Source organism: Coloeus monedula (genome assembly GCF_965178545.1).
Source record: "Coloeus monedula genome assembly, chromosome: 4".
Taxonomy (NCBI): domain Eukaryota; kingdom Metazoa; phylum Chordata; class Aves; order Passeriformes; family Corvidae; genus Coloeus; species Coloeus monedula.
In genome coordinates this window covers 69,175,509-69,318,615 of record NC_138784.1, presented here as the reverse complement: position 1 = coordinate 69,318,615, position 143,107 = coordinate 69,175,509, and the positions used below count along the sequence as shown (strand labels likewise).

General features: G+C 43.3%; 6 protein-coding genes across 8 annotated transcripts; 4 read left to right on the top strand and 2 right to left on the bottom strand.

The window, feature by feature from the left end:
- Positions 1-28,692: 28,692 nt before the first annotated feature.
- Positions 28,693-39,668, top strand: HSPA14 (heat shock protein family A (Hsp70) member 14). The gene is made up of 14 exons (XM_082281129.1): positions 28,693-28,762; positions 28,884-28,964; positions 29,075-29,157; positions 30,192-30,240; positions 31,031-31,124; positions 31,241-31,331; positions 32,491-32,595; positions 33,163-33,324; positions 33,726-33,881; positions 34,916-35,018; positions 36,534-36,746; positions 37,064-37,237; positions 38,094-38,164; positions 39,449-39,668. The coding sequence occupies exons 1-14, from the start codon at positions 28,706-28,708 to the stop codon at positions 39,525-39,527; spliced, it is 1,518 nt and encodes a 505-aa protein (XP_082137255.1). The 5' UTR covers positions 28,693-28,705; the 3' UTR covers positions 39,528-39,668.
- Positions 39,669-41,131: 1,463 nt separating this feature from the next.
- On the top strand, positions 41,132-52,501 carry SUV39H2 (SUV39H2 histone lysine methyltransferase). Of its 3 annotated transcripts, none has more exons than XM_082279714.1 (7): positions 41,132-41,189; positions 42,186-42,331; positions 43,281-43,952; positions 45,839-45,985; positions 47,531-47,660; positions 49,067-49,182; positions 52,414-52,501. In XM_082279714.1, exons 1-6 carry the CDS (start codon positions 41,171-41,173, stop codon positions 49,174-49,176), a joined length of 1,224 nt encoding a protein of 407 aa, XP_082135840.1. In that variant the 5' UTR covers positions 41,132-41,170; the 3' UTR covers positions 49,177-49,182; positions 52,414-52,501. The 3 variants fall into 3 exon arrangements, with proteins under 3 accessions (XP_082135840.1, XP_082135839.1, XP_082135838.1); XM_082279713.1 differs by lacking the exon at positions 52,414-52,501 and adding an exon at positions 50,064-52,249; XM_082279712.1 differs by lacking the exon at positions 52,414-52,501 and having other exon boundaries at positions 49,067-52,249.
- Positions 52,502-53,872: 1,371 nt separating this feature from the next.
- Positions 53,873-64,374, bottom strand: DCLRE1C (DNA cross-link repair 1C; the record flags this gene model as incomplete). Its single annotated transcript, XM_082280301.1, has 14 exons — positions 53,873-54,933; positions 55,404-55,504; positions 56,378-56,466; positions 58,059-58,113; positions 58,260-58,396; positions 59,008-59,109; positions 59,621-59,761; positions 59,923-59,995; positions 60,264-60,365; positions 60,444-60,499; positions 61,167-61,226; positions 62,284-62,368; positions 64,113-64,164; positions 64,266-64,374. 14 exons carry the CDS (start codon positions 64,372-64,374, stop codon positions 53,975-53,977), a joined length of 2,121 nt encoding a protein of 706 aa, XP_082136427.1. The 3' UTR covers positions 53,873-53,974.
- A 2,375-nt stretch (positions 64,375-66,749) lies between these two features.
- MEIG1 (meiosis/spermiogenesis associated 1) lies at positions 66,750-71,028 on the top strand (the record flags this gene model as incomplete). Its single annotated transcript, XM_082280302.1, has 3 exons — positions 66,750-66,853; positions 68,703-68,865; positions 70,900-71,028. 3 exons carry the CDS (start codon positions 66,750-66,752, stop codon positions 71,026-71,028), a joined length of 396 nt encoding a protein of 131 aa, XP_082136428.1.
- Positions 71,029-83,647: 12,619 nt separating this feature from the next.
- Positions 83,648-92,239, top strand: TMEM243 (transmembrane protein 243; the record flags this gene model as incomplete). The annotated part of the gene is made up of 4 exons (XM_082280303.1): positions 83,648-83,752; positions 90,071-90,121; positions 90,946-91,050; positions 92,117-92,239. The coding sequence occupies exons 1-4, from the start codon at positions 83,675-83,677 to the stop codon at positions 92,237-92,239; spliced, it is 357 nt and encodes a 118-aa protein (XP_082136429.1). The 5' UTR covers positions 83,648-83,674.
- A 447-nt stretch (positions 92,240-92,686) lies between these two features.
- On the bottom strand, positions 92,687-121,674 carry DMTF1 (cyclin D binding myb like transcription factor 1). The gene is made up of 17 exons (XM_082280300.1): positions 121,546-121,674; positions 114,773-114,889; positions 114,172-114,291; positions 113,139-113,233; positions 112,269-112,383; positions 110,026-110,102; positions 108,432-108,589; positions 107,577-107,609; positions 106,343-106,452; positions 105,576-105,804; positions 103,846-103,997; positions 102,170-102,385; positions 99,606-99,691; positions 98,834-98,992; positions 97,712-98,098; positions 94,516-94,663; positions 92,687-93,985 (listed from the first exon to the last, which is right to left on the bottom strand). The coding sequence occupies exons 2-17, from the start codon at positions 114,879-114,881 to the stop codon at positions 93,876-93,878; spliced, it is 2,304 nt and encodes a 767-aa protein (XP_082136426.1). The 5' UTR covers positions 114,882-114,889; positions 121,546-121,674; the 3' UTR covers positions 92,687-93,875.
- Positions 121,675-143,107: the final 21,433 nt, after the last annotated feature.

The window sequence follows — 143,107 nt, the reverse complement described above, 5'->3', positions numbered from 1 at the left end:
GTCTCACTGGCTCCTTTAGCAATGTCTGGATATTACTATTTTAGGACAGGCATGAGCTCTGCTTTGGTACTGAAGCGCCTTCAGTCCCTGTTTTCCATCAGCCCTGTGCTTTCTCCTCTCCTCTTCACTCTCCCACCGAGGCCACCCACACCCTGCTCATGGAGACCCTGTGCTCCTCTTTCTCTCCTCATGGACCTTATTTTCCCTGAGTCCCTTCCCTCAGATGTACACCAGATGTCCTATGTGCCTCCCACCACCTTTTCTCTCCATCTTCTTCCTCCCTCTCACACCAGGAGTTGTGTGTGTGGTCCCCACCCCATCACATGCCTTGACCATAACCTCCCTCTCTTTTCCCCACTCCCTGCTGCAGTCCCCTTGCTGGGACCCTCTTCCTCTCCAGATTTATCATGTCTCTTCCCCAACTGCGGCAGAAAGTCCAAACCCCCCAGTATCTCCACATTCCACACTTTCATTCTCAAGCCACTGGACTCAGTCCACATCCTGCACTTTCTTCCACCCACTGCACTCTGACTTCCAACCAGTGCATCACAGAGCCTTCATGAATAGCCAGGCCCCTCTTCTTCTTTTGCTTCAATTATTTGTTTTCTCTTTACCTGAGAAGGCAATCAGTGAGGGTACTAACATTTTAAAACCAGTTGAGCTGATGGGCAGAGCTGAGGGAGGACACTGCTTTGCTGTAAGATGCCAAGAGCTGCCACTAAGGAAGTCTCTCAGAAAAACTGAACATGGATACTCAGACACCAAGACTCTGTGGATCCCCTGTTTCTCTCTGACTTGCCTCCAGAATCATCTCAGCCCATTGGCTATAGAGTGCCCTGACAGCCTGGGATTGACCAGGTGGAACATCTGGGCTGTGTGTGCCACGGGGAGAGAAGTCTCCTTGAGTGTGGGGCTTCAGACCTTGGCAGGAAGCTCTCAATGCTGAGGGGCAGCAGAAAGCCCAATTCCTGCTCTGACAAGGAGTTTCCTTGCAGATCTCCTCAGTGACAGGAAAACATCAAAGCACTTAGAAGAAGGTGTTCAGCAGGAACTTCAGGGCAGGACCACACATCATCCTGATGGATGGGTTTTTTTGTAGCTTGTTCTTAAAAAATCCCTAAAACCAGTGATGAAAGATGTGAAGGGGTGTCTTGGATGATAGAATTTTAATCACCCAGATTGTCCAGAGGGATTTGGCCCGTTCCTGACTTCTCCTCTGACTGCAGATTCATATAATTTTTACTCCTAAATTGGACCATGTGTGCTCCTGGAGAAATCCCTGGCACAGCTCAGCCAGCAGAATCCCTGCTCCACTGCTGTGTAGGCATGGAGCATCTTTGGATTGCTACAGTCTTGACCCTTCAGCATTGCGCGTTCCAACACCCCAGGCCTGTGGAGGTTTGGGATGTCTGCACCCAACATAAGGAACCTCTTCTGCTACAGTGAACACTCACAGCTTGAGAGAGGTGTTGGCAGGAGCTTTGACAGCACAGAGAAGAGCAGCAGGTGAGCAAAGGCAGGGTGAATGGCTGGAAGGGAGCAGGTAGGAGCAGAGAGAGGGAGAAATTGTCACAAAACCATTGTAAAGCCAAGAGCACCACAGGCTGTCTCAGTGACAGCAAAGAGATGCCTCGTGCTTATAAGCTGCATGCATCACCAAAATCCAGACATCACAGGATCACAGTAACAGTGACTGGAAGGAGACTCCTGAGGTCTCTTTTCCAGCCTCCTCCTCAAAGCCAGATGGCTGACAAGGGTATGTCAGGGCAGCCCTGGCTTTGTCTAGCCAGGTCTTGTAATCCTCCAAGTGCAGCATCCCCGTCACTTCTGTGTGACCTCCTCCCATGCTGCTCTGCCCTCCAGGTGAGAAAGCCTTTCCTAATGTCCAACCTGAACCTCCTAAGAAAAAACAAAAAGCAAGTGAAACCACAGAAATGTGCTGGTGAGGAACACCTTGATAACATCTGGTTTGGCTCCTTGAATGTCAGCAGACTAAGTATACTCACTGCATCCCCAGATAATGGGCAGCTAGCTCTTCTTCAGAATCCAGAGCACCTTCATAGCGAGCCCTCCCTTCTACAAATTATTGCTCTTGGCCAGCTCCATTTTTTCCTTATATTCTACATAGGAGCTGTGGTTGACAGCAACAGGACTGAGGTGGTCTACAAAGCTCCCAGCTCTGGTAATCACAGCATTTCCACTTGGAAAGCCTGATTCTGATAAGTTTCTTAATTCCAGCAGATATATCTCGTATTAAACATTTTTCTAGAACTTGTTCTACAACAAGGGCAGATACCTTTGCCAAACACAATATTACCTGTCTGTGAAGGGGAAACAAAGAGCAGCACTCTGAATATATGTGATTTGGCAGGAAAACTGGGAGAGGAATGGACTCCTAAACAAAAACTGTGATATAAAAAAGTTGAGTCACACTTGTGGCTTCTATTCCTCAGTGTTTATCTGGGGGGGGGGGGGTGGGAATCCTATGATCTCCAGTTACCTAGCCCAGAGAAAATGAGAACAGCACTATTTTTCCATTACTATTTATTATTTTAGTAGTAACAATGGCAAAACACCCAATTTTGTGATCTTATTAAAACAAGAATAAATTGAATTCACCAAAGCTACACTCAAAACCTTACTGTTGCCTCCAAGCACACACAATGTGAAAATAAGATAGAAAAGGCATTCTGCAGCCACTGGTGCCACAGCCTTAAGGCACCTGGCTGAGGTGGCAAAAATGCAGCGTTCACTCAAGTCAGGGGGGAAAAAATTATGCCTGTTCATTTCAAGGGATTTTGGATCAGATCCAAAATAAGTGAAGATCAACAAAAGATAGGAAGACAAGTGATCAAAATGTACTGTAAAAGTGCCTGGTATTATTACAAACATCCCCTAAGGCTTCTGATAATAGTGCAGGAAAGCTATAGCTGTCATGTTGTATTACTTAAGTAAGAACAGCCATTAGTCCCTTCCTGACTGCATGCCAATCAATAGAAGGCAAATGCTCCTACGGATTTTTTTCCTGCCCTTTTTGTACTTTGTAAAAGCGAGCCAGTTCTCTTACCTTGTTGCACAGTGACTTCTAGAGCACTCACCTTTGGCACGTGGATGATGGATGGCCTGGGGATGTGAGTGCAGAGTGCAATAACATCCTCTTTAGCAGCAAACACTGATGACTCGCTGGTAGCAGGCACTGCCTGAGCAGTAGTGTGATTGCTGGAACTGCTGCTTGCACGGCTCTGTTTTTCAGAGCGTCTGCTGGCTTTGAACATCTCCTCGCTGTCCCTCTCTTCTCCGTGCTTGATGCTGCTGGCGGCTACTGCAGATGGCTGCAGGCACACTGCTGAGGCTGCCTCCGTCTTCTCCTCCTCCATGGACACCGGACCTGTGTTGGGCTGCTCAAATGGAGTGTTTTCGTGTGTGTTTCCGAAGCAGGTGAGCAGGGCTGAGCAAGGGAAAGGATGCATCTTGGATGACAGGTTATCGGATCCGCTTAGCCTGCTTTCCACATCCGCATAATCAACAGGCTGCACTCAGATCCAGAAGGGCGCCCAAAATGAAAGCCCTGGCATGATGGCATTCCAGCCTTCCTAGGAGAGAGCACCCCCTTTTCTGCTGTCAGGAGCATTCAGAAGTGGGGTACTACACCTCCTGCTCTGTCCTCTACCAAAGTCAGCCTACTATCTCCTCACTGCCGCCCACTCCTATTGTCTGCAAGGCAAAGAGGTGCAGCCAGCATAAAAACGTGTGCAACCCTTGCATGCTCTTGCTGGGAGCTGTCAGCAGCTGAACAAAGCCCTCACAACAGCCCCATAACCCCAGCGGGCTACGGTTACAGGAGCAGCCGCTCCAGCATCCAGCGGTCCTCAATCAATAGTGCCACGGCCTCAGGTTACCTGGCAAAGGAGGCAAAAAGATAATGTAGCCCGAGCTCTGCAGCCATAACAGCATCAACACTGTATCAGTGTCATCACAACAATAGCAAAACTGGCTCTGGTTACGCTGCTCGGGTGTTTATTAGCGATAAACCACGAAATCATTCATCTGTCACTGACTCGGATCAAAAATGTACTTCCAAGTTCTGGCTGGACTGTTCATCGTTAAGACGGGAAAACAAGTGGGTGCTTTGGTCAGGAAGATGAAGATGGGGTGCTGTGTATGCACCCCATGTCCAGCACACCCTCCTACAGCACAGGAGGGATCCATCCCCACTGCTTCTCCTCCATCGCACAACCAACATCGCATCTCCCAGCTCTTCCCAAAGTCACCCGCTGCTCTTCCTGGCCCTCTTCATTCCCCAGAGGAAACCAGGGAAGCATCCTACTAAACCTTATGTATCATTGGGTGGTTGTAAAGGGAGACATTTCCTTTTTTCAATGTGCAGTGGCTCGAGGCTGGCTGTTATAACAAAAATATGCGGGAAGTGAGGGAAGAAGGGAGTTTGTGGTTAAAGCATCTGCTTCCAGAAAATCCCAGTTCCTCCTATTTTGTGCTGCCACAGGCTTCCTGTGTGATAGCGGAGATGTTATTTGATCTCCATCTCCATCTGTAAAATGGAGGAGAGTAATTGCTTCTTTTTTTCCACCCACTACACATATCCTGTCTCTTTACAAAAGGTTATAAACTCCTGAGGGCAGCAGCTTGTTCTTATTTGTCTTTAGGCTTCCAATACAAAAGCTCTCTGAATACAAACATTGTATTTACCTGCTAATAGCTTCTAAAGAGAAATTTGGGGTTCAGTCTTTCCCAACAAAGTCATAATCTTCCATTTATTTTTCTAGCCTGGTTTGCTCTTAGATGTTGCTAGATGTTTGTCAGACCCTCCCTGTAATTGTTCCTTTCATCTTCCTGTAAGGTGTAACACTGGGCAAAAAAAGTGATATATTAAGAGAAACTCATGCTCCCAGTAGTAGCAGCTCATTAGGAACCACAGTGCAGAATGCTGAGGGTTAAATTCCGGATGTGCCAATTGTTGGCACTGGGAGCAAAACCATCTCAGGTCCCTCATCCCCAATAATCTTAAAGTTCTCTTTCTACTCCTTCCTAACCAATTCTTGCACATCTGTGTGTCTGCATGGCTGGTGTTGGGTTTTAGAAAGGTCCAAAGTGGCCTCCAGCTTGCATAGCAATGCATTTTAGCCTGCTGGGGTTCTTGCTGTCCTGTATCACTCTCCTGCTTGTAAATACTGCCAGGGTGAGGTGAAAACCATGCAGCTCTTGGAGTGAGAATCAGGTACCTGCTGACCCAAAAGGCTTGGAAAAAGTTAGGAGAGGATCTAATAGTGGGAAAAGCAAACTCAGAGGTAAAAAATGTGCTGCAAAACTGGAAGCTCTTGAAGTGAAGAGCATTAGCTGTATTGTCATGGAAGAGGTTGATTTTAGTTCAGGGTCCACCTCATTTTACTTGAGGTGAAGGTATCAGTACCAGTGTCAGCATTCAGCAAGTGCCAGGAGACAAAGGGCTGGCTGTACTGATATGCAGCAACTTCCTCTCGCTTTGCATCCATTCGGGTGGTCATGGATCCCTCTAGAAGTGGATTCATTACAGATAAATCAATTTTGCACGTACCTGGGTGCCCTGCTCTTCTGCACAGCCCTGTGGCTGTGAGAGTTCAGATGGTGAGGCAGGACCAAAGAACTGTTTTTATGTGGGAACAGCTTTTGGTGCTTAGATGAGAACGGTAATTTCAAAGTGATGCACAACTAAGACTTCAGTGATCTGGCATTTCTTTAATTAAATGGTAAGATGTCCTTAGAATTAAAATAATTATTTCAGCAAGTCAGTCAGCCAACAACCTACATTCAATTATTTCCAGTTCTTCAGCTGTCCATGCTAGCTTTTCTTCAACTCTTTCTGAGAACCTACTGAGTTTATAGGGACACCAGTCTACACAAAGACTAGTTGCATGAGTGAGTCATGACCACTTAAAGTCACCACATGGCACAGATGCATGTCTGAGTGAAGAGTGGTTGCTCTAAAAATCAGGCATGTGCCTGTATTACCTCTGAGGAGGGAGGATGTTCAGTGCCTGCTTGCTGTGGATGCCACAGAGATACTTTTTCAGCCAACAAAAAGAGCTAAATGCTCCATTGTACCTGTAAGAGAAGTGATCAGGACAAGGGTAATTAACCCATGAGTCCTGTCCTGAGTTCAAAGACAACATGAGAAATCTCACAAGCTGAGAATGTCCAAAATGAACTGGTGGTGACATCTAAGAAGTGACAGCCATGAGCCCCAGCAGTCAGACATGGCCTCCATCTCCTCACAGCTTGGGGCTACTTGGTTGTGGTTTAAGCTCATCACTCTAGCTAACACTGAAGTCATGATTCAAGGTTTATTTCATTCAAGCAGATCTCCTTGCACCAACCAATCATGTGTACTAACCACTTTTCATGTGTGCTATTATTAGGACAAGAGACGAGGCTCACTTTATTTTTCCTGAATTTCCTCATGAATTAATGATGAGCTGAAAGGTTCTGGCTAAACAGCTCAGGGAGCTGGACATCTTGAGTAAATGGAGAAGATGAATTTCAGCCAACTCTTGACCTGTCTTCAGTATTATTCCTTCAAGAGAAACTTTTCTTTCACATGGCTGATATTATACTCTCTTCTCAGCAGGAGACATCAGGTCAGATTTAGCTCAGATGCTCCAGGCTTGCAGCAGGAACTAAGCCTAGCTGCGTCTCTCACTTCACAGGAGCCAGTTTTACAGCATTTACAGCTTTTGTTCTTCTGTGTTGTTCTTTCTTTCTTTCCTCATCACTCCTACAGTAGCGCCGATTCTCTAACCATCTCTCAAACCCCTGTCTGTCTGGTGGGGTTTTGCCATAGCTCAGCATTCCCCAGCGTTTCCCCTTCCTCATCCTGACAAAAGCCACAACCTGCATCTGCTGTCTCTGTGCTGCCTGCAGAAGGAATATGTTCATGGCACCAAAGTAAGTTTATGTTAAATCAGAGCTGATGGCAATCAATAAAGTTCCACTGTCTTCAAATTTTGGGCGTCTGAAGCAGTGATCAGAGGATATAAATCCAGTCCCCTACTATCTTCTCTATCTCCTTTCAGACTGCTCAAACTTTAGCTGGAAACCATCTGAGCTTCTGGCTCCTGCTTCATATGAAACATATTAAACTGACAGAGGGCAGGTTTAGATTAGAAATTAGGAAGAAATTCTTTACTGTGAGGGTGGTGAGGCCCTGGCACAAGTTGCCCAGAGAAGCTGTGGATGCCCCATCCCTGGAAGTGTTCAAGGACAGGCTGAATGGGGATTAGAGCAGCCTGGTCCCGTGGAAGGTGTCCTTGCCTGTGGCAGGGAGTTTGGGACTCTGTGATATATGTTTTCTATACACATACAGTATATACATTCTGTGGAAGATGAGAAGGATGTGAAGAGAGTGTAGCTAAACCATGAACTCATGAAATCAGAAGGAAACAATTTGGCACTGCTTGGATGGAGCTTAATAGAAGATAATTCAGAGAAGAGCTTTGTGGTTCCCAGAGGGACCAGTCTCGTGGGAAGGCTTAAAGGAGCTCAGCTGGAGATGCAACAAGAAACCAGTAAGATATGCAATGCGATAAGATGGCCTGTGTTTATCTGAGACACATAGGGATTGAGGCTGAAAAATAAGATGATTATGGTAGCCCAAATGTTCCCTAATAATTTCAGAGTTTCTTTCATCTTCTGTTGTACCTGCTATTAGGCATCACTGAGGGCAGGTGACTGGATGAGAGGAACTATTAGTTTCATCCAGTTATGGCAGAGCCTGTTTTTCTAGGCAGGAAAAATTTAGACTGACCAGCAAAAGAATTTACTTAATAGTAAACAAGTTTTTAAAAACAGGAACAAGAAACTTTTTGAGGTTTTTTTAACTCATTTTCTGAAATTTCTAAATGTTTTGACACTTTCAACACCAAACAAACAAACAGCCCCACCCTACCCCCTCAAATTCCATTGCTAATCTGGATTTTGAAGGTCTTGAGCATGCCTGTCAAAATCTCGCTCCTGAGAGGCTACAAAAACCTCCTGTCTTGGGATGCCAAAAACCTGACAGGACTAACTGATCAGCTGGAGGCAGACTCTGAATACACCCCTCTGTCTTCCCAAGAAGGGCTATAATTTTGAGGGGCTGTGAAAATGCTTATTGCCTTTAAGGATTCCCACTGAGTATCTGGGAAAAAAACACAAGTAAAAGGTAAACCCATGTGGTGAGATTACAGAAGACTGGAAATGAAGAGCTAAACTAAAGCCCTTTGCAACAAATTGTGCTGTTGTACTGCAGAATTAATACCAGAAGTTGGATGACTCCTGAAGCGGGATGGATGCATACATTGCACTCTTTATATTAAGAGAAGTCATTGTTCAACTTTTCCGCTTTCAGCCATGCAAATAATATTCATACCAAACCAAAGTCCTGGGCCTTGGAGCCAGAAGCTTTTGTAAACCAAGTCTTGATTCCGCTGTTGAAATGGGTACAACAGACATGATGATATTTACTTTGCTGTCTTCCAGCTGGGCAGGTTCCTTCCATCAGTGAAAACTTGGAAAAATCAGAAGGCTGCTTAATGCATTGGCTCTTTCTTAACAAGTGCTACTAGTTTCTGAGATGGATTTAGAGCCTTGCTCCTACAGCTGGATTAACAGCAACTGAAATAAAACTTCTGTCTGAGCACAAGTTATCCTTGAGGCAGCAGTAGAATCTCTTCCTTTTGTAGTTTAGAGGATTCAAGATATTTTTGTTTTAAATGGCTCTTCATGCACTAATGACACTTCAAACTTCTGAGCCAGAACAGTTTCAAATAACTGACACTTTGTAAATTACCAGCTTCATTTACTTTCTGCTCTTTTCTCGATTACACATCCAACCTTCACAACTATATACATTTATAGCAATTTTCCGGTTTTCACTCTCACCCACTGGTATTAACGTGGTGTGACTGCAAGCATTAAGTAAAACAAAAGAGCAATGACAAAATATTTCCTTGAGTTTACTTCATAGAAAGATTTCCTTTGAATTTGCAAATATGCATTCTAGTCACTGTGCAACCCTTTTAAAATAACACAGACTTGCCTGATGGCTGACTTATAGAAATCATCCCAAAAGGCAGGTAATTTTCAAGGAATTAAAAAAAGGGGGATTATCTTGTTTGTAACTTAGAATCATAGAATAGTTTTGATTGGAAGGGTTCTTTAAAGGTCATCCAGTTCAACCGCTGCAATGAGCAGGGACACCTTCCACTAGACCAGGTTGCTAAATGCCCTGTCCAGTCTGGCCTTGAACACTTCCAATCCACCACCTCTCTGGGCAACCTGTTCCAGTATTTCACCATGCTCATTACAAAAAAATTCCTCCTTGTATCTAGTTTGGATCTGCCCTCTAAGTTTAAAACCATTACCCCTTGGCCTGTCAGAACAGGCCCTGCTAAAAAAGTCTGTCCCCATTTGGAACAGGCTGCCCAGGGATGTGGTGGAGTCACCATCCCTGTAGGTATTTAAAAGACACATAGATGGTTGAACTCAATGACCTCAAAAGTCCTTTTCCAAACTAAATGGTTCTATGATTCTATCATCTTTCTTATAAGCCCCCTCTAAGTACTGGAAGGCCACATTAAGGTGCCCCTAGATCCTTCTCTTCTCCAGTCTGAACAACACCAACTATCTCAGCCTGTCCCCACAGAGAGGTGCTCCAGCCCCCTGACTGTCTTCATGGCCTTCCTCTGGACCTGCTCCAACAGGTCCATGTCTGTCTTGTATTGGGGTTCCCCCACCCTCATGCAGTACCCCTGGTGAGCAGAGGGGAAGAATCCTCTCCCTTGACCTGCTGGCCACACTTCTTCAGACTGAAAACATATCTTCAATGCAGCAGACACATCTGTGGACCCTGATGGCCTGATCCAGAGTCCCAGAGCTGTTCTCCATATTCCAGACAGTTGCTTTGCTCACACGTGTTGGCATATGGATGGAGCAGACTGCCAGATGCCCTTTTGGAAAGAGCTGGACTGAAGGCCACTATCCTGTCGGGGATCTTCTCAAACAGCTCTGATTTTTCCAGTTTTTGTCATGGGAAAGCAGGGGGTCTCAGCCCTTTCTTCACTGGTCTGCAGCTGTGTCACTGCTCCCGGCAGCACTGGGCAGCTCCACTCCTGTGCACACAGAAATGCCGGCCGAGCCTGGACTGGGGGAATCATTCTCTGGCTGCACCTTCCCTGCTATGCCTGCTGAGCCAAGCCCTTTTCCAGTTGCACACCACAGATGGCTAATTAGGATCATGGAGAGAGGAAGTCTGCTCTGTGGCCTTCTGTGCTGGGAACGGGCTCTCCATTGTGCAGCTGAGGTCCGTCGCGTGTAATTCAGCCCGCGTGTTGCAGCTGGGGCATGGCACAGCACCCAAGGCTATGGCACAGTCCTGCCCTCGGGGACTGGGAATCTGATTTTGGGCATGGATGGGCAAGCAGGCAAATGGGCCATGCAAAAGAAGGGAGCAATGTCTGGGAGCAGAAAAGGTGGATTTTCAGGTTTTTTCCTGAAAAATTTTCATTCCCACTGACTTCTTTGAACCCTCCCCATATCCATCTAAGAAACATCACCTGTGCTATTTAATTTCAAGGCGCTGTCATTATCACTCACCCTTAAAAACACCTTTTAGTTCTTGACTATGCTAATTACAATGTAACAATTGCCTCGCAGTAAAAATTCACCCAATTTCTTTGACTCTGTGAGTCCTTAACTGAGCAAGTCTCTGGGGCTAACAGAAGGAGAGCCATGAGGAACCATGCCAGGTACCCTGTGTCACACATGGGCCAAAAAATCTCACTCTGAAATTTCTGATGCAAAGAGAAGCACTGTATTTCCCTCTTCCCTCACAGGAGATTGAAAATACATCATCATAGAGAACTTTTGGCATATATTATAATTTGTGTTCTGAGTGCTTGCCGAATAAAACCCAGTCTTCAACTCAGCACACCAGTGATTTGTGAGTATTAAAACCAAAATCAATCTTAAAGGGCAACATAGTGAGATATTTAAAAAATTGTATAACTGGTTTGTATTTCCCTGTAAACCTCTGGGCGTTTTGTAAATATACTTCAAAAAAACCATTTTATTTACATGAAAAAAAACTTTCTATTTGTATAAGAAGTAATCTTTCTTGATAGGAACATTTTTGTGGGGAAAAAAATCTACCAAAGCAATTATCATCTCAGGAAATGTTACCTTGTGATCTTTCTGCTTTGGAATCCCACACTTGGAAACTCTAAATAAAACCTGCACTTGCAGTGGTCTTGACCAGGGCCTAGGTGATTAAACCAAAAAAGGTCCTCAATCATTTAGCTCTGTTCAATTTAATTTTGGCTATGTCTACACGTCACTTAGCTCTGCTTACTTTGCAACATTCTTGCTTGATGCTTGGGAAAATGAACAGTTGTGCCTGTGTCCAAGATTCTGTATTTAATCAAGAAACAAAATCATGGAATCACAGAAAGGTTGAGGTTGGAAGGAATCTCTAGGGGTCATCTTGTCCAAGCCCCTGGTCAACTAGGACCACCTAGAGCAGTTGTCCAGAACTGTGTCCAGATGGCTTTTGAATATCATTAAGGATGGAGACAACATCCTTGGGCAACCTGTGCCAGTGCTCAGTCATCCTCACAGCCAAGAAGTGTTTCCTGGTGTTCAAGAGGGAATCTCCAGTGTTTCAGTTTGTGCCCATTGCTTGCAGCCCTGTCACCGGGCACCACTGAACAGAGCCTGGCTCCATCCTCCTTGCACCCTCCCTTCAGGTATTTACACACATAGATAAGAGCCTCCTGATCCTTCTCTGCCCCAGACTGAACAGCCCAGCTCTCTCAGCCTCTCCTCACAGGACAGATGATCCATACTCTTCATTGTCTTCATGGTCTTTGGCTGGACTCTCTCCAGTATGTCCAGGTCTCTCTTGTACTGGAGAGCCCAGAATTGAACAAACTACTCTAGATGCGGTCTCAAGAAAGCAGAGTAGAGGGGAAATAGCACTTCCCTCCAACTTCTAGTAATAGTCTAATGCAGGCCAGGATACCATTTGCCTTCTTTGCTGTCGAGGCACTGTGCTGGCTCATGTTCAACCTGGTGTCCACCAAAGTCTGTTTCTGACAAGCTGCTTTCCAGCTGAGTGGCCTCCAGCATGTGTTGGTGCCTGGGGTTTTTATTCCCCTGGCACAGGACTTTGCACTTCTCCATGTTGTGTTTCATGAAGTTCCTGCTGGCCCGTTTCTCCAGCTCACAGAGATCTGGATGGAAGTGTAATCCATCAGTGTATCAGACACTCCTGCCAGTGTGGTATCATCCAGTTTATGGCGGCGTAAAATGCATCTCAAATAGAAGTGGGTGACTTAAACATCACTCACTGAGTCCAGGAACCACAGCAATCAACCAGCTCGGGTCTGACAGTAAAAGCTTGGGTCTGACAGTAAAAGCTCTGGACTGACTGCCTGACCTGAATCTGTGTGGGCAGCTGGTGCGGGCTGCCCTTCAGCATCGTGCTCCCTCCTGCCCACATGTGCAATAGGGGCAATTCCTGTCTGGCAGGCTGAAATACCTGTGTGTGTTGATGCAATGCACTTGTTCCATGTTTGCTCGAAGTGCCTGAGCAAAACACAGATGGCTGGGTTTGCTACTGCCCCTGCACCCAGGCTCTGCGGGCATTTCACTGCTGCTCTCCTTGCTGAGACCTCACAGACAACGATCCAAAGGCATCACTGTGGTGTCCTTAAGACTAATTATCCAGAACTGGGAATGGTAACCCAGCTACATAAGTTTCAACAGAGGATTCCTGGTTTTGTGGACATTTGGAAATATTCCTAAGCACAGATGACTCCTCACCACGATGCACTGAGTCCCTCTCTCAGCCAAGCCTGCAAGATGATCCATGACAGTGCTATTACTTTTTAACCTCCGCACAGATTCCACACTTCAGGTTTCATTTGTTTGATCCAGTCTTTAGACTTCTGTTTTTTTCCCTTCCCAACCCCACAACAGGCACATGTGCAGCTTGCAGGTGCAGCTTTCCACTGCTTGACTTGTCGGGGTAGGTTTTGCCAGCTGCAGCTGGCTGCCTGATTAAACACGCAGGAATTCCCATCTCAGTGCCCACAATGCATCTAGCAGCTGTCTTGCTCTCACAGACTGCTCTGATTTTAAGGAAAATGGTTTTAAATAGCTGCTTCCCCCTCACACCCACCCTTTGACTTCACTGCAATATAATCAGGTCATGATAAACCACAGCACAGGTCTGTTTGACTCTGCCTTCTAGAGCAAATATTTGGCAAGAAAAAAAGTTATGGGAACTTTCAAGATGTTCCAGGCTTGGAAAATCTGGACATTTCATTCACATGCTTCAAATGTAAAATTAACAGCAAAATTTAAGGAGCAATTTTAAAAATCTCATTGCAGCAAAATGTCTTCTGAAAAGATGGGTCTGGTGTGTGATTTAGATGTGAAAGAGCTGAGCCAAGCAGTTGTAGGGTTGTTTAAGGCTTGAGAAGGAATCAGTTAAAGCTCCTGGTTCCCAGAGGCAGGTGAAAATGCCAGAATTGCAGATTCCACATTTAAAATGTGTGTCTGAGCCCTTGGGCTTGTAACAGAGAGTCTGAAGTTTGTCCTGGGAGTAGTCAGTAACATACTGATGTGTGCCTATGGCCCTGTGCAGCTTCCAGCAGGGAGGAGACAGTGAAGGTCCTTTAGGAGGGAGGGAACAGATCCTTCATCAGCACACAGCATTGGGACAGTGTCCCACACTGCACCCCTCTTCTGCTCTGCACCCCCCACAGCAGATGCAGAGGATCACTCCATCAGCATCCCACACAATTTAGATGCCTCTGCAGGGCAGAGGAGCAAGAGAGGGGATACCTGGGGGGACCAATCCAACACATTTCCTATGCCCGAAGGCACCTTATCCTGCTGCTCTGACACTCTGGAGCTGATGCTGCACAGAGAGGGCAGACAATAGGCAATGACCATTAAGAAAGCAGATTTTAACAAATACAGAAGAAGCCAAATTTGGCCTCAAAGCTGCTCAGTGCCATCCTCCAGGACATTATTTAATTTGGGATAGCTACCAATTTCATAGCTGCATTTTGAGATCCATGGCAGGTGCCCAACCAGCAGAAATCTCTCGGTGGCAAGACTGAGGGGAAGCATTGTCCGCGTTTCTGACACGGACCCGGATCTCTGCCCCAGCATTTCCAATGCTGTTAACTTCCAGGGAGCTCTTGGCTCAGCTCAGCTCAGCCCCCTCCAGTGCTCCCTTCAGGAGATGGCTTCACCTATCCACACTGGCTGTGAGCACAGACAGGGAGGTCAGATCCCAGCCTGTGTCCTTCTGGCAGAGCCCTCCTTCATGGCTCACTTGCCAGCAACAGTAGTGAGTGTTTCACAACTTCCTGCTCTGCCACTGCCTCTGTTGTGGGCGGACAAAAGGCTTTCTCTGGGCATGACATGCTGGGAGACAGAAGGCACCTCCTGTGCCAGAGTCTATGGAATGGTGGTCTCAGCAGTAGAGAAAAAATAGCTTTTCAGGCTGCTGAGTTTGCTGGCATCAGCAAATGTCGATTCACAGACAGAGACAGCTCCAGAATGCTGTGGGCTGATGGCAGCTATTTCTGCACCAGTTCAGTGGATGACAGAGTCCCACCTGGTACACAAAACATTCCCACTTCTGTGTTTTGTCCAGAGTTCATATTTTCCTTCCTAATTTTAAAATTCTAAAACTGCTGCTTAAACATGGTTGTGACTTGAGTGCCTTTCCCACTAAGTAATTTTGCATAGGAACCCACACCAAGCCATGGGCTGATGGGAACTGTCTGGGCTCTGCTGAGTTCATCTGACTCCTGGCAACTGCGAGTCTATCCTTAGGTGCACACCTGGCTCTGTGGTCACTCCACAGGCAAGTTAGTCATAGCTGAGCAGACAAGAGGTCCTGAACAGGACCTAAGTATCTATCTGTATTTTTATATGTGTATATAAATATATTCTTGGCCACAGGAAAAACTCTGGTACTTTGCAAACTTTAGGCAACACAATTAAATCCATTTCTTGAAATGCTTTGGCAATGAAATTCAAATTTATGTATTTTGTACATAGTTTTATACCTCGTTGCAAAAAGATACGATGGTTTTGGATAAGAAATGCAGACTATTTTATTCAGATGTACCTGGAGGGAAATGGAGGTAGACAGGAAGGTTTAGGCAAGGTGGGTTTGGCCACATCCCCAGAGTTATTACTCTGCTCTTTTATGAAGTCATAGAAAATTTTAAAGAGGTGGAAGGGACTTAACTTCTGTGACAGAGCACATCCAAAAGGCAAGTAACATTAACAGTAAAGCAGGCCCTTGGTTCATTACTCATGGAGCAGGAGCAGATCCTCTTCCACTTCTTTTTTAAGGCAGATGTACCCAAATAATTTACAAATAGATACATAGATATATAGATACATAGGTATATAGATATATAGATATATAGGTAAAGATATATAGTTACCCATCTCTGTGACAGGAGATACTGAAAATTCACTGGAAACCCTAACAAGACAGGCTCTATTCAGTGATCTCAACACATTTCAAACCCTCTTGGCTGAGACAGCAAGTGTGGGCAGATGTGACATGGGACCTCCAGGAGATGCACATCCTTCCAGCCCAGCTGGGCCTCCCCAATGGCACTAGAGATGTCTGCTTGGTCAAAAGATTCAAGTCCAGGTTTTCCAGACAAGACAAGGCTGCCATGGTTCAGGTGTGAATTTTTAGGCATTTATTCATTTGTAATATATTCAAAGTCTGCTTTTTACTGATTTTACTACTGCACTTAACCAACTACAATCAGAGTAATTTTCCCATTGGTGTTTGATTATGAAATAACAAGCTGTTTCAAGGCTGCCAATGCATTAACTAGTTTCTTTCTTAAGTACTGCATCTTGTTCTGTTCTGCTCCTCCAGCTAGTAGAAAGTAGGTCTCCCTTTTTCCAGCATGGGTCAAGTTACCAGAGGAAGGTTTCTTCCTGCTGTTAAGGGATCTGTTGCTAGTCTCAGACTTTGGGACCAGCTCAGATCCTGCCCATCAGGGCTTAAGCTGTTCGCCCAGGACTCATGTCACAACCTGTCCTGCTGCCTCCCACACCTTTCACAGTACGAGGGTGACTGGGCAGAGCAGCCCGGGATGAGAGATGGCACATTTCCTTCTGGTGGAGTTGGAAGGGATTCTGCTCATTCTCACAGGAATTTTTTTAGTAGAAACATAATAGACAAGCCTTCTGCTTTCCTTTTATGATTTGTACCATTATCTTCTGCTGATCTTCCTGCACCTACATTTTCTGTACTTAAAGTTAAGCTCACAGGCCCCACTTGTATACGTGTCAAATAATCCCTTTAAACAAGCAGAATGTCCTGGAGCAGTGGGATTTTCTGGTTGTGTTGCCATCCATTGTACGAATCCCCGTTTGAAGAGCACGAAAACAACAAGAGAATTAAGACCTCAAAGTCTATTGAAAACCTCTGAAAAGTTCAGTTTAATAGAGTAAAATGAGGTGGCAAAGTCCTTGAATACCTATAGATTTTGGCAAAGTATAATGCAATGTGGGAAGAGATGTATTTAGAGTAGGTCTAAAAAGCTTGAGTTTTCATTTATGATAGCTTTAAGTGCATTCGGCTGCATATTTGTGGCAAACTGCTTCAAAGACAACAAGCAAAGGAAAATACAGGCTTGTTCAAGAATCATTCCCAAACAGCAAAAACCCATGGGTTAGGGAATAAGCTTCACAAGAGAACAAGTATGTGCATTGATGCCACACTGACTCTGCCATCCATTATAAGATTACAGGTGCAAGGTCAAACATTCATTTTGTCCTTTGTGCACTGCAATCAGATTTTTGAAAAAAAAGACGTTTTTTCCCCAGGATTCTGCCTTATTCCGTAATGTGTGATGGACAGGGTTATCCACAGGGACTCTGCCTCCTTCCTTCACTGCTAAGACAAAAGGCAAAAACCTTCCAAGAAAGCCAAGAGGGATTTGTGGCCAAGGAGCTGCCTGTGGAAGCTGCAGCCAGTGCCAAATACCTTCGTATGAGATGATAAGATGATGTGATTGCTGGCTGCTACTGCTCAGTGTCAGCAGCGAGTGCTCTGATGGCGACTTCTGCTGGTCTGTGCTGTCCTTGCCCTGCCATGGCATCCCCGGGCTGCTGCTGGCACTCCAGACAGAGCCCCTTCCTAATCCCGACAGCATCATGACATGCTTTAAATGAACTCACCTGAAACAAAAGCAAAAGCCATGATTTTTGCTAAACTTCAGTTTTCTGGTAGAACTGCACTGGGAAGCAGTGACACATCATGTTTTATCAGGAGACTTTGTTTATGAGCAACCATCAGCAGACTGGGAACGCACCACTGGAAATCCCCCTGCAGCTCCCAGCCTAAATCTTAGCAGAGCTGGTGTAACAAGACCAGAGAGATTTAAAGCTGCCTCACATCAATAAATCCTGTGCTTGTAAATGGCAAATTCTACCTGTGTCACGCACACTTAAAATCAATGGTGAACTTAATCTCCACTGCAGCTATTGATTTACCTACATTGACTTAAATTCCAATATAGTAAATCGAGAGCTCCCTAGAACTGACATAAAAATGCAGGTTAAAGGCTCTTGTCTTAAGAAAAATAATTTTAGCAGGATTAATTATTTTTGCCTGAGTTTCCCTCTGGGTATGGTTGGACAATCACAAGCAGGCAGGTTAGTTCCTTAAGGCATGTAAGAGCCAACAGGAACACCGAAAGGAAGAAACCTCCAGGAACAGGCTGGAAAAGCAGAAGGTAGCACATGCGCTGGGTCCTGTAAAGCTCAGCTGTCCCTGTTTTCATATGGCCACGTGCATGTGGGCATGTGAATTCTGTCACTTTCCTGCCAGACTAAAGTATCTGAAGCTACTTGCATCAGCAGTCTGAGGTTAAATTAAACCATTGGGGGACCTGGAGAGGACTGGATTCTGTGCCAGCTTGTAGTGGAAAATTTTTAGAGCGTCTGAGGCAAGGAATATTAATAAGAAAATCAGAAGAGTGCATGCATGCAAATGTCAATGATGCATAGTAAGAGGCAGATTGTTTCCTAGCAACACAGGCTTTAGGCTGGTTAGTTTTGGTTAGCATTTTCTGACTAACAGCTGCAATTTGTATCTGTATTGCTGCTCACTTGCCTACCTGTGCTGAGGGAAAAAGCAATAGAGAGCACAGGGTAGGATCTGTATGTGCCAGACTGTGTTTGCAGGTGAGAACTCTGCATGTGGGGAACCTGCCAGCATTCCAAAAACTGATGATTTGAAAGTGTCTCTTCAGATGCCCATTTCTGCCATGTGTGAACTAGCTCTGACCTGGACCTTGTGCTTCAGGCAGCTGAGCCAGGGCACATGAGTTTCATCCCCACTTTTTGGCATTTTGGCACTTCCCTCCTCCCCTATCTCTATTCCATAGTACCATATGCTCCAGGAATACCCCATGGCTTACTCTGCTCTCAGTATCACCAGTGAAGGACCCTTGACTTCACTGGTAACAGGGCAGAGCTCTTTTATTTATTTATGGATTCTGTCTGTGGCTTTATTTACACCATATCCTCAGAGAATAGTGTAGAAAAACAGCTCCTTCCTGTGTGTGTGTTGATGTGTGTGTTATGTACAGGTCTTGGCATATTGGGACCTCTGCTCACCTATTGAAAAGTAAATAATTAATGATTGTTTGTCTGTTAGAAATCTTTTCTGAAGGTGTTTGACAAATGCCTTGCACTGCTAGGGTGCTACAAAAGCAACTCCTAATAAAAACCCCAATCATCCCTTTAAGACAGCGTTTGTGACCAATATGGGCTTGATACCAGTGTCAGCTCAAAGTCTGATCTGGGCTTTCCACACGGACACTTTGGAACAAGCTCTGCTTTCTCCATAAAGACCCTGCTGACTTCTCCCCAGCCTGTCAGTACTTCCAGTGCTCAGCCTCCCTCATTCTCCTGGAGAGCTCCACGTGTTTTAAGTCCAGTTTCCTTTCTGCAAGAGGAAAGAATGTGAGAGATGTTTTGGAGAGCATGTGAGTTTTCACGTTGTCCTTAATTCCTCTGTGCTGTGGAGAGGAAAAAATTCACCCAGTTGATACAAATGCTGTGGAGCAATTGCTGTAACAGAGGCAGGGAGACCAGTTGTTGCATCCCAAATGAAATGGGCTTGCAGTCCTCTATCCTCCACTGATCTGTCTGCAGCTCCAAGTGTTTAAAGCCAGGGACCAGGGCTTTACCAGTCCATGACATCCCTAGAGGAGATGGCACCAGCTCCTCTGTTTCATTTCTTTCTTCAAGAGGAAGGCTTCAGAATAAGACTCAGCCACCAGAAAAATCACACAGGAGAGTGAGTCTGAGAAGTGCCCAGCCATGAAGAAAGCTCATGCCAACCCCTGCACTTTACTAGGAAAAATATAGCAGATCCAAAAGTCATTAAGCCACTGGAAATGAGATTTCATTCAGTCCATGGGACTGGATATTTATGTTTTATATCCAGTTTTTGTCTGCCATGAAAAGCTGTCTGGTTAAGAGGAATGCAGGTTTTTGATGTACAAAGAAAGCAAGAAGAGGGAGAAGAGACTTCACTTATTTGGGTTATTTAAAACTTCGGCAGTCTTTGTTAACATCTGTTCAACTTGAACAAGCAACCTCTCTCTGAAGGAGTCAGCATTGCTCCTCCTTCACTGCAGAGCTGGGAAAGTGCCCATCCACATCCATGAGTCATCCAGACAGGCCTCCAACAAAGGCTGCTCTGGCTAGCAGGGAAGCGTAAGCCCCAAACTCTTCACTTTTCCTGGCCTACGCTGTAAGTAGAGGAGAAAGGGGACAGACGGACTACAGAACTCTTTATTTCCCTTTCTGACTGGGTTTAGAAAGGCTGAAGAACAGAAACAGTCAGCAGGAAGGTACCCAAATGTGACAGTGAGACCCTGAAACCCAGAAATTTGCTTTAAAACCTTGGCCTACCTTATCTGAGCTCACCAGCATGAATATCTGCCACGTTATACTTTTCACAGATCTTTGGAAGGGGATGCTGCAAAGCTGGGAAGGCTTGCACACTCCTAGAAACCCGTGGAAGTACAAGGCACAGTTATGCTAGGGATGTTGACTGCCACAAGCCACTGGCTAAAATCACGGGACTCCCTCTTCCATGGGATAAAACACGTGGCAAAGGAAAGGGCAGAGCAGTGCCAGACCTGCTTGTAATGGATGTTGTAAATGTGCAAATAATGGATTTTCAAGAAGATATTGAACGATGTTGTTTCTATTTAGCAATGTTTTGTTTAACTTTGCTCCTATAATAAATCCTGAAGGTAAGTCTTGGATTGTGTCAGTCTGTCACATGAGGAAACATAATGAATGTACAATTAAATGAATTAATGAGTAATGTGATACAGCAAGGAAGTTCTCCTTTTCATGGTAGAATGCATCGCATGAAAGCAGCAGGGGTTTCCTACTAGCTTTTACCACACAGAGAAGGCAAAGAGACCTCCTGTGGTTCTAAATCAAGAATGAGCCTCTTCCAGCTCTACTCATCTAGTCTGTCCCACCAGGACCCATGGTGGATAAGCACTCTTCAGCACGGGGGCAGGAGGCCGATCCACAGAAACCTCTGCTTATCTCCTGGCCAGACTGAGTCACTGTTTCTCTGCACCCCAGGAAATCCCTCTTGGTTTGACTGTAATTCTTCAAGTAGATTTTGTCTTTTTGCTCTGTGGTTGAAGAGCACTCAGAGGAATAACCTCTGGGCACGAGAACAGGCCAGGAAAATCCCCAAAAGGTAACCTGGGAAAATCCAGAGCTGAAAATTCAGCATACACCTTTCTTCAAAGGGCAGACCCAGGCAATTGATTGGTGCTGCAGATATCTCTGCTGAAGTTGGCCTAAAACTCCTTCTCTGTGGAGCAGGATTTGTTCCTTGCAAGCTGCCAGAAAGCAGCGTGCCTCCTGCAGCAGCTCTTCTGTGAAGGCTTCGGGGATTCCCCTCCCACTTCCAAAGAAGCGAGGAGTCCCTGCAGCACGACTGATTAACATCAGAGCACGGAGAGGTTTTACACCAAACTGCCTGACTGCACAGCCCTCCTGTGGATCAGGAGGTGGGATCAGTGGATGTAATGTGTCCCAACTGCCCGGGCCCCAGGTGTGCCCTGAATGAGAAGTGGTTTGCTCTCCATAAAAATGTGTCGTTTTCCACAGAAGTGACAGCTGTTATTCCAGAGGCAGCTCTCTGGGTCCAGGTCACTAAAACCAGAGCATCACAAAGTAAAATCATTCGGGCGTCTGAAATTCCTCGAAAGCCCTGAAGATGTCAGTAAGGAAGAGGAGTGCAGCTGTTTGTTCATCAGCACAGCAGCTCCCTCCTCTGCACCCTTGGCCTTTCCCAGCTTCCTCTGGAAAGGTGGAAGGGAATTTCAGTGTTATCTATTCAGTCATCAGCTGATGAGCTGCCAACAGCTCTGTTAATTTTCCCCTGCTGTAAATAGGCAGTTTAGGGCCCCAGCCAATGACCAGGGAAGCTGCTGGAAAGAGTCCCACTGATTTCAATGCCCGTCCAAAAACACACAGCCATATATGCTGAAAATAAGCACAGATCCTCCAAATTTGCTTCTCACAGGCCACAGGACTGTCCTCTGCTATTCATAATTATCATTATTATTGTCATTACTGGATTTTAATTAATGCCCATGAGTGCAGATGGACAGAGATTTTTACTGAGCACAAATTCGGTCATTTAACTTTATCAGACTTAAAACAAAGAAGAATGGTTCCAGATGCCATTCTCTCCCCTTGCATCCCCACAGCTGCTGGCCAGCTATGATGCCCACAGCAAAAGCTGAATTTCTCTAAATGAATTGTAAAATCTGTCCAAAAATTCTTTACATACAACAAGAAAATAAAATCCTTAAGCTGAACAGCAGAGATTGCCAAAGGAATATTAACAAGTTAGCTAAAGACAGGGATCATTAACACTTAAAAAAAATATGATTGCTCTGTAGTTTAAAGAAGAACTGTAATTTCATCTTTGAGCTTTATAGATAACAGTGGGATTGTGGGAAAGGAAATAGTTCTGTCAGCTCTGCATGAATCCTATTAACACTTTTTTTTTAATAAAAGGAGCTCAAAATCTATCACCACTTTGATCTCAGTTCAATAACGCTAATCTTAGTGTTGGTTTTAACATGGACATTTAATTGTGTTTAATCACCTTCTGCAAAAATCAATTTAGTTGACATGATACTGACCAGGACTGGTCAGCAGAGATAAGAGCTGTGTTCTAGCTACTCCATCCTATTACACTCACCTCTAAGCAGCCAATTAATTAATGTGGTTATCCTCAGAACACCCTTGGGAGGAAAGGAAAATGCTGCTCCTATTTGTTTGTTGGTTTGGGGTTTTTTCCAAATGAAGAACTCAGGGAACAGCAAAATTAAATGTCTTCCACAAGATCACACAGTAAATCTCTGACAGTGCACATAATGAACTCCTTGTTTCTAGCTGGCACCCTCATGCCTAAATCCATTCTTTGCCTAAAATTAAGACATTTTTCACTATCTAATCTGATGCTGGTCACAACCTGTTATGGTAGTCGTCTCTTCTTAAACTGCTGGCTTAAACACCCCTCAGTTTTCATAGAATCATGGAACTGTTCAGGTTGGAAAAGGCCTCTAAGAACATAAAGTCCAACCTTTACCCCAGCAGCAGTGTTCACTATGACCCCAAGTGCCACATCCACGCACCTTTTGAAAACGTCCAGGGATGGTGATTCCAACACCTGACCTCCCTTTCAGCAAAGAATTTGTTCCTAATATCTAATCTAATCTAAACCTTCCGTGACACAACTTGAAGCCATTTCCTCTCATCCTTTTGTAGAGACCTTGCCCTGCAGAGTGTGAACTTCATGGCAGTGCTTAATGAACACAAGGTTTTCCACTCAGAGCACAAAAGTGAATTTCAGGCATATTTTACCATGAAGTTTGCTTGGAAAGCTCTGAGCTTGCCTCATGGTATGCTCTGTAATTCATGTCACAACTTAGATCTGCATTATTAACCATAACATTTTGCATTTATGGAGCATCCTCCAGCCAAGGATCTCAGCACACTCCCTACCGATTATTTAAACCTTTCAGCTTTCCTGCAGAGTGAACTTGACATCATTTAAGAGATGGAAAAACTGAAACACAGAGAGGAAAAAAGGACAAAAATGTGCGGATGTGGACCTTTACTGAGGGAACCAAAAAAGCGGTATATATGTTTGAAAGTTCTCAGGCTTGACAAGAGTAATAAAGTTGTTCAGCCAACCTTGATCACCACAGATGTGCCCAAATATGATACTGCCTGACACAGTCAACAGGAATTCCTTAAACAGCAATGAGAATATCACATATTTTTTGTTTTATTAACACCAAGTGTACATGCAATTATCCGTGGCATGTGCTTATATTTACTCTACAGTAATTCATACAAATTTGATTTTCCTAATAGCCAAATTTCAACAAAGCCTTGTCAAAGGTTACTTGTGCCAGTTCTCTGTTCTAGCCTTGCAGTGTGTTTGCTGTATTTAATTGGTCTTCAGTGCCTCCTTGCTCCTGTCAACAATAATTCTCAACTGGCTGAGTGGCAGCAGAGACGAAATGTACCGGAGTGACCTGAAAGAGCTTCCTATTTTCAGGACAATATTGTTTTCAGTGGAGTCATGGCAGATTCCCTTGGGATGCTTCAGTGTGGGTGAGTAGCTCATTCAAGGAGCACTGATCAATGCCCCAGGTACAGGTTGGCAGCTTAGTTGCTTCTGGTTGTAAGAAAATAAATTTTCTCCTACTTTGTGACTCAAGTTTGTGATGTGGAGTGCAAAAAAGGGTGGTTTATTTTGAAAGAACGCCAAGATTTTTCAAGAAGAGAAAGAAAATTACCATTCTTGATTTACAATTGAAATCAGAGACGTTTAATATACTTTAATATACTTTATGTCCTCTAAAATATAAACCAATCTTGGGATACTCTCTAATAAGCACTCTGGTGTGAGTAAAAGAAAATTAATCTGGCTTCAACTTTGCTGCCAACCTACCGAGCTGCCAAAGAGACTGAATGCTGCAGGTAAGCTGTAGCACTGCGCTTTCACGCGGCAGTTCTGCCACCTACAGGCACTGAGAGCGGCTCAACAAGGCGTTTGCCTGCCAAACTTTCTATGTACTTCTCTTTTTTGGTCTGTTGAGGGAAGACTTCACAGCAGGCAGCCCCCATCTTCGACCCATGAAAATATTTTGTTCCACTTATTATATATTAAGACAAGTATTTGACTTACATGACCCAGTATCTGAGCTTGCTTCTTCCCTATCATTTATATACTGTGGTCATGAAGCAAGGATACTGAAATCGATTTTATCAAGTGACTTTTGTAATGGGTGGCAAGTGTTAGAGCAAAGCCAGAAATAGCTACAACCTCCACCAAAGCCCAGCAGCTTTGGAGGTGATATACAGACAGACCCTCCACCACCATGTGTGCCCAAAATAAGCAGTGTGACAAATAATGATAGTGTAATTACTTTGAGGGAGGTTAGACAATGAGCTTGAAATGCCTCTTTTTATGCAAAGTGAGGGAGATGGAAGGTTCTGAACAGAGATGACAGTACCTCCAGTAGGACTGTGCAGTCTTGCACCTCTGTCTTGGAGAAGAAGCTGTTTTCAAAGCTGGGGTGAAGTGCCACACAGAGGATTCCTGTCCAGGTCCCCCACAGCCAGTCTCTCACAAAGCTCTCCTGAGAATTCTGGCCACTGCACTGGCTCTGTTCACATCCTCAGGCCAGAGATGACCTCAGACCACAGTCTTGCAGCTGCTATCTTGTCTCCTCAGAGCTTTATTTTATGAGAATTAAGTCAGAACACACACAAGATAATTAAAAGAAGTTCTCTCATCCCTCTTACCTCACCCCAAGGGACATTTTAGAGGACATTTAAAAGTGCAAAAGAGTCTTTGTTCGATAGAGACATTTGGTTCCACTTTAGAAGGCTTTCAGTACTCAAAGGGGGACTCTGAGCAAGATGGGGACAGAGTTTTTAGCAGAGCCTGATGCAACAGGTGATGGGTTTATATTAAAAGAGGGTTGATTTGTATTAAATATAAGGATTAGATATGAGGATATAAGGCTGCTCTGGTTTTTGCAAGGCTGAGAGATGTGCCACAGTCCGGAGGAGAGGGGACAGCTCTGACACTGTGAAAGGTTTGTGCTACTGCTTTTTCAGCTGGGGATAAGACTAAGGGGTTTCCATCAGAGTACCCATCCAATTTTGAGCTGAGTTTGATGCATGGTGGGTGTTTGTTGGATGTAGGTGCCTGGAGATGTGCAGGACTCCAGTCAGACTGGGGCTGCATGTTTCTCCTCTTCCCAGGTCAGAGAAATAGCTCTGGCAGGGGTGTGCAAGATCAAATTCCCTTGCATCCTGAATCCACTTTTTATTTAGAGGTGGGTTGTTGCCCCATCTGTCAGCTCACTCAAGCTCAGTGCAGCCTCTGAACTTCCCATTAGATAAGAACAACTCCCAAAAAGATAGGAAGGACACAGGCAGATAAAGGCTTTTCACTCCTCAGCAAACACCAGTTGTCACCACAAACCTCTGCCAAGGCATTTCCTGCCTGCTGCCACTCAGGTTTGCTTACACCTGGCAGGAACATGAACTGCTTTAGTTAAGATAAGCAGAACTACTGTATGTCCATAGGGACATGGCCATGGCATAACAACAACTGGACAATAATTGTGGATGTGCTTAGCTGCATAGGAGTTGTTACCAGTGTGGCCACAAGCACTTTTTAATGCACAGATTACACATTCTGGCTTGGGTTCTAAATACTAATATATTGATATAAATGGTGCAACTGGTATTAGGATTTGGAGGAAAGCACAGGAAAAATATTCTTGGTTTCTGTATTGGGGCTTCTGTTCTCCTTCACCCTCCCATCTTCAGTGTCTCTTCCTAGACTCCCTTCTCTTTTGTTTTGCCAAAAGCATCACTTGGAAACCCTTCCCCCCTACTTCTACAATACCTTTTTCCAGTCTGCACAGCTCTCTCCTGCCCAGTTCTACCCTTTTTCTCTTTTCATTCCTCCATTTACAAGAGAAGACAGAAAGGAGCTACTACAGTTTGGACATACTCCAAAGGTATTGTTTCCAGTTGTATAAGCTTTGCCTTTGTCATGCTGCCATCATCTCCAGTGCATGGACTGCTGGCATCTGAGCTCCAGCCTTTGGTCACCTTCAGCAAGCTTGGTTACCCAAAGGAAGATTGTCCCGTGACTTAAGAACCGTGGGATCTGTTCTGGGACAGAATATTCCTTTGCGACTCTGAGCAACACCTTTCACCTCTATGTGACCTTGGTCCTGTCAGGAAGATTAATCCACAAACACCAGAGGTTTATGTCCAAAAAGGAGACAGAGGAGTCCTGTTACTTTATTCGAATAAAGGGAGAGGCCATGGGGCATTTCCCCTGGGGTGTCTCAAAATTTTGGAGGGCGCAGCCTCCTTTTTATCCTAATTTCCCAACCGCATTTCCCTCTCTCTTTCCCTATGGGCTGAGGTACTTGAGAGGTACAGACTTCTCAAAATGCCTAATACCTAAGACTCCCTTCTAATGTATAAGCCCCCCTTTATTTTAATCCTTATGGAATTTATGGTTCTTCCCACTGTTATTTCATCTCTCAATATCCAATTTCGTTTATCAGCAGACCTATAATTTATTTGTAAAGACAAATCTCTTTCTTTCCATTCATCAATCAATGGAATCCTTCCCATTGCTAGTTTTATCTCTCAGTACTAGTTCTATCTTCCAGCAGGCCCACAGCTTGTTTGTAAAGACATGTCCCTCATTCCTTTCAGTCCACTGCTTTAATCTCCAACACATCATATATAAAGCATCATAAGGACAATCTTTGCTTCGGAGCAATGCAGTGAGATGGCCCAGAGGGCCATTTAGACTCCCTACGGAAATGAGATGCAAATGAGCACCCAAAGCTACATAAGTGCTGTCACCTGCTCAGTGTGAGGCTGCAAATGTGAGGTGGCCTGTGCTGTGATAACTTTGCAGTTCCTTTTATGGGGCCACACGAAATCTGAGGAGCCTTTGGCACAACAGCTCTGGCCAGGATGAAGTTCTGTGTGAATTATGCTGATTTCTCCTGGCACGATTAGAGATTTTTTTTTCCTTCCCTGTCCCGTGGCATTGAGGATGGATTTCTCCAACAGCAGTGCAGCATTATGAGACACTGAGCTTTGCTTCCAGACATTGGTCATGCCTTGTTAGATGACACAAAACCAGCACTTCAGCTCAACCTGCAGCACTAAATATAGAGATATTTCTGTAATACAGGAAGGTTGAACATTAGGGGGAATTTCTTCATGGAAAGGATGATTAGACTTTGGAACAGGCTGCCCAGGGAAGTGGTGGAGTCATGGTCCCTGGAAATGTTTAAAGAAAGCCTGGATGTGGCACTCAATGCCATGGCTTGGTTGACATGGTGTTCTTCAGTCTTAGGTTGGACTCGATGATCTCAGAGGTCTTTTCCAACCTAATGGAAAAGGTTCTGTGACTCACAACGTCTCCCTGCATGTGCTTCATTGCCAGCAATTAAACCGCGAGGGGCGCCACGGACATAAACTGATTTACCAAAATATGAATATCGACCTAATATCAATATCCAACTGAGACAGACAAAAACTCTAACAGTTTAGAGTTAGAAAGTGTATGTTTTATTTGGCACCAGGCACTGCGTGGGATATCTCCCTAAGACGCAGGGCCCCGATCCAAGCAAACACAAAGCTTTTTATTTACAATTATGAATATCCAAAATACAAATGCATATTCATAACATTAACACCTCCCATTCTCCGCTGCGTATGGAAATGAGCTTACATGTCATTAAGCATGCGTAGTGTGTGTTCTGAATTGAGTCGGTGCTCTTGAATTGGGTCAGTGGTCCCAAAAAAGATGAAGTAACTCATCTTCCTCATTTTGACCTTTTTGCTTCTCTGAACTTTAACAATCCTAATTACTTTAGTGACCTGTAAGTTTCTTCTTGCATGACTTTTGGATGGGTTCCCACAAAGGGAGGAAATTGGTAATTGTCCTTGTTCCCTACACCAACTTATCGATGTTTCTACCCCTCATTCTAAGCACAGCTGGGCAAACATGCAAACGACAGATCATGTTACTTGGTAATCAGTTACTAACATCTAAAACCCTACTTCAGGTCCAGCTCTCCTAACTATTTTAATTAACTCTATCTGGGCCTAAACTCTTTCCTATTCCACCCATTCCATATAGCTAGCCTATAACTAAAATCTTTATGTTTCTTTTAAATCTGTGTTTCAAGACCACACACACAGCTGCCGCTTTCTCCACTTTACTTTCTCTATTTTCTAATTCCCGCACTTTAACTTTTCTTTTCCCGCCGCCCGAGTGCCCCGGGTCAAGCCCACCCTCACGGACCGGCCGCCAGCGCCGCTTCCCGCCGAAAGCCGCACGCACACTCTGCCCCCGTTGCTATGCGCGATGACGCCACTCGCCTCGCTTTTTCTCATTGGCTGCCCCGCCGGTGACGGAGCAGCGCGGCGCGGGATTGGCTGGGAGCGGGCGCGCGCGGGGCACGTCGGGGCGGGAGGGCCGATGGCGGCCATCGGGGTGCACCTGGGCGCCACCTGTGCCTGCGCCGCCGTGTACAAGGTGAGGGCCGAGGGCCGCTTGGGGGTCCCGGCCCGGGGGTCTCCGTCGGTCGGAGCTGTTCCCTCGGCGGTGAAGTCCCCAGGGGTGGCTCACGGGTGTGCCTCTCTCTCTTTCTCCGCAGGATGGCCGCGCCGACGTGGTCGCCAACGACGCCGGGGACAGGGTCACTCCCGCGGTCGTGGCGTTCTCGGAGAGCGAGGAGGTGAGGCTGACCCTCCGCAGGGCCATGTGGGGAGGAGGAAGGGAGTGGGCTCTGTCTGCTACTCAGTTTTTCCTTTTTTTTTTTTTTTTTTTCCTTTATTTTTCATTCAGGTTGTTGGCTTAGCTGCGAAGCAAAGTAGGATAAGAAATATTTCAAGCACTGTAGTGAAAGTCAAGCAGATCCTTGGGCGAAGGTAAGAGAACGGGCGTGAAAGGGGCGGTGAGAAATTTTTCCCATTGAAGCTGGTTTAACGTCTCAGCACTAGTACTGAAGACATCTCTTAAGAAAATCATTCTGTTGTCATAGAGTCACAGAACGTTTTTGTGTGGAAAAGATTTTAATGATCACCTCGTTCCAACCCCCGTGCGACACCTTCCCCTAGACCAGGCTGGTATTATGAATTTCGTATCCTATATTTCATTCCAGCAGCAAAGAGATGCTTCTGGAAATAGAAAAGTAGAGAAGAAACATTATATTTTATGTCTGAATTTGTCTCTGGAAATGAAATTGTGAAATATAGTAACAAATTGCATGTATGCTTTTCATGCTTACTTAAGTTTCTTAACTACAATGTTATGTTGCCTGACTGCTTTCCTGTGTGTAAAATCCACTATGGTTTTGTTAGCATGAAACTTTGTGTTGCTTTTATTGCAATAGTGAAACTATTGATTAGTGCCTGTTGTGATTCCGCTGGTGTGGTTCTGTTCCTGTTGTGATGCCTGTTAGTGGAGCTGTGATAATTTGCACTGGTAATTATAGTGACACTAGAACTACACCTCTTGGGTTGGATTTAACATCAGAGATGTGACAAAACTTTTTAGTGATGACCCAGCTGTGTGTTACAGCCCTTTCACTGACAGGAGCCAACAAGATGTTGTCCATTCTGGTGTATTTCTCAGCACTTTCAGATGCAGGACTTCACTGAAATCTTTTATAATGGTTGTGGAGCATAGCAGGTTAAAACAATGTGTTGGGTTTTCCTTTTCTCTAAGTAGTAGGTATTTTTTCAATCTTAAGTTTTGGGGAAAGGAGAATGAAAGATGCCAGCAGGCAGAACTGTTGGGTTTTTTTTACTCTGTACTTGTGTCTGTAGAGTGAAAACAGGATTTTTTGGTTCAAGTATAGCTCGATGTGTTGGAGATGTTAGAAGAAATATCAGCAAGATGAATGTGTGCAATTAACCTTGAACATGTGATTTATTTTAATATTTTGCATTTTTCTGGGCAGCTCTGGTGACCCTCAGGCAAAAAAATATATTGCAGAAAGCAAATGCTCTGTGAGTATGATGATTTGTATAATTTTATGCTTTTCTTGTCATTGTTTGGGCCACGCCATGTCCATGTTCTGCAGTGATCAGCTCTCATCATATGAGGTCCCTTTGCTGCTATGTGGAATGTTTCTGTTTTTATCCAGTAGATAACCATGTTCTGAGATCTGCCAGCATAATACAGTTCCAACAGAAAAATTTTTATCTCTTGGCCATTCTCTAAAGGGATGAATCCTGATATATGTAGGTAGTAGCATTGTGGTTTTTCTTAGAGCTGGTAGAGGTACTTGGGTTGCAGCACCTTGTGATAAAAATCTTTAACCATTTGATTAAATGTCAGTAGTTAATTTGCATAAGACTGTGCTTGTTACTAGAAAATTTTGCAAAACAGGAGAAAAATTATCTTGGAAAATATATTCATAAAGAAGTTTTTCTCTGGGTCTTGACTGTTCACATTGTTGTGATTTTATATATAGCTGGGGGTTTTCTTGCATAATATGACCAGGAGTGTGTACTTTTGTTCTAAACATTGCTTTTGTACTAAGGAAAACTCAACAGAAAAGGGAAGCCTAGACTCTTTAAGTCCTTGAATGTCACTGTTGTGTCTGTCAGATGCTACAGGTCTTTTTCTGATCTTTGATAAGCCTCTTGAAAGCATTTATTCCCTAGTAGTAGAGTACTAATGCAGAATATTTACACAGTCCAGTGCTTTTTACTTTAAACAGAACCTAAGTTAAACATTACTTTTTGTTATTAACCAAATTACTGTCTAACAAAGGTGTGTTGGTTTTGCTTACAGATAATTGAGAAGAATGGAAAACTTCAGTATGAAATAGATAACAAACTCATTAACCCAGAAGATGTGGCAAAACTAATTTTCAGTAAAATGAAAGGTACATAATAATTTATAACATGTTTTAGCTTTTTAAGCTGTCCTCATGTTTTTAAGATGTCGTGGTTTTTTCTCTTTTGCTTTTGCTCACCATGCTCTGCCTGTGTTTATAAACAGAGACTGCCCAGTCTGCATTGGGTTCAGATGTGAATGATGTTGTTGTCACAGTACCATTTGATTTTGGAGAGAATCAGAAAAATGCCCTTGGGTAAGAGCACTGAGGTTTTTCTCTTCTTTTATGTGCCTAAAGCAGATGGGCTGGGAGATCAACAGTGCGAATTCTGCTACTGGACTTCAGCTTGGGACCATCAGTCAAGATGCTGGGATGTTATTTAAACTGGGAAAATAGGAAAGCAAGAGATGCAAGAGATTAAATCCTGAGCTGAGAAACTTTCAATGGAATTCACTGATGCTACCAAAAGGAAATTCTGAATCACTAAAGTGACAGAATTTTGATTTCATCAAGGATAGAACATCATTCTAGATCAGGATATTCAGTGACCCCCTTGAAATGCAAATAGTTTCTCACCCTGCTCCATAATTTCCCCTCCCTGCCCTTCATACTCCCCAAAGCAAGTGGTGCTACTTGGCCTATTGAGATCTGCTTTGTCAGAGCGCAGATGTGGAATACATACCAGTTTTCTACTTTGAAATTCTGTTTGGAAATACTTCTGCTCTAACAGTTAGTTTCTCTGTATGAAAATATAATAAGTATGCTTAAAGCTGAGCATAAATGGCAGCATCTATTTTGGCTCTTTTTGATCTGTAGAAGCCGTTACGTTTAACGGTCATAAAATAAGTAAAGCACCCCTAAAAGTTGGTCAAAAACGGCGAGCTGGGGATTTGCAGTGTCTATAATGAAACATTTTATTGCTCTGGTATAACTTGAAAGTGGAGGAAAACAAGTTGTGGGGTAGTCCCAGGATTACTGAAGTTTCAAGAAAATGCCTAAGTAAAATGTTACAAGTGAGGCACAGTAAATTCATTTTGAAGTAAATCAGTATTCTTGCTGAAATAATGTATCAAGAACTTTTAATACCACACCTGAAGATAAGTTACCAAGTTTGATTTAGGGTGGGGTTTTAAATTTTATGATTGAGGGGTGTTTTGCAGTTTTTATAGGCTGTGTAGACTGAGAGACCAGTGTTTTCTTTGACAACGAGCACACAGCAGATCCAGTTACCTGAAGAACACAGTACCAACTGAACTTCTTGGTACTTTTCTTTTCCAGTCACTCAGTTTTGTTAATACCATGCTATAAACAAGGTCTGATGAGGTGGCACATGTAGTTCAGGCGAAATCTTAATAGTGTGTGACTATAGTGAGGCCATTAGAGTAAAATGAAATGCTGTTATGGCTCATTGCAGGGAAGCAGCTGCAGCTGCTGGGTTCAATGTTATGAGATTAATTCATGAGCCGTCTGCAGCTCTCCTTGCTTATGGAATTGGCCAAGATTCACCCACTGGGAAAAGGTAAAATCCTAATATTTTACTTCTTTTTAAGCTGCTGTACTTAAATCCTGAGAAATCTTAAATGAGGGAATGCTGTATTACCTTAGCATAAGGCTTGTTTTGTTTTTTTCTCTCAATCAAGACAAGAAGCATTTAGAAGTTGTAATTTTATAGTGTTTTGAATCCCTTTGTTTTGGTCTTTATATTTTGAGAATTGTCTTTAAAAATTTGTCCCCAGTTTCCGACTTGAATAAGCTGATTGGCTTGAAGAAAAATGCATTCCTTTTTAAACATATTTTGGCATAGCTGGTTTTAATTGTGGGAGATGGGATCCTTTTACATGTGCTGGAAGAACTAAAGCAGAACTCCTGGGTTCAGTAGGTGCATTTGGTTGTCTTTATGAATATACAGAAAAATTCACTTTCAAAATAGCAAAGACTGATATCAGTTTGAGCTTTTTTGTTCTTGTTTGATGTTTCTTTACCATTCTCAGATACTTTTTGCCTGATTAAAACCTGCAATACATGGTGGTAATCTTTTGACTGTGTCAAAATTAATGCTACTTTCAATATTTTTTTGATGTGGCAGCAACGTGCTGGTTTATAAACTGGGTGGAACGTCACTTTCTATCACGGTCATAGAAGTAAACAGTGGAATATATCGTGTGCTTGCTGCAAACACAGATGACAGCATTGGTGGAGTTTGCTTCACAGAAGCTCTAGCTCAACACTTAGCTTCTGAATTTCAGAGGTAAGATTTGAATTTTAAGCATGTTGCTCTTAGGACAGGAACTTCATTATCTGGTGCTTGCTGTAAAGAAAACAAAACAATCTAGCAGACTATCTGTGAGTGAAATGGTTCAAGTAAAGATGGTGTTGAAGGAGCAGTCAGTTGTTTGGGGCTGAGGAGGAAGACTGGGAAATGCCTGGGTTTGAGTGGATGTTGCTTGAAGCTGGTGTTGAACTGTAAGGGCTCAGCCATGAACTCTGCTGTGTTGAGGTGTTTGCAAACTGTCAGAAGTGGCGTTGTAGTTAATACTGAAATGTTTACCAAAAAGAGTTCAAGAGCTCTAACCTGTTTTTCCTTTCAGAAGGAGTTATCAGTCAAATTCCTGCTTCTTTAAACTGGTATCATCTTTTTTCTAAATACAGGTCTTGTAAACATGATATTAGAGGAAATCCCAGAGCCATGATGAAGTTAATGAACAGTGCTGATATTGCAAAACATTCTTTATCAACCCTGGGAAGTGCAAACTGTTTTGTAGATTCACTGTATGATGGATTAGATTTTGATTGCAATGTGTCCAGGTAAGGCAGATTTTGAAGCTACTGAAATCTTTCTAGGTGCTGTTATGGACATTCAGTAAGCTTTGATTTCTGGTAGCGTTTGTTTTAGGGAAGGAAATAAGATTGAAGGCAGATTTGTTGTTTCATACTGCTGCCGCAATCTGTAGTGGTCGGGGCAGTCACAGTAACAGTGTTGCCTAATGGTTAGAAAATAAAGTGTGAAAAGGCACAAGGACACCCCATCTTTGGAGTCTGGTTTTTGATGGGAGGGGAATGGATACTGTAATGAATCAAGGTGGCTGTTTCCTCCCCCTTATTGTTTTTGTTGTACTTTCCTTGATTTTTAGCTCACCTTGATTGCTCTTCCAGGCAGCAGCAGCTTTAGCAAAATGAAACAGACTTTTCCATTCCAGAACTCCAGCAGTTGGGGCTGCTAAAATAAGGCACAGCATGTTTGAAAGTGTGAGAAGCAATACAGTATAACTGGGGTCGGCTCACTTTTGGATCAGGATGCCAGTCCTGTGGATCAGTGTTGCAGACTTTGATTTGTTGTATTTGTGCAGAGTAGAACTTCCTTTGCAGAGTTGAAAGAGACAAAGGCAAACACAAGTTTGTTTTTTAATTTGCTTAATCTACTCCCTGTGTGAAAATCAGGACACAGCTTGATTTTCCTCTAAAAATTGAGTCTTTGTATCCATATTAAAGGTCATGAAGGAGTTCCAAGATTTTTATTTATTTTTTTCACACAAGTCAAGACAGCAGTACTGGATGTTGTCAAAACAACAATACTGGTTTGTTTTTTTCTCTAAAGTACACTGAAGGAGAATGATTGTGCATTCTATGTAGGTGTTCATGATGGAATTAATAGCACAGATACTTCCAAAACAACAAAATCACTTGAAGATTAATAATGGGAAAACATGATTTTTTAAAAATCCCTTAGTACCAGTTGGAGAACTAAACCATATTCTAAAAATTATTGTTCTTCCCTTTCAGGTATTTGTCTTTAATGGATGAGATGATACTTTTTAAAATTTTTTTTTTTTCTCTTCTAGGGCCAGGTTTGAGCTTATCTGTTCTTCACTTTTTAATAAATGTGTAGAAGCAATTAAAAGGCTCTTGCAGCAAGTTGGATTTACAGCAGATGATATTAATAAGGTAATAATAGAAACAATTTGTCTGTAGGATGCTTCATAATTCCTCAAGAACAATACTTGTGGGGCCTGTTTTCCTTGCAGATGGAGATTTTAATGATACGCTTAAGCATTTTTAACTGGGATCCAACTGAATCTATAGACTCGAGATCTTTAGGACTTCTGTAGTTGCTTTCATTTCAGTTACTTGAAGTTAAGTACAAGGTAGAGTCAGATTCAATTGTGTGTTTTTACTGCTGCATATTGAGTAGGTGGGGGAGGATTTGTCTCGGTTTAGTGTATTTGTGTAATTCTGCCCAAATTCAGGCTGAGGAGTACCTTCCTTAAGTTCAGTCCTTCACTGAATTTTGGTTAGGGTTTGCTGACACTTCTGGAGAAAGGCAAAGTTTTGATTCAAAGTGGAACAAATTGCTTCATGTCCGCTTGGTGCCTGTGCTCCTCCTTGCTGGCTTAAAAACCACATGAGGTGCCAAACCAGGAGAGTGCTTTAATTCCAAAGATGGTGGGCAAGGCAGCAGGCATTAGTAGTTTAATTCAAATGGCACTTGCCTTGGTGTAAGAGAAGAAATTCATCTCACCCCCTTTGTACCTGTGCATGGCAAATGGTGCTGCATTCATTGCTGGTGGAATTGGCTCATCAGGTCTGCAGCTAAAGCTGCCTGGTGCTTTCAGTGACACTTGGTGCCATTTCAGACTCTTAATTAGTGTTTGCTGAGTCACATCTCTGTTTCACTGGTGGATAATGAAGTATCCCAGGCCATTTAGAGAACAGTTTTTGTTTTCTGGTTGCAGTGGTTCTTAGGTGGCTTTTTAGGTTCTCATCTCAGGCCTTAATGCTTTGGATGAGGGGCAGTGAACACTTTAAATGTAAAAATAAAAAAATTCAGAGTTGTAAATTAGATTTATGTTTTACATGAAGAAAAGTGAGAGTTAGCTTTATTTCCAGATCTGGCTGATTTTCAAAGTCACTGTAATAAGACTTGGACTTATGGATAAAACCTGACTTGCTCCTTCCTACAGGTGCATGGTGGAAGGGTGAGTGGCAAGCAGCACAAGTTACAACATGGGAAAATTTTAGATTCTGGGAAAGGAATTTGTAGTATGAGGGAAATCAGATGCTGAATTAAGGGCCTACAGAGTCTGTGGAATATGTTTCTGTGGAGGACAGATCTTGAGCAGCCTGTTGTAACTATACCTGTTCTGACCAGGAAGTTGGACTAGATCACCTCTGGAAGTCCCTTTCAACTTGATGTTCTTTTTGTGATGAATTTTTCAATTTTCAAAGTATTACTTTATCTAGGTGATTCTTGCTGAAAGAGAAACTTTTCAAAGACATCATATTTCCTTTAATTTCAAAACCAAAAGTATTAAAAGTCAACCAAAGATTAAATTAATTTTTATTTAAACAACTGCAGATAATAAAATATCTCAGAGCAGTTTGCATTTCTGCACAGCAGGGAGTGACCTGTCTGTTTTATTTGCCAGAATAAAGATTTGAAATAATTTTGATGTTTTTCAGGTAGTTCTTTGTGGCGGGTCTGCTCGAATCCCAAAGCTACAGCAGCTGATCAAAGATATTTTCCCAACTGTGGAATTACTGAATTCAATTCCTCCAGATGAAGTTATTCCCATTGGTGCAGCCATAGAGGCAGGAATTCTGCTAGGGAAAGAGAATACCTTGTTAGAAGAAGATGCACTCATTGAGTGTTCTGCCAAAGATATTCTTCTTAAGGTAAGTCTAAAATTAGAATATTAGAAAAATTTACTGCTGCAGTGAATATGTAACACTAATTATGTATGATTGGTGTTAGAGAAAAAATGACCAGAAAAACTGGATTTAAAGGGGAGATAGATTGTATCTTTCCTATGTTGCAATAGCTGGATTTCTTATTAGTAGGAATGTTGGGTTTTTTACTTGCCGTGATGGTAAATGTGACAGAGGGAATGAATCTTGGATTTCTTTTCTTGTGGAGCATTGCTGTAGCACTTCCAGCTCAGTGAAGCACTTTAAAGACAGATGTGAACTCTATGTTTTTTTTCTTTTTTAAGGGAGTAGACGAGTCAGGAGCTGATAAATTCACAGTGCTGTTTCCATCGGGGACACCACTGCCAGCTCGAAGGCAGCACACCCTGCACGCTCCTGGAAATATTTCCTCTGTGTGCCTTGAGCTGTACGAGTCATTGGGGAAGAGTCCCATGAACGAAGAAGAGAAATTTGCCCAGGTGAGTATGTGCACACTCGTGTGCTCTTTTAACAGCAACCACCTGGAAATCAGTTGGACCTGGGAAAAAAATGGAAACCAATCCCACTACTACCAAAACTTGTTAGAAAATTATAATGACATGCATCTCCTTGGCATTGGTCTTGATTCATTCTTTTGTACATGCATGGTATTCAAACACTTAGTAAAGAAACTGAAGTTTCCCCTTTGAATTCCTTGATGGCTGGGATTCGCACTTGGCACTACTGTAATAAGATCACCTGGGATGAGAGATCTTTACCAGTTATTCCAGTAGTGCACAGATCCTCCAACATTTTAAAAATAAAACTGATGCGGAAAATGGCATAGCTGATATGTTGATTACTTTTTGTTCTTTCTAGATTGGTCAGGATCTTGATATTAAATATTGAATTCAATTTATCACAGTGGTAAGATGAAATGATTCTATCAAGTGAAGGTTTAAAGTTGTTGGAGTCAACCTACAGAGAGAACACAGCTTTTTTGAAACAGTGATGATGTGTTTTCCTTGGAAAACTTCAGGGAAGGGGCAGATGTATCTGAAATTGATGGAGTATTTAAGAAGACTGTTACTCCGCCTTAATTCTGCCCAAATGCCTTTAAAGGGGACAGGGAAGGGATGTTAACTAATAATTACAGTGCTGATCCTGAAGGACACTGTGGGAGTGATAGGTACTTCAGCGATCTGAGGGATAGATCCTGAACCAAACCACAGAAACAATAGTGCAAATAGCTAAAAATACATGAATTTGCACATCTTAGCTGTTGTGTCACTTTCCTTGAACTGCTGTGCAAGAACTTGGAGAACCTGATTATAATCAAACTTTTTCTTTTAATAGATTGTACTACAGGATTTAGATAAAAAGGAGGACGGCCTACATGATATACTAACTGTTCTCACTATGAAAAGGTACCCAAAACAGTTGTTGTTCTGCTGTTTACCCTGCTATGTTGCACTTCTGACAAGCAGTCTTTGCTCCTGTTACTGAGTGTTTAATTTTGTTTTGAGAAACTTCAGAATGTTATTGGTCACAGGACTGTACTGTCCTAGCAGGGTTACATCCTGTAGAAATGTGGGATTTCTGCAATACCTTTGGTGCTGTCATTGTTCGATTCCTAAAGAAACAAAGCTTAATACAATTGTGTAGGTTATTTTTAGCAACTTCTGAACAGTTGATCAGTTTAACCACGCTTGAGAGCAGTCAGGATCCCAGACTTCTGTGGAAGTGGGTTGGGAACTTTTGCTGAATGCCCACACTCTTGGGAAAAACTGAAGGAGACTTTGCCTTTTTCAGTTATGAAGGATTGTAGAATTTACAGTGGCTCTGTCCTTTTAGAGGCAGGGTTGTTAAGCAGAGAAACAGCGCCACAGGAAATTTCTACTTGCTATTTAAGTTCAAAATACTTCATTTCCTTATATTAGCTATCGGGTATATTAATGCCTGTTAATAGGCCTCGCCTAAAATGCCTTATTTGTCACACAGAGATTTATACTGAGCACTGATAAGGAAAACATTTAGGGGATTATAGATGCAACTCTGTTGTGCAGAAAAACAGCATTGTTTTAAAGGAGGTTTAAGGAATATTTCTGTGAAAAAGGGAGAGGAAGTTTAGTAGAGAACATCTATTTCTACCTAAGTATTTTGTGTCACTGTATACCTAGCTGAAGTAGGGATCAGTATTGTTTCTTAATTCTTGGATTTTGAAAATTAAGGTCTTCCTAGTTGAAGAAGATCCTTGGAATTTAAAGACTACTTACACTTCAAAAGTCAAGTTCTTGTGCTATGGCAAGGCATGCTTATCAATCTGTTGCTGTTACTTAGAGTTCTCACAGTGAATATTTTGAATAATATTACCACATATTCTGTTTACAAACCTTTACTAAATAAATTCAGTTGCAATATTTGAATGCAAGATTTAAACAGCTATTCCAGCATATGTAGAGAAGATAGATGCTTTAAGGGCAAGAAGTGCATACATAAACAATTAATTTAAATTAATTAAACTTAATTAATTAATTAAAACTTAATTTCATAAATCAGTTTCATCTGTGTTGAAGCATGTTTGTCCCTGGATATTTTGATGCTAATCTGTCTTCCTTTCATCTGTGTGAGAACTACTCTTTATCCTCTCTGGAACATGCAGTAAGTGTTGTGTTGAGATAATCCTAAACATAACCCTCTCTTTTATGTAGGGATGGGTCCTTGCACGTTACCTGCACGGATCAAGATACTGGAAAGTGTGAAGTCATCACTGTTGAAGTGGCATCATAGTCCATTTTGGAAGGCAACATTTTTCTAACTTGATTTTTGTCTCTTATTGGCTTGTCTGCCAAAGCAGTGACTCTCTGGGATGTCTCTCATGATTCTTAGAGGACGTAATAAACTAGAGTAAAAATGTTAATTTGCCACCAAGTCTGTTTGGAGTGTGGTGCAAAACGTTAGTCAAGACATGTGGACAGCAGATTATTGAATTATCAGCACTTGATTTACAAAATGGAAAGCACAAATGCTTGTGCCTGTGGTTCAGAAACAAGCATATTATGTAGTCTGAAGACTTTTCCTTGACTGATCAGGTCTTGTACCCGTTCCACCAGTGTATCTGTGGCTTCAGCAGCATAGCTTTGAACCAGCAAGAACCAGACTGGTGAAAATCCCCTCCCTGGTAATTGTACTGGAATCCCATGTGTTCTTGATACTGCCCAAAACCATGAAGGTGGAGCCCATTTGTGCTGGCCTCTTGAGCAAGTTAATTTTTTTTTTCAGGAGGTTTTTTCTGTAAAATGGTTTTGTGATATTACCTGAGAAATGTAAGAGTTAAGTGTGCTTATTTATATGTTATTAAAATACATTTTTTATGCAGATCCTGGCAATCTCCATTCTGTGTGGCACTGTTTTAATCTGTATTGTCATACGTTTGTCTGGGTATAAGCTGGCAGGTTTTTTCAGTAACAAGATGGGGCAGGCAAGTGTGGTTATGGAATTTGAGGGTCTAAGCCTAAAGTTAAGGGGCAACAGTTCAGTGCTTACAACAGTGTGTTACCTTGTAAAATACTGAAAGTGTCACAATAGAGCCGCAAAAATCAGAGAAAATAGAGCAAAGAATACCTGTGTGGATTTGAAGAGAGCTTCCCATTACCTGGGATTTGAAGTGAACTTGAAAACCTCTTCTACAGCCACCTGAAAGGAGGTTGTAGCCAGGGGAGTCGGGCTCTTTCTGCCAGGCAACCACTGCCAGGGTGAGAGGTTGCTGACTCCTAAGCTGTGACAGGGGAGGTTTGGGATGGACAGTGCGAGGAATTTCTTCACATTAAAGGTAATTAGGCATTGGAATGGGCTGCCCGGGGCGGTGGTGGAGTCACGGTCCCTGGAGGTGTTTAAGGAAAGGCTGGACATGGCGCTCAGTGCCGTGGTGTGGTTGACAAGGTATTGTTTGGTTATAGGTTGCACTTAGTGACCTCAGAGGCCTTTTCTAAACGAATCGATTCTGTGATTCTGTCAAAGCTACATTAATAGTTAAACACCTCATCTGAGTAAGGTGTGACGACGGTGTAACTTTTTTTTTTTTTTTTTATCAACAAGTACCCGGACCATTTCTCTGAGGTTCTTCCTTTCAGCTCTGCCCGGGGACGAAGCTGCCGCGCGCTTCCCCCGCCTGCCCCAGGCACTGCAGAGCTCTATAAGAACAAAAGAGAAATGGCTTGAACTCTGTCCCGCTCCATTTCAACCATTCTCCCCGTCGTTCCCGCTTTCCCAGCCCGTCCCGCCGGGCGCCCCTCACACCAGAGGCGGGAAACCGGGGGGGAGGGAAGGGGGACGGGCGGAGCCGCGCGCGCGCCGAGCCGCCCTCTCCGCTCCGCCCCCTTCCGGCGGGGGGCGGAGCCTGCGCGGCCTGAGCGCGGCCCGCCCCCCCCAACATGGAGGGCTGGCGAGGAGGTGAGGGGGGAGCGGGCTGGGGCTGGGGCCGCCCGGGGGCTCTGCCGCACCCCCGGGCGCTGAGGGGCCGGGACGGACGGGGGGAGGACGGGCGGGGAGGCTCCCGTTCGCTCTCGGCGCTGGGAGCCGCTACCGGTCCCTGTCTCCCGGCTCCGTCAGGACCGTTCCCGCCGCCCCTGCCCACAGACCCCTGGCGGGGCGGGGAGGGAAGGGCTGGGGGTCTTGCCCTCTTCCCTGAGGGTCCTGTCCGCTGCCCCGGGGGAGCTGTGGGAGGAGGACGGGAGGTGCCTGCGGTAGACATGGAACGGGGGTGGGACGCGGGAGAGGCGCTGGATCCCGGTGCGGCCGCGGGAAAGGCACCGCTGCCCCCTCCCCAGCTCCTGCGCTGTGAACTGCGCCGGGGCCGGGGCCGGAGAGCCCCGTGGAGCCCGGGGGGAGGCGGCTCCCTCTCTGGACTTCATCCAGCCCCTTGATCCCGGTGCTTCCCGGGCTCTGCGGAGTGTCTCGTCCCTCTAAATCCGCCTGGCTGACAGGGCACTTGCGATCCTTCTGGATGCGGGCGGTGGGTCTCTATTTCCTCGTCCAGTCACCATGGTTGCATCGCAAATGCTCAGTTGCGCTTGACTACAGAAATTTGGCGGTCTTATTAAAGAATGGAGGTTTCCTGCTTGCCGTAGTTCAGTTATGCGTTGCTGTAATTGTAGAGAAATTTCTCGGTTCTTAGTGTAGCTTTCACCTGTGGAAGTCTCTGCCCTCCAAAATATTTGTTGTTCTTTATAAGTGTACGTACTGTACAGAATAAAGGTGCAGGGAGGGAATCATTGACGTGTTTTGCTTGACCTGTTAGAGAAGGGTTGAGTTGAAGACACTGCAGTTGTACAAGAGACTCGTGGACTGCTGTCACAAATGGTAATGTGGGGACTCTGGGATGAGGCATAATGATTTCAATTTAGCTGAGACATTAAATAGGATTCTTTACCAATTTTCTTATTGTAGCCTGGTATGTGCCATGTCTAGCTTCACTTGAGACCCTCCAAGAATTATGTAGGAAGGAAAATCTCAGATGTAAATCCATTGGAATCACCAACAGGAGTCTAAAGAGTTATGAGGTGGAATATTTGTGTGACTACAAGGTAGAAGAGGTAAGAGAAACACAGACCAATTTGATCACTCTTTCAGCTGAAATTTGGAAGCAAGCCAAAGGTAGTTTTGCTTGTAATATAAAGCAGCAGGCAGTGAGGAAAAAGCTTTTGCTGGCATCAAATTAAATATATTTTAAACTTTGAACTGTAAACAGAAAGTGGTGTAAACTGCTACTTTCAGTAATGTGGAAGTTACAGACGTTAGAATGTGAAATGTTTCACCTTTGCATATCTGATGCTGATGCTTTAAGTGATAGCTCAGTATGAATTATGATGCCTCTCCCTTTATTTGCAGACAACCATGTGTATTTCTCTCTTGACTCTTTTAGTCTGTTTAACAAATAATTAGGGCCGTGTGCTGCAAATGGATTCCTGTGAAATTCGGTCTCAGGATTTGTCCTTGTTACCGTTATTTGTCCTTCTCAAATAAGTGCAAAACATATGCTGCTTCACTGTAAATACAATATTACATGTATCAAATTAATTACTGATCTGGGAGGATGGTTGATATGACCAATAGTGGGGTTTAGACTTTTTTTTGCTAAATTTTGTATTTATTTTTTTTTTGTTCTGTATGTGATACGACTGCATTCTGCTTGTGCATATGAGTCATACAGCAGGTTAGCATAACTTAGCACCTGCCTTTACAGACTAGCCTCCTCTTCCTCCAGGTATGCCATTAGCAATCAGAGTTCATCCCAACTTTTGATTTCTTTGCCCCTAGAGATGATATGTAAAATATGCAAGTTGTGCTATAAGTTAATTTGCAAACAAAACCCCTGATTTTTCTCTTTCTCCCCAGTTGTAATGTTTATGGGGACATCAAGGCCTTCTGCCCTGTGTGCTGATCCTTAAGTCCAGAGCCCTTATAGTTGTCTGTGTGCTCTGTGATGCTGGATTTCAGCAACATGAACTCTGGCTAAATCTGTATCTGTTTCTGTATTTCAAGGGCAAAGCATACTATCTTGTGAAATGGAAAGGATGGCCAGAATCTTCAAATACTTGGGAGCCTCGGAAACATCTGAACTGCCCTCTGCTTCTGCAGAACTTTCTTAGAGACAAGAATGAATACTTGTCTCGGGTGAGAGAAGGCAAAGCACTGAAAGTGAGAAACCATGTTAAAGCTTTGAAACCTGCAATTGCAGATTACATTGTAAAGAAGGCTAAACAAAGAATAGCTCTGCAGAGATGGAAAGAAGAACTCAACAGGAAAAAGAATCATAAAGCAATGATTCTGGTGGAAAACACCGTGGATCTTGAAGGCCCTCCTTTAGACTTCTACTACATTAATGAGTATAAACCTGCTCCGGGAATAAATGTGCTCAATGGAATAACAACTGGCTGTGAATGTGCTGACTGCCCTGCTGAGAAGTGCTGTCCAAAGGAGGCTGGGTTTATTTTGGCTTACAATAAACGTAAGAAATTAAAAATCCAGCCTGGCTTGCCCATCTATGAGTGCAATTCATATTGTAGGTGTGGGCCTGACTGCCCGAATAGGATCGTACAGAAAGGGACCCCGTATTCCCTCTGCATCTTCAGAACCAACAATGGCCGTGGCTGGGGAGTAAAAACCCTCCAGAAAATTAAAACAAACAGTTTTGTGATGGAGTATGTTGGAGAGGTAGGTATGTATTTATCTCATATAGGTGAATTACATACCGTCAAGGAAATGGTAGGTAAAATCTAACTGAGCTTTCTCTCAGTTTTAACACTTCTTGACTTCTTCACCCTGAGGGTGGTCAGACACTGGAACAGGCTCTCCAGGGAGGTGATCACGGCAACAAGCCTCATGGAGTTCATGGAGTGTTTGGACAATGGTCTCAGGCACATGATGTGATTCCTGGGGATGTCCTGGGCAGGGCCAGGAGTTGGACTTGATGATCCTTGTGGGACTCTTCCAATTCAGGATATTCTGTGATTCTACTGTATAATAGATCAATCTGCTTTTGAGTAGAGAGATAAAGAGACATTCAAGTCAACAGCAAAATTATGTTGTCCAGAACATTCCTTCATTCCAGAGCAGTTGTAAAAGGTCAAAGGTAAAGAGAATGTTTATCTCATATGGCACTAAAGAATTATTTTAGATACATGCCCTAATAGTGCTTCTAAAGGCAAGTCCTTAATTTCTTTCATGGCAATCATATTCTTCATTCTTCCCTGATCATCTTTATTGGAGTTTTTGCTGTTCCCAAAGCACAGTTGTTAGGAAACTGCCTGCACAGTTTGTCAGTCCCTTTTTTGTTTTGTCTGAACTTCTAAGGTAGTATTTCCAGGCATATTTATTAGTTTCGATTAACAGCAAGAATAAGACTCGTAGTACGGACATTATCTGTTTATTCAATCTCATACTATTTCAAGGAGAACTTTTATGTTATAAAATACAGACCTTGACTTCCTCTTGAGATTTTGTATTGCCCGGTGTTTGTTTATATGGTTCAGCCTCTGCTCTGCTTCAGAACTCTTCACACCAGCAGTTCCCGGCAGCCTCTCTGTTACAGTGTTACATTTCTGCCACAAATCTGCCTTGCTACTATGTTGACTCAAAGTATTTCCTTCTGTCCCTTTGTACAATGTTTACGGTCTTAAGTAGATTTCCTCCATGCTTGCTGCCCCAAAGCTTCTAACTTCTCATTTTCATAGGTTTTCTTTAAATATGCAAGAGGTCAGACATTCCAAATATCTCTGTTAATGCAGAAAGGTGATTATGTATTTACCTTTTCACCTGAATATATTTAATACCTACTGCTAAGGTCTCAAATCTCATCTGTCAGATTTTAGAGGGATTTGTTGTCCAATTCCATCACATTTTGTATCTCTCTTGCTGCCAAATCATTATTTCTTTGCTGAATCTGCACAACAGAATGTGTTTAATGTGACAGGCTGCAGATGAAGTTGTTTAAGCTGTTTCTTCTGTCGACAGTGACACGCTCGCCTAATTGAATAGATTGAGCTTTGTGAAGTGATGTCTGTCTGAGCTGCCATGAATAGGATCTTTCATTGCAGTCAAAAATAGCAGGAAGAAATGCTTCTGGGAAGGAGGAAATGAACATCGGGCTGTAAATGTGGCTGGGTTTTAAAGACTGATACCTGTTGATCATCTGTGCAAAGGGAGAAGGTCAAATCTTGGTTTTATGTGAAGGAAACAAGGCGTTCTGGGTCTTATGGAAAAAGTGCATATATAGAAACCTCAGGTAGAAACAGTTGATTATATTGTCATCATCAAAACTATTAACAGAGGGCGCTGATATGTTTTTTTTTTCCAGAGACAAGGTAGTGCTGTGCATCAGCTGTAGACAAATTGCATCCAGAGAAGTCTCAGTCACTAATTAGTTCAGCTGTATGTCCTCTTATTCTTCATTCATTAGATGGAATGCTATTTCAACATCAAAAACTTACAGTGGTATTTTTTACTAAGTATTTTTCTAACTTGATTGTGATTTTTGTTTTAATTTAGTAATAGTTAATAATATGATGCAGGTTTCTTTTTTCCTTTTTTTTTTTTTTTAGGTGATTACAAGTGAGGAAGCAGAGAGGCGAGGCCAGCTCTATGACAACCAGGGAAATACATACTTGTTTGATTTGGACTATGACTCAGATGAATTTACAGTAGATGCAGCTCGATATGGAAATGTGTCCCACTTTGTGAACCACAGTGTAAGACCTTGTTTTGTATACTAAGAATTTGGAGAATTATCCTAATTGTGCTAGAAATGTCTTCTACTGTAAACATTTCCTTACCATATTCACAGTTTTTCTGGAGTCGTTTGCTTCGTGCCAGCACAGTCCATTCAATCAGATGATGCAATAAATAGAACAGAATTCTTGGCCTTACTTGGATTGAGACTGCCTATAAAAATCTGGGAGGGAGATGCTGCCTGAAGTGGACATCCTATAGGACTGGAGTTTTCACTGAATCAGCTAGTTCTAGACAACCAAAATAGGGTTGGTTTGGGTGTGTTTTTTCCGAGTATGTGAAATACTTAACATGTGACAGGTCCTTAATAAAATTAGCTAGGAGTCATAGATGACAAGAATTGATGTGTTATTTTGTAGCTGGGCAGGATGGAATGTTACTCTGAATTTCATCCTGCAAGTTTGGTAGAGGAAAAAGAGAAAACTCCTGTGCTTTCTTAGGTATCTACAGGGGAGAAATGTAATTTTCCCTCCCAGTCTAAACTTGCCAGAGAACTCAAAAGTAAATTTTAATGAGCAATTTTTTGTAGTGTTTTATTCAAGTTCAACTGAAGTACCTAAAGCAAGAAGGCTGAGCTACATTTGTATGGATTCCTGAACTAAAAATTATTATTTCTTACTGATCCAATGTTTGTGAGGTATGCAGTCAGTGTTCTACAAATACAGAAAATTCATGTCTTCAGGTTTGTGAGATGATGATATTTGTATTTCATGCAGGCTTGCCAGGGAGAAACAGACAGTTGCTCTTCACTTTCACAAATGGGAGTGAAGTATTTTCAGTCTTCAGTGTAAAGTTAAATGTCTGTAACTTTGCTTCTGATTCTTTAATGTGTGATATATTTCACTGCTAAAGAACAAAAAAACATGCAGATTTTAAGAGTCTCAGGGACTGCTGACTTCTGACACTTAATCCAGAGAAAATGATGAAGTGGTTTCTAGTTCCTGTTTAGTGACCTTCACCCTTCTCCTACCGCCCAGCCCATGGCAGGGAATCCAGAAGCCAAGCAGGCTTGCAGTTGACAGTAGAAATTCATTCATAGTATGAAGATGTTATCCCTGGCCTGGAAGCTATGCTTAAACATCAGTACAGACTGAAGAGTGTGTGAGGCTTGAAACACTAGGTTGTTTTTAATTTTCTTTCAACTTTAATTCTTCTTGTGGGTTTTGTTAGTACATACTAGCCTCTGAATGTAACTCTAATTACTTTGTCATCATTTTTGTTGTCATCTTTGAAGGTGCCATTTTTTTTCATAGGTTGTTGCATATTAGTGTAGGCTATGTATTGTGTAAAGGTTACCCTCCTGGAAGGACTTGAATCTGAGCTATGAATGTTCTCCTGGAACACTATTTCAATTTGTTTATTTCAGAAGATAACTTAATTGCAGGCTTCTGTCACTGAGACAAGCACCCATTCTTTCTTTCCTGTGACCTTGGTTTACTTAAACACTTCTGTGAAGTTTAGTGTTAATTTTTCTAAACAGAAACTGAATTAATTTTTGTTTACAGTGTGATCCAAATCTTCAAGTCTTCAATGTGTTTATTGATAACCTTGACTTGCGTCTTCCTCGAATAGCGCTGTTCTCTACCCGAACCATCAAGGCTGGAGAAGAGCTAACCTTTGACTATCAGATGAAAGGTCTGCACATTTTAACATGGTTCTTGTGGGAGTTTTGGGGTGCTGGTGGGCTTTAGTGCAGCCTGACTGATGGTAGCATTTCAGCTCAGGCATGGCTTTTCCTAACTCAGCTCTGGATTTCAGAACAGTCATCGTTCATGGCATGTAGGGCAGAGAAGAGCACACCCAGAAGCTTTTGCCTGCATCTCTAGTGCATTGCCTCCCTCAGTGCTCCAAGCACATCAGGGATTGTGGCTGGATTGTCTGGTGAAGCAAATGATTTTGAAGCTTTTTTGCAGGAAAGAAGGTATGGTCAGCCTGCCCTTAAATAAAGCTTTCCTTTATTCAAATTGACATTTCAGGTAAACTACTTTCTAGGTAATCTGCTAGTGATAGTTACTAAGGCAGTTGTAACATCTCAGCAGCATGAGGCACCATAGGTTTGTCTCTGGGTTCTGGTGTCTTTAGGCCTCAGTTGTAGATGTAGGTCCTATGGAACAGCTGTTTCAACTGGGATAGAGTTAATTTCTTCTCAGTAGCTGGTACAGTGCTGTGTTTTAGATTCAATGTGAGAAGAATGTTGATAACTTACTGATGTTTTGGTTGTTGCTAAGTGGTGTTTTTGTCAAGTCAAGGACTTTTTTGTGTCTTGTGCTCTACCAGTGAGGAGATACTCAAAAAAAAATGTAAAAAAAAAAGCTGGGAGCGAGCATAGACAGATGACTTGAACTGGTCAAAGGGATATTCCACACCAGAGAATGTCATGCCCGGTATAGAAAGTGGGGAGTTATCCAGAAGGGGCTGATCAGAGTTTAGCGATGGTATCTGGGCATTGGTCAGCCATAGGTAAGCAATTGTATTGTGCATCACTTGTGTTTGGCTTTTTCTTTTACTACTACTACTACACCTAATAATAATAATCAGCATCAGCATAATCAGAATACCATCATTATTACAATATTTTACTGTTTCAATTACTAAACTGTTCTTATCTCAACCTACAAGTTTTACTTTTGATTCTCCTCCCCATTCCACTGGGGTGGAAGTGAGTGAGTGTCTGCGTGGTGTTTGCCAACTGCGCTTAAACCAAGGCACTGCCAAATTGATCTTGAATCCTTAAAAGTCCTTTTTTCTCTGTGTTGTCTGTGGCACTGACATTGAAGGCCAGTGAAGGCCAGCTGCACTTTCAGCTGATCCATGTGGATACCTGGGGGCTACAAAGCTCAAGTTTGAGTTTTGGATTCCAGTGTGTATGCCAGGTGTTGTACAAGTAGTTGTAACAAGGGTGTCAGTGGAATCTGAGTATAGCTTCACACACAACTCTTTGAACTGGGGTATTAGAAGGCCTTTAGAAGCTGTTTTGAGTACTGAGCATGATCTCAGTCTGTCTTTTAGAACTTCCTGACTTGTGTTCATCTGTGTTGCAGGTTCAATAGATCTGACTTCAGACTCTGCTGAAGGTCTTAGCCCATCCAAAAAGAGGATCAGAACTGTCTGTAAATGTGGAGCCGTGTGTTGCAGAGGTTATCTCAACTGAGTTCGGGTATCCAAAATCAAATATTTTGTTCTTTTTTTAATGTGTTTTAAGAAGACTCTTCTTTCACAAATATATTCAAGTATTCTTACATCTAATATAAATAAGGATGGTGGAAACAAGGCATTGTGTTTGTAATTGAAATGGCATAGGCCAAAGAAAGAGATTGTAGTGTTTCAAGCCAATACAAAACTGATAATGGGGATTAAAAATTCATTTTTCTAGAACAGTTGTTTAGGAAGCAGTAAAATGTATGCAAAGAAAACTCTAAAATGTACCTTGATTTGAACATTCATAGAATCACAGAATAAGCTGGATTGGAAGGGACCCACAAGGGTCATCGAGTCCAAGTCTTAGTCCTGCACAGGACCATCTCTGAGAGTCACACCTTGAACTTGTGCTTGGTGCTGTGACTGCTTCCCTGGGGAGCCTGTTCCAGTGCCCAACCACCCTGTGGGTGAAGAACCTTCTCCTGATATCCAGTCTAAACCTCGGGTGACTCAGCTTCAGGCTGTTTTCTCAAGTCCTGCCACTGGTCACCAGAGTGGACAGATCGGTAGCTGCCCCTCTGCTTCCCCTTGTGAGGATGTTGAAGAGCACAGTGAGATCCCCTCAGTGCCATGGTCTGGTTGACAAGGTGGTGTTCGATCATAGGTTGGACTCGATAATCTCAAAAGTCTTTTCCAACCTAATTGATTCTGTGATTCTGTAATTGGTATTAACAGATCCCAGGTGTAAAACTTGAACTTCTTAGCTAGTGTTATGTAGAATTTTTTCAGTTGTTATGCTCTGATTTTTAGTTAAGATTCTGTAGGAGGACTGCAGTTCCACAGAGCATTTGTAAATATGGGATTATCAGAAGTAACATTCGCTGTTTGTTTTCATTGCAGAAATTTGGCAGTCATGGCTGAAACAAGTTGCTGGCTACACTTTGGAAATAGATAGCAAAAGGTTAAGGAGAGCAGCCCATTGTCTAACAAAGCAAATGCATTGTGGAGATATGCTCTGTTATCTGTTAGGTGCAAAAGAGCCCTGGGATTGATGTATATTCACAACTGGTTTTGGTTATTTTTACATACTGTGTTTTTTTTTACCTAGTGACAGACTTCTAAGATACTAGGCCTGTATTTTCTGGTTGCAAAAATGTTAACTTCAGTGAAGTTAGACTAGGGGTGAATATACCCATTTGCTGTAGACATTTGTAAGATGTTCTTGAATGTAAAGGCTGAGAAATGTGCTGTTCTTCAGCTGCTTGAGTCATCTTTTTTTTTTCCTGATCATCTTAAAGTTGTCTCAATCTATTCATAACATATGCTAAGTTTTGCTTGGCTTCAAAACCACTGAAGAGCAGTTGAGGTGGGTGATGAGTGGAGTTACAGCCAAGGTCCATGCTCTAGGTATGATCCAAATGCTTTATTCTCATGGATTCAAAGCTTGTAAAACTTGCATATTGCTTACAAGTCACATAAATGTTGACAGGGTCAGGCAGAATAATGTTGCTCCATAAATGGATGCTCCATAGCTGGCTGCTGGCTATGTATCATAGGTCAGCTAGTTACCTTTATAAGGTGCACAGCTGTTGGCTCAGGTGAATGAAGTCAAGTACCCAGCATGTAACTGTTTACTTAATTTGTTAGAAAATGCCTTAAATTCCATGTTAATTACTAGCACTTCAGAAAGAGCATTTCAATGTTGTTCCTTAAGAAGCACAGTTGCATTTGTACTGAAGATCTGGCTCTTTGGTAGCAAATGACATTTTATATGCTACTAGCCAAAATCAGTTTTAAACTTTTGGTGAAGAGCATGGGCCACTGGAAATGCTGTGTGAGTTTTGTAATCTACAATACAGAGATACACGTTGAAATAGAGACTTTATATTGTTTAATGAATAGGAGGAAGTTTGCTTAGATTTAGAAGTATTTGATGGGATCAGGCTCACCTGTATCCACACAGTTGATAACCGCTGAGTCTTGTCAGTTTTTATCATGCCATATCTCTAATGATTTTTTTTTTTATTTAAAGTTTTAAGTGGAATATGGAGCTTTAATGTCAGCAAACTCTAGATGATCTTGCATCGTTTAGAATCATTAGTGCTTTCTCTTGCATGTAGCTCAAGTGAGCAGTGCATTCCATGTGGATGGAATCTGCAGTCTCCAGCTCCTTAATCTGCTGCAGCCTGCGCTGTCCCTGCAGGACGGAGTGGCTGCGGCAGGAGATGGATTCCTTGCTCCAAGAGATGGATTCCTTGCTCCAAGAGATGGATTCCTTACTCCAGCCTCCCCTGTGCTGGGGCACAGGGTGGGCCCCAGGCTCTGTCTCTCCCCATGCCCAGTTTGATTTAAATATTGCAAGTTGGTGCATTTTAGAAGGTAATAGTTGTGGCAGTTGTACTGGAGTGCAGTGTCTCCTTTTCCAGAGGCAGAGAATGTTATCACCAGCACTGGAATAATGCTGCTGTTTGTTAAGGATATGTGTGTTATCTTCTGCCATAAATAAAGAACCGTTAATTTGTGTTCTGGGAGGTAGCAGTATTTTGTATTTATTTGAAGGAAACCCATGGATCCAGTTTCCAACATAAGAGCCTTGAACAGTATTTTATATTTACATATTCACAGTGTATTTGGATTGCAGTCAGTAAATGAGCTCAGTGGGACACTGTGTCACTTTTAAAACTCCTTTTACTGTTTTTATGAGTTTGGCAGAAAATTGCCAAATTGGAAATGCAGAAAAAGCTGTTTTCAACTTCTTAGGGAACCTAAACCAGCCCAGCTTCTGCCTTTGTTTTGCTTTGTGGTTTGTTGGCATCATCAAGGTCACCAGTTCAGTCGTGTATGCACTTCTTGGGGGCTGGTGACCTGTCCTCCAGCTGTTCAATTTTGTTGGTTTTATTTTTATTTTTTGGTAGCAAAACTAAAGCTGCAAGATCACCTGTAAGAAAAGCTATTGTCTATTTATTTAATCTCCAATTAAGTCAATCTTTTGGTTATTTTTAATGTATGTTTTAGGAACTGTATTAGAATATGCAGTTTGTAAGCTCAGGAACATTTTCTTTTCATATTGTGTCATCTCTAGTATTGCTATCTTCCTATAGTTTTTGATAAAATAAATTAAATTTAGTTTTTCTCTTGTTGTTGTCATTCTTAAAAAAAAAAAAATGAGGCTGTCAAAATTAGTTTTAGCAGTAGAATTTGCTTTAAGACTGCAACCTCTTAATTCTTGGCCTGTACCCAAATTTTCTAGGACTGTAAGGACTCCAGCAGAGGGACCATGAGGAAATTATGTGTTTGCAGTTCAGAGCTGATAAGAACTGGTATAAATTTACACTTTCCTGAAGCAGACTGGATTCCTGTATATTTGAGCATCCTGTTAAAGGCAGCCCTGAACTTCTGTGCACAGTACAGATATGAAATGAGCCAACAGAAGAGTTTCTGCTCTGACTTTATTCACAGAGGTAGTTCCAACAGCAGTTCCACTCAAGCTTGCTGAAAGTTGGTAGATCACATTTGGAAATCAGGTTAACAAATCCCACAAACAGCAGGAGGTAACAGTGGAGAAATACCTGGATCTTGAATATCCTTAAAATCGTACATAGATTATGGCAGTGCTTTGTCTCTCCTGCCTCTGTTCCCCATGGCAGAATGCTGGTTGGATTAACATTCACATGTCACTAAACATGGCACAACAACTGAAGGCACACTCAGAGGGAAGAGGTGTTGTGCTAAAGCACGTTCAATTCTTTGGGACTTGGAAAACCTCAGGGATTTTTAGATGACTTCTGTGGTTTGGATATTTCCTAGGCACTCCAGTTTAAGAAAAACCTGAATTACATTTCTGTGTTAGAAGCTAAGAATTTTGGCAGAGATTTAGGATGGCACACGTGCATGGAGAATATATTGTCTTGATTTAAAATCGTGAAGCCTACAGAATGTTGCAGAGGAGGTGAAGTTTTGTAGTACAAGAGCCTTAAGTAATGCAAGCACCTGTCTGGGATACCAGGTTACCTTCTGTGGCTGAGTTACCTGCCAGAGCAGGACAGGGCTGGTAACTTGGGAACTACAGGATTTTATTTTTAAGTTTTTCTGAAGAACCATTCAGAACAAACCAGAACACAGAGGAACTGATGACAAGTTGTTTGCAGTGAGTTGGAGATGGAGCACAGACAGTGGTCTGCAGTACCTTACTCAGGAGTTAAAGCTCAGTGTAAAGAGAGACTTTTTGAAATGAACAATTTGATTTAAAACAAATTAAACCTCCTCACAACCTCAGTAATTCTCTAATCTGTTTTCCAGTTGTTTTTAAAATGAACTGCAGTGAATACTCATTAAATTGTTATAATAATGATAAATAATGATAATAGTGATTAAAGCCATATTACAACTGCCTTGTTTGCATGGTCATTCTTAGGTGTTCTTCCCCACAGTTAACAATGTGTATTTTATTAAACCCTGAGATCACATTAAAAGGCAAACTCCTAGAGCTCATGTTAAACACTAAATTTCATTTAGTGTTCTACCCTTAGTTTTGTCTGGTCCATTTTTTGTCTGCTTACAGTCCTGGAGAATTGAACCTTGAGAGGTAGAAGGCTTTTACAGTCCCTCCTGGGAATACTTCCTTTTCAGTATTTCATGGAAGGAAAAATAAAGTTACACAGGCTGCAGATTCCTAGTTCTGACAGTAAGGTATTTCTGAAAAAAGCATGACTCAGCATAGCTGCAGATAGTAAGCAGCACAAAGAGAAAAAGAGTTCAGGTATTAGTAAACATGTTGGGTACTACCACGAGGTAATCAGTTATATGAGTTCTCAGGAGACTTTTTTCTCATTGATAATGTTTTCACCTGCTGCAAGCTTCTTGTATAAATGGTGCAGTTTGTCTGGCTGAGGTGCTTCAGCATCAGGAGTTAAGGGAATTTCAAAGTCAGAGGAGCTCTGGGAGTCCCTCCTCAGCTCCAGATCAGGAGTCCTGGAGCTGTCACTTGTTTCCACCAGCACATCCTGAACATGGGCAGCACCAGCCTCTGCAGCTTTCTCACAGCCTTTGCTTTTTAAGGCACAGGCACCATAGTGGGCACAAGGTCTGTTCTGACCTGGTGGCTTCCCCCTGCCACTGTCCAGCTGAGTGTCCGTGGGAGTCTCCTGCAGCACAGGAACCACTGCTCTGCTCCCCCCTTTGCTCATGTCCAGGGCACTTCTCTCCTGGGACGTGATGAGCACTGTGTCCATTTGGCTATCCCAGCCCTGGCTCCCCTGCTCTGATATGTGTGTTGACTGAGAAGAATTTTGGGAGGAGATGTGTGTTGAGTCACTTACTCCATCTGAATCGCTGAAGAGTGACTGGGACCCGCCAGCATCTGCTGAAGATGGCACATTGTCCTCATTTTCAGAACTTTCTTCTAGTTTATTACCCGTAAAAAATTCATCCCAGCAAGGGATATTGGCATTAGACTCCTGCTGGTCACTAGTTACTCCATTGAAATTGGCTGTGGAAGTGGCATCTGGCTCATGGGAATGAAATTGAACTGTATTTTTTTCAGATTCTTCTTCGTCGTCTTCATCATCATCATTTGATTCCTCACAGTCCACAAAGTCTACCTTGAGGGAGGTGTAAGCTGTGGTCCCTTCATAACTTTCTGTGCCCTCATTAATGTTTCCTTCAGCATTTTCAGACTGCCCTGTACTGGAGGGCCTGCTCTCTTCTCTCTGCTGTTTTGGAATCTTAGGCCTTGTAGAAATTAATTCTGAATCAAAGAGATCATCTTCATCTGGCAAGGAACAAACAGAAAATCACTAAGAAAAGTTCACATCTCTGCTAAAATCTTGTTGAGAGCAAAGTTTTAATAAAAATTCATTTAGTATAAATTGAGGAAAATATTCTTGAACCCAGCTGGAGGTTTTGCAGGATGATATTGACAGTGTTTGCCTTGCCTTGTCTAGCACAGGGACAGTTAGAACAAGCTCTCCTAGGGCTGATCTAGGACTGAGGGAAGGAGCTCCATCCAAAAACTTACAGGACTGTTGAGCATTAAGTGCATTTTAAGACTGCAAACAAGCGTGTTTTTACGTGATCAGTGCTCTCTCACCCTCCTAATACCTAAGTTCACATCATTTCTATTTCTCCTTTCCAGCTGTTGCTTTGAACAGAGGCAGGCTGCAGTGAACACCAAGGCTCTTGGCATCTCTGCTTAGTCTCAGACTTTAATTTAAGGTGCAGTAGCAGCAGCAGAACCTTTACCTGTATCAGATAATTCTCTCTTGTGGGCTCTCTTCAGTGTTCCTAAGGGCTTGTACCTGGGTTCCACGTTTCTCCAGTATGACCTGCATAATGGCTTTAATCTGAGGGGAATGAGAAAAGCAGTTAATATTTAGAACTCAGTATATGCTTTCAGGAGCAAAAGTAAATCTTTTAACTTGTTTTAAGTACACTGCTCCATGCGTTTCACAGGCACTGCAGCAAAAATGTTAAAGCAAAGGCAGCAATACCTAGGGCAAAATCCTTGATTCATTGGTGAGCTTCAGCAGCTGAAAGGTAGAAATCTGTCCTTTCAATATATTTACCTTAAAACATGTACATAATTTGGAAACTATCTTGTAGTTCCTTCCTTAGAGAAGACAAGCTGACAGGGTTCAAAATCCAACTGCGGTTTTATTTAGTGATTATTAAGTGGAAGTCTTCTTTCTTACTAGGAGGAAAGGAAGAAGGAACAGGAATCTTTGTTCTGTCCAGACTAAGAGACACCACAGCTCTCCTGTCCCCCAAGGGTGCTTTTTAAGCTGCCAGCATCTGTAGCAGCACAAGAGAACTGGCCTCTGATGCTCTGCAGAGAGGAGGAGTTCAAGTCCCCAGAGAAACCCTCTTTAAAAGAAACTTCTGAGAAGCAGCAATGACAAATAGAAATGGGTCACAGAACACAGTGAGATGAATGTGTATTCAGCTTCACCCCAGAGTTTACCAGCAGAAAAGCCTCTACACACAGATAGAAGTAGAATACAAACTCTGAGACTCAGCTTAACATACACATGTGTTTCAGAAAGCCCAGATCTGAATGTAGAAAAATTTCTACTGAATGTAGAAAAAAAAAATCTGAATTATCTGACAAGTAAAGCAAAAGGCAGAGGCCCTCCTGAGAGGCTGGGATTCAGGAGGGGAATTGTCCTTCCAGGAACAGAGTTTGGATCACCTCTGGCCAGCAGCCACTTGTCACTTACATTTCCATAACTTTGTCCTCTGTTGCACCCAGTGGCAGTACATTGGGATACACATTCACAGGAGAGATATAGCTCAGGAAATCCTTGATCTAAATTCCAGAAAAGAAGAAGCAATTTAACAAATTACATCAATAATTAAGAAAATCACTTAAAGGTAGCACTGATGCAAGCACATCCAAAAGTACTGCTAGTAGTCTTAAGTAAAGACCAATGTAGCCCATGACTCTGTCAAAGTGGGGTATCTCTGGAACAAGAAAACAGGCCTGAAAGGATGCTGAGAACTCAGCCTCACCTAACACCTCACTACAATTATCTGTATCAATTATCTACACAGACCATCACTATCTCTGAAAGAAAAGGCTGGGAAGACCTGGAATGTGATCCAGTGCTTCCCTGTCCTTACTGCTGTTGATCTTTCCAAAATGCAGCTGCCTTACTGGACTTCAAGTCTCCAGGTATGCAGATCAGGTATCCCTTTCCTCTTCCTAAAGTCTCTCTTCAGTCCCCTGTAGAAGCCCATTATGACAAAATACACTGTTTTTTCCAAGCCTTACTCTGTTGTCTTCTGGATGATCTCCAGTAAATTTCTTGAAGAATTGTGTCCAGTTTGGGGCACTCCTGCTGAGGCGTTTTCAGTGCTGAGCATTGGAAACACTTGCAGGTTGTGGATTACACTCCTATCTGTACAGACAGTAGGACTGTCCTGGGGTGACCCATAATGTTATTGCAATTTTGTTTCCAGCAGTTATTTACTGTTCTTTTTTGCCTGATGCTGTTCCACTTGTTAGGAAACTGTTCTTTTTTAATTTCTCTCTACTCGTGTTCATTCCTTATTGGTGGAAAGGGATTGGTTGAACCTATAAAGGGAGACAACTCATTCCAGAGTGTTCTCCTTTAAACTGTCTCAAACCAAGACAAGGACCCATCTATTTTTGCATGTGGAGGTAGGAATGTTACAGTTACACTATCCCCCATATTCCACCAGCAAATTCCACACTGGGACCTACATTTAAAATTCTGCATGGCAGAGCAAATTTAAATTTATCCAGGATATTAAAAACAGTACTGCCTTCCTCCATTTTGTAGTGCAAGATTTTGTGATAGTTCATTGTTATCAGTGATCCAGTTTCAGTTCAGTTTTTTAGGAGAAAGAAGTGTTTTTAGAGCTGTATTGAGTCATGTTAAATGAAAGTGTGTGATTGTGGGGAGGATGCTGCCATGACCAGTTTCCTTTTCATTTTTAACACAGGAAGAGGGGCAACAGTGGCAGTCAGGATGTGAGAGAATTATGTTTAAATGTGTGGGCAGAGAAAAGAAGGCAAACCCACCCAAATCTGAGTAGATAAACAATGTATTGTGAACCAAAACTCCATGCTTTCAGCATTGCACAGTTACACAATAATCTACAATAGAAAGGCAGTCAAAACAATTGTACCAGTGACCTATACACTGAGAACAGAGAACAGGAAACAGGCTTGTAATCCTGCCCTACATTAACAAGTTCCTCTGCAGCTATATTAAAGCAATTTTTTGTCTTCAGCATTCAGAACTTCCTATCCCCTTATATCTTATTACTGACAAGATATTTTTTATTATGACAAGTCATGTCATCCACTCCAGAATAATTAAAACTCTTACATTTCCTTAATCAATGTATACTCAGTACTACAAGTATACAAACCTCGCTGTATGAAGAGTGGAAAGAGAAACAAGCTCTGTATGTTCTCTCACCAGTCCTAAATAAAACAGAGGAGGAACAAAAATTAGGTAATTGCTCTTCATCCTTGGTCAACAGACCAGCATAACCTGAGATTCAGTTATACAGGTATCAGGCAAGTTACAAACCTGAAACAACAGGTTTCTGTGTGGCCCAAATGCTCACCTCACTATTACACTGGTTTTCTTTTTCCTTTCCCCAAACCACATCGTGGAGGGTTTGATGCTGATTATGTGCAGGGGAGTTCCATTGTAGCAAGTCATCCCACAGGGCAGTCTGTTGCCTCGGAAGCAGTCATCATCCTGTCCAATGGAATATAAAATTAAGCCCAACAGTGACCTTTTTTACCCAGAAATTAAGCAACATAGTATCTAGCCAAACCACGTTCTTCTCTCACTTATAACTCCCTTGAAAGACCTTGCCACACCTTGCTTCTTTAGTGCAGCTGGCAGAGAGAATCAGTCAGAGACCAATGCCCCAATGTGCCATCTTGGGTTCTACCTGTGTTTCTCCAAGCTGGAGCCTCCAGCCAGACAGCCAGACATCCCAGAAAGGGAGGGCCTGTGCTAAAACCACACAGTGCGTGGCTGCAGCAGGCATCATTCTGAGCCTCTTTTGATACACTGAAGTGGATAATACCTGATTGATCCACTATTGCTTGTCTCACTTCACTTAAAACCACAATTTTCAGGTTTCAAATACAATTAAATTACTTCTAGCATAAATTAATATATTTTTCCTTTTTTTTTTTAAAAAACCCCAAAACCTTCAACCCACTAACTAAGGTTTTCACTCTGCTTTACATTAAGTCACCATTTCACCAGTCTTCATTAACCCAAAAGGTCCCAAACATCAGCACCTATAACCACACTTTCACAGCAAAGTCAGGGGAGGCTTTGCAGAACGAACGCACCCGAGGATGTCGGCAGGCGTGAATCTGCGTGTGTCGGTCTGTGGTAACGTGGCACAGGATTTCTGGCATGTTCCTGAACATATCAAGTTTGTTCATGTGCACCTAGAGAAAGCCAGAGTTTACTCTTTAGTAGTTCAGTGTGTTTGCCAGACTGCAGCTGGAGCAGCTATTCAGATCTGACTCTGCTCTCCCCAAATGCCGGCAGGCAGTTAAATTATTAGCCCCAATAATGTCCAAGCAGAGATGTGTCAGCCATCTAGAACAGTAGAACATACCTTCTATGCTGAAGAGGGATGAATATTCATGAGGAATTCAGAATCTATCTACTGGCTATTAATACTGTATGCAAATTACTTTTACGATTCACAAAAAAAAGGGGAGAGAGGTAAACACAAAGCTTGAAAACTGGGAATTAAATTCTTTTTGTGAAGTCCAGATGTTCCAGACTGAAGTCAACTAGTTAACTCATTTTGAGCACAACTGCACTTTTTAAGAGAAGTTAATGAAACAGGCCTAACAGCGACCTAGAGCAGCCCTCTGAACAGCCACTGCCATCTCAGTGACTGGCCACAATCATTACTGAGGTTCCAAACAACAATTAGAGAAACGTTACCTGGATTCCAAGTTCCTCACTGAGGTTTATGAATAAATACTCATATCCATAAGCAGCTTTGCAGTTCAGCCACACAACATGATTACGAGACAGCGAGGTCCAGCTTCGCACTAACTCCAAGATCCCATTTAAACATTCCTCCTGAAAAGTGTAGAAAATGCTGTCAATCATCTTAGAAGATACTTCCAAAGTGCTGTGATTTGGTAATGCAAAATGGCATTGCCTTGCAAGACTTACCTAACAAAGGGGTGGTTAATTAACAATTTTAAGGGCCTTTCCTCCCACAGTTTATTTAGACTTACCCGGCTTGGTATGTGATAAAATTTGGGATCACAAAAAGTAGTGTCCAAATACACACTCTGGATGTCTTTTATTCTGGAGGAGAGAAATGTGATATCAGAGTAAACATTGCATCACAGTGCTAAGATATGCCACTTCCTCTCTCTTCAAAAGGAGGTAATTCTACCTCTTTATTACAAAGAATAAGTCAAAGGGGGCTTAAAACTGCAGTATTGCAATTATATATAATAATTATTAAATTATTAAGTTTTAAATTTTAAATTAAAAATGAGAAAAAAAATAGTATATTATTCCCAAATTGTCGATGCCATCTGATTCTTTCTAAGTCCCACAAATAGCTCACCTGGTCCCTGAATGCAAAAGCTCCATTCTGGCTGCTTCTCCTTTTGCAAGCCTGAAATCCCCTGTGTACAACACAGTGCCATTCTCACCTTCAAACAGAAACCTGCAGACAGCAACACTTGGGTCAAACACATCATTAAATGCCAGGTGGTGAAACATTTCAAGTATTGAAAGGACATACATGACTGAACCTGGACAGTGACCAGCTGGCAGAAGTGTCACCACTACATCTTCTTTCTGGAAGAGAGAGGTTAGCATTATTTTCACACTGTAGTAAGTGCTACCAGTACTTTTGTCAGCACAGTGAAAGCAATGCATTACTCCCCACAGCCTCCTGCAGCATTTAGTGTTGCTTTTAAATCCAGAGAGTCTCTTCCCATTGCAACAAGCACTAAAGAGCAACAATCATCCTGTCATGGCAGAAGAGAGGACCAAGTATTGTATGGTGCTTATAAAGCAAGTTGGACAGAGGACAGTTCTACCTCCTTGGCTCCTGGTGAACAAGTACAGAATCACAGAATAGTCTGGGTTGGAAGGGATCTTTAAAGTTCATCCAGTCCAACTCCCCTGCAATAAGCAGGGACACCTTCAACTAGACAGACTGCTCAGAGCCTCATCCTGACCTTGAATGTTTCCAGAGATGGGGCATCCACCACCTCTCTGGGCAACCTGTTCCAGTGTTTCACCATCCTCATTGTAAAATGCTTCTTCCTTCTATCTAGTCTGAATAGACTCTCTTTTAGTTTAAAACTATCACCCCTTGTTCTGTCACTAGAGGAGAGGAGGGGCACATACATTTTAAAAACAGCTTGTCCACTTTGGATGTTGCAGCTGTGTTTCCTGTACTCATGTAAACAGCATTACAGCCCATGACTAATATGAATCTTTTTTTCCTGTAACTTACCTCACCAGATGTTTCATCTTCTAAAGAAATCTGAGTTGGAGTTTCAACTTCCAATGCAACCTGTAACAAAATTATTAACTGCATTATAGGATTTACTGAACATTCTGTTTCATGTTTATGTCCAGGTATTCATTATGTAGACATCTCTAGCACTCACTGTGGCTAATGCTAAGCCTGTAAAATTAAACCCATTTTCCCATAGTAAGTCATAAATTTCCATTTCCAGTGGAATAAATTTTCCTAAAAGTGATCTAAAAATTAAATGGAGATACCTCAACCAATGTGTGCATACCTAAAAAAGTTAGAGCATGTTGGACTTCCATCAGCAACAGCTCTTGTTCCTCTGGATGGATCACACGCCTGATTTTTGGATGACTGCAAAGCCCAAAACATCCACAGCACAGCAGTGCATCTTGCAAGGACAGCTCTGTGCTGCAGCACTTCCCACTGCCCCCTACTACCAGAAGCAGAGCCCACAAATCACTGGGAGCACATATTCCTGTGTTTGTGCAGAGAGAATTAATTTTACTTCTATAAAAAACCTCATGTTCAATTTCATAATGCCTGCATCTGCAAAGGGAAGGAAATAACTACAAGCTCACACCTGTACATAACACTGATCCCCTGCAGTTTGGCTCCAAACACTGTCATGTACATTTAAGTTCTTCAGTGACTTTATACTAAAACTTCTTCATGTTATAGTCCATTTTCCAAAAATCAAAAGGAAAATCATATAACTTCAGATATATACACTCCAAGCAATGAAAGACTTTAAATGAAGCAAAAGAGAAATTAAGGACAGCAGCAAAGAGATGTGAGCAAGGTAAGGAAATGAATACAAATTCAAATGTACAAATGATCACTGTAAAGATGAAGGCCATGTAAAGCTGAAGTTGAGAGAAAAGGAAAAATTTTGTGGAGGGAAAAATAATTAAACGACCAACAGCAATAAACCAATCCCACATAGCAAGCTGCAGAAAGCACATTGTTGGAAGTACTTAAGGCCTGAAACACTGTATCAACACCAATATTTAGACACTTCTGAGGAGGGTGAAGCTGCTTCTTTCTGAGAATCACTTCTTGGAAAGTGCTAATTTTAAAATAAACACAAACTCACAATATGATTCTCCCAAAACTTGTATTTCCAGTTAGTCAACAACAATTCCTTAGTTACTGGTGAGCAGTATAGTTTAACTTTCAAGCTGTGAGGAGACAAAAAACACAGGTAAGTGTTTTTTTAAAGTAGACATGAGGAACAATCTAACAACACATCAGCACCTGGCAGCCAGTACATCAACCCTATGCTCAGAAACCTCTCATGTGAGGAGACCTGCAGAACTGGAAGCCTGCAGGCTTCTCTTCAGCACAGCAAACCCAAATATACCCCTGTGTGCCCCTGCCTGTATGGTTTTGTGTGGACACAAACGCAGTGTGTGGTTCATGGTCATGTGCAGACCTATCTGCTTGTTTCTGTATCCCTGCACACACATTTCTATACCCCTGCACAAGGAACAGGCATTTGGGACAGTCAGCACTCAGCAGAACACAGAATACTCCCTTATGAAGCTTGAGCTTGTGCACAGAGACCTGATGAGCAAAGAGAGATTCTATGCTTGCATCTCAGGAGATGCAACATCTACTCCAATAAACAGAGCCTAGGAACTGGTCCACAACCTCCCTGGGCCCATTGCCATGTTTGATCATCATTATGGTGAAAAAGGTGTCCCTTGCCCTTTCCTTATGAACTTCCATGATGAGTCTGGCTCCATCTTCTCTACCCCTACCTGCAAACAGTGATACATGATTGTCTCCTACTCCTAAGGCTGAAGACACATCCAGCTCTCTCAGCCTCTCCTCACACATCCCACCCTCCTGCCCCAGACCAGCATGGTGATCCTGCTCCAAAACACCTGTTGGTCTATTGTCCAGGGGAGCCCAGGGCTGGACTCAGTACTCCAGACAAGTCTCACAAGTGGGGCCAGAGGGGAATAACTGTCTCCCTCAAACTGCTGGCTACTTGCTCATACACCTCAGAGAGCACAGCTGGCCCCCTTCACTGCACAGGCACAGCACTATCTCTGTGTACCAACACACTTCCAGGGAACAACAAAGAGATCTTTCTGAAGCTCATGAACGTCATGGAGTTCAACAAGGCCAAGTGCACCTGAGTCTGACCAACCTCAATATCAAAACAGACTGAGGGATAAAGGGGTTTAATAGCAGCCCTGAAGAAGACTTTGGGGTACTGGTGGATGAGAGGCTGGACATGAGCCAGCAGTGTGCATCTGCAGCTCAGAAAGCCAGTCATATCCTGGGCTGCATCACCAGCACTGTGGGCAGCAGGACAAGGGAGGGGATTCTGCCCCCCTGCTCTGGTGAGACCCCACCTGCAGTGCTGCATTCAGGTCTGGGGACCTCAGCACAGGAAGAACAGGGACCTGTTGGAGCAGGTCCAGAGGAGGCCAGGAAGATGCCCAGAGGGCTGGAGCACCTCTGCTGTGGAGACAGGCTGAGATAGCTGGGGTTCTTCAGCCTGGAGAAGAGAAAATTCTGGGGGAACATTACTGTTACCATTTGATATTTAAAGGGGGCTTTTAAGAACTATAGAGAGGGGCTTTCTACAAGGACATGGTGGGGACAAGGTGGGGTGACTTCAAATTTAAAGGGGGCAGGTCTAGATGAGCTACAAGGAAGAAGTTTTTTACAATGAGTGGGGGTGGTGCGGCACTGGAACAAGTTGCCCAGAAAAGTTGTGGATGCCACATCCCTGGAAGTGCTTGAGGCCAGGTAGGACGGGGCCTCGGAGCAACCTGGTCTAGCGGGAGGTGTCCCTGTCCCATTCCTACCCTGTGACTTACGACCCACGGCAGACCCCCACGCTGTTTCACTCACGCTTTGCCGCGCACCAGCCCCCTCCCCCGAGGCCGCCCCGCCGCCAGCCCGTACCTGCCCTCCAGCCTCCTCTTCAGGGCGGTCGCCCGCAGCCCCTTCATGTGATCTGGGGAGAGAGGCACGGGGTCAGTGGGGGGACACACGGGGCGGGGACGACGCACGCGGGGAGGGGCAGAGCGGCGGCGGGAGGCCCTGGCGGGCCCTCACCCTTGTGGCAGTGCGACAGGAAGAAGGCGCGCGCGCGCACGTTGTCGTGGTCGAAGCGGTCGATGGACACGGCCGGGTACTCGCGCGTGCGACCCCCGAACCGGCTCATGGCGGGCGGCGCGCGCTTCCGCCCGCCCGGCCCCCGGCCAATCCCGAGGCGGCCCCGCCCCGCCCCGGCCAATCAGGGGCGGGCACGGCCCGTTAAAGGAGCCACGGCGGGCGGTTGCCTGGCGACCGTTGGCGTCACGGGGGGAGAGCCGTGAGGGGGTTGGGGGCGGGGCAGGCCGGTGAGGGGCGCCGCCAGCGCGTCCCGCCCGCCGCCCCGCCCCGCGTGGGAAGAGTCGCCGTTTTCCCGTTTTCCGTCTCTCGAACCGAGGTGGGCCGCCTTAAGGGCTGGGTGGGCGGGTTGTGGCCATGGCAGTGGGAGCAGGGTGAAGTTACCGTCGCAGCACTGATTCAGGCCGGGATGTCTGCCTGAGCACCACGGCGTGTACAGGGAGCTGCCGGGTAGAGTAGGTAGAAGTCACTGGAAAGAGGGGAAACTTCGATTAGATATTAGGAAGAATTTTTTTACAGTGCAGCAGGTGGTGAGGCACTGGAGCAGGTTGTCCAGCGAGGCTGTGCTGCCCCAACCCTGGGACTGCTCAAGGCTGATCTAGTGGACGGTGCCCCTGCTTATGGCAGGGGGTTGGAACCAGACGATCCTTAAGGTCCTTTCCAACCCCTTCACATCCTATGAAATCTCTTACTGACTCTTCTGAGACCCCAAGCAGGTCCTGTATTTGCTGACTTGGGTTAAGTGCTGTAGGAGGCACAGCCCTCCCGCTGCTCTGGCCCAGGGCCCCTCCTGCCTGGGGACATGGTGCTCCTTGCTGGGCTGAGGATGCAGCAGGGCCCCCTGTCCTACTTGATACCCTGGCCTGGACCCAAGGTGTCCCTACTCTTCAGCTTCAGGTTTGCTGGTGAATATGGGTGTGCACCCTAGGTATACCAAAATGGGTGAAGGTACAGACACCACTCCTCCCCAGCACCAGGCACACAGGCTGTGAGCCACAGTTCTGCTCAACCTGCTGACATGCAGCCCCTCACTCATGACAGCCCTCCCCCAGTAGCTAATTTTTCAGGACACATCCTGTTCCTGCTCCAGTGGCTGGAAGTTAAGTACCCCCACCTGCTTCCGCAGCTGATATCACATGCCAGAGGTGCTCATACCCCCGAGCCTGACTCCAGGAGCTGGCACCACTGTCCACTCACACACAGGTCTCACACAGAGCTGACACTTTGTCCTTGCACCACACACACATGTGGAATACAGAGCTTATGCAGAGAGACAGTTAAGATTTAAAAAGAAGATACAATAAGGTAGGACAACCTCTGATGACCAGGTGTAGGGCTCAGCCAGGTGTGTAATACTGACTGGCCCTGTTTTACATAGGACAGGCTTATTTTATACTCCTTTCTGTCTGTTCCCATCTTTGTTCCTCCCTGCTCCACTTCTCCTACACGTTTCTCACAGATCTATACAGTTCCATGGATTCCCACAGCTCTCCAAGTCTGGATCCCCCTGGGTAATAATCTCACCAGTGCAAAGTTCAGGTTGATCTCCCTGGATGTCATTCCTGTAGTTTCCTGATAGCCCATCTATTAGTGCTAGAGTTGAGGTTTGTTCTCTATGTTTGTTTTGCCAGGTCCTTGTCTCTGCACGATTTGTTTGTTTCCCCCCTTTTCCCAAATTTCCCAACTGACAAGGTCCCTGATCAGATAACCTTGCTGGAATAAACATTCTCACGCTCTTCACATGCCCCATGACTGGCCAGCTGTGGTTCTCATCACCACCTTCCTCATTTGCTGCTCAGGTTTGAGTCCCCATATACTGTTGTATGGCTCCCTCCCTTTCCTGTAATCCTGTTTTGCAGTGAAAATGGTCCTTGAGCAGATGCCTTAAAGGAGCAGATGCTCTCTTCCCACAAACCCTTACAGCTTGTGTAACTGTTCAGGAAACCATCATCTCTGAGCCCAGGCTAGTTAGGATTCCACAGTAATTGTGTTATGATTAACATTAAAAAATGTGTTCCCAAGACCAAAGCACTCACTGTTTACCCTAAATTAGGAGCAGGCAAACATTGTCATCTTAGCAAAGTGCACTTCACTGTTCAAAAATTCCCCTTAAATGAAAAGTGTTAATATTAAACTGGGTATTTTCTTACCATTCTCTTGTCTTCTTTATTTGCCTTTATCTGTCTGTTGTCTTTCATCTCTTCACTGAATTCTTGGCTGGAGTACAGCTGCCTCCTGCTCTGGTACAATGAAAACAGCTCTATGCCTGGAACTTGGACACACAATAGACAAAGAGTACAATTTTCAAATAGCATCCCAAAAATATCAGGATGGTGTTTTCATTATTTGAAGTCACCAAGCTGGAACTTTCGATGTATGTTCTTTACTTTTTGGGCAGGAGCGCCTGTGGACAGGCACTGTGAATTCATGGTGACTCAGGAAGTCCCAGACCTACCTACATGTCTTGAAGAAAAACATTCATTGGGTGAATCCAGAACCTCCTGTAAAGAAGTACTTAATACTAATGACATGTAAGTTATCATAAGACACTTACATTCATTATGGCTTAGCATTTATTAAGATCTAATGTTATTCCTAATCGTATTGACTGTCTAAAGTCAATATTGACTGACAACAGTTCTCATCAAACACTGATGAACAAATACAGAGCTTGAAAAATCCCATGATGGCTGCAAAAGAGCCCTTTTCAGCACAGGGAAAAAAAAAAATATTGAGATAGATATCCCAAAGACTACCCGAAATATTAAGAATAAGGATTTGCTTATCCTGTTAATTTGTATTTGATACCTCATAACCAGGTGGGAAGATTTCTTTTTTATTTCAGTAAATGGCTGCTTTGAATTGCAAAATGCTGCAATGCCTGGTAAAAGAATGTGTGGAGTACTGAACTGCAAGAAATGGTGAAGTGTTGGCAGAAAAATGCCCTTTTACATATTTTTGTTGATCTCTAATAAAGTGTGTTCAGTAAGAGATGAAAGGCCCTTTCTTTGTCTCTTGATGGCTCTCATACAAACAGATGACAGGTGTTCAGGCTTCTTTCTGCTAGTTTCACATCATGATAACAATAATTCTTGATATAATTTTCCCAAAGATTTTTATCCTGTGGTGCAAGACTTTTTTTCCAATTTCTGCTTTTCTAACAGACTAGTGGCATTTTGCATTTGATAAGATTTCAGCATTCAACTTTTCAAGCTCTCTGTTGATATGGGAACTTGCCAAGAAAATAAATTTTACTCCATGTGCAGGGTTTGGAGACAACATCCTACCCACAGGGAGGGAGACTATATTCATCCTCTCACTGCAAAATCCAGAAGCTTTCATTCCTTCCTAATTATACAGCTGAAGCTTGGTGACATTTCAAAACTAGGAAAGTACTCATCTCTGATCATACCTGCTAGGCATGATAGTGATACGTGTGTTTTGCTTGCAGAAGCAACAAAAGTTCTATTTGAGTAGCAAAATAAGATACACTCAGGAAAGTAAATGCAGTGAAATTCAGATATAAGGCAGAAGTCAAATGGTTCATATTTCTTTTCATATAGTTCAAATCCATCCCTGGTGAGTATCCACTGTCTGCAATTTTTTATTGCTTTTTTGTTGCTGTTGTTTTTAATTTGTTTGGTGGTTTGTCTTTTTTTTTTTTCAGTTTGAGTTTCAGCTTGCCCCCTCTCTGCTCTTTTCAGGTTTAGCAGTTGATTAACTTGTTTACTGTGTCTCAGCAGACTGAACAAATGGGTTTTGTGTGAGGAGGAAGTCAGTGGCAGTCAGTTGGATTGGGTGAAGGTAGGAAAGGGTGAATTCTGGCAGGCTGTGTGCCTTGTCTCCTTATCCAGTTTATCTGTCAAGACCTCATCTCTGTTGTCTGCACTGTGGCTGTGTGACTGGCTGCACACTTCTCCTTCCCCCTCCTCTCCTCTCCTCTCCTCTCCTGAGTGTTTGCTGTTCTTCAGTAACAGCCCAGATCTTCATTCTGTGGTTCCCAGTTTTGTGTCACTTCAGGAGCAAGAAAGAAAAATCTGGAAATCTGCCTGCCTGCCCCAAGGGGACAGCAAATGCGAAGATGTGAAATTTAAAAAATACTGCATTTAATATTTTTTTAATGCATCAATTTGCACAATTAAGTTTTAGGAAGGTTGAGTCAAGATGTGTATGGAAGTACAGATGAGTTGGGTTTGTTTGAGATCAAGCAGTGCATTTAATTTGATTCCAGCTGCTTATAACTTCTTCCTTTTTTAACCTCAGACTTTGAACTCTGTAATTCCTTTATTTTAAATTTTGTTTTCTATCTGTTACTCTGTGTCCCCAACAAAATCACTTGCTTCTGTCTTCTCTATTTAATTTTCCTAAGTCTAATTTCAGGAAGAAGTCTGAAGTTTCTGAAGTCATGAGTAAAGCTGACATGAAACCAAAATCTATGCATCGTGCCAAAATATGGTCAGATGATGTAGAGAACTTATACAGATTTCAGCAAGCTGGATACAGAGATGAGGTGGAATATAAACAAGTAAAACAAGTTGATGAGGTAAGATTCAGAACTTTGAAAGGGTTACTACTTTAAACTTCTGTCTCATGTAAAATGATTAAATAAGAATGGAGATGCAGCTTATTTCCTTTCATTTAGGCTAGGTTCTGATACAGTGTTTCCTCACAGGTCTGACTTGAATTTTGGAGCTGTTGTTTACTGTGCAGAATACCTCATTTCACAGAAGTGAAACAGAAACACTGCCTAGCCTGTGTTTTGCTCCCCCTCTCTGATGCATTTAGAAGCATCACAGATCTCTTTGAACAGATGTAGCTGATCTCCAAGGGAATAATTCAGTATTGAGGGAAGAAATATTTCAAAGTGAGTTCTCTGAAGCTTCCCCATTACTCTGTCAATAGACTTGACAGGAAACTCGTTGGTTGTCCACGGAGTCAGTCCTGTGTCATTGCTACTGCTTCGGTTTGCAGTTGGATTATGTGGTAGCACAGTTGGACTTTGTGCACACTCAAAACTTGGCCTCTGTCAAAATGATGTCCACAATGGAAATATTTGATGCCAGCTGTGCTAAAGGCAGTTGTGACACAGGCTCTTGTCAACACCAAGGACTTGTGCCTCTGCTCGCTACAGTTGGTGGTGATGCTCCCCAGCACATCAGATGAGCTATTGAGTAGTGGCCAAATATCCAGTGGCTACTTGAGGTTCAAAACAGCAACCAAAAGGTTAATACAGGGAAGAATGCATCATCTTTCTTACAACTCTGTAATTTATCTCCCAAAGCAGCAAATATAGTATGAAAACCACAATTTTAAAAGATGTTGACCTCCTGTGCACATAAGAAAGCACAGAAAGTTCCAAGAAACTCACTCCCCATCCAGTTAACTCACAACACAAAAAAACATCGATGTGCATAATAAGATACAGTTTATTATTTTATCATGGACTCTGATACCACTGCAAAAGCTGTGGTATGATTTTCAATAACTGCAGAAGGAAATCGTGTAATTATTGTGGTAGGATCTGTGTGTTTAAGATTTATGGCAGGGCACAACCACTGGCAGTTAAACCCTGATGAAAGTTAAAGAACACCACTGAGTCATTGTAATGTGAGTGTGTATTCTGTTCCAGTCTGCCAGGGCCTGGCAGTGATTCTCTTTCAACTTACACATTCTGAAATGTCTTGTTTAGTCCATTTTAGGTTTCTGTAATGCAGTTGTTACTAAAGATGCAATTATAGTGTAGGTAGAATGAATATTAAGGCTGTTATGTTTAGACAGACAATGCAAATAACACAGCTGTATGCCTGAAGTCATAAGGTAAGTGATGAAACCACTTCTGGGGCTCTCCAATTAGAGAATGTTCTAGTTTGACATCCTGTTGTCAGCTCTGCCTTGAAGAGAAATAAGATGCTTATTACCTGATTTTTAAGGTTTAGTTTAATCAGAAGTAGTCATAGATGCTCAAGCTGAGAGAGCTATTAAAGCCATAAAGCTATTGAATGTGCAAATGCTCAAGCCTTTAATTTAAAGCTTTACACTGTGGAACAGTGAAGAACACCAGAGTGGCACTGGGTTTATGTGGGGTTGATCCCACCATTTTTAAGACTGACACAGTCTGCAGCTTACTTTATTTTCATGAAATTGCTAACTAAAAGCACATTTTTTATGGTCAGAAGGTCTGAAAGAAACCTTTAAGTGTATGTCAGTCTTACAGAAGCAGACTCTTGCAGCCTCTCAGATTACTGAATAACTGAATAGCATCAATGTTATATTCCTAAATCAGATATTTTAAAAACTTTGACTTGACCAATTTTAAATTAGCCTGTCAAATATGTTAGATTCCTATCTCTAGGCTTTTCAGATCACATAAGTTTATGCTAAACCTGAAAACTGGTTTCTGACATCTTGTTCTCAGTCTGTTTTTAGAAGTTCAGCAAATTAATAGAAAAGTAGTCTTTAGATGCAAATGAGGGTTTCCTATGGAATTTAACCCTATATTCTTTGCAAGGTAATGAACAAACATCATTTAATGTGAGCATGTTCAGGTGATTGCATGTCCTTTTTGTTCTGCTTGTAGGTAGAGTGCTGGCCAGAAACTGGATTTGTTAAGAAACTTCAGAGAAGGGACAATACATTCTATTATTACAACAGGCAAAGAGAATGCGAAGACAAAGATGTCCGCAAAGTGAAAGTTTATGTGTATTAGTGTTGTTATTGTTCTGGTTGGTTTGTTTTTATAAATAATTTCTTAAGACCTGTAAGTAAATTAATTGTGTAATCTGTTTTACCTTAAGTATCCATGTCATGCTTAGATAGGAAGGGGAGTGCTGGAAATGTAGAGAAGCCTGAACTATAGACATAGAAGCTTCACCTTTCCCTCCTATAACCAAAAGTCTTATTATTCCTCATTTTCCTGGTTACAAATGCTTTGACATAAAAAAGCTGGCAGATGGGCATCATATATTTCAGTTAACTGTATAGCATCCATTGTAAGCAAAGGCATCAATCTTTATTCCAAACAATATAATCTTGTTGACACTGGTTAATGTCAGCCACAGTCTCTTGGTGTAGCTAAGGGTTATGAGACTCCAAAGGGCCAAAGTAAGGCCAGAGCACTGACTAAAAATCCCTTGGAGCAGAGCAAGAATAACAAGCAAAGAATTTAAGTGAAGGACACTGAACAATCAGCCAGTGCTGAGCTGCAAATATAAAGACTGGTTATTGTGATAGAAAGAGTCACAACAGAAATGTCTATCTATCCCCAAAGTATTTTTGTCAGGTGCCAGTATTAATTACCCTAAGAGGAAGTATTAATTGACTTACTAGCATATGCCTTCTTGCAGGGGTGGATTGTGGATTTACAGGTGTTGGGAACATGGGATATAAAACTCCAGGGAGAACATGAAATCCACACTCTGTAATATTTAGGGGAAAGTGACATACACAGATTATGTGTGGGATTTCTGGGCAGAATTCATCTCATCTAACTTGGAATGTCACATTATCAACATCCACACCTGATCCTGTCATTTGGACAGCCTTTGTTCTGAATAGAGAAAAGGTCTTGTGAGCACAATTAATTTCTTTTAAGTGCAGCTATGTAACATTTTCTTTGAATGTGCTGCTGTGACGTCAGCTCTGCAGCAGCTGCACATACCTGGGCTACTCTGAGACACTCGATAAAGATGAGGAACTGTACTTACCTTCACTCATGAGGGGATTTAACTAAAATACTTTGAGATGCCAAAACTCTTGATAATTGACCAGTAGAACAGATTATTGTTATGTAAACCAGTAGGTGTGTTTGTGGTAGTTACAAAAAAATTGCTATTAATATTTCCTATCTCTATACTGTTGACCAAGGGTATCTAAACTCAGTTTTAGGCATGAATTAGCAGTGTACATTTGACCACCTGTCTTATGGATATTCTTAATTTATTTGAGCCTAAGATGGAGGCAGACTCGAGATGAGAAATAGAGAACTTACAGCTCCTAGTCGAAATAAGTATGGGTGCAATATTTAAAAGACCTCATTGACAATGATTGGTGGTGATCTCATCTTATTTAGACAACTTGGAAAATATTAGCTTAAATTTGTATGAGCTCTGCTAGAGAAATGACAGAAAGATACTCTGAAGCAACTATGAAACATATTCTAGGAAGGTTTTAATGGCATATAAAGAGAGAGTTACTGCAGTGTAGAGAAATAAAGCATTGCTACCATAAATGCCACTTCAGCCTTTCATTATTATTTCTTTTATATTTGGAGTGCTCTAGATATACTTTTTAAAGACAGGACTTTTTGCATACTTTGCAATTAAATAGTGGGAACAGAACAATTACCAGATAACCCATCAATTTTGTCGCTTTAGTTTAGTGGATCTCACTTTGTTAACTTCATAGATTCCTAAAAACAGTCTTCCAGTGGACATGAAGCAGCCTTTAAAGAATTACACAAAACATAGATGTATTGTATAGCCAGCTCAAATTTATTGTCAGAAATTATGGCTATCAGCACACACAGAAGAAGTGAGAACATTTCATACAGCTATTTTCTCAGTCTATAATAAAGACGTAGTTGGGCATTCAAGAACAGGAATTAAAACTGCAGGTAACTTTTTAGGATTTAATGTGGATTTTTTCCCCAAGAAAGATTTTTAAAAGTTGAAACACATGTAAGAGATTGTTCTGGGATTCATTTATTTTACCTAACTCCTCAATATTTTTGCAATACTGCTGGATGCTTCTGTCTATATTTTAAAACCATGAGTGTGCATTTCATGCAGCCCATGGATATTTCCCTTCAAATGAGTAGCATGGGAATTCATGTTCCACTTTATATGAGTTGACAGATCCTTCCCACTTTGAGAGAGTGAATTACCTATATTTTATTACTTACATTTTTCAGCATTTTCAGTGTGCAAAAAGATTGAATCTCACTGTGAGATTCAAAAGATTCACAGGATGAAAAAGAGAGACAAGCCTTGTAATTAGTAAGACCAGTTTACAGAGATGGCCTTTGTCAGGACAGTGCTGAATTTGGGAGTTCTCTCTGTTCATTAGTGAAACAGCAGGTTTTGTACTGGCAGTGTTGGTTTCAGTTAAAATTGTCCTTTGACATCCAGTTCATGCCAAACTTAAGGTAATGTAACCACTGCTCCAGCCTGCCAAAGTTCCTCCTGACCTGGCTTTGGTGTTCAGCTGTGCTGGCTGAGCATGAGCTGATACTTGAGTACCAACAAGTTTTCCTCTGCTGCCTGTGTGCAGGATGTATCTTTCACTCAAAGAGCTGTCAAAAGAACTCAGTGTTTTATCTGATACATCTGTAACTGAAATATCCCTACCTCAGTTTTAAGCAAGTGGAGCTTACTTGTCTCTTAAGCTATGAAGGAGTATCAGAAGTAAGCGATTTGGGGAAGCTGGGCTTTATTTTAAGGGTGACACAGCAGTACTTATCACCATAAATGATTTCTGAACATCATTATAAAAACTTCTTTACTGAATTTTAAAGAGCTAAAGCACATCTCTCAAGTTTTATTGCCTAGAGATGAAAATATGTGCTATTTTTCTGATTTGACTCTTATTAAAAAGTAATTCTGTGAAAGTACTTTCCCAGGTACTTATCTGTAGGTATTTCTCTTATCAGGGAATACTGTAACGCTCTAATGGTCATTTGCAGCAGCTCAGGGAATGGCAGTGGCAAGGCTTTCTGTTAGCTTGCAGCTGCCTACGCCTCATCTACTTGGTTTAATTCTAATTCCCTGCATGGCTTTGTACAAGAAGAATAAATCCTTTCTGTGCCTGTTGAAGCTCACAAGAAGTAGGTAAAACAAACTTCCAAGATCTATTTTTCAGGCTTTTTGTTTGACAACTACATGTGAAATGGCAAGAGTGCAACCTGTGCGTTCCAGGCTGGTGTGCTCTGTTTTTCAGCCTTTACTGGAATCTGTTATGGATCAGTATTTTCTGACAGTGATGCCATGGTTGGTTGACTGCTTTGCAGTCACAGCAGCTCAAAGCTCTACAGAGAAGGATGGTATAAGTGTTTTGATTTTCACTTAGGCATCCAAATGGAAAGTTGTTTTTCCATCTCTGAAGAGAGTTGAACCTCAGCCTTTTGGTTTTCAAACATGGTTCCATTGTTTCAAAGTGTTGAAAATGATTGGCCTCAAACTCATTAAAAACAACTTTCTAACTCACCAGCTGTTGGTGCAGCTGTTCCTCACATGGCCTGTGCAAATGAAGGCTGCCTGAAAGCAGCTGGAATGGAGTTCTTCTATGCTCCTTGCAGGTTCTCTCCTACTAATCCAGTTCCACTGGATTATTTCATGCATTGGATCTGCTTTCTCAGTACACTGCCTGTGCTGAGCACTTCTTGGCAACTTGTAATTACTTAATAAAACACAGTTTCTTTCTTGTTGCAATTAAGACTTTGCATGTAATTCAAATCTGAAGCCCAACACCCACTCAAACAGCATTTGGGATGGTGACTGGGGAATGTCTACTGTCAGTAGAGTTCCAGGGTGGCACCCAAAAAATCCCTGCAATGTAGCTTTGAACAAACACAATCATTTTTATAGATGGTTTGTTCTGCCAGTGTATTTACATCTCTCAGTGTTGAGACAGACGATCTTTGCTGCCTGTTGCTTTTGTGGCTCTTCCTTTCCCTCAATACTCTTCCATATTCTCTGCCTTCACAGGCACTCCATGCTCGTGGATCTCTTGAAAATCCTGTCCAGTGTCCTCTATCCTGGCTCCCTCAACCAGCCCTGGCTCAGACCTTGAGTCTTTTCCAGGGGCTGGCACACATAAAAGGTAATTAAGGATATGATTTAATAAGAAGGCAGGCCAGACTACCTTCTGAAGATTCAGGGCCAGGGCCCAGCCAGGTGATCATCCTACCCAAACGCTGGCTGACATGTCTGATCCCTCCAGCCTCCTTCCTTGTCATCTTCCCGTACTTGTTCCACCCTGATCCTTCCCTTCCTGTGTCTTTGGTCATTTCCCTAAACATCCTGACTAAGTTTTGTGCAGTCCCCCAAGCTCCCTCAAATACCCCTTAAAATTCATACTAACCATGTTTTTTCCATCCTATCAGTTACAAAATTGAGGTAGATCGTCTCCAAAGCCAGAGTAGCTCATTTAATGGCCCATCAGTCAGTGCCTGGCAAGCTCTGGCTTCCCTTATTGTCTCTCTCATCACCTGCTCATTAATGGTTGTGTGCCTGCGTGTTTAAATCACTGTCTTTCCTCGTATTTTGTTACTTCTGTGAATTGTTTGGAGTAACCAAACAATTTAGTGAAGCAGATGCTCTCCAGTTTCCCACGTGCTCGTGGCAGCCTCCCCGACAGGCGCTTGGCTGCGCGTTGAGGGATGATGCAGAGGCACCTACGCGCCGGAGCTCCGCGGTGCTGCCGCGGCTGCACGTGCCTGGCAGGCGGCAGCTCGAAGGGCGTGGAGATACAGGGAAGGGAATGCCCAAAAGCAGAAGGAGGAGGAGGAGGGGGAAGGGAGAGAAGAAGGGGGCGGGTTCAGGGAAGGACGAGCAGGTTCAAGAGTCAAGCACACAGATGCAGCAGCATTTTGCCAACAATCTCGTACACACAGAAACCTCCTCCCCTCCTGGCAGCTCTTGCTGGTTGGGGAAGTAGGGTGTGGTCCCAGCTTCTCGCTGCAGATGTTCTCCTGCCTTGGCAGGAGCACCCAAATACCTCATCCAAGGGGGAGCGGCTCTGCACGGGTGGATCAGCTACCGCCAGCTGCTTGGGGGTGGAGCAAAAAGCAGGGGGACTGGATATATGGCAGATTCTTCATTTTTACCCGGGGTGTCTAGAGGATGTTTGCTGTGCTGTCCTGGGGAGCATCCTCGTGCCAAGTACACGATGTTCCAGCCAGTGCTGGGATGTGAGCGAGAAGGAGCCAGCAGGTGGGCTGCGAGTGCGAGGAGATAAGCGCTAGGATGCTGTGCCTGGAGAGATGGGCTGGAGCCAGGCACACTTGACACAGGGATGTGTTGGGCGGTGTTTCTGGAGAAAAGATCATGGTGTCCCTGCAGATCGGCCCCTTTCCGTGGCTCTGGTCTCCTGAAGCTACAGACAGTGGAGCTCTTGCTCTGTGGTGGTTACAAGTTGCCAGCTCCTATCCTAACCTCCCTGACAGATACATCTCCATGTTGTTTAGAAAGAACTTGAATCACAATCCAGAACGACTCTTCCTTCCACTGACTCTTCGAAAAGGAGGAGGTCTGTGTAACAGAGCTGAAAGATCACTGTTTGGAGGAGATGCTAATTAAAAACATGAAATATCTCTTTGATAGCCTATCATCCAAAACTTTGGTCTCAGCAAATGAGAAATATTATTACACTTGCAACTACAAAGACAGAGATTTATTTAAAACATCAGTGGATTAATATTTTGTCAGACCAGACCAATATTTCAACAGGGAAGGTAGGTAGGTAGGTAGGTAGGTAGGCAGATAGATAGATAGATAGATAGATAGATAGATAGATAGATAGATCTGAAGGATGAGTTCAGAAGATATGTTTAGAAGAGATATTAATTGCTACAGAATGTATAGTCCAAGCAGATTATTGAGAATGCAAGGCAACAGAAACAAGAAATATAAAAACTTCAGTATGTTACAGACTTTAAGACGGCATTAAAATATCACCAGGAATGTTAACTTAGGAACAGCTTCTCTGTTATTTACAATTTTACCATTTATATCCATCAGATGGGAAAAACATCACACCAAATGTTCATAATTCCTGCTTTACTATATCAGAACAAAGTAGTAGGATCCATCTACACCAGATGAAATAATTTACCATCTGTAGCTGAGGAGGATGTGGAACATCACCTGCTAAATACAAACACTTTCAGTGCAGAAGTCTGTACATTCCCAGTCTTAAGATCAGCAGCTCAATACTCTCATTTCACTCATTTCAGATCTTAACAAACTTTAGAAAACTGGAGACGTGCCAGAGAACTGATGGAAGGTCAACATGAACCAGTACTTAAAAGGGAATGAGACTAGACGATAAACAGACTGTAATCAGGGATAAATTAATGAAGTGGTTACACTGGGACTCTGTCAATAGAGGTAATAAGTATTTTCCACTGATACATCTTGTCTGATACAGATGAGGTGGATACAGAGTTGTAAGACAGATACAGAGCAGGCAGAGGTTTTGTTTCTGGAACATTATTGTACTGCCTGAGGACTAACACAGTTTCCAAACACTGTCATCAGTCTCAGCCCAGAGTTACCTGACTATAAGCAGTGACGTGCTGTGAGAGACCCCGAGATGAGAGTCCACATGCTCAGACTCCGTGAAATCCATAAACGTTAGTAAGATAACAGCTCCCTTGTGCAAAAAGGATTTGCATGACTTGCTTTTCAATTCAGAGGCTGTAGCCACTGCAGGTTTTGAATTGCACCTGCCCATGGAGAAGAAAAAAGCCTGTGGTTGGGGCAGTGCCAGCTGGAAACATTTCAGCACAAGAGGCAGCAGTCTGGATTTCAGGCAGATGTTTTAGTCAGCCTCTGGCTAGCCATTGTTTAATGGAGTGTGTGCCTCAGGAACACCGAGTTTTGGGAAGAGAATCTCCTTCTCCTGGATGTGCTTGGATGACTGGTAGCCTTGAGGTGGCTTGGGAAGATGAACGAGCAACACAGACCCTTGATGCCAGTGGGATGACCTCTCAAAGTGTGCTTGCTGTGGGCAGAGAAGGTTTTACATCTCACCTCTCTGCAGACCATCACAAAATCCTGCATTTCAAGGCTGTGGTAGTGCCAAGGGGAGCATATGCACATGATAAGGAAGGACAAATAGATGGATAGTTTTCTTTTCTGTTCATCCCACTGTGGAAAGCTTAAATGACAAGATGGAAAACCTGCAAAATCAGGAGGTGATACTGCTGCTGTGTGTCCTTTTGCCATTCAAAGTAGATTTTTCTTCTTGAATATCAGTACCAATGGAGATTTCCCTGTGATATTCCTGCCACCTTGGCGGGGTGACAGGTGGTGTCTGATTTGCAGATGCAGCAGAGGAGGGGCTGTTTTGCCGTTCAGCTGGTGTGTAACGAGCAGTGTCACACAGAGCTCTTTCCTCTGCTCTTCAAAGGGGCGTTTTGAAGCAGCCCCACAGCTGCTGCCCCACTTAATGTCTGCCACCAGCTCAGAGGAGCAGTTGGTAAACTGCTTATACATGTATCAGAAGCCCAGGAGGGAAATTTGCATTATATATGCATACACATACATATATTAATGAAATGTTTATCTTTTTGAACATATTTTTTCTCAAAAATAAAAAATATTGAGGACATTTTTCTCTAAATCTATCAAACACTGTGACTCTCAGCTGAGGTTTTGGAGCATGAAGGAGCATATGGGAAAGCTTCTGCAATACTTTAAGTAAGATAGTGTAAAAGAGGGAGAATCCACAATCCTCATAAAACTCAAATGCTGAAAAACCCACGAGAGAACGAAGATTATAATGAATAATTCAGAAAACACATCCTTGAATCAGAATGTTTCAGCTTCCTCATTTGCTCAGTCTCCCACCTGATCTCCAAGAGCTAAACATAAATGTGAAAAAAGCGAAATGAAATAGTCTTGTAGAACCGTTTGAAGCCCGCTGCCTGCATCCTGCAGCTCGGAGGGACGCCACGGGCTGAGATTCGCACCGGATCTGTGAGCTCGTGCCTCCCTCTGCTGACTGCCTCCCCAGACCGCTCTGTCCTTGGCTGGTTTTCCCCTCCCGTTGGGCTGATGCTCCTCCCGATGTCTGAAGCAATGACAGTAAAGCCCAGGGAGCTGCTGGATACGGGCTGTTCACATCAGCCCCAGCTCCACGGTGCCAGTGGGTGACACTCCAGCAGTGCCGTGTTCCCTTTGTGGCATCTGCCCCATGGGTCCCAGTGCCACTAAGGTTCTCCATTAACACTGAATTAATGCATGAATCCTTGTTTAGGGGGAAAATCTCTGAAAGCTGTAAGGCAGAGACTCGAGGAAAGTTACCATAAACTGAGAGATGCAGGCAGAGAACTTTGGCTACATCACTAGATTGCACCTGGGCTATACTGGAAATACTTCACTGATTTTTTTTTTTTTTTTTTAAGTTTGAATATATCTGTAACACCCCTTGGTACCAGTTTTAAAATCTTTTGGTCCTTATAGGCAGCTACTAAGTAAAACTGACCGTGGGAACTGCAAAACTTAAAGGTTTTTGATTATCTTCTCCTTTCCCACACCCTCTGCAGAAACTTCCTGTTCTCTCAGCAGAACATGTGCCCCCAGCAAAGGCAAGAAATGTATAATCTCAGCATGGCAGGACTAACTGAAAAAAATCATGCCCCTTGCTCTGGGGGGAGGTGCATGCTGGCTGTCCTTGAGCTGGTTATCTCTTGATGATCTGCCAGGGCTGGGTGACCCTTTCTCTAGAGGGAGTCAACCCCAGCTCTTCTGGGATGATGGAGAGGGATCTCAGTGTTGTAAATGTCTTGTCCATTTATTCCTCTTCCAGAGACTTTCCTCAGGTCAGGGGCTGCCAGAGACGAGATTAAAGTCTATTCTAACAAACCAAGTTTGTTAGTCAGGTTTCCTTTGGACTTGAAAGCACAGATGAAAACAGCTCCTGGGTGTTCCAGGAATTTTGTGTTTTGGAAGCTTTGTTAGAAAGATCTGAGGAAACTGGTATCCTTTCAAAATAAAGTGTGACAGGTAGAATAGCCCAAGGACCATCGTGCTGGGAGCTGAGGGCTTATTTAATAGTGCAAAAACCAATTACCAGGCTGTAATCAGTAACAGCTGTGTCAGGAAGCTGAAATCGCTATGGGGAAGGAGACAGGCGAGCAGGGCCTGCTCTTGCTGGAGCTGAGACTGAGATAAATTGCAGCAGAAAGCCCCTGCTACCAAAGAGTTATGGAATAAATTGATGCATTAGAAGCCTCAGTGCATTAGATCACTTGAAAGAACACGCAGAGCATCAGGGAGCCAGGTTGGTGAGGGGCTGAATGCAGCACTGCCTGCCCAGATGAGTTACTGACCCCCACCCTGGGACTTCAGCAGCCAGCTGGTGTGTTACAGAGGCAGCAGCATCAGTGACAGTGATATATAACTAGCCTTGGGATATATAAAATTTTTCATATATGTGCTGAATGAAACCTTTACCCAGAGAGCAGGGAAAAACACATGATGACTTTTAATATAAATAAAATATGAGATAGGAGAAAGCATATATTCTTTTATAGTCTGTGGTGCTGATGTTCTGAAGAGACTCCAAAGCTCTCTGCAATTTATGGGTCATATCTATTTCTTGGAAGTAATTCAAGGAATATTTTTGAGAAAGGAGAGCTAACGCTCAGCATGTAAACCTTAGAACTGCTCTAACAGATGAAGCCAGCTGCAATAAATGTAAAACACACTAAATAAGACCAAGGGAGTTGTGTCCAACTTGAGCAGTTGTTTCCAACCTTTCCAATGTTAAACCACCTGAGATTTCCTTTAATATTACTTCCTCCAGTAAAAAGCAGGTTTTTTATTTCAGACCTGAGAAGCACAGGTAGTTTTCACTGAAGATTGATATACTTTGAACTGTAGAAAAAAGTGAATCTGTTGGGTCTGTTATGTTAATGGCTCAATCAGACTCACTCCACAAATTAGAGCTGCTGTCTACCAAGTGATCACATCACCCAGGAAGCACTTTGATGTACAAGTGAGTGCTCCAGGTGGGAAAGATGTAGATTGGTTAAGTGGAGAAGACGTGTAGCACTTAAAAAACAAGATACTACAACAAAGCATGGGCTGAGAAACAAATAATTCCCCTGTTCCGATATTCACTGATTATTGATTCATTGTTTATTATGTGCAAGTAACAATTTGTGGTTTTCAGCAAGTTTTGCCTGTGTTTTGCATTTGTTCTCAGTTATTCAACAGATGTTGGAAGAAGGTTATATCCCTTTGTCCCGCTGAGCCATAACTCCAAGTATAAATGCAGTACGTGATGCAGGGCACTTCCACACTTGCTTCCCTCCAGCCACCCCTGTGCCCCACCCAGACCCCACAACCCCCTTGGTATTTAACCTGGGCACAGCTGGAGCCTGCTCAGGAATATAATTAATATACAAGTGCTGCAAAATGAGCACAGAACCAACCGTTCTGTAGGTCAAGAGCACTTGTGTGTCAGGAAGCCACATCCTTCACACCACAGGATTGCTGCTTTTCAAGTGGTTCAAGAGGCCATGAAGAGTCTCTCCACTGAGTCCTGGAGACCTTTCTTCCCCAACACTTAGCCTGGGAACAACTGCTGGAAGGTCACAGGAGGCCTTTGTGGCATCCCACCCAGTACTTCAGCTCAGGGCACAGTCAAGCTCGTCGAAACTGTGATAATTTTCCAGCCTTGCTTGAATTCAATACTTTCCATCTTTGAAGCGGCAGCGCTTTGGTCTCTGAGTGTGTTGAGCGCAGAGGCTGAGAGGAGATCGAGTGCTCCGGAGCCCAGTGTGCACAGCACGGCCCCAGGTCAAGCGGCCCCGGCAGCACTTGTGACCTAAAATGACAGCAGTGTTTCGCAAGAGAAGTGGCTGATTTCACCGGGCTCTTGCTCAAGAGCAGGGGAGCTCCGACGTGCCATGACCAGCGGCCTGTGGGGGACCCTGGATGACAGGGGCTGACGGGAATTGGAGCCACCAACAGCACTGCTGTTCTGAAAGTTCATATCTGCAGCTGGTGTTCTTCTTTCTGATCTTTTCACCTACAGACCTGGCCTAGAAATATTTTCTATCCAGCAAGAAAGAAATGGCCATGCTATTTCTGCTAAATTACAATTATAATTAGGGAAGTTTGTCTTTCAGGGCAAAAAGCCCCCTGAAAATCCTGGAGAGGTGCATGGCAGGGAGAGCAGGGTCGGGGGGAAACCACAGGGCTCATTTGAACAAAAAACATCTGTCCTGGAAGCCATGACATTTAATGCATCTTGATTGGTTTATTTTCATCCTCGAATGCACTTGGAGAAAGGTTGTATCCATGATGGTCTAGGGGATATCCAAGAGGAAAGCTATTTTCTGAGAGCAAGTGATGTAGTTAGAAGAAATGAAATTAATTAAAAAGTAAAAAAAACCACAAGCCAACAAAAATAAATTAAAATTAACATAAATAAAAGTATAAATTGAAAATATAATTAGAAAATTAAAAGAAATTAAAATAAACTAAAAAACCCCAATAAAATTAATGTCCCCAGGCTTTCTCACATGCAAACCCATCTTCAACTCCAAAGCAGCAGCAGCAGCAAGCTTTATCCTGAGCAGAAACAATATGTGGGAAAACTTTGGCTAAGGAATGTATACATCAAAAGTTTTTCACTGCCACCAATCCGAGTACCAGGAATAATCCCTCTCTTTTATCTAATTTAGATGGGTAACTCATGTAGGGAACTGGGAGGAGCACATGTAAGTTCATTTTTCAGCTCTAGCAGCATCAGATGTTTAAAAATAAATAAATAAATAAGCCCCTCCAATAAAATAAAGCAAAGTAAAGTAAAACAAAATTAAATACGAAGTAAGAAAATTACACCACTATAAAATAAAGGTTAGGTTGGATATCAGGAAGAGGTTTTTCACACAGAGGGTGGCTGGCACTGGAACAGGCTCCCCAGGGCAGCGCTCACAGCACTGAGCCCGACAGAGTTCAAGAAGGGTTCGGACAACACTCTCAGGCACAGGGTGGGATTTGTGGGGTGTCCTGTGCAGGGCCAGCAGTCGGACTGGGGTTACTTGTGGGTCCCTTCCAACTCAGGATATCCTGCTTCTATGATTCTATGAGAGTAAAACACCATAAAGGAAAATAAAATAAAATTTTAAACCCCCATAACAAGAGCAATAAAATAAAATTTAAAATGAGAAAAATCAAATCGAAATCAAATCAAGTCAAGCTCCTTTCTCCGAGCTGCCATAGCTCGAGATTTGCACATATACCGCACATTTGCACATAACGAGATTTGCACAAATACCGCAACTTCGTTGAGCAACAAACCGGCGGCAGCGCGCCCGCCCCTCCCCGCGCAGCCCGGGCCGGCGGCTCCGCGCCCGCGCAGCTCCCGCGGGGCCGCGCCCGCCCCTCCCTTCCCCGTGCCCCGGGGGCGGGGCGGGCGCGCGGGGAGCGCGGGGCGGGCGCGCGGGGAGCGCGGGGCGGGCGCGCGGGGAGCGCGGGGCGGGCGCGCGGGGAGCGCGGGGCGGGCGCGCGGGGAGCGCGGGGCGCGGAGGGGCCGCGCGGGGGGGGCTGAGGGGAGGGGGGGGAGGCGCAGCATGAGCGGGCGCCCCCCCGCGGCCGCCGGCGCAGCGCCCCCGCGCCATGGAGGGATTCCCCGCCCGCGGGTACGGCACCGGCGGCGCGGACAACCGGCCGCTCTTCGGGGAGACCTCGGCCAGGGTAAGGGACGGCGCTCCGCCGCACCGGCGGCCACCCCCGGCACCCCGCTCCCCCAAAACAACCCCCCGCCAAAGCGAACCGCAGCGGAGAAAATGCAGCAGAAGGTCCCGTAGTGTGTCGTCCCCCCCCCCCCCCCCCCTCTGCCGGCGTAAATGCCCGCCGGTCATGAGGAACCTCCTCCCCGGCCACCCCGGAGAGCGGCAGCTCCCCATCCCCTGCCCCCGGGTTCGGCACGGAGCGCCGCAGGCAGCCGAGCGGCCGGCCCGAGCGAGGAACCTGCCCGAATCCTGCAAACAAATAAAAAACCCCTATGAAATAAGAAAGAATCCTCGGTCTCCCCAAAACAGCATCAGAAATCAGAAAGGCTGCACCCCAATGGAAAAATAGAAAAAGTAGTCCCCCAAATCCCAAAAGAAGGAAAAGCTTCAAATTGGCGTAATTATATAAAAAGCCCCCTGAAATAAAACAAAAACAACCCTCTCCCGATTAGTGCCCCAAACCAAAAATAATCCATCAAAACCAGCCCCAAATTTTAAAAAAACCGAACAATATCCCCAGAACTAACCCGCTCCCAGCAAGACCCCCTCCCCAAATAAAAAAACTCACAAAACATTCCCCTCCTTTCCCCAAGGAAATCAACTTTCAGATAACCGCCCCCAAACCAACATCCCCCCAAAACCGTGTCGAGGAGTTGGGGCTCGGGGTCCCAGGGTCAAGGGGACCCCCGGAGTGGGGTTGGGAAGGGGTTTGGGCACGGGCGGGGGTCACACAGCCACTGTGTCCCATCCGGGTGTGCCCTGCAGCCGCTCAAGCCGGGGCTTTGGGGCTGCAGCACCCCAGGCTGCCTCTCACCCGCTTAGGGGCGTCTTTGCTGGGGATGGGGATGGGGGCTGCGTTTGGTGCCCTCCTGGGAACTGATTTTCCTCCTGGGATGGAGGAGCCGGCGGTGGCTCTCCTTGGCTGACGTGTGGCAGCAGCGGCTCCTCAGGTGTCAATCCCCGTAAGCCGCTCAGCTCTCGGCACTGCTGCGGGCCGGCGCTGCTTCGGGGGGCTGTGCTGGGGAAGGGGCTCCTGCGGCTGCCCTGCATCGGGATCCTTCGGGAATCACGATACCTGGAGATGTCACACCATCGGTTTGTGACTTGGGGTTGTCCCCTGTTAGGAGGGGTTACCCACACTTGTGTGTGTCCGGGGGGTGCAGGCTGAAACTGCGTGAGGTTATTCACGAGTGTATCGAATGCATCACCGCCCTCCCTGCAGGTACTCGGAACTGCTGCTACGGTGATAATGTTTAATGAAAACATAAAGTGATACCACCCGGACTTTTGGGGAAAAATAGAATGATGAGGCATAGGAGGACAGGCAGGACCCCAGGAAGATGAACTGAGGGGGGCAGACGTCCGCCACCAGCAGCTGCTGGCCCTGATGGGAGCGCAAGGGTACCTTTGTTGGAGCAGTGCCCTGCACTTTGGTCCTGTTGGCCAGTCCTTGGTCAGGGATTTTGGGAAGCCCCCAGCGATGAGGGAGCTTCTGGGGACTGGGATGTGCCATCAGACAGTGCCATCAGGCAGTCCTGGCAGGTAACCCCCAAACTTTTCAGCCTAGGTTAAGCCTTGGATCCCTGATCCTCGTCTTTTTCCAGCTATGCCTCTGCTCGCAAAGGAGAGCGATAAATAATAAACGTGGGATGCTAATTTCAGTTCCTGGGCTCTAATGGGGATCCAGCGTCCTGCACTTCACCCCCTGCCTACCTCCTGTGGCTTTCTTTGGAACCTGTCATTTGGGCCGAGCAGCTGCCAATGGTCTCTCTCTGCTGTACCCGTGTCCGACAGACAAGGGATCACTGTGCTGGCCCGGGGTCCTTTCCTCCCTGATTCACTGGGGTTGCCTAGAAACAGACGCTGGTGAGGTCCCGAGCTGGAATGTTCTGTGTCAGAAATGGAGAAGCTGAACTTTGCCTTTAAATGGGAGCAGGTCTGCCAGGAGGAGTGTGTCTGCCCACGCCCCAGCTCTGCTTTTGGGTCTCTGCAAGTGATGGCTGATATTGGCAAACCGAGAGTCTCTGCTCGGGCTGGGGCCACAGGGAGGGGCAGGGGCAGTGCTTGTGCCCCAGGAAGGCCTGCACCTAAAATTAGGGGTCTCGCACCCTTGCCAGCAGTGGGAAATGGATGTAGAGATGGGGATTCCCTCTTCCTGCCTTCTTGCACTCTCCTGGTCTCCAAGCTGGTGACTGTGAGGGTAAAGCCACTCTGTGGGGGTGGCAGAGCTGGGCAGCAGCATCGGCCTCCTTACCTCGCCGTGGTCCAGCTGCTCCTGCCAAGCTCGCTCTCCCAAGCGACTGCTGAGCAGAGCCTGGGGCAAGATGGTACCAAAGGAGTCTCTGGTGGGAAGAGGGAGCGTAGCAGCACGGTGCTGATGAATGCCAGGCGCTGTGGATTCAGCTGTGGTTTCCAGGGATGCAGCACTGGCAGCGAGCAGGTATGAGACAATGCAAAGGCACGGCTGTACCGTGGCAAAGAGGGGACAGAGTGTCACAGGTACAGCACTTCTTGGGAAAGAAGCTGAAAGTTGGGTTCCTCCATGGTGGGAGGACATATGAGTGGGTGGGAGTTAATTGCTATGAGTTGGAAGTAGAAAACAATAGAGAGACTGACCAGCTCGGGATGGGAATGATGAGCCTTTGAGGACACACCAGGAACACCCCATGTCTTGCAGTGGCCAGCATGGCCCTGAGCACAGCTTGTATTGCCTGGAATTCCACGAGGCTGGGTCTGGCATTGCATTCAGGTATCCCCTACGGCTGCAGTGGGCTGCAATGGCTGCTGACCATCTGGACTTGCTGATGTAAGGCATAAAAATGGACTTTTCGTCACTCCTGCAGAGATTGCACCAGGTACCCATGCTCCAGGGGACCAGCTTCATGCTCCAGGGGACCAGCCCGTTCCCTTGTCGTGGCCAAGCCTCTGCTGGGATTCCTGTGGGCTCAGCCACACACTGCTAACCTGGAGGATTCAAGGATGGGAGGGGGCAAAGACCAAAGCTCCCACTCTCTCAAAGCCTGTGAAAGGGGTGCAGTGGTGCAAATACATTCTCAGTCCTGCCTCAGTTTCCCTGCTGCTCCAAGTAACCTTGACCCAGATCCCAAAAAATCCTGGATTGTGCCCTCCTGCTTTGCAAGGATTTGATGCTTCCTGACCTTATGTCCCTTTCCCAGAGGCAGATGGAGGGAGGCCTCTGCACTGCAGAAGCTCCCTGGGAGAAACTTGATGCCTCCAGCCCCTGCAACACCCTCCCCAGAGAGGAGGAGAGGGCAGAAACCTCCTGTTTCAAAATGCAGCTTGTGCAACAGTGAAACATGGAATTCATCTCCTGTCTGGCCAACAGCTCACTACATCTCGGCAGCTGGCTGGCTGAATGGGGACCCCCATGGAGGTACTGCTGGGCTGTATCAGAAGTTAGTGTGTGAGTGCCAGTGCCCTGTGCTGGTCCAGGTGACCTCAAGCAGCTGCAGGCTCTCTTTTGGTGGGCCTGCTGGGTTTTTTTGTCTTTTTACTCTAGTGGCTATTAGGACACATAGTGATGCTGGAGAAGAACCCTTCCTGAATCAGCTGTGCTGGTTATAAGAGCTGGCTTTGCCAGCTGGGTGACATGTAGGATACAAGGCTCACTGGCAGCTGGTTTCCATGTGCCCAGTATCCAGGAGTGTCTGCCCGGGCCGGGCTGTGCACTCGGACACGGTGTGGAGGTGAAAGGCTCCCTCAGCCCCAATCCCTTTAGCTGTCGCAGCCTCTGCTTGAGTATTTTTAACCTTTTTGCTGTGCTAAGCTGCCTGGGGCTGAAGTGTCAGTGGGCACTGGGGAATACAGCCTCTCACTGCTTTGCCAAGCCCGGGATTTCAGGATCAGTGTCTCTAATCCCCGGATCCTGAAATACCTTCTTCGGCCGACAGCGCATTTGGAAAATCTGAGTGACCGCAGGTTTAAGCATGGGGCAGGGGATGCCTTGGCCGCAGGGACTGGATGCCACGTGCTCCACTGCCAGCATCCGTACCTGATCTGCCTGTTGCTGGGAAGTCCATCACTCAGCAGTGTGAGATGAGAGTTCCTGTGCTGGGGGACGCTCTCTCGCACACTGCAACAGTCGGGGAGAAATGCTCCATGGCCACTGCCAAGTGTGACCCCCTTGTTTTCTCCTGCCAGTCCAGTCTGTCCTCACACAATGGGTCTCTAGCTAATTAGGAGAAGCAGAGTCATGCCTGAGTTTCTGGATGGTGACTGACTCTGTCCATCCCTCCAAGCTCTCTGCAGAGCTGGCTGTGACTGTGCTCACCAGGTGAGCTCTGCAGGTTGGTGACCCACTGCTGCTCTGCAGCTGGCTCCCTGGCATTCCCTGCTATCTCTGCTGTTGGAAATCCATCTCCTCATGGCACAAGGAATCCAGTTGCTCACCTCTTGCCACCCTGAATGGCGGTGCTGAGCCTGAATGCAAACTCTGGTCCCCCTCTGTAACATTGCCTTGGTGGGCTCAGCCAGGTCTGCAGGGCAAGGGCAGAGCAAAACTGCCATCCTCTCCTGGTATTGGAGTGGCTTTTGGGGGTGAGGACCCTTCCGTGTCCTGCCTAAATTAGAGTTAGCTTTGAGTTCTTCAATTTATTTTAGGTGAGGAAGAGGAGTCCAGCTGAGCCATCACAATATGCTGTTGTGGAGCATTTCATGCCTGCATTTCTCAAGTTGCTTCTCTTACTTGCCTGGAGTTACTTGTCTCCATCTTTGGGGTCAGTGGTGGGTATCTCACAGTTGGCTCCCAGAGGCTGCCGCTGTGTGGGAATGCTGGTGAGGAGAGGGGGTTTGTGCCTGGCTGGCAAGGACCTTGCACAGGGGATGTTGGTGACAATTTCCTATGGGGGGGTTCACTTCCCACTGCTGCAGTCACCACTGTGCCCCCATGGCTTGGGGCTTCTGAGCTACAGGAGCATCAATGGTCTCGTTTAACAAAGAGGAGCTGGGGACTAATAAAAGAGGTTTCCAAGAGTCTGCTTGCTGTGGCCCTTTCAGTTGGAGATGAACACAACCAGGGCACAGCATCCACCTGTTCCTGAACCACTTGAATGTGAGCTCCACAAAGACTTAGGTCAGGGCTGGTGATGTCCCACAAAACCATAATTTGCTGCTCTCTGCTTTCTTCTTGTGCCCTGCTGCTGCCATGTGTTACTTCTTCATGACCTGGGACTACTCCCTCTACAAATCCAGATTCTAGGAGGGAAGAAAGGTGCAAGAGCAGGTGGAAGGAAGCCCATGTTGCCCTGCCTGCTGGCTGCGGTGTCTTGGGCAAAATGCTTTCACTGCACAAACTTTTTTCTCACTTTCTTTTCACCACACTTAATCACTCTCAGTATAATTAATTGAAGTTTGTGGAGTTTTCTCTCTGCACAGCTTTTCTGCTGTAGCTGTTCTTCTAGCCTTTGATTTGAGTTGTCAGCTATGTGCAGCCCAGCCTGACTGTAGTGATGCACATTTATACTCAGAGCAGCACCAGGGAGAAGGCAGTGTGCTGGCAGGGATGGGAATGTTCTCCTTTTCCTTTGTTTTTCACTCCAGAAGGTGCATCAGTACAGGGTCTTGCTCTGGGTGCTTCTCTGAGCCCATGGTCACACAGCCCAGTGTCACAGCCAGCCCCTGCCCTGATGCCACTGGGCTGGGACTGCGATGCTGGCACTGAGGGATCTCTCTTCTCAGGTGCAAAAAGGTTGTGTCCTCCCAGTCAGTCGTTTTACACGGATGAGGAGCAGCAGAAAGAAGTGTGGGGGGATATCTGTCTGTCCAAGCAGAGCCACTGTGTGGTATGTTCAGATCTGCTAGTGTTAGGGTGGAATGTTTGGGGTGTGGGCAATGCTTCACCTTCTTACCAGCAGCCCACAAATGCCCACCTAAGACTCTATCAATCTATTAATTCTCAGGCAGTGAGGCTAAAAAAAACCTTTCCTGACAACCTCCATCTGTGCGCTCCCACTTTAAAAAAAAGATTTAAAAATAATTTGCACAACTGTAATCAATTTGGATGTAGCAGAGAAGCCATTTGCAAATGAGCAAACCTGCTGCACAAGGCCTTGACCAATACAACCTCCCTGGGGTCCATGGAGGGAGGGAAACCCTCCTGTGTGGCAGAGCTGACCAGGGAGCCTCGATGGTGTGCTGGGGATAACGTGGATCCCGGCTGATGCTCTCAGTGTGGTTGGTTAATGGTCTGTTTTATATGGTTTGGGGTTCTTTGTTGGTGGTGGTTTTTTTGGTACACAAAACACTCTTATTTTTTCTTCAGGACAGAATCATCAATCTAGTCGTTGGTGGCTTAACAACCTTGCTGCTTGTAGTAAGTATCTCCCATCCCACCCCATGTTGCACCTTCAGGTGACAGGGAAAAAACAAGAAGTCCTCCCCAAAAACGGGTGGTGAAACTTCCAATGACCAAACAAGTTCTAATTTAGGGCAGGCAGTCATTTTGGGACATATCTGTCTTTTGAAACTCTTTGACAACAGGAGGGGAATACCCTTCTTCATGTCATCTTTTAAGAGCTGTAATAAAATCTCTGGTAGATTGTCCGCCCTGGCTGAATGTGAGGCTGGGTGAGACAACAAAGCATTTATGTGCCAGGAGAGCGTGTTTGCTTCTACTTCCTTCTATTTATGATTTATTGTCCTCTATTTTTGGCTTATGTAAGTCTTTCCAAAGTTTGTGTTGAGCTGTGCTTTCCCCAAGCTTTAAAGACAAACCCAACGCCATCGTGACTGGAGACCATCACTTGTATGGTCCACGGGGGGTGCAGGGAGGCTGTGGGGACAGGTGAGGTGCCAGCTGGTGGAACACTTGGCAGAAGCGATGCTCCTACGTGGGCAGTGTGCACCCCCAGGCCTGATGGCTTCACGGCTACTTGGAGGGTGGTTTCTGGCAATGAGCCAGCGTGGCAAAGCTTTCATCGTTTTTATTGCACTCCTCTCAGTGTGCAGCTGTATCAAAGCAGTTTTCCTCCAGACTTGCACATTTTCCTTCAGCTCCTCAGGGGTGGGAGTCAGAGAGCAGGGAGAGGTGTGCAGAGCAAGACGCAAGCGCTGCGCTGCTCCAGCCCTTGGGCTGAGCCTCCTCTCACTGCAGCACTGGTGAGAGTGAAATCCTCATCTTTGTTTTCCTCCATACAGGTCACTCTAATCAGTGCTTTTGTCTTCCCGCAACTACCTCCAAAACCTGTGAATGTATTTTTTGCTTTCTGCATCTCCTTGTGTTGCATTTCTGCTGGCATTCTTGTAAGTATCGCCACGTTTGCCGTGCTTTTGACTTGATGGCTCTGAATAAAATCTGCTTTATGTGGTGCTGCCTTCTTTTTTACACTCTCCTAGAAAAGCTTTCCTGCCTTGATACCACAAGCTGACAATGAGGGAGTGGTAATGAGTTTGTATTTACTGCAGAGTAAGTGTGTGTACTGAGCCAACTCCTGCAGCCCAGCTGTGGTGCAAGAGTTGTCACCTCTGTGGCACTGCCACCCATAGCTGCCAGTGGAGACAGAGAGTAGGAAACCAGGGAGCAGAGTACTGAAACAGGAATGCAGAGATGGATTGTGCTGCAGAAGACACTTGAAGTGGGACCAGCCATGCCACTTGCATTAGTCAGCAACCTTTCAAACACAGGGGATGGAAGCTCCAAGGGTAGGAAGCTACAGCAAGTAGATGTTCCTCTATTCAACAGCTGCAGAATTCCAAGGGAGCTGGTCCCAAGCACTGGCAAAGGGAACTGGCAGGTTTGAGTTCATAGAATCACAGAATGGTTTGGGTTGGAAGGGGCTGTCAAAGACCATCTAGTCCAATCCCCCTTCCATGGGCAGGCCCACTGGTGGCTCCTTCTTCTGTGGTAGCTTTTCAAACTTGGAGCAGTCTCCTTCCTCCAGCTGTGACCTGGAACAGCCCTGAACCCCTCACTGCTGGGGACGCTGCATTGCCTGGTGAGTCCCAGTTTCTGATCCTAAGGCTGGTGGCCACGACTCTGCCCAGAATAGACTGTGTTAGTGCAAAGCTCATGTTTGTCCTCAACCAGGGTGTAGCCAGCTTTGAGTGTTAAAACACCCCCAGCTAAGCCACCCACTCTCCCTCCCTCTTCGCAAAGCTGACCAGAGAGCACATGTCCCCAGGGACAGTTTCACACACAGACACACACACACACACACTCAGTCTCTCTGGCCAGAGGAAGCTGGATTGTTTTACAGGAAGAAAAAAACCCCCCAAAACAGACATACAAGTTGCCAGTTCAGCTACCATAGAAAGTTTCCTCAGAAGTACCTGGCTTTTTAAAATAACACAAACTCCTTTTCTCTTCTAGATCTACTGGTATCGACAAGGAGACCTGGAACCCAAATTTAGAAATCTAATTTACTACATATTGTTTTCTATTGTCATGTTATGTATATGTGCCAACCTGTACTTCCATGAAGTGGGTAAATGAAGGACATTGGGAATACCCAGCAATGATGCTACTGTGTCAGACTGCTTCCAGCTCAGCTCTCAGCTCTACTCGAGACATTTAAGTGAGAACAATCAGCCTGAGAGGAAAGGAGTGGGTTGTGCAAGGATAAATCAGTACATGATTTTCATGTAAATGTATATGTAATGTCCCTCTTGTTGGGGAGAATTATTGCCAAAAGACGTGACATTCTGCTTTTTTTTGAAGAGCTACTGTTGCGCTTAATGAACATTCCAGTTGTACTGATGTTTCAGAATGGCACAAGCTTTTTCATTTTGGAAAAAACTGCACTTTTTTTATTACTGTACAAATAAACTGCAGCATTGAAAGGATCTGTGGCAGTATAAATAAATAGCATGTTACAGTCAAGTAAGACAAATACTCTTTATTTTATTGAAACTGAATATACAATTATTTCTGTTCCCTAGGTAAACATTTAAAACTACAACTTATTTTTCACATTAACAAAACCACAGACTGAAAAAGACCAACTCTTGATTATGAAGAGCTAATTACAGAAATAAATAAAATAATTTATACAAGTCTTTAGTTTCTATAGCTTTTTCTCTTGATTCCTAGCTAACAGGCTGCTGCTCAGCCTAGTGTCTGTTTCAAACGATGTAAGAATTAATTGGCCTCCTTTGCCTTGGGGGGCCTATGTCCAAACTCTCACAGAGCTATTCCTCCAAGACTTTGCCACCTTCACACCACTCCCCATCTACTAACCTGCTGCAGGAATCACCTCTGGAGAGGTGGCTGGTAGTGTCAGGTAAACAGCGAGAGATACAAACATTCCAACCTACTCACAACAATCTCAAAATTCCAAGCTTGTGGGGGGAGGCTGGTGGGTCCCAGTAGCTTCCCTTTCTCACAGCCCTTCCCTTTTTATTCAGCTTGCTGTAGTGATGAAAAAAAAGAAAAAAAACCCCAAAAAACAAGAAAAGATTTTCCACAAGTTATCTTTCCAAGCTCTGTCCATTGCCAGCAACGGACTCCTCAGGAACAAGCAGACCAGGCACGTCCCATAAGCTTCTGCCTTCTTCCTATGCCACAGACATACTAATGAGTCAGATGAGATGGGAATACACACCACTGCTTCATGATGCTCCCCACGCTCCCTGAAGTCTTTGATGGAACTCACTCCTTCCTGAAATGTAACAGTCTCTTACTCCATCTATTACAAGAGCCAGTAAGTGCAGAAATCCTCACCCATTCTTCATGTAACCTGTGCAAACGAATACTTGCTGTGGCACTAAGAGGCTACAGTCCGCAATCCTTGACTTCTGTCCAGTTCTCCATGTGTGCAGTTCAGCACATCAGTAACAAGTCAGATCAGAGCTGGATGGATCTGAGCAGTGAGCACTACAACAGAGGCTCTTCAGAACACTGGAACACCCCAGTGAGATGTGGCACCTTCAGGCCTTGGTTGGCAGCTCGGTCCCCCCTCCCAGATGAGGGAAACAGCCTGAGCAGAGAAAGCGCACTGTAGTCACTTCACACTGGAAGTTTCTGTTCAAAGAGACAGACTGTGACTGCTTTCTTTGGAAATGTGGCACAGGGTTGTAACTAGTTTCACAATGCAAACATGGTCTATAGAAATAGATACCATTGCTGCTTCTCAGTGACAGCTCACTAAATCCTCAACATCCTTTGAATCTTCCGAGTCAGGGCTGCCCAACGATGAGCCAATAATGTGTGACCCATCTCCATGATGTTGTAGGATAGGATCTGTCAAGAGACAATAAGCATTACAACTATTGCTGTGCCATTCTAACAAGATATAAAATACAAACTTAAGAGACAGGAAATGTAGTCTGGAATTCTAACCAATTATAAGCAATATTGTTCAAACTAGGCAGTTTGCAATTTTTAGTTTCACAGGATCACAGAACAGCTGGGGTTGGAAAGGACCTCTGGAGATCCTCTAGTCCAACCCCTTGCTAAAGCTGGTTCAGCTAGAGCATGTTGCACAGCACCACATCCAGGTGGGTTTTGAGTATCCTTAGAGAAGGTAAGTGATGACCAATATAGATGGATATGGATGCAACAGTGTGACTTGCATTTGTATCCATCAGGTATTACACTATCACTGCTGACCCTCTGAGGGCTCTGCAGGGAGATCCTTCCTCTGAGGAGTACTTAAAAGTTTCACAGCACTGACATGTAAAATTATTTAAGAGAAAGCAAGCATCCACTAAGCATTGTCTGCAGAAACTCAAAAGCTCTATATACTGCTTTAATGAAAGGGACTGTCATACCTGTGAGAGTTGTCAAGGGCAAGACTGATTCACTATCTATATCATCCGTTGCCTGGATAAAACCATGGGAAGAAGGAACAATAAGCACAGTCTCATCATCTATTGTAGGTTGATCAACTTGTTCTTCTATCGTTGGGGAACCCAGGTCCTGCACAACACAGAACAGGCCATGAGAGTGCATTCCTGGTAGCATAAACAAACACCTGCATTGCTCAGCCATACTCCACAGTAAGCATCACACTCTGGATGACTTTTATCTCATTAAATTGAAATGTCAGCACCTGAGATAGTTTATTTCAGCATTTACAGGACATGTTTCATTTTAGTGCAGGCACCCAAAAACAGTATGAGAAGAATTTCACCCTGTTGAGCAATATAAAGGCAGGTGGAGAGGAAAGGAGACACGGTGGTGATAAAACGTTCCCTTGCAAGTCATACATTTTGTCTGAAGAGGAATAATTAGGCTTTTCCACTACTTGCTGTCTAGATGTTCTGAAACTAGAACATTACATAGTACTTACCTGCTCCACAAACACAACAGCTTTACCTTAAGTTTCACAACTCCTGTTGTCAAGTGTTAACTGAACACAGAGCTCAAAGACCCACTTGATTTGCTGTGCCTGTCACTGGCTGGAGGTTGGCTCCAGACATTTTTGCTGAACCTCATGATACCAGAAGATTGGCAACACACTGATTCCTTCCAGCTACAAGTTGTCAATACCCTCACTCTCTTCCCAGCCTACCATAACTGCTGCTGCTGCCTCTTCCCTGGCTCCTGTGGTACTGGAATGGCACTAACACATCTGGCTGACTCAGTGTCACAGCACACTCCTCATTCCACAAACACAGTGAAAAGTAATCCTACACAGTACTGCCAGAACCAGCAGAGATATTTGGATTCCAGGTTTTTGTGTAACGTGTAAGGTTTGTTCAAACTTCAGGAATTCCTGATATAGAATGCCTTCCACTGTTGCTGACACAGTGGAAGGTACCTAGATTTGTCCCTGTTTTCAGAGGGAGCAGGAATTGTTTAGGAGAGGTCACAGCCCTCTATGTTTAAGAAAATCCTCCTCCACCTTGGTTTCGTCAGGAAAACTTATTTCCCTACATAACTCCACAGTGTTTTTGCAAAGGCAGCTGCCTGAAAACCCCTTCCCTGATGCTGCTGAAGAGGAGCTGACAACCTGTGCTGCAGCTCAGTGAACTGCACTAGGTCCCATCCACGAGGGCACCATGTGCCTGACCTGCAGGAGCAGCTCTCTGCAGAGCACACAGCTCTGCCCACCAGCAGCACTGGGCTGGCAAGGCTTGAAACTGGGAAGAGGAGGCGTGACAAACTAAAGAAGCCATTGTGGCAAATGGGCACCTTTCCCAGCCAGAAATAATAAAACCCTGCAGCATGACTGCCTGCCTCCCACTACCCACCCACAGTGACAATACAACCCTGGCAAGCTCATAAAAATAACACTGACTTAAAGAAAACAAAATTTAGGCATGTTTTTCTTGAGTAACTTTTTACTGAGAATTACTCACAGACAGTTCACTATTTCCTAGAATTTAAATACACATGTCAAACTTGAATCTGACTAAAAGGGTAAGGCAAATTAGAATTACAAATTCAGTTTGTTTTTCTGTAAAGGAAAAAAAAGTTTATAGTTTTATATCCTGCTAGCCATAAGCAATTTGTACAAAGCTAAATTAGGAACTGGGTTAATATCAAAAGTTTATTAATTCTACCTCGAGAAGCTGAAGTTTTAAACTTAAGAGTAGAAAGCTGATGGTCTGTGTCAAATGTTGAAAATCTTACCACAATTACGTCAACCATGGCACAGAAAATGGAAGAATAATCCCCAGATTCGTACGTATGCAGGATTCAGAAGCTTCTGTAGTAGCAAACTTGAGATGTACAAAGATTCTCCCTTTTGTAAGAGCATAATGGATATGGACTGTCTATTAGAAGCTTCTTCAAAGACAAAGCCAAAGCAGATCAGTGATGGATTTTCAAGACTGACAAAGCAGAAATACAGCTACTGTAGAGCACAGTGTTTTAAAAAACAGGATGGGGTATTTCACTCTAACTCATCTTTTCCCACATTCTAACCTAATCAAACTTGTAAGGGAAGAAGTATTTTCTACCCACTAAAGAGTGTTATCTTCTTTTTAGCACCTCTGTTTTCTGTGACTTAAGTCATTTTCATAATTCCAACAAGTGAAAGATGGAGGAATTTAGTATAAACAATCCAAATACCTGTAATCATTTGGATAAACTCATCTCTGCATCTCAGGTGTTAGAGATGAATAAATCTGAGGCCAGAGAGAGAACTAGCTTAACACTTCAAATTCCCATTTTTGACTGGAGCAGTACGTTTAACAGAAGTCCTCCGAACTGGAAACTGTGATACATCTTGAAGTATGTTATTAGATTCATAAAGCAAAACCTAAATACTTTGCCTCCTTTGTTCAATCTATCTATTGATGCAGGTGTGTTGGACAATTAACAGCCCAGTTTAAAGCAACAGCATCAAACAGGAATCACATGAAGGCAACTGTTCAGTGCCACCAAAGTTCCAGCTTTCCACTGTCACCATTCAGAAGTACCCTGAGTACTGAAATGACTCCACAGCTAGTGAGGTATTCAGTGCTTCAAATGAAGTCACATATCAGTCTCAGTACCAAACTAGATGCTGTTACTTTCATACTCATACCAAAAGAGCTCAAGGATACAGGATCTCAACAAATACTCGTAGAACTGATAGAGAATCACAGAACTGTTTGGATTGGAAAGGACCTTGAAGATCATCTAGTTCTAACTCCCTGCCACAGGCAAAGACACCTTTTGCGAGACCGGGCTGCTCAAAGCCCTGTCCAAAGCCTTGAACACTTCCAGAGATGAGGCAGCCCGCCACTTCTCTGGGCAACCTGTTCCAGTGCCTCACCACCCTCACAGGAAAGAATTTCTTCCTAATACTCTATCTAAACCCACACTCTTTCAGTTTGAAGCCATCCCCCTTTGTCCTTTCACTATACGTTCTTATAAATTAGTATCTCTCCATCTTGCTTGTAGCCTCCCTTCAGGTACCAATATACATGAAATCACGGAGATACTTCAAATAGCGTAACATAAAGCCCAAAGATACAATGAAATCATTCTCTATGCAGAAGTGGAGAAAACATCAAGTATCATGCCCTCCCTTACCTCAGTAACGTATGTGCTGGGTAAATCAGAGTGAGAATCCTCATCCTGTTTCAGGCTGGCATCTGCAATCTCCTCCTCTGTTCTTACCATAACTCCATCCATCAGTTCTCTGCTATTCCTGCTGCTAAATTTGGAAGCATCATCTTCGTTGTAGGCTGACTGCTCTTCGTCACTCAGTTTGGACTGATGGATATCATCTGGGAAAGTATTTGTTCCCAGGGTGTCTGGAGGATCTGTCAGGTCAGCTGACTGAATGTCTGAATCCACAGTCAGTTCTGTCTGGGTGACAGAGGACGAGATGTCTTCGGCAGCAACAGTGCGGATTATGACACTTGGCGTGTGGCACTGCACTGTGACGTTGTCACTTGTGTTTAACAAATGCTCTGGCTGTGAGCAGCATTTGCAAAAAAGAGACAAAATAGAACCCCCAAAAAGGTCAGAGACTTTCCTGTAACTATTTACAAGTCTTTCAAGCAAATACAAGCAAAAGATTCAAATTGCTAAGTGTAGTTTAGAGTTTTATATACACAGGATGTCAGCCCAGATCATCTGTTGACCTTTCCTGCTCCTAAATGATAACTGTAGACTGAACGTGGTGTCGTCTGTTCTTTAAATCACAAATAAATTAAAAATAAAACAGTATTAAAGAGGCAACCATTCAGGTGAGGATCACTGTAGATTCAAAAGGTCAGGGTTTTTCCAACTGAATTTTGCATCACTTTTGTGATTCAATTTCCAGTTTGCTTCCCCTTTCCTCCCTCTACCAAAAAGCAATACTTGGCACTACTATCAAAGTGTTGTGAACCATTATCTATTCGTGAGAGTAACTGAAAACATCACGAAACAACAAGATTTGGTTTTGCTGGGGACCAAGCCACTAAATGGAGACATCCTGTTCAGAACTTGCTCACTAAGCTAAGTTTTGAAGTAACCTGAGGTTGCTTTTTAAAAACAATACACAAACCCCCAAAATCTTAGTCTTCAGGATTTTAAGCCAGGTAACATTGTTATGACTTAAGAACTGCTTTCCAAATTTAACATGAATGTGCAGGGCCCTACCTTACAATGTCCCCCTTCCCCCAGTGCCCAAAGCCCGGAGCTGTCCCCGCCCAGAGCTCTTACAGATAAGGCGTGAACGATGATCTGCTCCGGGGAGGCCGGAGCTGCCGCGGCCGTCAGGGTCATGGTGGGACTCGTTGTCAGCGTTAAAGGGAGGCCTTGGCTCGAGCTTGTCTGCAGTAAGTAGGTACCTGGTGTCCCAGTTGGCTGGAGGTGGAAAGACTATGAAGACAACACAGGTTTAATACCCAAACACACTGCCCAGGCCATACTGGAGCATTTTGATTTACATGAAACAGCCTAACTGTAACTCCCCTGGAAAAACCACCACACCAATCCAATCCAATCCCTTCTGCACTGACTGCTGTACTGCACTCAAAAACCAGAAAAAAACTCATCTAGAACCCTGGGCTACCAAGGCAAGTATTACGGACAGGAGCCCAGCAGGTCTGTATTATGCTGTATAACAGTAGGTAAAAAAGGAATTAATTCAACTTACTTTTGCTTTGAGATTAAAGAGAAACTGTGCTATAAATTACAGGACAATGGAACTGACATAATCCTTACTGGCTGGGAGCTTTCTCTGGCTCCTCTATTTCAGATTTCAACAATGAAAAAAATCCAAGCACAAAGGAAAAACTTAATGCAAATTTAAAGCATTTAACTGTAATTCACAATTTACCTTGCAGCCCTAATGGATTACACTTTCAGAAATAAGTTTTAGAACTTTTAAATTCTTTCTACTTGAATTTTTTTTTTATGCACAGTTCTATAGTGTAAGAAGTAGCTGGGCTTAAAAGAAAAAAACCCACAATAACAAATACCAGTTACTTACTGGAAGAATCTCAAAGGTCTGCAGTGTTCCACTGTTCAGTGTTATTGTCTCAGAGTCAACAGTAGCAGCAGGGGAATCGGTTGAGGCTGCAAAAGGACGGCAAAAAAAAAAAAAAAAAAAAGAAAAGGAAAGTAGTAAACCAGAATGTTCAGCCCTGCAGAGAACATAACATACTATAATTAATACATGGCAGGGAACTGTTAATTCCAGTAAGAGGAAAAAGAAAACTGGCTGCAATCCTAATGGCAAAGGTCCCTAATTGGTACCCAAAACACAATACTATTTAAAGAGAGCATTCTACAATCCAAAAGAGCAAAAGAAACTAAGTATGGGTTTAAGCACACAGAGATAAAAGCAGACAAATAAAGTTTCTGACAGGATCTAATTACTTTCTGTAATGAGATTTGCAAGAGGTTCTAATGTAACGATACCTTTGGTGTAATGATATGCTTTGGATCATGTACTGCTTGCTTTAAACTGGTGTCAGGCTTAATATTGTTGTGTTTCCCACAGACCTCTTTCTTATTTTTTTGTATTTTTAATCTTTTCTTCCCTCCACAGTATGTCCACCCTGATGAAAGATCAGATGCTTCACAAGATATTTGCCTAACCTATGTGTTATGACTGCAGTGTATAACAGCTGTAAGTATTACTACAGCTGTGTTAATTATTTATGCAGTTATCTCCATTAATTCTAAAAGCAGTGAAAAAAAGCACTGAAAACAGTTGATGTACCAGGTTAAGATCACCAGGTCTAAACAACTTCTAACCCAAAACTTTATAACCATAACTATGATTTTTACTTAGTCTTAAAAAAAAATCACAAGTTCCAGGAAGCTGAAACTAAATTAATACTCTCCCTGGGACTTTCCAGTATTTTCCTAAATACTAAAAGGGGAAAAGATCTACAAGATGGTAACAGTGACCCAAGCACTAGAAACTCTGCGGCTGCAAAATACAGTAATTTTGGACTCTTAAGAAGATAAAAGCTCCAATTTTGAAGCTTTTATTGTTGTAGTGCCATGTTCAAGGTTTCCTGCTGCAGATTTCCTGGTACTCAGTAGCAGAGCTGTAAAGTGTGGCCTGTCAGTCACCCAGCCAGCTATATTCATAAAACCTCAGGAATTGCCCCTTTGAAACCCTGAGCCTTCCACCAAATGCAGCTGAAAGTGGCTAATAGCTTCAGCTCTCATGGGACTGTGAAACATACAATACAGAAGTCACTTGCATTACACAACCAGAAATTCTTTAGAAAACCAGACTAAAATGGGGGAAAAGGCTTGTTAGGCAGACAGAGGCGAGTCAAGTCACAAAATAACCATTACAGGGTTCAATTCAGAAAGAACTAAAGGTTCCAGGATCCCAGCCCCTCTTGCCTGCTCATCAAAACCCATCAGCTTCGATCAAGTTTCATCGAAGTCTGAGACCACTGGCATATTACGACAGATAAAAACTTCTTGGCTTGGTGTCATGTGTCATTCTAATTAGAAAATAAATCTCATAAAATGAAGATAGCACTTAACAAATAGATTAATACAGGTTAATCTAATAAAATTAGAAAATTGTTTGCCAAATGCCCATTCAGTCACAGTCTGAAGAATCAGTTTGTAGCCTGATCAACTTAGCTCAGTTGGTCAGAGCAGGGTGCTAATAATGCCAAAGTTGTGGGTCCAACCCCTGTACAGGCCATTCACTTAAGAGTTGGGACTCAGTGATCCACATGGATCCCTTCCAATTCAGAATATTCTGTAACTGGTTTGGTAATCAGCAAGACCAAAGCAATAATTTTTCCTAATAAAATTTACAAATGCCAAATGGTGCAAAACAATATACAGTGCAGATGACAGACTGCCTGTGACTGAAGTTACTTAGTAAGATTAGTTACAAAATCAAGCAAGAAGAACTACATTCAGAGCAGACCTGGTAATCAATGTTAGATAATGAGCAAAGTTCATCCTTAAGAGCATGGGAAGCACCAACTTAAAAAAAAATACAGTGGTTTAGGAGAACACTAGCTGAATGTTGGTGTGACTTGGCAGCTAACACTTTCCAAGTGTTTGTGTCTAGAAATAACTGCCTAATAAAGAGCAGGACTAGAAAAAAACACTTATACCTTTCCTGCATCAGAACTTACAGACAGCAGTCTACATAATTTACAAAAGGAGATCCTTTGCACGATGTTCATTGTTCTACACAAGAGTGACCAGAATAAACATATATAAGGAATAAACATATATGCTCTATCTTCATTAAGAGGTTTGTGTACCGAGGGCTTTTCAAAGAACAGGTTATGTGGCAAACTCCTGTGTACTCACACACAGACACACCTGCAACACCTGTGTCCAGGTGCTCCAATTGCAGGTTCTTGGAACTACTGTCACAGCAATATCTGCATTTTCCTAACAGAGTTAGAAACAGGTAAATGGAACCCAGAAATGTTTCATCTGAAGTTATGGCAAGACCAAGGGAGAATTAATACAACTCTTTTAAGACATACTCAATCCTCCTCCACCACCTTAACATGAGAAAGCTTCAGGTTTTGTGTGAGTGGTTTCAGTACTTACAGACGTGGGTGATCTGCACGGGGATCTGCAGAGCTGCCATGGGGCTCGGGGCACTGCCCGTGCTCTCCTCCAAGCGAGCCACCCGGATCTGCACGTGCTGCACCCCAGAGCTGGAGTTAGTGTTTGCTAATCCACTGCCACATTTGTTGTCTGGAAGCTGGTGCCCTGGATTGTTTTTTTGGTTCTCGTGGAGCTGTTTAAGACCCTTTATCAGCACTGAGAGAAAAAACATTCATGCTAAAGCAGGCTGAAGAAGCACATTTGAAATACTGCAATTGGTGATGTACCCAAGATGAAAAGAGCAAACGAAATCCTACAGAATCTGGAACTTAAACAATCTCCAGAGATACAAAAACTAGAAATTTATCACATACATAGACCATTTATAGTCAACTACTGCAGTGAACTAGATTTCCCCATGGAACCCAGGCATTTCACGATGCTTGGGGAGATAAAAGAACACACAGCCCATACAATTTTGGAACTCTCTACAATGATGCATGGTATACGCCCAAGCTACAATCAAGTGCCAGTACCACTACTTGTGTAATGATGCTATCAAAAGTAAATCCTCCAATCTTCTACACCACAGAAGCAGATTTGTTCGAGAGCTTGACAGAAATGTCACTGAAAACAGGGAGCAAGAGACAACGAATCCCACAGTGGTTATATTACAATTCTTCACCTGTGCATGAAGATGCCCATTGCTCCAACAGAATCACCCACCCTTCTTCTCTATAATTGCTTTGGCCCTGCTGAGGGAGCAGCTGACGCAACACCAGGCTACAAAACCTGAGGCCTCAGCTTTTCTAATATTCATTACAGCAAACTGCCTAGACATCTCCCTTTGTAAGGGAAAAGACAGCAGTCTGTTGATTCAGTGCTGCATTTATATTATTAATTATTTGATGCAACAGCTGCCTATTAATGTGTGGTAACAGAGGCTCTCCTCCCAGCTGCAGCCTCCAGGCAGGACTAATATATAACCACACTGTCAACCACAGCACAAGTGTGCATTAAGTTACATCTTTCATTAATTATGACATGACTAATCTCTCTGATTTTTTTTTCCTCTCCTCAAGTCAGACAAGGGAGGTCACAAACATCCCTTTGGCTTAGGCACTAGGTGTCTCCAAGCCAAAATGGGAAAATGGTACGAGATGTATTTGGGGGAGCTTTATACTCCTGACTCCTCTCCTCCTCATCACTGCAGCTAGTAGTAGATCTACCTTCTGTCTACAGCTGAGGCCCAGCACCTGACAGAGATTACATTTTAACATCGTAAAGGCAACACATCTAACCTGAGGCCCTAGTTAGGCTGCAGATACATATCCTCTTCCACCTGAAGAGGTCACTGCCCTCCATACCAAAGATGAGCATCATCTGAGATCTGCCAGCTGGGCTGCTTATATACATGCTCTCACTTTAGCCAAAGTGAGAAGGGGTGACAAAATCTGTCTAGTTGTACACATCAGCTTGGCTTGTTTGACTGAAACATTTAAGGACTGCTTTTAGAAGCAATTCAGCCAGCAGATCCAAGGGGCCAGTAACTTCCAGCAAAGGAGCAATGTGCTCTTTGGCCAGCAATGCTATAAGCAGACAACAAAATGCAGCCCTATTCCTTTTACATATGTGAAAGGGGCTTTCAGAAGATAAGTGTGCAAGTAGTACATTACCAGGGAATGAAACATCTTTGTGGTTTGCAATCTGCCTTTTAATGGTCCACCATTTACTCCGAAGCCACTGTGGGGAGCGGACACTACTCCATCCTTCAGCCAGTAAATCCCAATTGATGTCATTTTCATCAGAAACTTCAAGTTCCGCTATCCTGGCAGGACAGAGAAGATGTTGACCTGTTAGAAACTTCCCTCCAGACCGGCAGGGGTGCTGCACTAGTCCGGCCGTGTCACACATAACAGCGCAGAATGACATGCTAGTGACCAGCCCACCAGAGCTCAGGAATCGACACAGGCTTCCAAGGCTCCACGCTGCCAGAGGTCAAGCAGAATCATAAACAACAGAAGATGGACTAGACCTGTTAGATGACCCAGTCCATCTCCTTGCCATGCAGGATTATTCTCCTTATTTACTTATACATTAGGATTTAGATCAGATTATCGTGAAGCATTCCAAGTGGTGGTACTTGCATCTTTTCTTTTTGAAAAAACATTCCCCAAACACATCTCCATGGCAGGAAATACTTCCTGAGATTCACTCTGAACTTTCACTTAATTAATTTCATGTTATGATATTTATTTGTTTTCTTCTAAGTAACAACCATCCATCCTTAACACAGATTTTTGCCTTCTCTCAGATGCTTCTTAGCCAAAGTAGATGAAGTTAACTACAGCATTAAACACTTTCTCATAAATCAATCCCACCAGGCTCTCCACATAAGGGACAGTCTTCTCTACCAGAATCTGAAATCACTAAAATCTCTGAATTGCCCTTATCTGTACATGGAGCATATGAAAGAGAGGTGAATAGTGAGGGGAAAATATTTTTGTGGAAGTTAAGAAAAGTCCTCTTCAGAAACAAAGCAAGAGCACTCTTGCAAGCTAAAGAAAGAAAAAAGTAAAAATTAAAAAAATGACCAAAACCAACCCTGTAGGATGAGTAAATGATATCTGGACAGACCAAACCAGAAATACTAAGAAATATACCCAGCACATTCTGAAATGTGGAATCAGGCTCCTCATTTTGAGTTCATGTCAAACAGCTTCAGTAAATTTGTTAATACTACTTTGTAAGTAATCCCTGGATGTCTTGGCTTTTTATTCCCACCCAACCATAAAAATCCACTGGCTAAAAAGCCTGAGTTAAAGGCATTCAAAATGGGAGGAGGATTGGAGAGAGCAAAAGATTTCCAAAGTCACTACCAGGTTGCCAGTTCAAATGTAGTCAGAGATGCTGATATCCAATCAGTGTTTGGTGGCCTACATGAAATTAATTTGCAGTCTCAGTTTAGCTCTTTATAGACAAGAGGTCCACATCACAGAAACCACCACCACACTTGACCCTTGTTGGTCATCTCAGCAGAGAGGCCAAGGACTGAACGGGCAGGGAGACTGAGCTACCCTCCAGTTAAGGGTTAAAGCGCATCGGTGGGGCAACGTGTGGGAAGCTTGCACGGTTTGCTGCCTGTGCTGTACCTTTTCTGTGGAATAAAGAAGACTTCAGTCTCCAGGGTTTTCAATCTGACACCTTTCACGAACACTAACATTCACTAAAAAAACAAAAAACAAAAAATATGTTCAATAATAAATCTCTGGGAACTGTAAACACAGCAGTGATTTTTGGAAGATTCTAGAATTTTCAGTGTCTAGGAAACCAGCAAAATGGACCCCAATGGAATCCTGCTAGCAACACATATTACACACCTTTAAAAGTAACTAAAATAACAAACCTCAAGATCAGATTTATTTCATCCTCCTTGGTCCACTCGGTGCCGCCACTCTGTTTCCAGTTGAGATAGTTGAGCCATTTCGAGCGGCACTGTTTCTCCGAGCGCGTCCCGACCCGTTCAGCCACAGCAGCCCATGACACACCTTGTGTGACAATGTCACCTGGCTCTGTGCTTGTCAGCTCGTGCACTACTTCTGCCAGTCTTTTTTCTTCTTTCTCCGTCCACTTTCCTGAAAGAGCGAGAAGCCCTCCAACTTAACTGGCAGCAGATACCCTCTGTCCTGATCCGTAACATGCCAGCAGACACTTAACTTCCATGTCCAACACCTTATTCCAGATGTAAATATTGACTTGTGAAGAAGAAGCAACTGTTCTTAATTATTAACAATTTATATTATATCCATTCTTGATTAACAAATCAATGATTCTGTTGTTCTGCTGCCAAATTTATCTCTTCTCTCTCACAGACGAATGAGGCCACACAGAACTTGTCCAAACAGGGACCAAAGCAAACTGATCCAAGCTATCTGAACTGTGTTAGCTGGAGTGAATTAACCACACAACAATTTAGTGGACATTAATCACATGAGGTCTGCCTAAATTTTCCTTTATATTTGAATATATACATTAAAAAATAAACAATATTTTACTCCTGAAGTGCATCTGTCTCTCTCAACACCAAACATACAATGTAAGTTTATAACTGTTAGACACAAAGGACAGAATTTTAAACAGAATATCCATTTCTGACACCAGCATTTACCTCACCTGTGTTGCAGGTATCCTTCATCAGTCTACATCGATCCTTTACAGATGAAGCACTTCTCCCCAGGGCAGCTCCTATTGTGGCCCAATCATTACCATGCTTTACTCTCAGCCTAAAAAGAAACGTGCTCATTAGCACTATATCCAGTTAGGAAATTACCAAAATATCAAATATTCTCTAATAAAAACAGGATGAACATGCAGTTTACAGGCCTAAAGACAGAATGGGGAATCACTTTGCTACTTCATTATGAATATTTTCTGCTATTTTTCCTATGTCTTTCTAGAAGCCTTTTGGGCCAGCTAAGCCACAAGACACTTATAAAATGCTTAATATCGGTCTTGTGAGGCTTAATGAGTGTGTTAAACACAATATGAATGTTTAGATAAATAGCCAATTTCCATTCCATACAGGTTCCTCAATGATTCTCAGGTGGTGTAGAGAGCACTTGGAAATTGAAATAATGCTCGATGAAAACCCAGGCATCCTACAATTTAAATTAAGCAAAACACTGCATAATCATGTTCATCATTTTAACAATCATTTTCCTCCTTCACATGACAGCAGGTTGCTTAAAATGTTGATCCATGAGTAGTTCTGACACATCCGGAACCACAGGCACCTTGTGAATGACACAAACCAGCTCAACTGATCCAAACAGATTCACCAATGCAATGCAATGGACCCCCTTCCTTCCTTCAGTCCAACAGTTTCTTCCAACTGCTCAACCCTGGAAATGTGCAGGAGGGGATAAAGTCTGCAGCCCTATCTCCTTGATCTATCAGGTTCCTACTCAAAATCAGGCTTTTTGAGCTGTACTGATAGTTTATATATCTGTAATACTTCCTAGGGGAGATCCTACTCTTGCCCTGCCACTTCCATTAGGAATAACCTTTGTTCAGATTTCCTGAAGAAATGGCATTTCTGTTTCTCATAACCACAACTATGGAGTGTGCTTGAAAAATCGGAAACATTCCCAGTTACAACAGAAGCCTGGCTTTAGAACTTCGTTGCATATTGTTAGGTCCTGAACACGCACTAGAAAACAATTTTAAAAGAATCCAAATGCAGTTTCATTTTTCTTTAGATAGTAACTAACCACTATTTTTGGATAGTGCTGGAGCAGTCAAATTTATTTGTAACTCTTCAGCGATTTCATATAAGGAAACCTTTAAAAATTAATCAAGCTACTAAATACAAACAAGAAAGAGTGACCTTGTTCATAAGATGACTTACTCTTTAAGCTTTTCAATTTCCTCAGGAGTATACCTAAGCAACAGGTAAATAAAAACACATTATTTTAAACAGAAAGCATACAGCATAAATATTTTTATTTTACTAACCACACAGCACACATTTAGTTGTTCTGCTAAGATTAGAGATTAGGGATTCCAGCTGTAAGAAACAATCTGACTGAATATTTTGGAAGAATGTGAGAAACAAATGCCATTTTCCCACATTAGTGCATTTCTAAGGTTAACTGGTATAACATTCCTCTCATTTGTCAGAAAAATTCCTGATTCTCCATGATCTTACTCCTATGAATAAAATAAGAATTTTCTGCATTAGTCTTTCAAATAAACAGCTACTTCTTCCTTACTGTCCCAGTCCACCACCACCATAAAGCTGATTTTCCATCAAAAAAGCAAATCAGCATTGAGAAGGTATTTTTAATTTCCAACTACCTTCAAAAATTAAAATATAATATCCTTTCTGGATGGCACCAGACCACTGTTTTAAAGAAGGGCAAGCAAGGGCATAGGAGGTGAAGATCAGTTACTTCCAGGTCACAGGTCTACAAAAAGTTACATCTCAGAAGATCCAAGCTTGTGTCCAAGTCTTCTCATCATGTCAGAATCTGTTATTCACCTTTGTTTTGGGATTTTTGTTTGTTTTTTAAAGTTGTCATTGAATACCATCAATTGAACACAACTACTGCCATGGCTGATCTATCAGAATTGAGTAGAGGTGACATATTAGGAAGATCTAGGTCTGTTTGGCTAAAATTTTGTCTCACATGGAACATGTCAAACATAAATACATGACCCTACTCATACCAATAAAACCATGCAGCATTAGAAGGTTTCATACTTTCCAACATGGTTTCTGTCATCATACATGCGAAGAACTCTTCTATAGACAGCAAAGAGAGGCCGATTCAGACCCCAAGCTATTGTCCTGTAGAAATCTTTTCTTTCATCTTTTGACATTTCAAATATAATTTCAGTGGCATCTTTTATTCCACGGGCCTAGAACGAAGCATTTAAAAAAAAAACAAAAACAAAAACAAAAACCACAAACAAAACACCTTAGATAAAGTCTCCTAGGAATCAAGAAGTAGAACACAAGAACTGAAGCCATTATGCAACTTTCTGTGTATCACAAATACTACAGTCTGAAAGTAAAACTGGGTATTTATGGATTAGCTCCCACAAATACAAATCCTTGAAGAGTAGGTTTTGTTGTTTTGGTTTTTTTTACGTTGGAGTCCAGGGAGACACAAAAGCTCTAACTCCTGTCCACATTTAAGAAAAAAAAAAATCTGTCCAATGTGTATTTTAGATCAAAAATTGAACCATCATATATAACATCATGGAAAATGTATTGTGGTGGAATTAGCCTGGGGCCATACAAGAGAAGGTTGTCAAACAGTGCTATACCAATTTATTACATAATTTTAAATACTCCTTATGCAAAAGCAATTTCTTTCAATTAAACTACTCTTCTTGCTCTGATGGAAACTCAAATTCAATACAAAACCACTGCAATGAAGTTAAGAGTAAAGCTTAACTTCAGCTTAAACTAACAATCACTATATTTCAATTATTCAAAGCAGGACAAGAAAGCAGATAAGTGGAAAAAGAATGCATCCAATGATTTACCAGTAACTCAGAAAAGTTATTCAGCTAGCTTAAAAAAAGCTTCACTAGATTTAAAACACAGTATTACCCATTAATGATTTTGTGGCAGAAACTCTAATATGTGTGGGGGCAGACACACTCTCTACAACTAATACTGCGGATTTTTATTCCAACGAACACTGAATTCAGGGATTTTTTTAAAACCGTAAGTGAAGGATGGTGAAACTGTAATATCCAGGCTGTATATTCTCAGTTGTTAGGGCACAGCTCGAATATTCTCAGCTGCAAACCTACCACAAATATGACTTATGGGCAATTATCACTGTTAGTGTGTTCACCACATGCCCATTTGCACTGAACTCTGACCCCAATAATCTAAGGGGAAGAAAGCAGACACAGGCATCCTGCTAGTGAAGTACACAATCACAGACTTGGCACCAAGGAAGGCTGGAAGTTGTATTCAGTGCTCACTAAGGAGAATTATTTCTACTGCTAGTGCAATTTTTTTCAACCATCTTCAACAAAGCTTTTATGAGTCCTCAATGTATAATCAGAGAAAGAGATTTAACCATGTAAAATGTCATGTCAGGATGTTCAAAATGGGCTGCACTCAGTATAAAATTAAAAGCAATGCTACATTTAGTAGTACTTAAATCCTGTCTATGAATAATTTTTTTTAATGTATGTCAAATGGGTAATGATCATTTTTACAACAAACCAATCTGAAACACTTATTGTGTATTCTGGGAAGTACTAAACAAAGTTGATTTCTAGCAGGAACTGCATCACCACACCAACAAGCAGGGAACATACTCTAAACATACCTTTAAATAACGCTCAATGTTACTCATCAAAATGTCAATTTCTTCCTTTGACCACATCCCTTGCTTCCACTTATGGCCTGAAAAAAGAAATGACAAACTACTGAAGTGAAGGCCAGAAAAACAGCAAGAACAGAAGTATCTGAAAACATGACCCATGCTGCAATTAACACAGAAAAGACTAAAAATATAACTAGAATTTATTTTAAACAGATGTTATTTCATAACTGACAGTAACCATCAACTAATATTTAAATAACGTGAGTCAGATTCCATTTCAAAAACATCCCATTTTTAAAAACAGAACGTGAGCTCCTCTATGCGCTGCCAAGTCACATTTTCAGACTTTCTCTTCAGCTGCAACTAGGAAAGTTCTGTCTTTAAACTGACAGCTGAGATTTCCATGCACTCAAAATGATTCTAGAAGCTGGAACATAAAATGTGACTCAGAGTATTACCTGAGGAACTGGCAACAACATCGGGTTCTTTTGCATGCCTTAACGCTCCTGAACATGTGAGTAGTGCCACCTACTGTGAGTGCTTTTCATAGAGGTAAATGCTCCACTTAGTCTTTTTTGAGAAGCTGGTCCCCATCTCTCTCTTTTTTTTTTTGCATTGGGAGTAATTCTCAGAGGTCACAGTCAAGATAAAAAGTTGTTGGGAGTCTTTTACTTCCCAAATAAAAGTGGCAAACCAATAGAAACAAACAATAACGTTTCCTCTCTGTCTATGCCCTTAGAAACTACAATGCCAGCTAAGCTTTAAAAGCAAACCCAACCAACTTTATTCAGAGGGAAAACTTCAAACCTGAAGTCTAACAATAAAACATTAAAACATTACTCTTCTAAATTATCCTTTTCTCCCCTTATGGTCATACCATACTTTTAATTACACTTATGCTGGTGTGACCCAGTTTACATACTGGTGTGTGCTGGCTACCTGCCCACCTCTGCTCAGGAAAATCAGGGTACTTCCTTCTCAGCCTGCTAATTACCAGAGCTGAGAGACAGAACACACCAAAGAGACTGTTTACTCAAATCCAATTATAATGAAAAGTACAGGCATTATTACTAATTCCACTGGAACTGGTGAGAGAGTACTCTTTTCCTGTGCCCCATGGCTTCAATCTCTTCTTCCACAGCTACAGAGACAGAAAAATAATGTATTACTGTAACTGTAATTCACACCTCTGTCCAAGCCTCTAAACTGATTTAATAGGACACTGCTACTCTTTACATGGAATAAGCTTTAATACTAAACTATTTTAGGAAAGGACATTTATTCTGCACTTCACATGTTTGCATATTCATAGTCAAGAATATCGTAACCTGCCCACAGGTCTGGGAAGAAAGCATTATCAGGTGGAGACTGCTGTAAAATGATGACCTCAGGCTACACGTGCCAAACTCTGAGCTACTGTAAAAGAAGACACATACTGGCATTCCTCCACTGCTTATCTCCTGACAAACCACAGAGTTTACAAGAAAAGTTCAGCCAGTAGAGATTCTCAAATATTTTTCTTGGCATATTTTACTAGAAATGTCTTCCTCAAATTATTAATCTCTTAACTGGAATCACCAAATTTAGTGCCCTCCTTTGACCAGCTGACAATGCTGTGTCTCTTCCTAAAGGTTTTCTAACAAAAAAGGGAGTTGCTTTGAACTGACTGAAAAAAGAATTATTTTCTCTCTAGAAAAAGTAAAAGTCAAAGTAAGAAAAACAGTAGAGAGGCTGAGGAAACTGGAGAGACAACACATTTGATGCTAAATTGTTTCTCTAGGTTTAGAAAGTCGCTTCCCCTGGGGGGATGAAAGAAAAAACAAAAGCTCTTAAGTTCAGCAACTACTACATGATTGCACAGATATTTTTGGAAAGGGAGGAATGCACAGTGGGGTGGAAGTTTTAGGAGTAGTAGAGATTATTTCATTAGATCCTGGTCTGCAGGAGCCCTCTTCTTCTGAAGCAACTCCATTAACCTAATCATGGATTGGTTTTTCTCCTGGTTGTCCTCCCCTCTGCTGCAGCTCCCCACCCCCAGCCAGGCAAACACAACTCTGCCCCATCTGGGCAGACACAAAGGACTCACAGCCCTTCCCTACTGTAGCCACTACTGTCACCACTGCAGGCATGGCTCATCTCATAAAAAGCCAGACCAGATTACCTTATGCAACTTGCAAAATGTTCTGAGACATTTGGAATCATTTACCTTTTTACAGCATGGGAGAAGTGCATTTGAAATATCCTACCTTTATTGGTTAGAGAATCCTTATCCTCTTTGGTTGTGAACCACGCTTGACTAACAGCTGATACTTCTTCATTGCCCATTGGGGAGATTTCATCCAGCTGTTCATTCTGAAGAATCTTGAAAAGACCAAAATGAAATGATACAGTCAAATACTCAGTTGTTTTTCAATTTTCACTTTGCAATTAACGTGGAGACATAGTTTGAAGGCAAATTAAATCAGCACAGCTCGTCACCTTGCTGACTTCAAAAGTGCCACGTTTTAGATACAGCATTGAAAGTACCACCTTTCTTAAAAAACCCGAGTAAGATTTAGCATCTTAATATAAAGATGTTGTGAGAATTAACTGGTTAACATTCTTCATCTTGTTTAATGTACAGTAAGTAAGAAGAGTCTCACCGGCTGTGAAGGAAACTGGACTATGTCCAGCATCTCCAGTCTAGAACTTTTAAACATGGTATACCCACAATGAAAACTGCATGTAACTGTTAGGACTAGTGACAAGACTAAGACTACTTAAGCCTGTTATAGAGCTTAATTTATAATCAAAGAATGACAGAGATAACAGATAAACTTGTCATTTATGCAGATCACAACAGAGCATGTAATTACCAGTGGAGGGTTACCTCTATTACTCTTTGCTGTATTGCATTTTGGGCAGTAACTTAGACTACAAATAACCTCTCTCATACATAAAATTATTCAACTGCCCTTTTACAGAACAGCATTTTTACAAACAAGATCCATGCTCACATACATTCGTTTTAAAGCGTCTTATTCATTTAGTAAGCATTTCTGATACTTGTTTCCCTTTTCATTCCAATTTAAATAAAAGCATACATCAAATTGGTACATTTTGAAGTTTTACTGTACCTGAATCTGGGTAACAGTTCCTTCATTAATCTCATCTTCAGCTACCTCAGTGGTAGCAGTCATGGTCACCTCAAAGCTCTGATCATTTTCTGAAACTTCAGAATGGGTAAGTTAGTTGCATACTTTACTCCTGAAGTGTTTTTTACACATGCTACAAGTTTTATAAATGGCTACCTTTGAACTGAAAATTTTGAAGAGCCTTATTTGGTATTTATTTGTTAACACAGTAAATTCACTAAAACGATTATCAGCTGCTTCTCTTCACAAAATTTAAATATGAGTTTTGAAACCTTCAGTTTTACACTTGACTAACAACTAAGACCTAATGTGAAACATAAACAAAATGTGTTTGATGCAAACATTTGAAACTGTATTAATACTTCCTTTACAGCCTTTCTGGTATTTTCCAGTTATTAAAAGACAACATTCAAACCTTTTGGCTGCATGCTTTTTCCCCAGTCCTCCTTCAACATGATAATGCCTTTACTTCTAAGGAGTTTCTGGCTAGTTCCACCAAATAAACAGCCACTCTAGATACTGCAAATTGGTATTTTAACTAGATCTGGTTTTACTTCCCTCTGGAAGATTGTATTAAACTATCTAATATTCAATCAACTTCCTTAAGACTTATTCAGTATTCATCCTATTTTTTTTACATCAATCTCCTTTACATACACCTCAATATTACAAAACATTGAAATACTAACTATACTGTCTGATCATTAAAAAAACCTAATCTCTTAGCAGGTGGAGAACATCTAGTTTGCTGTTCGTTTACTTATCCTTCAATTTATTCAATGCACCTGTGCCTGCAGGTCTCTTCTCCACTTTAAGACAGGCTTATTTTGCCAGTATTGTATAAATATCAATTGCTGCAAAACTATCCAAGGCTGAGAGAAAAGATGATACAGAAGTACATTACAAAAATTGAGAAGAAAAAGCCCCATGGAAATATCCTAATGTGATTCAAAGAGTCCACTTTTAACCTTTACCAACAGATATTTTTGCTACAGGAGTACATAAAAGAACTTACTTGGAACTGCAACAACAGAAATGCATGGAGTAGAATCATCAAGGCTTTGATCATCCTCTGACAAACAAAGCCTCTTGTGTGGAGGTTCAGAGCTGTCTTCAGAGTCTACTTCATCAGCTTCTAACAACAAAAAAGTACCCAGGTTACTTCCTATAAGCTAAGTGGAGCCTTGGACAGAGTTCTCCTAACAAAGTGGGCCAAACCAAATGTGACAGGCTGGTTCAGTGCTTTGCTGCTGCCCAGGAACTTGGTCTAAGTTACGGACAACAGCAGTTCACGTGCTTTCCTCAACGTGAAAATTCCATCCACAGTCTGCCAAACACAAACCAGTCTAAGGAAATTTGGGTACGTGCTTGGTTCTAAGATTATCCATTTCAACTGAAATAAATCACAGCAGCTGTATCTTTGTTGGGCATACACAGGCAGTTTTGGGATTTATACCTAATTCAACACTTAATCATTCTTTAAACCAAAGCAGAACAATTCTTGCACAGTAAGCTGAACCTGAGTAGCTCACAGAATTTGTGGGCAGGGATGTACGGTGGTCAGATCACTCAAAACAAAGAAGAAAAAAAAAATACTATGCAATACAATTCTATACCATTTTGAGGGCAATGAAGAATTAGGTTCCCTTCAGTGTCCTGAGTCAAAGTCACAGAGTTCACGGTTTCTACTGTCACTGTGTCAGAATCTTCTTCAACTGTGCTCATACTCAAACCTGAAAGAGCAACACTCAGATTACATTTCTGCAGTTGGATTCCACTTGGACCATAATGCTGCTTCCATACCCCAACCAACCAGCACAACCTCCCCAAAGGAATGAACCTGCTCTTTCACAAGAAAAATCCACAATTTCAGACATTCACCTACCTTTACTTTCCTGCACACTTACATATTGCAAAGAGTAAAATCAGATAGCTTTAAAGTAACTTCTCCAGTTAAAAATAGTACCAAAACTCCCTACTCAGGAGAATTTGCAATCTACTGATTTCTTTTTTTTCCAAACACAAACCAAGGCTATTACTTTTTCAGCATTTAAATTCTTCACATCTGATGATTTTTGTCCAATATTTATTCTACTGTTAATTTAATAATTCTATTACAGAACTGAAAGCTACTCAAGACTGACAAGTATTTTTCTAGTGTCCTATTAGTCACAGCTGCCCTATTTACAGACTGCCAAGTTGCAAAGTTTTATTCTCCTTCCATGCATATAACTAAATGTGAAACTTGCGCTTTTTCTTTAGCATTTAAACAAGAGCAACAGAAAAATTGGTTGCAAGCAATCACCAGAACAAAAAGATATGGAGAGAATAACTAATCCAGGATAAGCCATTGAAGTCACAGAATTAGGGCAACATGAAGAGTCTCTGATAATTTCATTTCCAGCATAAAAATACTGCAATGAAACACAAAGTTTGTAAGAAATTCTACATAAATTAAACTAGTTCTGAAATAAAACAAAGCAAAACCCCACAACAAAAGTTTTATCCAAATACAAAGAAATGTGACCTTTGCAGCTGCAGAAGATAAATGAAATCAGCCCTGAAATATCCAGAAGCTTTGCAAAGATTTCATCAGTTTTAAGCCTGGTTTTGTTGACTTTGGCAGAGATTTGTAAAAAGAAAATATCATCTATTTCTCCTTTAACTGCTCAGTCCTTTTTCTGTGTTTACTCATATGTCAACAACAACAAAAAACTACTGTTATTTTGAAGCCACAGTGTTGTTTAAAAATAACTGACTACAGCTTTAGAAAAAAGAAACCACAATCACACCACAAATTTTCCATGTACTAGGCAAGGATAGCCATATACCCATATGTAAGGGGAATTTACAACCTGGATTTCAAATTCCCTGTATAATGTAAACATTATTGCGTCAGCAGGAAATTATGTGATTTTTAATAAGAAAACATGTTCTTCGGTATTGAAGATTCCCAAGAGAAGTGTTATCCTAGAAAGATAAAACTACTGCCAGTCCTTCAAAAAAATTCTCACCTCTCGAGCTTGTTGGAAGATTTGGCACCTCTTTAAGCACATGTAGTGACTGATTCATCAAACTAAGTGATATTACCCTTCTGAACATGTAAAAAATTTCAGATACCACTGACATTTTAAATCAGAGGGTTCTCAAACTTACTTTCACATCTACCATCAGCAACAGTTCCTTGCCACATGCAGGCGTAGGACGAAGTAACTTCCTTGGGATTCATCTGCTGCTGAGTTTTACAGCCTGTGCTCTATCCTTCACTAGAAGCTGCTGTTTGCTACATGGGTGTAATACTGATTTTAGGAACCCAACAGGGCATCCTTAATGCTAAAACATGAAGAAAGACATCCAAAGCATTATAGCTAAATTAGAAGACTGTAACTTTTTCAACTCAGCTTAAAGTTATTCATTTAGCTTTTGGGGAGTGAACAAATTGGGACAAAATAAACAGACTCTCTTTTTCATGTTCATATGTACTTTCTGAGTAAGTTTTACTACAAGGACTTCTGTAGCAAAAATTCCTAAAGTTACCAGAAATGAGGTGGAGAATTCTTCTTTAATTTTATGTCAACTGGCAGTCATAACATTTATTTTTCTATAATCAGCTGAAAGCACCTATTTTTCTTTTCACCACTTTAAAGGCCTGAAAGACATGAGATTTTTAAGACACATTACAACAGCCATGTATTCCACCTACAGCTATTCTGAAAGCAGTGGAAACTGTAGCACCATCCACATCAGAAGATACAGCAGACCATTCCTTCTTTTCTATTGGAAGACTGATGAAAATTGAATACAGGCACAGCAAAGACGGGTTGTTCTTTCGGCAGTTACTCGGGACTTTATGAAAATCAATCTGTGTATTTACAGGATTTGGCTACCAAATAAAAAACACAGGGCAATTAATCCCTTTGCATTCTCTACCTTGTTGGTTTGCAAATTTAGGAGGGAACAGGACACAGCATAAAAGGGATCCATACGTCCAAATATGGCGTTCCCAGAGATGGGGAGGAAGCTACACCAGGATCAGTAGCTGCTACCCTGACACTTGCAGCCAGAGCTGTAACAGGACTACCCAGACAATGGCTGAGGCAGCACATCTGAGGGCAGCACATCTGAGGGCACCACTGACTCTTCTGGTCAAGTCACACATCTGCAGTTGGCAGCTCGACCTCCCACGCATTGCAGAGCACCCGACACTCGGCACTGCACTTTGTTCAAGGACCTGTGACTTCTCAAGAAACATTCCTCAATGTAATTCCTGGATTGAGCAGGGTTTTATAACTCCTTGCCAACTTCCCAAAACCAGTTTATGCCAACTGTAGCTGCAGGCTCTCCCGGGGGGGAAAAAAAAAAAAAATCATGCTCTGTGTAAGATACTCGAGATTTAGCATGCCTTATGTTTTCTGAGTAAAGGTAATAACCCTGACCAAACCTTGATAAAAACTGAGAAAGAGCCAAATCCTTGATTTGATTCCCATCAACTTTAATGCATAAGGCCTTGGACCACAATTGAAAACTGAGCAGAAAGAACATGAGGAATTAAGTCAAAGTCAAATGCGTATTTTGGACATTATTTTTTTATTAATCAGACCATACAAATACAAGCAGACTGAAAGAAAAACCAACCAACCTGATTCTTTCAAGCTGCATTTATCCCAGGACAGGAGTACCAACCCATGAATACATGAATAAGTGACCAAAATCAGGAATAACTGTGGTGGTTCTTTTGAGTGAATAGGAAACAATCTCCAGACCTTATAAACCCCACTGTTTTACTTTTAAATTATGATGTGGCTACCAGGTACTCTGAACATACATCAAATATGACACATGACAGGACCACCTGGAGTTCACAGTGAGCTCAGTGGCCAAAGGCCTTTGATGCCTTCTCCTGATCCCAGCTGCAGGACACTGCCCTTGCTGGATGTCCTCGGTTCATCATGGTGTGGCAGCCGGAGCCGTGCTAAACAATGCCAGATCACAGCAGAGGCTTTGGGATGTGCCACGTGAATTCTGCTCATTACACACACCTGCACATCCACACATCTGCTCTTGCACATCTGCTCTCCAAAGTTAAATACAAAGTAAATGACAGCCAAGGTTTCTTAATGAGTGAGAATTAGGACCTGAGTAGACTCATCACCTCCAAAATATCACCTTCTTTTCACAACTTCACTAGATGTGCTTTTGAAAATGCAAACAAGTTTTACTTTAAACAAAAGCCTTACTTGAATTTTAAATGAATAACCCAAGACTTTCCTTTAATCCTTGATTCAGATACATTCTTTACAGAGATGCCAATCTATCACTAATATTTCATGTTCTGAAGGAGGGTGTTAGCTTTTGGGGAAAGAGAACACTGTTGGATAGACATGCACATTATGGCCATAATCCATAATGAGACAGCACCTTAGAAATCAGTGTCAATTCAATAAGCATTTTTTGCCTTGTTGGATTTCTGTGTGTATTTACCAAACCAAACATTTTTTAGAGCTAGCTGCATTACAATTTCAAACAGGTTTCAACGTGCAACCAAGGAAATGGGAAAATACTTTGTCTACAAGACTCATTTAATACAGAATTGCAATATACATTTTCCACTAAAGCCAAATGATGGAGTGGTTCTTATTTATTTGGGAAGCATGCAGCAGAGTTAGGCAGAAAAAGACTCACAAAGCTGATTTTACACCAAGCTGAAAAAAAAGGTTAGCACCTTAATACAAAATTCCTTTAATTCCAAATAACCCTCATCTGGCAGATGGGCTCAATTATTCTGAGGGCTGTAAAAATTAATCACTTCTAAGAAATAGTATTTTTACTCTTGCAAGCAGAATTCTGTCATTGCCCCTAGTTATTAACTGAATGTTATGTCTAGTCTTCAGAGGACTGTTGTAAATCTTTTAAAATTTCTATATGAAGTTGTATTAAAGGCTGCTTTCTCTGCACTGGGCAGTAAGTATGTTTCACTAAGTCCTGTAAAAAGCAAAAACTGAAGATTATTAAGGGAGGCTTCCAGTTACTGTGACATTTAACTGGAACAATCGCATGGAATGCATTGGGATTTCGAGGCATTCGTTCAAGAGTAACACAAAGGAAACAAAGTCAATACAGGACCTCATACTTTAGGAAGCCTGACTGTTTAGTGTACTCCACACCAAGTCAGTACTTCATATACCTTATCAGGAGTTTTTATTATTCAGCTAGTGCCAGTGCTGTCATGCTAATATTCAACAACCCCCCCCGAACTTTACTCCAGACCAAATCGGTTCTGCTCAAATTTAAAATTCCACCATGCAGAAATTTTCTCTAACAGCTGCCAACAATGGATATGAAAAGGAACCAAACTGGACAGACACCAATCACAAGGATCCAGAGACCTGAGTTTGGGGCATACATGGATTTATTAATCTGTATCAGCATGAGGTTAGAGTCCTTTAGGAACAGTTGCATCCCAGTCATCAGTGGTATTTAGAGAAGTGGGCCATCACTGAAACAGAATATATGGGAGACACAATGGGACAAAGTGTTCTCATTTGCATTGATCCAAACTTGGCAGAACTCCATGAATTCTAGCCTGTCCAGTGAAAGTTTAATAAAAAGCACTGAGCATGCTTTAAATGTCACACAGGGGGAAAAAAACCAACAGAAAACAAAATAAAATCTATGTCCTAACTCTTTCAAAAGAAATAAACACAGAAAGTTTCTAGTTTCTTTTTTCAGTAACTGGCTCTTGGGCACAAGGTTATGGCTATGGATAGAAATCTTAGTAAGTATCAGATGTACCAAAATTCTTTTCTCTTCACGTACAATGCAACTCCAGTTTCATGCTAAGCATTCCAGTAACTTCTTCCCTTTATAAAAAATGGGTAGAATTTTAGCATGCAAGAAAAATAAGAAAAATTATCATAACTATAAGACTGATAAGCAAAGAGAAGTCTCTCTTGCTTTCTGATGCACAGACGAGCATAGAAATGATGGTCACAAAAAAGGACCTATTAGAACATGCAAAATACAGTAGAGAGATCTTTGTCTCTTATATGGCCACTTTTCATAACTTTGTATGGTTGAGACAAAAATCGGTATTTTGGGGCATTCTACCTACAGAATTGTAATTAATGTTCAATCTTTTCAGTAAGTCATAAAGCATCATGAAGTTATTATTATAATCACGTGAAATTATGTAAATGAGAACAAGAATGAGATGGGTCCATCTCACTGCAGAACCTGCATCTTCTGGTTTTGCAAAGGAATTCTAACTATGCTGTCAAGAGGCCAACTTACATCTGTAGCCAGAGTGGCGCTGGCAAACAAAAAGCATTTTCTAGATTACTTCAACTAACAATAGCCAGGTGGGGCTGAACAGTGTAACTCTTTGTGAATGAATACATAGCAATACTATCAGTCAGCTGAAGTACCTGGTACAAGTGTAATACTCTTCACCACGCCCAAAGCCACAAACAAGAATAAAAAAACCTCAAAAAAGGAGAAAAAAGAAAGGGAAAAAAATAGGCTTTTCTGACCGGAATGCTTTATTTTGGCAAAACAGAGCATAGCTCTAGTGCACAAAATCTTGGTACCGCTCTAAGATGAAACCCCTGATCTTGGCAGAGCCGCACATCTCAGGCTCCACTTACCCTAAGCAATCACAGATCACAACTCTCTGGGGAAAAAAACAGAGATTACGAAACCTAACAGATAAAACCCACAAGCTCAGGATACCCCAAGAGCAGACCCAGCGAGAGGGAATCGAGAAATTCAAAAGCGATCGTGCAGGTGGCCTCTTATTACAGGCATCCAGATATGGGGGAGGGAGTTAAAACCAGAAACAACAACAGCAATTCAAAAAATAAAACTTAATAAACAAAACAAACGCGCTGGTCGGCCTCCCCTTGCCCTGCCCTCCTAAGCGAGCCGGAGCTTGGTGATGTCCAGAGCCAGTCCGTCCGTCCGCTTCCCCATTTCTCTGTGAGCAGCGCTCCCGACGCCCGGCAGCTCCCCGGGAAGGCGGGGAGTGGAGGCCCAGGGCTGCCCCAGGGCTGCCCCAGGACAACAGCGGGCGGGAGGCAGCGGCCGTGCCGCGGCACTGCCCCCGGGGCGGTGGCTCCGGGCCCGCCTCAGCCGCCGCTGCCCCGCGGCCGCCAGCGCCGCCATTTGGCCCCGGGCGGCCGCCGCCATTTTCCCGTGCCCTCGGCTGGCGGCGGCGCTGGACGGCCCCGCCGTGGGCTCCGCTGCCCGCCCGGCCCTGCCCGGCAGCCCGGCCCGAACGCGCCGAGCCGCGGGACCGCACACGGCCGCTCCCCGCCCCGTCCCCTCCGCCCGCGGCCGCCGCCGCTGCCCGGAGCTCCCGGCCCCGCGATCCCGCAGGGCCCCGCGCACTTACTTCCTGTTTTGGGTCCGGGCACTTGAGAAACCAGGATGGAGACTCCCAAGTACCAGGATGGAGGCGCCGGGCGGCGGCGGGCGGCGAGCGGGGGAGGCGGAGGCGGCGGCGGGGCGAGGCGCTGCGAGCCCGCCGGAAGGGCCCGCGCTCGCCCGCCCGGCGCTTCCGCCCGCCCGCCCGGCGCCACAGAGCGCGCGGAGCGGGGCCCGGGGCGCCGCAAAGCTCACGGCGCCTTCCCCGCCTCGCTGAGGGGCCCCGGGCGACAGAGCCCCTGAACGTACACACGACCTTCGCCGCAGAAACACGGAATCGATTAGGCTGGGAAAGACCTCTGAGGCCATCGAGTCCAACCTACCGAATACCAGCCTGTCAGCCAGACCATGGAACTCAGTGCCACATGCAGGCCCCTTAAATGCTTTCAGCAGTGGTGACTCCACCACCTCCCTGGGCAGCCCATTCCAGTGTTTAATCAATGGATGTCCATCAGTTTCTAATCAATGGCCACACATAGGATGGGGGCTCTGGAGCATCTCTCGTGAGGAGAGTCTGTGGGAGCTGGGCCTTTTTAATCTGGAGAAGACTGGAAGGGAATCTCAATGCATATGGATATCTCAAAGACGAGTGCCAAGAGGATGGTGCCAGACATTTCTTGGTGGTGCCCAGCAGCAGTATGAGGAGCACTGACCATAAACTAAAGCACAGAAAGTTTCACCTTAACATGAGAAAGAACTTCTTTACACTGAGAGTGGCACAGCACTGGAACTGGCTGCCCAGGGAACTAGTGGAATCTCCCTGTCTGGAGACATTCCAAACCCACCTGGATGCGTTCCTGTGTAACTTCTTCTGGGTGACCCTGCCTTGGCAGGGAGGTTGGACTCAATAGTCTCCAGAGATCCCTTTGAATCTTAACCATTCTGTGATTCTGTGATCACTTTTCATTTCCCTCCTGCCTAACAACCTCACAAAACCAAGGCAAATTATCAAAAATAATCCATAAAGCCAAGAATAAACAAGCATGTAGCGGTGCCCAGCTTGTTGTGCTTGCTGTCTTGTGGAATGGGTGCCTGTGGGTGCCGTGATCCTCGGCAAAAGAGCTGAGCTCCTCACAGACAAACCAGGCACATATGGGCAAGAGGGTGCATGGCATCCCCTACCTGCAATTTTTTGTCTAAAAACCTCATTGCACATCTACCACAAGGCCCCTTTTTGGCCACTTCCCTTATGTGTGACCTCCAGCTGTGTTCTCCCCAAACCTTGGGAGCTTTAAGAAGTGTCTTTATGAGAAGACAGGGCAGTTTAGGGAGAAGACATTGCACATAAAATTGTGGTGGTGAAAGAATGGAGGTGAAATGCATAGCTAGGACAAGAAGGTAGCTGGTATATGGAACTGAAAGCAGGATTTATAAGATTTTTCATTTGTTCAAAGGACATTTAAATTAACTCTGGTCTCTATGTACTCAGTATTTCTGGACATCAAACCTCAGGAAAGCCAAGTTCCATACCCAGTAGTTGACTTCCAGGGAAAAGATGAAGTGCCTGGTACCCTTAGGCACTAATTGGCCAAAGTAGAGCTACAGTTTGCTATTCTAGGGTTGCATACAGCTGTTGGACTCATCAGCCATGATCTCTTGCAGCTTCTGGGTTTTTTCCCCCCAGTTTTTGCAGCAAATGAAGCATGGACACAATATTTGCCTTCTTTGAAGTACATGTCTGTTTTGTTGTTATGGTGGTGGTTTCTTGTTTCTGGGTTTGGTTGGTTTGCTTTCGTTTCAAGGCAGCTATGGGCTTGCTTTAAAATTCACAGGGTACCACTTCCTTGACCTGTATGAAAATGCATCATCAGGGGGGTTATGTTCAGACTGCAGGAAGCAATACTTCTGAAATTTCATATAAGTCTTCACCATGTGAAAATTTCTAGAAAGACCTCATGCAGTAAGCAGCAAACATGAAGAGGACTCCTTCCATAAATCAAGTTTCCCAAAATGTCATCACTTATGAGCCTTTTCCATGCTGAATATAAAGCCTTTCTCCTTATTATATTTTTATCTTATTTATTTGGATGTTGCTTGTAGAAAGCATTATTTTAATTGCAAAATCTCTATGTCCTTTTATACAGTGGTGTTGTTCTGGGACATATCATAGTGAGATATAAAGACGATAAATTGTGAACTGGCAGCACATTGAGGACTGGGCCACTGGGATTTTTTTGCCACCATTTTAGTCACAGATCTGCAAGACTATGCACAGTTTTGGAATGATGACCTCTGTTTGTGCCCCATTCCCTGTTTATGCAATAGAAAGGATATAACAGATATATGCTATAACCACACTCAGGAACATTCCCTTTATATCAGGTTCAAGGTATATGTAGATAGAATGATGACTGGAGTTCTCTGATGTTTCAGGATCAAGATGAAATCCTTCTCTGTAACAGACTCTTGTTCCATGGAGCAAATGAGGTTCATCAATCTTGAGTTACCCCGTCTTAATGGAACAATTACATGCATCTATACCTATTTAACTTGATGAAAGACTCAAACACATTTGCTATGGACTTAACAATCTCTTTTTTAGATTAAGTTAGCTTTTCACTAACTCATACTGAGTTTTCTTCCAGAGGCCCTGTGTTCCTGGTAGCCACAAGGTGTCCCTACTGCCATGTGCTCCAGACCCACCAGTTGCATCTCAGAGATGGAGCATCTCTCCCTCTGCTCCAATTAAAGCCCAATTATCATTGCTCTGTAGGTACAGCAAACTCACTCCTCATCAGGAATTAGGGGAGGAGTGAGACTGGTGCTGCTTGATAAGGCAAAGATGTCAGAAGGAGGATCGACATGCTGATGACTCACCGTAAATCTGAAGGCAAAGTGTGAATTTAATAATCCTAAATCTGATTCCGTGGGTGGTGACAGAAAACTTGGTGCAGATCCTTTTTCATCATAGAAGAAATAAAGTTTTATTCTGCAAGATTCAGGAGAAAAAATGCAAAACGTAGAAAAGGCCTTGATTTCTGTTTATGAGATTTTTCATATTTACATAGATTTCTATCTGTATAGATATATATCTCATTATATATGGGTATAGCAAATACATTCATTACTCGTTGACAGAAAAAATATTTATATATATAAACAATCTAGTATTTCTATAAGACTTGTTAATTTATATGCTCACAGTTTGGTAGGGGCTGGCTATGGAGAACTGCTCAGGCTGTGAAGAGCTGCCATGAGAGAGATGCCAGAGAAGGAGTACCAGGGCATTGGTGGCAGCCTGTGTGGGTTCTTCACTGCAGAGTGAATCACTGTAAGAAAAATTATTACCTTGTGGCCTGGCCTAGGAAGAATCCTATAGAGAGCACTCACTCATCCTGAGACCTTGTCTTTGGTGACTATCGCAGTGACCGCTGCTGTCTGCTGCCCAAGCTAGCTCCAGCGGCAGGTGTGTGGCAGGAGTGGGGAGCAGCTGGAGGCACGGAGCTTTAAGGCTGCCCTCTGAAGCCTCTGCTCTACCCAGGGGAGCACAGGCTCCAGGCACTGTAGCAGTCAGCAGCCCTCGAGGAAGGGAAAGATAAAAAGTAGTAGGGAGGTTTGCCATGGGAGGTAATCCAACTTTATTGAAAGGAGTCCACGGTGAACAAGCAACAGTTGCTGAGTGACCATACCTTATAAAGGAGGGTTGAAAAAGGGGAGTAACCCAACTAGGGACCAATAGGCAGATCAAGAGGGAGGGACACTGGATGGAAAGACTCACATCTGGTCCAATGGTCTTGGTGGGTGAAGGGAGAGGGGTCACATGCCCCAATGGGGCGTCGAGGTTTAGGGGATTTCCAAGAGGGGAGGTATCTGAGGGGGCAGGGTCTCGGGGGATTGATGGCGACCATATAAGGGTAATTAGGGAGGGCTTGGGTGACAGACACAGAACAGTCCAGAACTCGGGGAGGTGTGTGGGTGATTGATAGGGAAGGTGCTAGAACAAGGGGAGGGGATAACCATTTTTCGGCGCACTGGGGGAGTGGCTTGGATCTGGGACAGACCAACTGGGAGCAGAAGTAGGGAAGGTAGAGATGAACCATTAGGGTAAAAGAACATACAAAAATACAATAAAAACATTGCATCACTACATATCCCCCTTTTTTGTTTTAAAAAGTTAAAAATTATTTTCTTGTTCATATAACCAGTCTGGTAGAGCTGCTGCTGCTTCTTCAGTAACTTCTGTGTGGTTGACTTGAGGGCGTGTAGTGGCGGTAAACAGAAAAGCAAAATTTCTTTAACAAACTGAATAGAAACAAAACTAATAACTAATGAAGATGATCCAAAAGAAGTCTTTGACAATGGAAGAAGCCCAACCAGAAAGTCCCCACTGGTCCAGCCAGCTTTTGAGCTATCCTTTAGATTCTTGCTTAATTTGCTGGACTGTGGAAGGTATCTTTTCAGCTTTATACCAGCTAGGCTAGTACTTTAATGCCTTAGAAAGCCTTGAGCAGCCTAGAGAGGTAGCACGGGCAATCTAGCACTTCAGTAGCTCTAAAATCGGTATCTGTATCAGCTGCAAAGCAAATACCATCAGCAGAAGCAAAGAGGGAGAAATATAGCTCCCTGCTCACTCAATTTCCTGCAGTTAGAAGCTTTCAAATGAGACAGACAACCAGAGATGTTCACAGGAAGATAACTGAGCCAAAAGAGGGTGGGCCCTCCCTCGACCATCTCTTTTATTAGGAGAAGGGGAAAGGGGAGGACTGAGGGCGGGCCCGGGGTGACCGGCCAGTCAGACACTGCTAAAGAGTTTGAGTTACATTTGGTTTTTCCCACGCTTAGAACAAAGAAGCTCGAAGCAGATGGCAGGAGCAAGTGTCTTTGGGAGGGGGAGGGAAGCTCAGAACACGCAGCAACACTGGACCATGTCCTGCATCTTCCTCAGTGTCGTGCCTATGTCTGGGGCTTGTGATGACAAGTTCATGCAGCAAAGACCCTCAAATTCTGTGCATTTGTGGTGCTGTAACAGCAACAGGTAATTGATGGCAGCCCGATTCTGCAATGTGACCTTCCTGGTTATTTCCTTGTCTTCGAGGAGGTTGCTGATGGCGGCTGAGGTCAAATTGGCTTGTTTAGCTACCCAACACTCTAGGGTGCCCAATTCCCCTAGAGCCTTCGTCGCAGCTACCCAAGGTAAAAAAAGGGACACGGCGGATCTCTTTAGATGAGACTAATGAAAAATTTCGGAGTTGCAATTTTCCTCCAGATTTTTAAAGTGTCTCTTTTTGTGAGCCAATCCAGTTTTGTTTTGCCAAGTTTTAATTTGGAACATGTTGGGGGTAAACAGCGACAGTCGCCCAAGTGTGCATGGCCCTCCGAGAAGGCGAGAGGGGATGCCTGCCCAAGTATGAGGAAAGAGACAACTCTTATTTAAATTAAAAATTAAAATAATTTATTGAAAGCAGAACAATTACAGAAATTGGAAAAATATAAAAATCTGGGAGCCTATGGCTTGATAGGTGGTATGCCCCAGGAATGCAGGGATCTGAGATCTTTGGCTGAAATAGCACTGAACCTCAGATGGTGAAAAAATACTTGCAGTGCTGAGGTGACTCTTGGCTAATCCAAGGGTCTAAAAGGTTATTAAAGGAGTCAGGCCTTTAGTGCTCAGCACGGGTCTCCACCAACAGCTAACCTGGAGGTGTGACTGAGTTCTGGCTGGCGCTGCACACTGTTTCATAGTGCCTTTGCTCCGCCCCGGTCCGCCCACAGTCTGCCCCTTTGGTTTGAAATGATTGGTGCTTTCTCTTTGTGAGATCATCTCAGTCCACCAATAGCACATCGTTATCAAGGGGGTGATATCAGTTGCAGTAAAGGCGGGAAAGTCCCTTCATTAAAATTCAGGTTGCCATGGAGCTGGCCTGCAGGGTAATGGCGGAGGAGCTAAAAATAGCCAGTGGCTGTTAGAAACTGGGGTTTTGGAGTTAGGCTTTGAATTAAGGTGCAAGATAAAAACACTTTAAAAAATATTAAAATACATCTAAAATGTATTAAAACACTTGTAAAAGTATACAATAAACATGGGAAAAGATAACTCTTGTGCTTTACATGTGGTTTGAGGCTTGAGAAGGGAACATAACTTGGGAATTTTATTAACTGGGGATTTTTAACTGGGAATAGTGTAACTGTTAATAAACTACTCTGAACAATTGAAAATAGTGATAATAAAACTTGATTTTTGTACCTGGGCTGATGGGTTAATTTTAATACTCAATTTAAAAATACTTAACCCAGAATTAATTAAAACACTTAATATGCAAAGACCAAACATAATTAGGGATTTCATGTATGACAAGTTCCCCCTTTTTCTCTTATGCTCGCATCTTTGGTCTTTGCATTTAAGTGAAGGTGGATAACTCTTCAGGGCTGGATTCAAGTTCTTTAAAACTGTCCCACATCTGCTGGGCAATTTTTCTTTCTATTTTGGTCTTGCTATTATTGATATACATAATTCTTTGGGTGGATGGCAGATGCTGCTGTTGTCCTTGAAGATCTTGGATGAGTGGCATGCCTTGGACGACAGTGGTGATTAGACAGATAAAACAAGGGATTAAACAAGGGAGAAAAATAAGTCCTGTACGGGAAAGTCCAACAATAATTAAAACTTTCTTCCACCATTGTCCTTGGAAGATATTTCCCCACCATTTGGAAGTGGTCAAGGATTGCCATTGCTGTACTGGAATATGGGCTAGTTTCCTGATGTTTTGGGTAATCTTGGTGATGGCTTCACCGTGATCATCAGTGTGGATGCAGCAGTCTGAGGTATTAAACTTGCCGCATACTCCACCTTCTTCTGCTAGTAAGTAGTCTAATGCTAGCTGATTTTGGTACATGGCTGCTCGGGTTTGCCCTTGCTGGGTGTTAAGCAGTTCAAGAGCAAGAGAGGTCTCATTAGTAATTACCTCAATTAGCGCTTGCAGTCTGATGATCTGGTTTAGCACGTAGATGGGAGTTTGGTATCCCCAGCTGCCATCTTGTGCCCATGTTGCAGGTCCGTAAGTTTCTAGGCTCCTCTCTGCTGGCCACTCTTCTTCTTTCCATCTCTGGGTCCCTCCTATTACATGTCTCTTAGAAGGAGAAAGCTCATCGTATAGGGGGATTCCGAGGTGGGCTCCAGTGTTTTCAGCAAGTAGGAAGAAGTTTGGTTGAATGGCTCCAAGAGTGCACCTCCCTTTCCAGAGAGGTGGTAAGTTGGAGTAAGCTCAGTTACTGCAGATCCAATAGAGGTCTTGTGGTGCCTCCCAGAAGTGGTGTTGAATCCTTGCTGCTGTGATCCAGTACTTGGAAATTTGTGGAAGAACGGAGTATGGATTTCCTTGATCCCAGCACTGCCAGAGTCTCTTAATGGAATTCAAAATGCAATTTTTGTTTTTAATTTTTTCTGCAGACCAGAATACATCTGGCTCTTGGGGTATCCACCAGTGTTTTTGCCCATCAGTTACCAGGTACCTTTTCCACATTGTCTCACCAACTTCTTTTAAAAATTTTCTTCCTTTCCTCCAGATGCATTCTTCTCTAATAACAGAATTGCTTAGGAGCCAGGTTTCATTTTCATGTCGGGTTGTGGGGGAAAGATCACTCAGTTGGATTAAATTGGGGAGTCCAAGACTGACTCCCCACCAATGCCAACTTTCCAATTCTAAAGTTCCTCCGCACACCCAGCAATTTGTTAAATTTAGCTGTTGTCCAATCCTTTCTGCCAGGTCAATAAATAAGTTTTTCCTTGACATCAAAGGATTGCCTTCTTTTTGTTTTTCCTTTTCTTCTATGACCACCTCTTGGACCAGATCAGTGTCATAGGTCTTTCTTTTTAATAAATCTTCTGATTTGGTTATATATCTAAAATTGAAACAGAGCCAATCGTCTTGGGAGTGGCACTCTCCCTTCTGCTTATGCGTTTGGGTGCCAATGTTTCTGCCAATCCAATATTTGTGACTTTTTTCTGAGCAGGTACTCAGTTCTGTTAGGTTTTAACAAGATGGATTAATGTAAGTATGTGCTCGGAAAAAGTGTCGGGATTTGAAATGAGTTTCCTTCTGCCTGATACACAATCTTGTAACATTTGGTACAATGGTTGTCTCCTGCTTGTGTGAAGGGGAGCCAGAGGATCCAGAGACAGATGACATTAGTAGGAGGATGTCGCTCACCTTCCCCATCAGGCAGGCCCGCGAGGAGATATTAGCATTCGGGTCGCCTCTGCTGGTGGGGCTTGTCGTCTTTGCTTCTCTAGTCCTTTCTTTGGGCATCTCACCTTCAGATGGTTTTTCAGTGATCTCAGACTCCTGGATCTCAGTGATCTCAGACTCATGGTTATTTTGGGGTTGGCCTTGTCAAAGGTTAGAGTTACCATGCCTGTAAATTTGGAGCCTGATTGGACTGTTATTGAAGGAGAATGCTGGCTTCAAATGGAGCTTTACTATAACAGTTGATGTGACAATATGTTTGTGTGAAGGCAGAATCTGTAAAAAGGGAACAACAAGAAACAGAATTAACAACTACTTAATTTAAATATTTTTCAACTTAGTCTAACAACTTGTAGCTAGCGCTTATTAACAAGGTATAACTGGGGATGAACTGAGATTACAGGGTTTTATCAACTTGGACTGAGGGATGCTAAGTGGAGCTTTCAAACAAGGTATTTAATTCGATGGTTTGTCTGGAGGTTTCTTTCCTTCAGTTGGTGGTGGTGCTACTGGACCCTTCACTCTCTTGATGTGCGTCCAGCCCTTTTCGAATGTTCGGACAGCAGTTTCGGTTGTTAGCTGGACCTGAAATAGACCTTCCCAAGATGGGGTTAATTACTTCTCCTTCCAGGATTTTACTAACACCCAGCCACCTGAATTGATGTGATGTAAATTAAAATCAAATGGAGGTGTTTGTGGAAGAAGACCTTTTTCCCTTAGCAACTCAAGATTTTTTGTGATTAACTGTACATACTGTTCTACATTGGTGTTCCCACACTCTTTCGCGTTCAGCTCTTGTGGTGTAGCAAGGTAGGGCAATCCATATAACATCTTGTACGGTGAACAACCCAAATCAGATCTTGGCTGTGTTCTAATTCTAAGAAGAGTGAGTGGAAGGCATTTTACCCAAGTCCATTTTGTTTCCAGCATTAATTTTGTGAGAGCATTCTTGATTGTCTGGTTCATCCGTTCCACTCTCCCAGAGCTTTGTGGATGCCACGGGGTATGTAATCTCCAATTTGTTCCTAATTGCTGAGCTAATTGTTGCACAATTTGGGAGGTAAAATGGGTACCTTGATCTGAATCTATGCGGTGGACTATCCCGTAACGAGGGATAATTTGTTCAAGAATCACTTTACTCACTGTCTGGGCTGTTGCGTTGACAGTTGAAATGGCTTCCACCCAGTGAGTAAGGTGATCGACGATTACCAATAGGTATTTCCACCTCTGGACAGGTGGCATTTCCGTAAAGTCAAGTTGAATGTTTTGGAAAGGCCTGATTGCTAATTCAATTCCTCTGCCAGTGTTCTTTTTCGTTACTTTTCTGTTAACTTTTTGACAGATTACACAGTCCCGTGTTATTTGGTTGGCTATTTCATAAACACCAATGCATCCAAAAGTTCTGAGGTAGTGATCCGCCAGAGCTTTTGAACCCCAATGATTGGTTTGATGAATATTTTGTAGAATTTCTCGGGTTAAATTTTTGTTTAAAATTTGGTGATTATCTGGGAAATACCAGCGGCCTTGAGAATCTTCATTAGCTCCAATTAATACTAATTTTTGCTTCTCTTGATAAGTGAAAATGGGCGTGGGTAAAATGTTAGTTTGTGGAGTAGTGTCAGTTGTGGTGGTGTCAGTTGGAAGTTGGTTCACTTCCATCACTTTTACCTCTCCTTCCACTGCTGCTTCTTTTGCTGCCAAGTCTGCTACGTTGTTCCCTTGAGCTTCTTTCGTAGCTCCTGACTGATGGCCTGGGATATGCACCACTGAGATCACCTGAGGCAGTTGTAGTGCTTTTAGAATTTTTAAAATCCATTCTTTATGTAAGATATCTTTTCCTTTGGTGTTTAGGAACCCCCTTTCGGACCAGATCTTTCCAAAGGTGTGGACTACGCCATAGGTGTATCTTGAGTCGGGGTAAATGGTCCTGATGCTTCCGGCTAGTCGGTGGAGTGTTTTTTCTAGGGCATAGAGCTCACAGACTTGAGCTGACCAGGTTGATGGTAATTTGCTCTTTTCTAGCACGCACATTTGGTGTCCGTTGACTGCTGAATAGCCAGAGCACCATTTTCCATCTACCACTCGAGACGACCCATCAATGAATAGGATTTCCCCTTCATTGAGGGGACAATCCACTAGGTCCTCTCTGACTTTATTTGGATATCACTTATATCAATACAATTATGTTCAATTTCATTTTCTGATGGGGTTCCGTAAAGGAATTGGGCTGGATTTTGATGTGCACATATGACTAGCCTCAGGTGGTCTGAGTGCATGAGAATGGCCTCATATTTGACCATTCTCGGGTCAGTTAACCACTCTGCAGCCCTGTGTGTTAAAATGGTTTTAATTGAGTGTGGTGTATGCACTGTCAAATTCCCACCAAAAATGAATTTTTGGCTGAGACCAAAACGGCTGCTGCAGCAATGGACTGGATGCAGACTGGCCATCCTCTGGACACTGGATCTAGTAACTTGGAAAGGAAAGCAACTGGCTTCTTGACTCCACCCAACTCTTGGGTCAAGACGCCATAGGCAATTCCTTTTTCCACATTAACAAATAGATCGAAGGGCTTTTCTAGTGAAGGGAGGCTTAAAACGGGGGCTTTCGTTAATTTCTCTTTCAAATTTTGTAATTTTTGTGCGTCTGAATCAGTCCAATTAAAAGGTTCTTCTTCCATTAATTTTTCATATAAAAGTTTGGCAGATTGTGAATACTGATCAATCCACAGTCTGCAGTATCCAAGTAGGCCTAATAATTGCCGAGGTGGTAAATTTAGGATTCCTTCTACTCTTTCGGCACTGAGTTTTTTTGTGCCATGGCCAATTAGGTGTCCTAAATACCTCACCTCCTGTAACACGAATTGTAATTTAGGTTTTGACACCCTTAGTCCATTCTTCCCTAGAAAATTTAGTAACTGAATTGTAGCAGTTCTCACCATAGACTCCTGTTCCCCAGAGAGGAGCAGGTCGTCTACGATATTGAGTTACCTGAATCCCTTCGGGTGGAGAAAAGGAACTTAGCAACTCTTCTAGTGCTTGGCCAAAGAGTGTGAGTGCCTCGGTGTAACCTTGAGGCAAGTGAGTCCAGCGCAGCTGCTGCTTCCATCCAGTGTCTGGATCCTCCCAGGTAAATGCAAAGATATCTCTGCAATGAGAATCTAGAAGACATGACCAGAAAGCATCCTTAAAGTCAATAACAGAGAACCAGGCATGTGTTGGGGGTACCCGACTCAGGAATGTATAGGGGTCCTGCACCAGCGGATACCGGGTTTGGACTCTCTTATTGACCTCATGCAGATCTTGTACCAGCCGGAATGACTTACCTGGTTTCTGGACAGCCAAAATTGGGGTGTTGTAAGTGGATTTACAGGTCTCGAGAATTCCATCTCGTAATAAGTCCATAATAACAAGCTTCAGGCCCTTTCTTTTGTCCTTGGAGAGAGTACTGTGGTACACGTACTGGCTGGCTGTTTGGGAACAACTCAATGGTTAGAGGTGTGATGTCCATTTTTCTCCGGTTGCCAGGTTTGGCCCACACTACTGGGTCAATGTGTTGCTCATCTGCTAGAGATAAAACAAACAATTTAGTGGTCATTTTCCTGCTTTGCGGTACCACCCCAACTCTCAGAGGTATTTGGAAGTCACGTCCTAAAAGATTGGTCCCAGCTTGAGGTAGGTATAGAATGTCCCCCGTATGAGTGCGCCCTTGTATGGAAATGGTTACATTTTTAATTATAGGGATAGCGAAAGTTTCGCCCTTTGCACCATATATATTTAACACATCTTGTGAGATAAAACATCCTGGAGGTTTTTCAGTGACACAGGTTCTTTCGGCACCTGTGTCCACTAAAAACTCCACTTGCTGTTTCTGGGGTCCAACTTCTAATTTTATCACGGGCTCTTTAAAGTGTTTTTCCCCCAGAGAATAGAGCCCCTGACCCCTTCAGTTATTTAAAATTTGTCCCTCCACTTGGAGGACTCCTTGATCTTTCTGTTTTTTAAAACAGTGCCAGTGCCCGTGGCCTTCTTTATTACAGTATGTGCAAATTAGCTTCTTAGGTCCCTGAATGATTGAGGTAGATTGTAAGGTAGGTTGTATGTTACAAGTGCAAAGTTGTGTCTGTGGCTGAGAGAAAATTTGGGTTTGCTGTTGTGGGATGCCCCCTTGGAAAGTTCTTTGTGTAGGAGGGTTGTGGATTGGAATATTAGTGCTGTTGCTCATTATCCGGATCTTGGCCTTCATCCACTCCTCATCTCTCCTAACAAAGACCTTTTGGGCTTCCTCCAACAATTCATCCAGTTCCCTCTCTGGCCATTTTTCCAATTTTTCTGATTTCCTCCTGATGTCAGGCCAGGAGTGAAGTACAAAATGTACTTTTAGCATAGTCTTACCACCTTCACTGTCTAGGTCAATTACTGAATAGAGTTGGATGTTGTTCCTTAACCAAGTTATCCAAGCTGTTGGGGACTCATCGTTTTCCTGTTCCCCGCAAAATGCTTTTCTCATATTATTAACCCGGGGAACAGCTTCTCTTATACCTTTTGTAATTAGATTTCTGCAATATTTCATGTTCCTCCTGCCTTCTTCAGAATTTGGATTCCATTCTGGGTCTGTCATTGGTAGTTTTTGCTCTCCAATCGGGCCCTGATTAGAATTATTTTCTCTGTCCCAGACTGTCACTCCTGTGGCTCTAATCAGTTTTTGTTCTTCTATTGTGAATAAAGATTGTAAGATTGATTGCATCTCTCCCCAATTATAAATACTAGGGCCGAGGAATTGATCAAATTGATCAGCTAGACCAATGGGGTCAGTCATTAAACTTTTAATTTGCTTTTTAAATTCTCGTACCTCTGACGAAGCCAGAGGTACGATTACATAACCAATTCCTCCTTGAGCATTTCCCATGGGTACCTCTCTAAGAGGTAAAATTTTAGACTCATGGGGGGTGCTAAGGCAGGTGGGACAGTTGGGTGTTTTAAATGATTTCTTTCTAGTTCAAGATGCTGGGCCATCCTGACTAGAGGAAATCTTGTATCCAGTTGTCTGTGTGAGAGCAGGAAGGAACAGAAATTTCTTTTTCACTTTCATTCTCACTTTCTGAGTCCCTTTCGGTTGGGTGACTCGATGAAGGAAGGACTCTTTCTTGTTCGATTTGGACTCTCCTTGCTGCAGGAGTTACTGGAGGAAGGTGGTCTAGACGGTCCCACTTTGGTTGATTTAATTTAGTTTTTTTTTTAGTTTTTGTTTTGGTTCTTCTGCAATGGGTAAAATTTGGTTTGAATTTTTATTATAACCAATTGAATTAGATTTTGTTTCCTCTTCCAATTTTTTTTCTTGTCTTGTTCTTCATCTTGTTTTTGCCAATAATTTAACCAAATTTTAGCATAGTCTAATTCATCAGAATATATTGGAGCTTTGTAATGTATGTAGGAATGTAAAGCTTCGCAGAGCCACTTTTCAGAAGACCCATACTTGGGCCACTTGAGCCCATCTTTGCGAATTTGATGTTTTGGCCACTTAAAAACACAGTAACGAATCATTTGGAACTGGTCTTTTTCTTTAGTTAAAACATCTTCTTTCCATTTTAAAAGCATCTGCCATAATGGGCTGTCTGGGAAGATTTTGTATTTCTTCACTGGGTCTTTTCTTTCGCTATTTGTTTGCCTCATTTTGTTACTGGGAAGCAAACAAGTAGCTTGTGCAGAAGAATTTGTTTAATTAAATAAACCAAAGTATTGTGTAGTGAAAACAAACCAAAATATTGTATAATAAGATAATATTACGAAATAACTTAAAATCAATATGCTATCACTATATAAAATCACAATGGTAATAGATTTAGAAGCATAAAACGCAATACAACTAACGCAGAGAAAGGTAAGTAAAGATAGTAGATGTATAAGGGAATTAACGATGGTGGATTTGTGGGAAAATTAAATATGGTAGACTAGTGGAAAAATAAATATGGCGGATCCGTGGGAAAAACAAATATGGTGGACTAAAATTAATTTTAGATTATAATAGGAATGATTAGCATGTATTTAAATCATTTAAGGTATGACTGAAATTTAGATAACTTTATATAGATATAAAACTTAAAATTTAGGGACCACAGTCGTCTTTATTAGCAAAAGAGAGATTAAAATGGTGGCCCTGCCTGCCTTAAGCAATTTGTTAATTTTAAGTAATAGATTTAATTGTAAATTTAAAATATTTATAATTGAAGAAAAAAGATTCTAATGAATAACACAAACAGCAATCCAAAGTACCAAAATGGTATTCTAGGATTAAACCAGATAAAACAAGTAACAACTATAATCCAATAAATCAAATAATCTGAACCAGCAGAGAGTATAAAGGTGCTAGATAGCACTGACCGCAAGAGTCCAACTAAAACAAATTGACACATTCACTTAGAACAACAAAATGGTGTAGTACAAATTAAAAGGACACAAAATGGTGGCCCTTCCCACCAAAAAAAAAGAATTCAAAATGGCGGTCCTTCCTGCTGAAATTTAGAAAACTCAAAATGGCGGCCCTTCCCGCCGAAATTTCAAAGTGGCGGCACTTCCTGCCGAAATTTAGAAAATTCAAAATGGTGGCCCTTCCTGCCAGAAATTCAAAACGGTGGCCCTTCCCGCCAAAGAGAAAGAGAAAACAGGAGTTTAAAATGATGTGTCTCTTCAGTTCTAGACCCGAGGAGACTGAGACACTAATAAAATAGAAATGGGGCCGCGCGCACTCCTAAAACATGGAAACCTCCCCAAGAAAGGCCAACTACCACCCTCGATCTTCCCCTCTGTGTCTCTAAAGGGTGATCCCTCGTGGTGCGCCCTTAGAAAGGAATCCCTTCAAGCACACTCACACTCACACCAGGGACGGCCAACCCCGCACTCACACTTACAAAAAGGATTCCACTTGAAGGTTTCCCCAAAAAACTAGTGGCCCGAAGAAGGGTAGGTCCCTAACTAAATACCCTTTAAGAAGGGGTCAGGCCTTACCAAGTCCTCCTCCACCCGAGGTGTCCTTTCTCTGCTGTGGTGATCCTTGCGGCAGTCCAGTAAATCCAAGGGGAAACAAAAAGAAATCGCAAAAATTCAAAAATAATAAAATTAACCAAAATCCCTGGATTTTAGGGCAAAAAGAAGGATCCTGGATGAGTCACCAAGAGAGTTGTGAGGAAACAGACAACTCTTATTTAAATTAAAAATTAAAATAATTTATTTAAAGCAGGGGCCATTATCTGTTTTGATTTCCTTGGAGACCCCCAAGACTGCAAACGCCTGGAGGAGGTGTTTTCTGGTGTGTTTAGCCTTTTCTCCTGCGTGGGCAGAGGCGTAGACTGCTCCGGAAAAGGTATCTATGCTGACATGAACATACTTTAGTCGGTCAAATTTGGGAAAGTGAGTGACATCAGTCTGCCACACCTCACAGCTAGCCAGCCCTCTGGGGTTCACCCCAGTGCCTAATGAGGGGAGGGCTGGCCGCTGGCAATGTGGGCACATATCCACGATGGCCTTTGCCTGACTACGCATCAGGTGGAACTGACGGACCAGTCTGGGTACGTTCTGGTGGAACATTTGATGGCTCAGTTTCGCCTGCTCAAAAACTTTTGGCATCCGGGCCATTTCTGCGGGGGCGGCAAGGGCATCCACTCTCTCATTGCCCTTGGCTGTCGGGCCTGGCAGGTCTGTGTGCGACCTCACGTGCATCACAAAAAATGGGTGCTCTCAGTGGGAGACAAGATATACTAACTTCAAGAGCAATCAAAAGAGATGCTTATTTGAAACTTCTTTCGTATTCTTTGCTCTTGCTACCACTCCTGTGACATAGGCCGAATCTGTGACCAGATTGAATTGTTCAGGGAACCTCTCAAAGGCTCTGACAACCGCGGCCAACTCAGCAATTTGAGGGGAACCCTCAACGTACTCAATGTCTGCCTCCCACTGCTGAGTTTGAGGATCCTTCCAGGTCATCACTGACCTACAGAATGCTCCGGACACATCTGTAAAAATTGTCACAGCCTCTAGAGGTTGGCTGCTTCTGATGTCTTTTGGGAACAGAACAAACTATTCCTAGAATAATTTGTGAGCAGGAGCATGGACTGAAATCTGTCTCATGTAGCTATCTAAAGCGTTTCATTCTCAGCCAGTAGCTGCTTGAACATCTCTTTGGTCCGTTTGGTGGAGGACAATTTGTCCTGCTCCAAACGGACCGGCAAGTGAATGCATGGAAAGTCACACCCAGCCAATTCCCGAAGCCTTGTCCAAGCCTTCCGAATTAACTGGGCCATCAGTTCCTGGGCCTTAGTGATGGTTTTGGACCTTGTCTTGTTCAGAAACACCCACTTGATGATAAGGAGAGAGTCTTTCTGGCCCCGGTCCCACTGGAATATGAGCCTGTTGAGGTGGGGCAACTTTCCCATTACAATGGATTTGAAGGGCAGTTCCAATTTGCAACGATGCGCCTGCCTCTCACGCATCTTAACCTCTACCTTTTCCAAGGCAGCCCTTGCCTCTGGGGTCAAGGTCCTAGGAGAACTCAGCTCTTCCTTCCCTTTTAACAAATGAATAGGGGGGCTAAGTCTTTGGTGGTAATCCCTAGCCAGGGCCTGATCCATCCTAAAGTGCCACACAGTGAATGAAAGTCTGCCAATGTTTCGGGATCACTTTTAATGGCCAATTATTACCTTGTGGCCTGGCCTAGGAAGAATCCTATAGAGAGCACTCACTCATCCTGAGACCTTGTCTTTGGTGACTATCGCAGTGACCGCTGCTGTCTGCTGCCCAAGCTAGCTCCAGCGGCAGGTGTGTGGCAGGAGTGGGGAGCAGCTGGAGGCACGGAGCTTTAAGGCTGCCCTCTGAAGCCTCTGCTCTACCCAGGGGAGCACAGGCTCCAGGCACTGTAGCAGTCAGCAGCCCTCGAGGAAAGGAAAGATAAAAAGTAGTGGGGAGGTTTGCCATGGGAGGTAATCCAACTTTATTGAAAGGAGTCCACGGTGAACAAGCAACAGTTGCTGAGTGACCATACCTTATAAAGGAGGGTTGAACAAGGGGAGTAACCCAACTAGGGACCAATAGGCAGATCAGGAGGGAGGGACACTGGATGGAAGGACTCACATCTGGTCCAATGGTCTTGGTGGGTGAAGGGAGAGGGGTCACATGCCCCAATGGGGCGTCGAGGTTTAGGGGATTTCCAAGAGGGGAGGTATCTGAGGGGGCAGGGTCTTGGGGGATTGATGGCGACCATATAAGGGTAATTAGGGAGGGCTTGGGTGACAGACACAGAACAGTCCAGAACTCAGGGAGGTGTTTGGGTGATTGATAGTGCCAGAACAAGAGGAGGGGATAACCATTTTTGGGAGCACCGGGGGAATGGCTTGGATCTGGGACAGACCAGCTGGGAGCAAAAGTAGGGAAGGGAGAGACGAACCATTAGGGTAAAACATACAAAAATACAATAAAAACATCGCATCACCACAGGTGACAATCTCATAATTTCCTGACTTGCACCTGTGTGAGGCTGTAATGGACTGACCACCTTGAAAGTCTCTATGTATTCATTTTGAGTCCCTGCTCTGTCACTTAACCTCTGTCAGAGTCCTGGAAAATGTTAGAGAATGGTAATGTATTCAGGACCCTCAATACACCGTCTGCAGAGCTGAGAATGATGGCATTTTCCGTTCTTTTTTCTGGAAACCTCTGCTGAGACACCTAAATTCTGATGGCAGTCAGTGCAGGCTGCACACCTACAACCTGGGTTGCTATCTGGAGGTGCCCTCTTCTCTCCATACCTTGGGGCCATGGCAGTAGCAATCCCACTGAACCCAGTCCAAGACTAGGAATGGTTTTGTTGGTATGGCTAAATGGGAGGAAGAAAAAGAATCAGAGTTCCAGAGACAGTGAGCAGAGGACAAGGTCTACATGGATCTGAGCTGCCAGCGACATTGGGATGAGCCATTCTTCCTGCTTTGTGCTTTGTTTAGCAGGAAGGCAGCTGTGCAATTTACAGTATCCATAAGGATTTGGTGTTTGGAGGGGATATCCGGGAAAACTGGAAGGAGGAACTGGTTTCTCTAAGATGGGTGTATGGACAGCGGAAGAAGAGAAGGAATGAGACTTCACAGGATCACTGGCAGAAGAGAAGGGAGAGAAAAGGACAGAGCAGATGGGAGGAGCAGATCGGGCCCAGCTGGGAAGTGCTTTACTGTGTGCTACCAAAATCAAAGGCACTGATGGCAGCGTGTTATGGGCGCTCATTAGAGAAGCCCTCCCGTTGAGTCATGAGGTGCAGAGAGGATGTCCCTTACTTTCTAAAGTCCTTCTTAGAGAGGAGCCTGAGTGTGGCTGGATCCAGTCTGATCCCCAGACTTTGTCAACAGTTTATGTCTAAAGGTTTATTTATGTGCAATCGAACATTTATACAACTTTGTCCTACAGGATTAAGGATGGCAAACCAGATGTATTTATATAAATATAAATGATTTATTATGATAATGATTAGACAAAAAGATCTTAATCAGAATTATTTAGTACAAAATACAGGAGCTATAACTATTCTAATATAGTGCACTATGAAGCGATATTGAAGCAATTGCATTAAAGCAATTGTATTAAAGCAATTGTATTAAAGCTAGCAAGAACAATTATTAAGTAGAGATTGATGTTACTCACCCATACCAATGACTGTAGGCAGATTTCTTTCGCTCAGCCTTGAGGAATAAGTGTGAGGGATGTCTCCACTGAAAGGAGGAATCCCCACACATACACCCTAAGAATGTTAGAAGACCCCACTGTTAAAATTTGGAACTGGGCTTTTATAGTATAAAGTGATGCGCTGTCAGTCATATGTCTCCAGGCCAGGTGTGTCAGCTCAGCACCTCCAGGTTAGTGATCAGTAGTAGCACTTGTTTGTTCTTTTATCCTGGTAGCTTACCAGGTCTACCACATCTTTATCTCACTATGAGGATGTTTAACTTTGAGATTGATGTATCATACTGGTTTCAGCATTATTCAGCACCAAAAGCAGCATGAGGTTCCCTTCTTCATTTACCACTGATAGCTTTGGAAATAGAGCATTGTTCGAGTTGTTTTCCCCATTCCAGGCAGAGCATCCTGCTACACAGGGGGAGGCATGAGGAGAAGGTAGCAAATGCAGTTCTTTCTGCATTTGCAAAGGTGAACAGGTGCTTTCTGCATGGCATTGTGCACAGGTTGTGTGCGGGGACCATGGGTGGGCAGGGGGACTGCGGCTGTGTAGGGGAGAGAGGGACAACCTGAGGGCCAAGAGCTGCTTCCTTGGCTTATGTCACCCATAAAATCCCAGGACTTGAAGCTGTATGCTCATGAACTCTGATGAGTTAAAGGTGTGGGAGGAGAATGATGTATTCCACAGTGGAAAAACTTGTCCTGTTTTGGAGCTGCATGTTGATTTATGTTACATAGGTTCAGCTTTTTGGCAGCTTTTGTTAAATGCTGTGTTATTGTGAAAGCAATGACAAACCTCCTATGCATTTGAAGGGGATAAAGTCTTAGGGAAAATGTGCCCTTTATGGTGTAGTTCTACTGTCTGCTGGCAGATGGTGCTGCGATATATCCAGGAGCTGGGAACCAGCTTTTTCAACTTCGAGGGGATGTGAGAAAGCAGCATCTCCTTTATATTTTCATTCGGGTTTGTTCCTAAATTTGTTTTACTACAGACCATCTAAGCAGGTCAGCCAGTTTTATTTTTGCCTCTTTGGATTATGACAGGGCTGGCAGGCAGAATGCAACTCAGACCCAAATCGTTCCACTGGAAGAAGAGCTATTCATGGCATTATTCCCCACAATGTAATGTTTTCTTACGTTTACCAAACTGGCTTTTTTGGCCTATGCTGGTCTTGCAGACTTTAATAGCAGTCTGAAGTTTCTGTCAATAGATATACCCGAGACACAACCTAAACAACCCCTGAGAGTCACTTCCGTCCTAGTTTTTAATGGGTTTTTTATCTCACATGCTTGATACTGTGATCCACTGCTGATTGTTTTTCTTGCCATGTGCAGTGTGATTAAAGGTTTGTCTCAGTGGTTTCTTTCTGGGAAACAAAAAACCCCAGAACCAACCCAAACGCTTTTTTATATTGAAAAAAAAGAGAATATTTGAAGGAATTAGTGAAGGATGGGATCAGCGTATTTAATGTCTAAATTTAAATGTCTAAAAAGCTGCTGAAAAAGTAGGGATAGATCTCATTTGCTTTCTAGAACTGCTGTCCAAGAGGTGCTTAAACTCTTCTTGCTTTGCTTGGTAGGTCCATGGAGCACCTGTATTCTTGGAGAGTGGCTGAAAATGCTAGAGCTAAAGGTCAGAAGCACCAAGAAGAAAGACCCTCTTCCTGCAGCCAGCACACTTGGAGCCAGACAAGGATTTCTCTCACTAGCCTCAGGTTTTTCCTGTGAGGGTGTATTCTGAAAGTCCAGGGAACTGCGTGTGAGACTCCTGTTTTGTCCTGCCCAGCTGAGCATTAGGCATTCTACCCTGGGTTCGTGTCAGACTCCGTGTAAGAAGAGAGGGAGCAGATCCCCCCACCATCCCTGCCAGAATGCTACATGACTGAAATAATCTGGGTTAAGAAAAATGTCCAAAATAGGTAATTTTTGCCATTTTTCTGCTTTGCCCTGGATCTTTCCAGTGACCCAGTTTCCAGCACAAACCCATAAAGTTGTTAAAAAGTCAGAGAAGAGAGCTGCAGGATGTGAGCAGAAGTGATTGCAGGGAGACATCTCTCTGGGTGGCTTCACTGCTGAGGAGAACATGCCCATGGACCCATGCTCCACACTGAGGAGGAGCCTGGACAGAAGCCTGCTAGCTCACAGGGAAGGAATTGTACCAGAAGCTCTCATGCAAAAAGAAGTGAGCACCTTTTTTTTCTGGAGAAATGTTTGCATTTGCATCAGAAGGACCAGGGAGAGGTCCCTGATGTTTAAGCACATCTGGACCTCAGGTAGTATTTTCCAAACTCAGCACTTCATACATAACATCAATAATGTCAGTCCAGTCCTGCATGGCCAAGTTCTTCAGATACATTTATCTTGCTGATGGTAATTCCACCTGAACTCACAAAGAATCAATGGGTCTCAGTGCAAGATTATACCCAGTGCCAGGGCCCAGTTCCAGTGGTGATTTAAAGTGCCCAGGTGCCTTTTCCTGAGCTCTCTTGTGTTCAGAGCAAGGCTCGAACATTCTGGGTGCTCAGTAGAGTGGATTTCTGTGCCCATGTGCCCATGCAGTCCTGTGGGGAAGTATGAGCATGAGTATGAGTATGAGAAGTTTGTGTCTTGGAAAATCTATGACAGCGTAGGACCAGAA

Coding starts and splice junctions, on each gene's coding strand:
- HSPA14 (XM_082281129.1), top strand. CDS start 28,706: ATGGCGGCCATCGGGGTGCACCTGGGCGCCACCTGTGCCTGCGCCGCC. Junction 31,332..32,490: donor AATCAGAAAAATGCCCTTGG/GTAAGAGCACTG, acceptor GGCTCATTGCAG/GGAAGCAGCTGCAGCTGCTG. Junction 33,325..33,725: donor TTAGCTTCTGAATTTCAGAG/GTAAGATTTGAA, acceptor TTCTAAATACAG/GTCTTGTAAACATGATATTA.
- SUV39H2 (XM_082279714.1), top strand. Junction 43,953..45,838: donor TGATGGAGTATGTTGGAGAG/GTAGGTATGTAT, acceptor TTTTTTTTTTAG/GTGATTACAAGTGAGGAAGC. Junction 47,661..49,066: donor CTTTGACTATCAGATGAAAG/GTCTGCACATTT, acceptor TCTGTGTTGCAG/GTTCAATAGATCTGACTTCA.
- DMTF1 (XM_082280300.1), bottom strand. CDS start 114,881: ATGAGCACAGTTGAAGAAGATTCTGACACAGTGACAGTAGAAACCGTG. Junction 106,453..107,576: donor GAAATTGAAAAGCTTAAAGA/GTAAGTCATCTT, acceptor GTTTCTTTTTAG/GCTGAGAGTAAAGCATGGTA. Junction 102,386..103,845: donor CAAAGATGTTTCATTCCCTG/GTAATGTACTAC, acceptor TTTTTCTCTCAG/TGCTGATAAAGGGTCTTAAA.